Source organism: Clarias gariepinus, chromosome 1 (genome assembly GCF_024256425.1).
Source record: "Clarias gariepinus isolate MV-2021 ecotype Netherlands chromosome 1, CGAR_prim_01v2, whole genome shotgun sequence".
NCBI classification, from domain to species: Eukaryota; Metazoa; Chordata; class Actinopteri; order Siluriformes; family Clariidae; genus Clarias; species Clarias gariepinus.
Window position 1 is genome coordinate 47461023 of NC_071100.1, and position 144179 is coordinate 47605201.

At 37.5% G+C, this 144179-nt stretch overlaps 1 protein-coding gene and 2 long non-coding RNA genes across 3 annotated transcripts; all 3 read right to left on the reverse strand.

Annotated features, from left to right (window-relative positions):
* Positions 1–5832: 5832 nt before the first annotated feature.
* LOC128511586 (uncharacterized) lies at positions 5833–6911 on the reverse strand. Its single transcript, XR_008356186.1, has 3 exons — positions 6828–6911; positions 6579–6664; positions 5833–6048 (listed from the first exon to the last, which is right to left on the reverse strand). It is a non-coding gene; the product is annotated as an uncharacterized LOC128511586 (long non-coding RNA).
* Positions 6912–32989: 26078 nt separating this feature from the next.
* On the reverse strand, positions 32990–51601 carry LOC128518925 (uncharacterized). Its single transcript, XR_008357793.1, has 3 exons — positions 51532–51601; positions 35757–35816; positions 32990–33052 (listed from the first exon to the last, which is right to left on the reverse strand). It is a non-coding gene; the product is annotated as an uncharacterized LOC128518925 (long non-coding RNA).
* Positions 51602–55280: 3679 nt separating this feature from the next.
* LOC128521668 (uncharacterized) lies at positions 55281–108902 on the reverse strand. The gene is made up of 10 exons (XM_053495554.1): positions 108833–108902; positions 87228–87287; positions 77175–77225; positions 76278–76337; positions 75060–75110; positions 68584–68643; positions 60379–60438; positions 57303–57368; positions 55596–55699; positions 55281–55454 (listed from the first exon to the last, which is right to left on the reverse strand). The coding sequence occupies exons 1-10, from the start codon at positions 108882–108884 to the stop codon at positions 55281–55283; spliced, it is 738 nt and encodes a 245-aa protein (XP_053351529.1). The 5' UTR covers positions 108885–108902.
* Between the last annotated feature and the right edge of the window lie 35277 nt (positions 108903–144179).

A 144179-nucleotide genomic window follows, 5' to 3' on the forward strand; every position in this document is an offset into this window, starting at 1 on the left:
GCTATCCAGTTCTCCACTTAAACTAGAAGTGGATGCTAGTAGTACTGGGGCTGGAGCATTGTTACTTCAGGAGGATCATCATAGAAATGTTAACCCTATTTGTTATTTTTGCAAGAAAATATTTGGACAGATTTAGTCAACTGGATTGGTATGCTTTATTTTGTATGTTTGTGTCAAAGGTGTATAAGACTCACTTTGTCCCTGACTTATGGACAAATCCGATTAAGGAACAAATCTAACTTATGAACATGCTCCTGGAATGAAACTTGTTCATAAGTAGTGAAGTAAATTAATTGTTTCCAGGGCAATGCGCCGCTCCATACTCTGCTCCCGGTTTTCCAACTGCCGGCATCTACCCCACCGCCATTTGTTCCGAGAGTGACTTCATTAATCAGCAACCATTCATAAACCAGTAAAAGAACCGCAGGAAGGAGGAGGCATGTAAGTGGGGCATTGGTTGTGTTGGAGAGAGAATTTGTGATTGTGATCTTGGACTGTTTTCTCGAGTTTTGACTTTTGCTTCCCATTGACTTTAATTATTGCTTTGTCCTTTGGGATTGTTTGCTGGAATTAACTGGATTGTGAAGAAAACTTGGATGTATTATGACACTTGTATCCAAAGCCTTTACCAATCTCTAAAGGGTAAAGTTGTCTATTGATTGCTTATCCAGATATAAAAAAAAAAAAAAAAATGGCTGGTCTACTGCCCGAGCCTGATCTTCGGGATGAACAGTAGTCACTGTCAAGCCATTCAAAATGTATTCTGATTTAAACAAGAATATATGTACAATTGTGATTATTTAAACATTTTCAGTTTATGTAATCTGTGTGAAACCAGGGAGAGGCACAGAATTTCTGTCGCACCTCATTATCTCATAATGACCTTCACAGGGAAAACAGTCTGGGTAATTTACATACAAGACCATACCCCCAGACACAGGCTTAAAAAAAATATGTTTCTACAACATAGTTGCCCATTCCACTTATATTCTGCGAATTTGGGCTTCTTTTTCATTGAAGTCGCTTGAAAAACTGCCGGGTCCCGGGTTGCATTTTTTGGGCTTGTTTTTAAAAATATGGTTGCAAGTTCTGCAAGGTTGCAAGTCAAAATCTGAAAAGCGACTTTTTAAAATTTACGGTCTCCTTTCTCCCCAAAATTAATTGACTCAGTAATTTTTAAGCAAATTATAAGCGGTATTGGCAATTATGAATGACTGACACTATCTACACAGCATGGCTAGCATTGATTAGCATTTTAAGGCCCTCTCACAAACTCTGATTTGCACCTACAGTATCATGTATTGCGATCCTGGAGATTCTGCTTCCCATACCTGTCGTGGGTCATCAGTTCAATATACCACTTGAGGGAATTAGTAAGTCTTTGATAAGGACTTGAGTATTCATTGTATGAAATGTACAGCCCTTATCTGCAATGTCATTTCTTCCTGCAAGTTGAAAGACTTGTTGAAGGATATTGGAGAGTCTCGGGATTCTCTGATAATAAATGATAGCACAGACATCGCCAGTGTAAAGCTGCTGTGTGTACTCGTGCGTTACTTTAGCACCTCACTGAACAAAATAGTTTCAACATTTTGCAGGGAGAAACGGCTGAACCAATAGCGACAACGCTGACTCAATTTCTTGATTCTATTGGTCTTTATTTTATGAAGGCATTTTAGGCATTTGTACAGATGGTTGCTGTATAATAGTTGGACAGAAAAACTCTGTTTATGCCCACCTGCTTAAAAGAATGATAAACTCAAACTGCTCAAGTGTGTATGTTATTCCATTCAGCTGTATGCTGGCAAAGCTGTTAAAACACTTTTAATTTCACACTCACATAATTGTGTACAGAGGCACAGAGAATATGCTAAAATCTACCAGTCAGTCAATCCATGTGAAACGCCCTGACGCTGGTGCAGCTTTCAGGCACAAGGTGGCTTTTTATTTCTAACTGCTGTATTCATGTATTAGGACAGTGGGATGAGCTAAAGTTGCATCTCCAGCTGTCCAAAGATGCAAAATTATGTTATGATGCAGAAGTGATCTACCAGATGTACTGTGATAAAGTGAACAAACTGTAAATTTTGTTCTTTCAATTTCTTAACCCATCTTGCACAAATTTTCCAGATTTGACAAGTTATTTCAACTCAAATCTGACAATGCATTCAAAATGCTAAAATGTCTAAAGTCATTTTTTCATAGGTTGGTCTAAAGAATAACCACACCCAGTGTGCATCATTTGCTTAATTTGACCGAAACATTTAAGTTTCTGCATAAATTGTCATGAATGAGCCTTAACGTTGAGGAAAATAAAACATTTGAGCAGAAAACTATTGTAGAAAAGCTTTATTGCTTAAATTTAAACACCTACATATACATCTTTTTGTATACTTAAATATCTTTTGGTTATCCTATGCAGCACTATTCAGTGCACAGAGTAGTTCATGCATAAATGCTTACACACGAGATGACATGCGTTTTTGATTAAATTTATGATTGTTGTTGGTCTTTCGGCTGCTCCCGGCAAGGGGTCGCCACAGCAGAATATCCAGTCCGCACAACAACTTGGCACAGTTTTTACGTCGGAGTGTCATTGTAATAAATTACAATGAACACCAGTTAGCTAGCCTTAGTTAGCTCTGGAGCTCGGCTGTGACAGGATTCAGAACAGTAACTCACACCCTATAAAGTTGTGTGTGCAGGCAGACAGAGTCATTATTACAGTAACTTGTGTTAGCTCTTTACTCACCAGGATTTGTAAGGAGTGTTCCAGAATGTTCCAGGTGCTTCATGTCCATTCTCACAGCCTTCTTGTCTCTAATGTTACACCAGACTTCCCATGAGCACTTGCACAGGGCAATTTACTCAATTATTTAAGTTTTTGTTTTTAAACATAAAGGATATTGAGTTGGAATGAGTGATAATAGTAGTTTTTGAAATTAATCAGTATAATTACTCCATTACCAAATATTTTGTTTGAAATGTATAAAAAATATTATGTGCATATTAAAAATATAATTCAGTATTTAAGTGCTAATTTCTATTTGTGAAATAAACTTGAATTATAGTGTAAATTTAAAACAAAATTAATAGTTGTTTTTTTTTAGCCATTTATTTTGATTTGTCGAACTCAAACAATCATGTATGTGACTTTTAGAGATTTTATTAAGGTAACATAACCTTTTTACTACTGTGAAATTTACAAGGCCACAGAATGGTGACATGGTGGATGGTGCACGGGAGGATACAGATGACTTCCTTGTATAAGGTAAACATATGTTAGTGTACTGAATGTTTTTCTAATGTAAAATTGTATTGTAAACCAAAACAAGCATAACATACTCATATACAAATATTAGTTTAAACGCTTCTTATGTATTGTATTATTCCCATTCCAACCTGAAGGCCTACTTCTGCCCAGTCCTTTTCATCTCCCATTCTGCTCCCTTGTGATGGAAGAGTGTGCCTGTCCTAGTCTTATTGGGCTTGTTTTGGGCTTGTTAATGAAGGTGTGATTGCATATTTGTCTTGCAAGAGTTGGCAATCATGTTCCACACAGATTCAGTGAGTTTTCTAGAAGCTCTTCAGAATATTCTGGACAGTGAGGAAGTATATTTTATTTTCCTCAGAAGAAGATTATGTCGAACAGGAGCATTTTTGAAGAATGAATAGATCCAGCAGAGGATATTAAGTCTTATATAACTCTTATTCTGATAATATTAAACTAATATTAGTATATATTTTTCTCACTTCAGCTAGCTTTTGCCAGCTTATGTGAAGCATTGCTTTTCAATGCCACTTACATACTTTAGGGTAGCATGTAGGTAACACTGCTTAGCACGAACATGGTATTTCCCGGTGGCTAAGCTAATGCCTTATGGACCTTACAGATTTGTAAATGTTCTAACGTATTTCACCTCGTTTTGAATATCTTTTGATAATGGTAGCTAATATAAATTTGGGTCAGTTTTGGTTGGCTTATGACACTACTTTCGATAATGTTATTTAGCACAAACAGCTCCAGTTAGCTAAAATACTGACTCATGTAGCTAAGAGATGTTTATGAATATTGATTGTAGTGTAAATGTTCACAAACTTTTGTTTAGCTTGTATTTATAAATATCTCCTTAGGTGTAAATGTCTGAAATATATATAAAAAACATTTCTGGTGTTTGGTGTTTGCTAATGTTTAGGGTGTAAATGTTCAGGCTGTTTGACATGGTCACGATCCTCTGCTCAGCCCCCGCCACAGCGGCAACCAGCTAGTGAAAAACACACATTTAATCACACTATATAGCCAAACGAAATGCATGCTTTAAATTTCCGCATCTTTACTTATTTTATTATTATTTTTTTTTTTATTATTATGAGAAAATAATAACAAGGAAGTTGTTAGCGATCACAATACGTCAGAAGAAAGTGACTGACAGGTGGTAATTTGTGTGTAACTTATCTTAATTTATTTATGGTTTGGTTATGTGTAAAACAAAGATCATGCAGGTCAGGTAGTGGAAACTGTAGGCTACAATTAATTAATTCGTTATGAATTAATTATTTAACAACACTACTATATATATATATTCAGTTATTCTAAATAAACTACAAACAAAAAAATGTTTTAGTCCCTTTTAGTTTTTTTTTTTAGTTTTTTTTTTTTATCATAGCACCTCCCCATGTCCCAGTCTCTGATTGAAAGGGGTAATTATGCAGCTGGTTATTTGAGTCTTTATCTTCTCTGTTGTGTAAAAAGTAAAAGTAGAAAATGTAAATAAAGATATTGTTTTATGTGAATGAGTGAGCAGGATGATTGTCACATCATTTTCTGTAATTTTCTTTTTTCACTAGGGTGACCTGGAGCCCACTGCAGTCATTCCTGTGAACATTTAGTGAGTGGAACCACCTGATCTTTGAAAAATCGATGGATACCTTGCGAAAGAGACGCACCTGTCTCTGTGAACTGTACACACAATCATTCACCAACACCACTTGAACATTACAGGAACTTGGTTGGGAGTTATTGCCGCATCCCCCTTACAGTCCTGACCTCGCTCCAAGCCATTTCCATATATATGGGTCATTAAATGAGTTCCTGGGAGACCGGCATTTCTGACATGGAGCAGGAAGTCTGATCATGGCTCTAGTGTACTGAGAAAACGTTCTACCTTTATATGATCAAAGCACTTAAAACACTAGGATAAGTGTATTAGTGTAGTAGGGGATTATATAAAATAAATTAATGGAGTTTGTACTCTCATAACTGTGTTCTGTTATTTTGCACAATCAACAAGTCCTGCTTTGACTTCAATGCCCCTTATAGAAAGCATACAGCACTGGGGAACAAAACAGGATGACCCAGACAAGCCACCAACAGGCCATGGAGAAATCTTAAAATGATCCTTCCACCCTAATGTTTCACTGTGTGAATGGTGCTCTATGGGTGATAAATCAGAAAGCCTCCTGTGAACAACTTTTACCACAATATAGATTTTGAAAGAAAGCTCTTTCACTGTCTTTTTTGGATGATTATTTGCGTGTCTTACTTATACCTTACAGTATTTATCTATTGGTTATTGATGGCTTCCTCTAGACAGTTCTTAGTTTTCCACTGCTCAAATCCTATTGCCAACCAGGAGAGGGTAGTAGAAGGTCTACCAGTTTGTACAGTATATGCTTTCCCACAAAGTCTCTTCCTCATGCCATCTCAGATGTGATACACCACATCTTTGACTGTAATCATAGAAAGAATCAACATATAACACACAATTCAGGCTTGTTAAGTTAGGAAAAGTTATTTATTATAGATTCCAGTTACATTTAATTCCCACAAATCATCATGATGGCTTTAAATGATAATCTTAAACAACGATTTGAAAAAGTTAGAATAGATCACAACATCCCAAATAATCTCAGAGAAATACTAATATTAAAAAAAGATGATCAATGGCCTTAAAACTATTGTGAACGTCCTCCTGGCACAGCCCTTCATAACTTCTTAATGCTCGTCACTCTCGAAGTTACATTGTATTGTTGGAGGGATGATATATACTACATTAAAAAAAGAAAAAGAAATGAAATTAACACATTTAGGAGAAACATCCTAGCAAATAATCTAAAGGCACTTTTTGAAAATTTCAGACCAGGGCCAAGATGAGAGATGCACTTTAGTTGTTAACATGAACTGGTCTAATCCACAACCCTGTTTTTACCTTTCTAATAGGCCTACTTTAAATACAAGGTATTTTTTAATTAGTGCACATAATTAATGAATTAACTTTAAAAACTTCAGGACAGATACAGTTTGTCACTGTTTTATTTATTAGCTTGCATTATAAACTGATTATAGAAAAAGAAATCTATAACCCTAAGTGTGTTTTTAGTTCTTTCTCAATTTTTTTCTTTAACAAACCCAGCTCAACATCTTCATCCATGACTAAGTAATATTTATTAAAAAAGTAAAGAAATTATGATTTCATATTGACACTGTCTAAAGAAATTAAAAGCTTTGAAGTCCAGATTTCAATTAAAATTTTAGTCACTGAGCATTTCAAAATGACATAAATGTAAAAGTCACCTACCTGCTGCAAAATGCTGTTTGCTAGATTTGTATCCAGCGCCACTGTAGTTGTGATCCTAGCTCGCAGCCCGATGACTATCGGGTACCCTGCAACAAACATACTTTACTTCGCATTCAACTTTATATTCAGCTTATTTTCAGCTTATTTTCAAAATATTTTTTTTTTTGTTTTGAAATGTATTGTGACTATGACGTATTAGCTAAAAATAAGGCTCATAATAATTGCAAGAGGAAAATGGTTTGTACATACTCGGAGGCTGTGTTGTGGCACTGGTTGGGGTAGGAGTGCTGGTGGTTGTGTTCATAGTTGAAGATGGTATGGGATATGTTGTATTATCTGCATGTGGTAGAGTTAAGATTATTAGTTGTTAATTTACATCCCAACATATTTTAATTGGAATTAACTAAAAAAAAAATAATAATAATAATTTATATGATTAAAATTATAATAGATACAAATGTAGTACGTGCAAAGTAAACCTGACCAAAAGTATGCTAAAGCCTAGATGTATTAAATAATTTTCTACCTAAAACAGATCTGTGTCAATGCAAATGCATTCATAAAACTGAACTTCACATTTGATAATGGTCATACATGTGCAGATTGATAAAAGCAGTATGGGGCTACTTGTATTGTCTGCATTTTTTTCTTTTCTTTTTGGTCTAATTTTTGTTCAAAAAAAAAATATGCATTGTGCAAAAAAGTTATATGTTGAGGTTGCAGTTACCCAATACTGAGACCTGCTATGATCAGATGATGTTTCTTATATTTTTTGTACAAATAAACATAGCATTAAAACAAATTATTAGCAGAAAAAAAAAAGAAAAAAATGAATGCATCATCAAAATGTGCCTCAGTTATGCGTACATTAGTTTTGTAAAAATATGGTTTATGTTACGTTAAACATCTCTGACACTCGAGTGAGCGACACACTAACGGAATCACTGCTGTAAAGTAAAAATAAAACAAATTAATCTGCACTTCACCCTTGAAAAGAATCGCGTTTCCGTTAGAGCCTGTGTGGGTGTGTGTGGGTGTGTGTGAAAAGGAGAGAGGACGAGGGGAGTGTGTCAGTGAACGAGCGAGGAGTAGGGGTGTGTGTGAAGGGGCACGGTGTCCAATGACGTGCGCACACACATAACGGACATAACAAACACAGAATAAAATATGTTTTACATGCACCCACGTGGTCACAGTGTTATAGTAAACAATACATGTGTGCACGGATGTTGATTATATAAGTGAGAGACCAAGCAGGGAGACGATTACCCAGAATTCTGCAGTCCAAGAGAGATAAAAAAGACATTGGCTCAGTTTTGATCACATGATGCCCGGCATCAAAACACGTAGAGCATGCGCAATACATGATACTTGGTACTTGTAAACCAAGACTTGTTCCTTTTTTTAAGTCAAAATTTTGTAAAAATCTTTGCTTGTCTTGCGGAACACTCGCAAACCGCGTTAGTCGCAATCCGAGGTTCCGCTATATTTGGCTGATGACTAAAGAAGTACAACTTAGCGTAAACAAGTGAATGAATAAGATTTTTTTTGTATAAATAAGTTAGACAGAAATTTCTGCCATACAGAAAGACAGACAGACATTTATGTGGGCTTAAACTCGAAATAATAATATCACCATTTGCATTAACGCTGACCAGATTATTTTTACCTTTAACCTTTTACCTAGTTCTAAAAACTTTTTATTCATCAAGATGGGTACTAACACTAGTCAAACATATTCTCAATCTAATTTTTTTTTTAGACCTAAAATTAAATCTTCCATTCTTACAAGTTTGTTCTTATAAAAACGCCTAAAAGCCGCCAACAATCAAATAAAAAAAAAAAAGGCCATGTAGACTATGAAAACTAAACCTTCAAAGATGAATGGACAGATCAATGTATGTTTATTTTTTTCTGCAGGAAGTTTAATACCAGTTTGTCTTATACAGTATGTTTCAAAATCGGGGTGCATATAGTACAAGCTGCCTCATCCTTTTTCTTTAAGTACACAACTTTACATTTACTCAGAACCTGGGCTCAGTGTTATTGCACGTTAAGCCTTGTTTACAACCGGTGTTTTATGCAACATATACAGTACTGTTTATATCTAATTTTTATAATTCAGATAACTTTGGTCCCTTAAACATTCCAATTATTAGTAGTTCTGAAAAGGAGAAGATACAATGGTTACCAGATGGTCTTGCTGTAGCATTAATAGAGGTGGGATTAAGTTTGAGGGGGAATGCAGGGGGATTTACAAAATCATCCCCTCTGTAAAACCACCATCCCCCATAGATTAATAATGCTGTGTATTATGTAAAATTTATTTAACGTAAAAAAATTAATCTCTCTATGTAAGATCAACGACAAACTGTGAAGTTTGCGTGATTTTTTTTTTGCGCTGTTCCCATTTTCGCAATGGCCAAGAGAACAATTCAAGCACAGTTTTTGACATATTTCAAAAAGTAGAGAACTGAAGATATGATACACACACGGAAATTCTCTTAGCAGACACGCGATGAAAATTATTCATTTAGTTTAATACAGAAGTTTTCAAAATGACTGACAGCTTTAATGATTATAAAAGACAAGTTCTTTACTTAATTTGTGTAATTTCATTCTCAATTTAAAGAAGAGGTCTTGTTTTTTCATTAGACTTGGTTACTAAAGGGCCAAAAATATATTTTTAAATGGCATAATAATTTCGATGGAAATAGTTTCATATGATTTTTGCATAATAAATTTGATGATATTGTGTGTGTGTGTGTGTGTGTGTGTGTGTGTGTAAGAGAGAAAGAGACTCGTGCGTAGTCATACAAAACTACAATAGTATTAAATTTAATCATTTTATCTCTAATGTTTATTGTGCTCTTATAATCCTCCCCAGATGAAAGTCATGGAAAGAACCAAATTATAGTTTTTGACATTTGCATGTTTAAGTGCATGTGTTTAGTTTTGATGGCCCCAAGTTGATTTTATTAAGCTAAAGTTATGTTTGTTTGTTGAACTTTGCATGCAGGCTTTTGAAAAATGTACAAAAATGTTACTAACAAAATGTTTTAAATTTATGAAACACAATACAATACAATTTCAACAAACTAGTTGCATATGTATGCTCACCCAATAACTGATACTCTTGCTTGTGTCTTCGATATTTTATGCATGTGTACATTTGTGTACTCTTATTTTATTTCTAATGCAAGTAAATCTCCAGATTTCCAAATTATTAGTAAGAAATAAACCATTAGCTTGTACCTGGTGTTGTTGTAGCATTAACAGCAGGCGAAGATGAGTTTGTGTTTGTTGTTTCAATAAATATCTGTGTTTCTGTAAAAACTTTTGGAAACAGATAAAAAAGCAAATAAAAACATCCATTTAATTAAGAGAAGACAATACATTTACATATGTACAATTAAATCTATATATTTAGTTATATTTAATTTCATTTTTCCCTACTGGCATTTTTTTCTTTACAAGTACATGTAATTATTTGTTGACTTTTAACTTAATTAGCAATTTACCCTCTTAGACAAAATATTATGCATTGTTTTAAATGTTAGTAAATTGTTTTTGTTGTAACATGCTCATACTTTAAGTGAACTTCATTATTTATTATTTACAATGTATATTTTTTTTCCTATGTTTAATGTTATATGACAATCAATATTATTCACGTAAATATTAATATAAATATTTTAGGTACTGTAGAACCTATGCACAACCATTAAGTAATGATTTTGTTTGTAATACATCATTTTAAATTGAGAGCATATAATTTTCTTGATTTATAATCAACATCATTCCAATTATCAGTAGATTTCCCATGAATGGCCCTTTTTAATTAATTTAAAATATCGATCTTCTTTTAAAGGCATTCCTTTGTTGAGTTGAATTTGTGATTTAGTTTGTTATCATGCTTGATTTTTTCATCTTAAACTGATTAACAAAGACCTTGTTCCGAAACAGATTGGTATTTGAATCGAACCATGATTCCTTTTATTTTGACTACAGTTTCAGTCCCATCTGAAAGGAAGCAGTCCCATATTATGATACTTCCACCACCATGCTTCATTGTGAGTATAGTGTTCTTAGGGTGATTCACCTGGCTTGTTTTGCAAAGAAAGTTTTACAGACCTATTCTCAAATGGTACAAAGTATAGTATACAGTATTGTATAATACACATAGCCTGGGAAGGGACATCTGACAAGCCCGACATGTGAAGACTATGACATTGTTGAGTTATCTGGGAATTTGCTCATCAGCCTCTGCTTCAAACTCGAAAAAAGCCATAGCCCATTCCGGGGGACATGGGGATCATCTCTGGAATCACTTTCAATATTTGTGTCTGCCAGCTTTGCAGGTTACACAATAATCAAAGTGGATTAAACTAAGTACTGTAATAAAGAGGGAGAGGTCGATAACCATTAGTGTCCCTAAGATTACCAGCAGCCGATGCGCTCCCCTGTTTCACATATGCTTGCACATGGTGTTTGTATGTTAAGTCTGTACCTTTGCTTCATTAGTGTCTACGAGCTGATGCATACTGTGATGATCGTGTCACAGTTGTTCCTTGTCGAGTGACTTCAGCTCCACCATTTCACTTATTTAACTTTACAGACATTGTTAGCAAAAGTAAGGAGTGACCAGTACAGATATCCTGGAAACCTGGTTAATTATGCTGAAGAATTGTTTTTTTGTTGTTGTCCTCTTATCAATTTTGGGGACATCCTCTTCTTGATGATGTCACAGCTGAGCCTCATTTTGATGCCTTTAACAGTGTTTATCAAATGGTTTCGATATTTGAGGTCCTGTTTATGCTCTTTAAAACTATGGTTTTAGTGGTTGTATAAAACCAAGCAGATCCAGAGAAGATTCTACATAAACAGCTGATCTTTATAAGGGGTTAGTCAGAAAGGATATCTTCAGTGATGACAGTTGTATTAAAATATCTCATACATACTGTATATACTGATCTATTATTAAAGACTGTGTACATTTATACAAACAGGTTTATTCAGGTTTTTTCTTATTTTTTATTTACTTAAAAAGTTTCAGTTTGGTTTTAACTTGAATGGTGTTAGTTGTGTATCACTTTAAGGGTGGAAAATAATCTGCAATCTTTTATAAATTTAAGCCTAAATATGTTTGGGTGGCTTATTTTGCAAATAAATTTTTTCAGGTTCATTCTTAAATGGTTCTGCCTTTGTTTTATCAGAGTTTAATGTATTGTCTTGTATAATAGACATGGTTTGGAAAAGGAAGTCTGTTAAGCCAGTCTACTTCACAGCCCAGATATGTAAAAATATAAGAGATTGTTGCCATATGTAGGGGGTGGCCGGTACTTGCCAGATATTACTGAAACCTCTTTAATGTTGCTGTAGTAGTTTCATCTAGTCCTTTCATCTACTTTGTGCTGCAGTGTTCTTTGGTATATTAAATGGTTTGGATATGTGAGATCCTGTTCATGCTTTTTGCGCTCTTTATAAACTATAGTTTTAGTGGTTTTTATTTTCTTGAAACGTTTGTTTCACTTTAACTCGAATGTTTTTAGTTGCTATTTTACATTAAAAATGGAAAATTATTTGGTTTAAAATGATTACATCACAAAAACACTAGACATTTAACTGGGGTGTGTAGAGAGTGATTTAGATCATTACATTTTTATCTAGACTTTCAGAATCAGTAAAGTAGAGGACTGGCTAGATTTTTACTCAAAGGTTGCTTTCAGAAGTTTTTTTTTAAACATTTACACATCAGGTAAGTTAATAAATATATCATCTAAGTAAAATAAATTCAGCTATTTTTCTCTTAAAAACACAATTAGCATGCACTATGTTGAATCATAATATCCATTTTGATGTAACACATTATAGGTTAAGTAAGTGAAATTCACTACTTATTTCTTCTGTAATTAATTATCGTTTATGTTTAATGTCATATAGCAACTAATACTATTTACAGTATTGTGACAGTAACAGTTGATAAAAGCACTATATAAACAAAATTTTATTAAATTAAATAGGGCTTTTCCTAAATTGTTGCCACAAAGTTAGAAGCATACAGTAGCATACAGTAAGATGTCTTAGTATCCTGAAGCATAAAGATTGCCCTTCCACCTCTTTATCTAAAGTGTCTTCTGCAACGCTCACCTTAGCTTACTGTACCTGCTCACCTCCCTGCCCACAACCACGAGGAATTGAAACATAAAGAACTACTTTAGCTGGACCTGGGTGTCTGCCATTGGCAGCCTAGTAAACCTGCTAAGACTTCAGAGTGTGTATCTGATAAGTAGCTACATTAAGAAAATCCTGCTGTTTGCACTCTGTAAATACGTTCTGTTTTGTGAAACTTGGTATCTTTGTTTCAGTCTGCCTTTCTACATTGCTATATCACATTAAAGATGCACAATAACCTGCAAAGGTTAAAAACAAAGGAAGAAGAAGAAGACAATAATCAATTAAAATGCAAAAGACAATACTTACAAATGTAGATTTAGTATAGTAAAGTTTAACTAAATCCATCCCTGTCATTTTGCATTAAACATAAGATACTACTGGCTAAGGCTTACTTTGTTTTCTTTTTTCACTTTTTGCCTTCATTTTTGTTAAATAATTAATGTCACAAGCAAAATAAGTTATTTGTTGTTGTTCAATTGTGTTTGGCTACTCAGATTTAGTATGATTACTGAATTACTCACTATTAATGTCAATACTGAAAGGAATTAGATGGTATTAATATGCAGGGGCAGAACACATCTAGACACTGTTAAGTTTCTGCTAAGAAATTTTAAAACTTGTGGATGAGCGTGGATAATTTTTTTTTTTAGCTGGCTAGGATTTTTCCCAACATGTGATGCACCATACTTGAACTCTTACAAACTTCCTGATGCTCACCCTATACAGAGATTCAGAAATTTAGAAAAGTTTCTTTAAAATTGCTAACACATTAAATAGGTAACAATCCATTGTAAAATTATTAACCGTAATACTGGAATTAATCTCAATCATAACTTTTGGAATGATCTGACATAAAATAAAATAAAAAAAATGTGTAACATTTTATACACTTTATTTCTACATCTTTTCCTGAATGGTTTTGTATCACCATACAACAGTGTGTATCTCCATGAGGGAAAGTAATGCCTCACAAAATGAATGTGTGAATGATGTGGCTTAAAATGTGCCTTGTTTTTTTGGTCTTGGAATTTATATTATGATGTCTGGGCATTTCAGTTAAAAGACTCTACATATTCTGTAAATGAAACTAAACTCATCCCAAGAAGATTAATCCAATACTATAATTGTTGAACTTGATACAGTATGAGCAAAATAAACTAATAAAACTAGTAAAAAAAACTAAATAATTAAATCTTTATTTAACTTACAAGTTGATCCTGTAGAAATAATCGCTCCAACAAAAAGAATTAAAGGAAACATGTTTTCTCTTGATGCTCTTACTCCTTCTCAAGGACCTTGTCAGGAAGCATTCCAATATGTAGGTTTTGAACGTCACATGTGGTGACATAAGAGGGCTATAGTTCCCGGAAATGAGCTTCACTTACTCCACCCAGAGTCAAAGTGTTGTGCAACTTTTAGTACTTAAACAAAAGTTCCTATAAGTATATGAACAGATTATATAATTTAATGACATGAGTAAGAGCATCTAAAATACTTAATGTAAATATAAAAATTCCCAAATATAAACACTTGATGCCAGAGCCCTGTTAAATTCTCTGATTGGTTTTAAGGTTTTCTTTAACAGCATCTTTAAAAGTAGTTTCCAGTAATCATTCTAATCTTTTATTTCAATAGTAACCGCTCATTCAAGGGGACTTTGATGAGTTTGTATGGTGAAGTTTTCTTTAAAGAGACATTTATTTATTTTTTGGAAGTCATTGTCATTGCATATTAAAGCTGTAACATTTAAGTTTATCATATTTGGGCACATAGAGAAATCTTTAAAAAGAGCTGTATTTTTTCTTTTTTATAAATGTCAAAGAGTGCCTGATGACAAAATTTACTACCTGCTATAATAGACAATATACTGTACTAAATGGATAAAAGTAATGACATCATTTTGTAATAAAATATGTTTTATGAAAGCATTCATCTTTGACGTAGTGAAGTGTTTTAAAAGGGAAAGCATTTTGTGAAACAAAAAGAGCTTAATTGCAGGCGGGACACTATTGTTGACAAACCTGCATTCGTATCATTGTAGAAGGGTGTGTAGCACAATAATTACAGAAATTGAATAGTTTCAATTTATCAGCATGTTAGGAATGTTTTTTAATTGCAGAACAGTGATTAATAATAAATCCAGGATGTACGATAAGCCTATATTGTTGCAGGAGTCCACGTCCATGTAAACACTCAGGATTGGCGTCTGACCTTGTTTAAGTGAATGACTGGGTTTATACGTATATATGTGTGTGTGGGTGTATACATACACAGTGTACAGTACTGTATATACGTGTATATAGGATTTCCGAGTTACAGATTTCCACAGATAGGAACGGACCGCAATTCGCATCTAACATTTGTAGATAAGAACAAATTGCGGAAGTAGCTCACGTGTACTGTACATAAATAAACACTGCAGTGCAGCGGATACTAATATTTACAATTATATACAATATTTATAAATTTTGAGTGTGTAAGTGAATGTATAAAATTTCCAAAGTGCAGTATATTGAATGTGTATGTGTGTGGGAGAAATTAGTCAGTCTCATTGGTGTTAATAGGTCACTCAGGGAGCATAATAATAGAAAATGGTGAATAATCCTAATTTTAGAAAATCTTTAACAAAATAGAGTTTACAGTCAAAATCACCTCAATTGTATTTCAATTTTTATTTGTACAGCGCTTTTAAAAATTGTCATTGTTGCAAAACAGCTTTACACAATCAATAGAAAATAACGAAAATTTGTATGAAATGTGACAAATTTATCCAAATGATTAGATAGTCCCTGATGAGCAAGCCGTGGGCAACAGTGGAAAGGAAAAAACTCACTGAAATGCGAGTAAAAAAAATCTTGGGAGGAACCAGACTCAACAGGGATCCTATCCTAATTTGGGTGATAACGGATGGCAGGTTACTCGCAATCTGAGGTTCCACTGTGATTTAAATTTAATTTCTTTCCATTTGATGCCTCTGTGGTGTTTTAGTAGAGCGTTGTCAGCTTTGAGGATTGTGGCGGAAGAAGTAAAGCCACATTTAACATGAGAGTGATTAGAAAAATTTAGCTTATATATTCTTATTTCAGAATTTGTCTAAGCAAACAGTGAATTTGTGAATAGCAGATTTTTTTTTTCAGAATAGTATTACTTCATGACAATCACAGTAAAAAGTTTGGACACACCTTTTAATTAAATGGTGTTTACTGATTGTTTTTTTTTTTTCATTTGCAAGAACTATTTTGGAATAGCCTTCTCTAATATATAACCTTTGTGTCTTAAGATAACAACTGACTGTTGTTGTTACTTAATTACTTAACTACTAAAATTATTGTCATTGCATAGTTTCCAAAAGATTCAGTATTGTTTTAGAGCAGAGATGTAAAACTGGATCCGAAAAAGAAACATGTGGGTGCAGGCCTTCATTTCAACCAAGCAGTAGCCATGCTTGTTTAATTAGTCATTCTTGGCTTTAAATAGATTATCAGGTGTAATATTCTGATTTTGGATCCAGTTTGACATCCCTGTCCTAGAATGTAGAAAATAAATCCAGTTTACTGTTTACTGGTACTTTATGTATAATTTAATGGCAGCATTGTATATATATAGTGCAGCAACAGTATATATATACTCAGCAAAAAAAGAAACGTCCCTTTTTCAGGACTGTGTATTTCGACAATAATGTTGTTAAAATCCAAATAACTTTACAGATCTTCATTGTAAAGGGTTTAAACAATGTTTTCCATGCATGTTCAATTAACCATAATCAATTAATTAACATGCACCTGTGGAATGGTCGTTAAGACCTTAACAGCTTACAGAAAGTAGGCATTTAAGGTCACAGTTCTAAAAACGCAGGACACTAAAGAGACTTGTCTACCGACTGTGAAAAACACCCAAAGAAAGATGCCCAGGGTCCCTGCTCATCTGCGTGAACGTGCATTAGGCATGCTGCAGGGAGGCATGTGGACTGCTGATGTGGCTAGGGCGATAAATCGCCGTGTCCGCACTGTGAGACGCCTAAGACGGTGCTACAGGGAGACAGGAAGGACAGCTGATCATCCTCGCGGTGGAAGACCACGTGTAACAACACCTGCACAGGATCGGTACATCCGAATATCACACCTGCGTGACAGGTACAGGTTGGCCACAACAACTGGCCGAGTCACACCAGGAACACACAATCCCTCCATCAGTGCTCAGACTGTCCGCAATAGGCAGTCCATGAGGAGGAGATGCACTGCAGTACTTCAAGCAGCTGGTGGCCACACCAGATACTGACTGGTACTTTTGATTTTGAGCCTCCCTTCATTCAGGGACACATTGTGAAACATTTTTAGTTTATGTCTTATGGTGTTGACTCTTTTAGTGTTCATACAAATATTTACACATTAAGTGTTAAAAAAAAAAAAAAAAAAAAAAAAAAAAATATATATATATATATATATATATATATATGTGTGTGTGTGTGTGTGTGTGTGTGTGTAAAATATTAAATTCACATGATAACCAAGCTCAATTCAATCTTTGAATTGCATGAACATGAGATGTTTGACCTGTTTGGTGGCCCTGTCCTGTTTCTCCTGATGAGCAATAAGGTCTATTTTTCAAGAGTGTATACATGCTTAAAGTTTTACATTTATGTTAGATTGAGCAGCTTCCTCAGCTCTGAGGCTGTTTAATGAGACATTTATGACCTGTCAAAATAGCAAAAGACATTAAAATGAGTATTTTAAAATGTTTTGGCATAAAAAAATGAAGAAACCTAATATGATTTCCAAGTTTAGACTATGTTTGAAATATTGAATCTTCTTGCACCCTCTATAATATCTGAACAATAAAGTAGGTTTTCACTTCTTAGGCTACATAAATATTTATCTACTTAAACTCTTCCACATTGTGTATGATGGACAATCTATATAAACAAACAAAAAAAAAAGGATTGGCTGTACATTGGTCAGAACCTGCTCTTTCACTTATCTTTACATTACATACACTGGAGGACCCGAAACCAGCCTCAGAAAATTTTCTGTCTGTTTGGTTGTCTGTATGTCTGTCCAGTCAGATTTTGCCACAGCATCATGCAAAACATGCCTGGACAGAATTTAATGGAACTTTTGCAATACTTAGATATCTGCCTGAAGTTTAACCTGCGCCATGACTGAAATCAGAATACTGAATAAAAGCAATGTTATAAATTACTTATAATAGTCTACTAGTAAACTACTTGCTCAATGTAAACAACCACCTGCACCAATAGAAACTGAATACTTATACTGCGATTAGCATAGTATAAATATTTTCATGGCTGAAATGAGAGTACCGAGGCGGTACAGTATAAGTGAGTTTAAACGTGCTATAGTGGATTTAAGACAAACCGAATCTTTATCCGATCTGCGTTTTTGATTTCTCATCTGTAAATTACTTACTGATTACTGAACAGAAATGGTTTGGCTGACAACAAAGAAAGTACAGCTTAGCATAAACAAGACTTAAAAATTAACTTTTCAAAGTCCTATCTTTCCCATCGATTGTAATAAGATGGAATGACAATAGGTTTAAAATTTAGCCGTGAACTTTGTATAATTTCCTAATATTTAGCCACCAATCCAGTGGAAACCAATACCATATAATGTTACAGCAAAGTTTTTTGTGAAAATACAATTTAAAAACATTAAGGGGTTGGCATTTTTGTTGCCGGCAGACATGCACGTCGGCTTCAAGCTGAAATTATAATAATATCACTGATTACATTAAGGCTGATCAGATTATTTTAGCTAGTACGTCATGAAATATTTTTTAATACCAATAAGGGGGAACAGAAATAAACACATGCTTACTTTCTAAATTATTTAAATTTTATGTATGTGACATCACAGAGGTAATGCTCTCAAGGTGTCAGGAACAGTCTGGGAAGGTGTGCCAATCTAAACTTTGGTTTCATCTGAGAGCGAGAGAAAGAGGGAGAGAGACTGAACACATGGAAATGCAACTAATGACATGTAGCATGCCCCCACACTCCCCCAAAAGAGCAAGCTTGTTTGGCAAAAGAATAAAAATTACACAGTATCTATCTAGAGGCGAAGTGGTTGGTGTAGTGGTTAGCAATGTCGCCTTGCACCTCCAGGGTCCGGGTTTGATTCCTCGGGCAGGCTCGATTCCCGTCTCTGTGTGCATGGAGTTTGCATGTTCTCGCTGTGCTTGGTGGGTTTCGTCTGGGTACTTCAGTTTCCTTCCACAGTCCAAAGATATGCAGGTTAGACTAATTGGCATTCCCAAATTGCCCGTAGTGTGTGAATGAGTGTGTGTCCTGTGATGGATTGGCGCCCTGTCCAGGGTGTACCCCGCCTCGTGCCCTAAGCCTCCTGGGATAGGCTTCAGGTCCCCGCGACCCTAAATACAGGATAAAGCGGTATAGAAGATGAGTGAGTAAGTATCTATCTCTCTCTCACTATCCATATGTAATGTAACAGCTTCTATCTTTTTGCATGGGTGGCACCACAGACATGAGACATCTCGGACATGAGACAAGGACTTATGAAAAAAGGATCATTTTATTTAGGAAAAATGGGGTAGGAGAGGGTTAAAGGTGGGAGAAAGGGAAAAAGAGTGGAGGTGTGCAGGTCCAGTGTCAATGCCCAGCTGACATGTAGGCACGAGGCTCACACATCGCCCTGCATGCATGCCACTCTTTTATTGCTTTTACAGCACAACTCTTTGTATTATTTCCGGACCCCAAACTAAACTCTGCACCTGCTTTTATAGAGCAGAGAAAGCTCGAGATCCATTAAGGTTAATTATTAGCCTATAGGAAGCCTATTGACAAAAAGTGACAACAGGTTGAGGCGCATGCCTATTACTGGTGCATTACAGGTGCATGCCGTGACACTGTCCCTCCCTCAGCTCCAAGTTCACCATCGCTGCTGGCACTGTCTATGTGTGAGTAAGACCTCAGCCTCATTAGAGACTCAAGCCAATGTCCGTGGCAGGTTCCCCCCATGCCTGCATTCTCCATCAGTATCATGGGTTCGATCTTTTTGCACAGACACACAGACACGAAGCGGGGTCTTGCAGGTAAACGAGTAATGTTATTTAGAAAAACTAGGAAGGAAATGGCTTAAAGAAATTCTTAAGTTATCTCAGATCACAGTCTTTTCTTATAATAAAAAGATTATTACATCATAGTAATAATGTATGCACAGCATACTAAGTTTTATCAATATTTTTGAGTTATCAACTTTGATTGCGTCGCCATCTGACTCAACAGAACTCTATCAGGCGACTGAATATTTAGAGTCAATATTTAGTTATACCTTAGATATTGTACCTCCAGTTAAAAGAAAAATTATTAGAGATAAGAAACTCGCTCCCTGGTATAATGACCACACACAAACTTTAAAACAAACCGCTCGAAAATTAGAACGCAAATGGGGTCAAACTAAATTGTTAGAATTTCAAATAGCATGAAAGGAGAGCATCCTGAACTAATGGCTAAACAGGTTAGTTCCTAAACAGACTATAATCTAGACAGATTCGAAGACTAGACAGACTATGATCTAAGCAGGTTAGTAGTGCACTGATTAGTATTTATACAGACTAAGAATTACACATGCAAAGGGGGTTACTCACACATGAGGGTAAACACAAAAGGCTAATTCTCCTAGAGGCTAATCCTGCTAGGAGACACAGAGACAAACTAAATAATGACAAATATAAACTTAACGTAAAGCTTCATACTCCAAATGCCAACTAAACAAACTAAAACAGAACATAACAAGAGAAAACAAAACCCACTTAACAGAACAGAAATGAATGCTCGACCCAGTTTTACAAACTAAAAACAGTGCCCTCTAGTGGGCAACCCTCACAGATCTCTCCACTCCAGTGGTGTCAAAAGTATTCACATTCATTACTTGGGTAGAAGTATAGATACTAGGGTTTAAAAAGACTTCTTTAGAAGTTGAAGTATCAACTCAAGCTTTTTACTCAAGTAAAAGTGTAAAAGTACTGGTTTCAAAACTACTTAAAGTATAAAAGTAAAAGTAACGTGAGGGGGGAAAAGCATTAAGGATAAAAGCTTAGGCTGTGCCACGGGCCTATATACTGCACTAACACCTCATAAATAAGAAGGAAGATGTGTTGTTGTTTTTTTGTTGTATTTTTTAACGGCCATAGTGATTTGAGATTCTGTATATGGCAATTAAAAAGAATGCATTTTAGTACAATGGAAATACATTAAAGAACCAAATATGTGTGAAGAAGATAGGAGGAGAAGGAGAAGAAGATATGATAACTAGTTGCCTATAAGTATTTTAATGGTGCAAAAAGTCAAACTTCAGAGGTGTGTCATCAGTAACCTTTATTGGAATGTAAATGTACATCCAAGCTTAGCTACAGGAATCTGTGAGGGCAACATACACGAAAATTAGTGCACCCAGGGCAGGCTTAGTAACAATTACCCTTGTATGGTTGTCTATAATAAACATTAGTGCTGTCAGAATGAATGATTAATCATATATCTCATTCCTGTTCCCTTCCTGCTGCTGTAACCTTCCTCGCTGGTGCTTGGTTATGACATTTAGCTCGAATCTTGAGTCTCCATCACCGACAACCTCGTCTACTTTTCACAACGTTATCAACCAAAAATGCTATTTTATTCAAACGTCCTTGCTGGAGTGTGTGACGTGACGTCATGTGCAGGTGTGATGGATCGCGTACCAACCAATAGGGTGTCGGAATGGTATGTTTATACTTCTCATCCAACCACAATCAAATTCGCTCCATCCGGGTGGCGAGATTTATTCAAATGTTTTTTTTTTGTTTTGTTTTTAGAATGACAAGCTGAAATAAAACAGGAGTAACCAGGCTATTTTTAAAATGTAAGGAATAGAAAGTACAGATAATTGCGTGAAAATGTAAGGAGTAGAAGTAAAAAGTCGGCTGAAAAAATAATTACTAAAGGTAAAGTATAGATACCCCAAATTTCTACTTTTATTTCTCTACTAGAAATAAGATCACTGCAGAAATCTCCACAACATACAGTAGTGAGGACTTTTTTTAATAATAAAATCATAAATATTAGGCAAAAAATTCAGGCTTTAAAAGCAGACAATTTAAGATACAGATAATAAACTAACCACACCACATCAGAACCTAGAATTACGGTGGCCCAGAAGGGCAAATCATCTTTCCCGTATATGTGTATGTTTTTCCCTTGTAAGTGTGTTTTTTTCCCTTAAAAATACAGTATATGCTTTTTCCCGTGTAAATGTATGATTTTTTCCCGTTTGTGCGCAACTGCTTTTTCCCGTGTGAGAACTATCTTTCTTCTGTATTTTGCAAGCTAAAAGCTAAAGCTAATGCGCAAAGGACCACGGAAGTGAGGTCCGAACGCAACTGAACACGGAACCTTTCCGGATATCAGCTCCAGGACTCAACACGATGGAGTATACAGTGAATTATAGCGTGATAAAGTTATAATTTTCGCTACATTTTCAACTGCACACACTTACCAGGTTATGTTTAATATATAAAATTAATCAAAGGTTAGTGTTTTAGGCACTAATGATAACTTTGTAACAGTGTTAATACTATTGGAGTGTTTGGGGAAATGCCGAGCCAGTAATTAAAAGCAATATCATCTCATTCTAGACCATTAAACACTGATGTAAACCATCAGCTCCATGGCATCTCTGTAATATACTGTACATCCACATATGGATTTATAAGCAAGTTATTATTACTATGCTAACCGCTAGTGCTTAGCATGGGGAAACTAGCTTGTTGATTAATATATATCAATTTGGACACAAATTAATAAAGTGTATTTGGACACACACGTTGTGTGAACAGTTAGCTCCATTGTTTCTGTAAAATTCCTGTCCAAATATGAATCTCTAAGCAAGTTAATATTATGCCAAGCTCTAGCTTACTAAAAGAAATGAGCCTATCAACTATTGCTAATTATCCCTGAGCTAATTCTTAGCTGCTCCTGTTATGTGCTAAATGTTACAGATGGTTAATGAATTGTTGTATGCAGTTTATTGGAGCTCCTTAGTGCCATATAATGTATACTGCTTTATAATGTCATGGTTTTCTCATAGCTAGAGATCTTCTGAGTAGTTACTGTAGCTCTGTGCTTACACAGTGTATGTAACAGTCAAGAAAAGGGGCTTTTGTTCAGGTTCTATCTATTCTATTATAAAGTCATTAAATATGTGTTTATACTCCATATAATATGATTGTGTGTTTTTCTTCTCACAGTGAACTGTATGTAAATCATCAACTGCCTGTGTATCAGCTGATTTCTACACCAGCTTTACATCCTGAGCAGAAGGTGAGTGCTCTGAAGTATTTGGAACACCAATGAGCACATCTTAATCAGGGTACAGGGACACACGTGTCTGTCTCTTCATGAACATGGTGTGTGTGTGTGTGTGTGTGTTAACAATGGGGTAGATAGGGCCAAATTCTGCAGCATTCCTTAATAGCAAAAGCAAATAATTGTACACATCATTACTAAAAGCTTGCATTCTATGCAATCTTGTGTGCATGCCTGCCTGCGTGCGTGTGTGTGTGTGTCAAACTGCATACTGTAGTACCATCATGAAGTCTTTTTACTAGACACTTATATTAACATGTCTTTATTTCTCCCCTGTTGTAGATTATCTTGAAGAGGATGGACTCTTGATGCTCTGCCTTCCTGCACCATCAATACATACAGGTATTTTATTAATTTGTAAATAAAGTGTTTAATGTAATTTATAGTTGAGTATTTATTTCCAGTTCGCTTATTCTTTAGCAAAACAATTAAAGTGCATGTAAAGCATTGCTACAAATGACATTAAATAGAATCAGATGTCACTCCACTCTGTGTGAGGGTACAGGCTTACAGTATATACAGTATACATTACTGCACCTTGTGTGAGGGTACAGGCTTATATACAGTACACATTACTGCACCTTGTGTAAAGATACAGGCTTTTATACAGCTAACTGAAGCATGCTGCCTTGGAGATGATGATAGTGACATCTCTGTTTCAGATCGAACAACATATTTGATAATATTTATGAATACATTAATACCATATGTTCAGCAGTTAAAACAGAGGTTCTTAAACATTTTACAGCAAAGGACTCCTTCAACTGCAAAACAAACACCTTTGCATACATTTACTTATAGTGCATTACCAAAAATGTATTAAGTTATTTAAAAAATGTAAAACTCATACTGTACTTTAGATTCAATACCCATGAAGCTCATGGCCTTTTTGTTTTCATTTAAATGATTACTGCTTACACCTCCATAAAAATCCAGTATGTCAAAATATTAAAATATTTCACTCCGATCATGGGGAGGACTGCTGCCCCCACAAATTGTCCAGAAGATGATCATCTACACCTTCCAGGAGTTTAAGGCCCCTAAGGCCAAACACTACCACCAACTATTTGGCTGACAATGATGTTGCTTGATTGGCCAGCCATCTCACCTTACCTGACGTTTCATGAAAAAGATGAGCTGAAATCTGGGATAAATTCACAAGCTGAATGCTTCAAGTGTAATCTGCTAACATAACCAGGGTGCAATGCCTGATGCAATGGGTTACATAAAAACACCAACTATTTAAAACATGCAGACTTATGTGAATAGTAGCAACTTATATCTATGTACTGTGAATGTATGTTCAAGAATAGGAGTGTCATAAATGTTCCAATAATTAAAATACACATGTAAACAATGAGTGTGTCATTTGAAATGCCATTTATATGGGAAATGCCATTTTTATATGGGAAAAAGCACACACATTTTCAAGGGAAAAACAATATACTTACACAGGAAAAAGCACATATTTTCAAGGGAAAAATTATATACTTACAAGGGAACAATAATATATTTATATGGGAAAAATAGTATACTTACACAGGAAAAATAATATACTTACAAGGGAAAAATAATATATTTATATGGGGAAAAAAAACATGCTCAGAAGGGCAAAGCATCTCTTCCTTGTGTGAGAACTAACTTTCTCGTTTAAGTTGCAAGCTAAACGCTAAAGCTAATGCGCAAGGCACAATGAGATTTTGAGGCAAACACGGACAAAATGAACATTCAGAATCAAGCCAGGGTTATGCGCTAAAATGTCCCCAACCCCCTGCCACGGATTTTTTTACGTTGCTTATTTTATAATTAAATTCGTTGGGTGTAATTTGTGATTTGTAAATCATAAACCTACGAATTTATGTTGTAAAATAATATTTGATATAGATTATGTAGGGGGACAATCCGGGGGTGGGGGGCATTTTAGCGCACAACACCAGTAAGGTTCCATCTTCAGTTACGTTTTGACCTTACTCTCATAGTCTTTTGCGCATTAGCAATTAGCTTGCAAAATACGGGATTTCTCACATGGGAAAAAGCAGTTGCGCACAAATGGGAAAAAGCACACATTTTCAAGGAGAAAAAAAAACACATTTATAAGGAAAAAAGCACATTTATAAGGGAAAAGCACACATTTACAAGGGAAAAAGGTCACATTTACAAGGGAAAATAGCATATATTTTCTGGGGGGGAAAAACACACTTACAAGGGAAAAAACATACACAAATACAAGAAAGATGATTTGCGCTTCTAGGCCACCGTATAGAATACTTTCCTCCACTCTTTACTAATTTTACTCATCTCTTTTTCAAAATCGTCAAACAGTGTATTAGGTCCCATACCAACATATTTTCTCAAGCAGATAGTACCAGCAATAACAAAAGCCCTGTTAAAAATAATTAACTGTTCACTCAGTAGTGGGTATGTTCCCAAATTTATTAAATTACCAGTTATTAAACCGCTAATTAAGAAACCTGATCTTGGTCCTTGCCAGCTGTCCAATTAGAAGGCAGATATCAAACCTCCCCTTTCTCTCTAAGATTCTATTTACATACAGGTAGGAATAGCATAAACATACTGTATCAGTCAGGATTTAGGCCTCATTACAGCACAGAGACAGAACTTGTTAACATAGTAAATGACCTCCTATTGGCCTCTGATCAGGGTTGCGTCACCATACTTGTGTTACTCGACCTCAGTGCAGCTTTTGACACTATTGATCATAGTATTCTTCTTCACAGATTAGAAAATGAAGTAGGAATTAAGGGAACGGCCCTCTCGTGACTCAAATCCTATTTAACTGATCATGATCAGTTTGTAGATTTAGATGGTGACTATTCTGCATGTTCTCAAGTGGACTTTGGTGTTCCACAGGGTTCAGTTTTAGGCCCACTGCTTTTTTTTTCTTAACATGCTTCCTCTGGGCAACATAAATTATAAGCTTGGTATTAGTTTTCATTGTTATGCTGTGACACACAGTTATACGACTTAGCAAAACCAGATGAGTAAAACTTACTAAAGTTGAGCAATATGTGCAGGACATGAGACAGAATGTTAATTAACTTCCTTCTGCCTAATCCTAATAAGAACTTCTAGTCATAGGACCACAAGCAGATACAGTAGAAGCAAGCTTTCTGATCACACTGTAACTTAAAATGGCCTTTCTGTTCCATCAAGTGCAACAGTGAAAGACCTCAGTGTGATAATAGATCCCAGCCTTTCATTTGAAGCACATTTAGATAATATTACCAGAATAGCATTCTTGGATAGAAATACCTCAAAAATATTGCCAAGATGAGAAATATATTGTCACTAAACAATGCAAAAAAACTAATTTATGCTTAGTCCTACTAGTTAGTCTGCCAGAGTCCCTGCTTGCACTCTGCACTAAATATATACATTCACATTATACATTGTTTGACTGTGATCATACCTAACTGCCATTTTCTCCTTTTTTTTGCTTTCCTCTTTTCTCTCTCTCTTCCTTTCTCTCATTTCCTCTACCTGTCTCTCTGTTGATCTATACATGTTGCTTCTGAGCTTCCAGTGATCCAGACCCAATTTGACCTCTGGAGCTTACTTCATATTTCATCCTGGTGGCCTGATTTTGATTGGAGATCTCGTCACATGGATGCCCCGTATTGTCTGCCTGAGATAAGTGTGGTGATTGGGGACGGTTCCACTGTTTCACGAAAACGGTCGTGTCCTTGGCTGATGCAGAAAGCTCTTCTCTAATGACTTGTGACCTAAGTTGCATTATCTGTTATACCGGGGAGCCTCGGATTGCAAGTAATGTGGTTTGCGAGTGTTTCGCAAGACGAGCAAAGATCTTTAATAACTTTTGACTTGAAAAACGCAAAAGTCTTGGTTTATGAGTGCATCGTGTATCACGCATGGACTTCTTGTTTTGATGCTGAGTGTCACATGATCACAACTGGGCCAATGTTTTTTCTCTCTCTTGCGCTGCGGAATTGTGGGTAATCGTCTTCCTGCTGGGTCTTAGTGGTCGTCTTTTACTGGTATAATCAACATCCGTGCGAGCGTGTACTTGTTGTGTTGTGACCATATTTACTATACCACTGTGACCACGTGGTGCGTGTAAAACACATTTTACTTTGTGTTTGTAAGAGTGTGTGTACAGCGCGCATATACTGTTTCTCATAACGCATGTGTGTGCGCGCGTATAAAGCAAAAGCAAAAGCAAGTCTTATTAAATGATAAAGATCCATTTTTTACCTCTCTTAACCAGCCTGTCTTTAGTTGTTATTTGTGTGCGCGCACGTAACTTGACACCATGCTCCTTCACACACACACACACACCAACACACACACACACACTCTCTTGCCTTTACATCTCCCCCTTCCCACCCACTTCTCCTCTTGGCCTCCTACACACATACAGACGCACACTCTTTACGCTACACAGAAATTGTGCTCTGTTGTTATTCTTTTCAAAGGTAAAGTGCAGGTTAATTTGTTTATTTTTTTTACTTTACAGCAGTGATTTCATTAGTATGCGCTCACGCGAGTGTCATTAGCAATGTTCCTTGCTAATTTTTCACACACACACACACACACACACACACACACACACACACACACACACACACACACACACAGGGCCTGCATAAACAGAAACACTTATCTGTCAGGATTTATTTTTACTTTTTTTAAAGGTAAAGTGCAGGTTAATATGTTTTATTTTTTTACTTTATTTTTTTAATTAATTATTTTTATGTATTTATTTTTTGGGGCTGTGCAAGGTCCATAAAGACAATGATATGTGAGGTTGGTGTGGAAGAACTAAACTGGCCTGCACAGAGTTCTGACCTCAACTTGCTAGAACACCTTTGGGATGAATTAGAGCGGGGACTGTGAGCCAGGACGTCTCATCCAACATCGGTATCTGACCTCACAAATGCACTTCTACAAGAATTATCAAACATTTCCATAAACACACTCTTAAACCTTGTAAAAAGCCTTACCAGATAAGTTGAACTTGTTATAGCTGCAAAGGGAGAGCCAACATCATATTTAGCATATGGATTTAGAATTCGATGTTACTTAAGATCATATGCAAATATATATACTAGTATTTGGATTTAACCATTTGTATTACCCTGAATCATTTATGCTAGATTCATCCTCTCTTTTTCAACTTGATTTTATTATTATAATTTTTTTTGTTTTCCCAATCCTTATGGCTTCACACATCTTCTTCATTTAATTCTATAGTAATTGATATTCCAATCAGCATCTTTCTTTAAGATCCTGACAGCACTTTCAAGGAAACATGCAACATGTATCATTTTGGACCTAAACAGACCATCGTTCAGTACACCCACAATATGCTCCCCAATAACAATCTCGACTGTACTTTTCTATGCCTAATGTCTGTAATTAATCTCAGAGATCTCTTTAATCTCATGTTTCCTTGTGCTCTTAAAGAAGCAATATCTTTGCTAGTTGTATACATTTTCTTTAATGGAAAATGTCACACAATGGCTCAAAACTCTATCACACACCAGCTTCTAACCACAACTGAGGTCTATAAAGACTAGTCAGAGTTGAGCACTGCTTTTACTTCTCACTGCTGTCTCAGTAAATCCATAGACACATCCAGTTTAAGATGCGCTGTCTCCTTTCTACTGTATAATCTGCTGAAAAAACAAATTTGTCTTGATGAACGTTAAGATCTTGGCTTGAAGGATCATCCTAGACACAGATATGGGGTGAGTCTTCCATGAAAATGTTTTTTTTTTATTGAATAATAAAAGTGCAGATTTAGAGGACAGACAGGAAATAGGGCAAGGAGAAAAAAGAAGGTAGTACAGTTTATCTGCCACTTACACATCTCAAAATATAAGTTCCTTAGTCATGCTTTTGTGTTCTTTTTAGACAGAAGAAGCTTTCTTCTGGCAACCCTTTCAAGCAAACAGTATTTGGTCAGTCTTCCTCTAATTGTGCTGTCAAGTTGTAGCTTGTAAGTTTTTTGTAGTTCTCTGGGCATTGCATGGTCTGACCTTGGGGTGAATGTTCTGTGACGTCCACTGTAAAGATTGGTAAAATTGAATGCTTTCACTTGTAAATAATCTTTCTGAATGTACTGTAGAATGCCGAACTGGCATTGTGATAACACATACTTGTATACTCCATACCAAAAAGCTGCCCAAACGTCTGCTTTTTTTTTTTAGAGGTCTGCACCCCTGCTGATCACTTAATCAAGTGCTGATGATTAGCAGCACCTAGCTATAAATTGCTCTTTTAAATCCTGTGGTTTGCTGTAAGGGGTATTAAATAAATAATGGCATGGTAAAAATCCCTCCATGGCATGAATTTTTATTTTAGAAGAAAAAAAAAATATTTTTTTACAATAGTTTTTGTGAGCCTTAAAGTCCCTGATAATATATAAAGTGTGTCCTTCCCCAACGCCCCCACCAGATTTTGGTTTGTTGCCTCAGGGCAATAAGTTACTATGAGGGTACTAAAAATGACAAGGTTATATTATATAATATTATAAAATAGGTGTTTCCTTAATTGTGTTTCCTTATGTGTGTTTCTGTGGAGTACTGGTTGAATCAGCGTTTCTCTTTTTTTACAAAGCACAGTCTGTATTATTCTGTATGGAACCTCAGTTGCTGGTGTATGTGACACAAAGATGGATGGCACATATTTTGGCACTTGGTTGTACCTTGCATCTCCTTTTCTTTTCATCCATGAACATCGAGTGGGCTGTGGAGTCCAGATGCACATCAAGGACCGTAATGGGTGTGATGGGTTCTTTCTCCCCTTTTTCTCACACTCCCCAGCAGTTGTCAAACTGGAACAACTTCTCTTGCCAGATTCTTGACACTTTTGTACAGGCTTTCTGCGATATACCACTTGAAAGTATAAAGACTCATCTGTTCCTCTTTTCTCATCCCAATCCTGCTGCAGTCTCTCTTTTGTAGAGCAGCCAAGCAGTCACAATGGTCATGTCGATAAAGTGAAACATCAGCCGGTGGTACCATTTCTTTGACCTGATTTTATTGCGGTACACTGCAGTGGGAAAGTCCAGCAGATGCACTCCACCTATACTCTTACTCTACTCTACTTTAGTTGAGGGGCCACACACATGATGAACTCAGAGAAGTTAATAGGATAAGATAAGATAAGATAAGATAAGAAGAACTTTATTTATCCCGAGGGAAATTCTTTTGTCTCAAGCATGCTCAAATAGAAATATACAGTAAGTGATAATAATAATAAAATGAAAACAGTATACATAAGTACAGTTAAAAATGCTTAGTTAATGATAAATACTGTATTTGGATGTCAACGGAATATACAAGCTATGTTCTGTGATTGACCATTTACTGCAGGCTACTATAAAGATATGAACATGCTTGACAATTTATAATTAATATAAAACATTAGTTACATACTGTTTAATTGACTTATACTGTTCTAGCCAGTATGGATAAATGATTTAAGTAGTCTTACATGTATGAAATAATCCTATTTTATGCATGAATTCATGATAATTTATGTACCAAAAGTATAGATTTATCGACAGTGAATAGGAAAGACATTTTTTTTTTAAACAAAAGAAAACATCATGATCATGTGTAATAAACCATAAATCATGGTGAAGTACCCACCTCAGTTAATGTTGTAATTAAAGGGTTGATCATTCTTGCAGTCATGATAGAAAGACTTTAAATTCATTAGTTTTTGATAATTCATGAGACATTAATGCATGAAGTAACACATAATTCATGCATGAATTTATGCATGAATTCATGGTAATACATGTACCCTTACCGTAAAGTGTTACCGCGAGTCTTTATTGTTTCTGTTGTGTAAAAAGTGTCTTAGAAAATGTAAATAAAGATATTGTTTTTTGTGAATGAGTGAGCAGGATGATTGTCACATCATTTTATGTAAAATGTTTTTTTCACTTGAACATTACAGGAACTTAGTTGGGAGTTATTGCAACATCCCCCGTACAGTCCTGACCTCGCGCCGAATCATTTCCATATATATGGGTCATTAAATGAGTTCCTGGGAGACCGGCATTTTGGACATGGAGCAGGAAGTCTGATCATGGCTCTAGTGTACTGAGAAAACGTTCACGAAAACTACCTTTATATAATCCAAGCACTTAAAACACTAGGATAAGTGTATTAGTGTAGTAGGGGATTGTATAAAATAAATAAATGGAGTTTGTACTCTCATAACTGTGTTCTGTTATTTTGCACAATCAACAAGTCCTGCTTTGACTTCAATGCCCCTTATAGAAAGCATACAGCACAGGGGAACAAAACAGGATTACCTAGACAAGCCACCAACAGGCCATGGAGAAATCTTAAAATGATCCTTCCACCCTAATGTTTCACTGTGTGAATGGTGCTCTATGGGTGATAAAACAGAAAGCCTCCTGTGAACAACTTTTACCACAATATAGATTTTGAAAGAAAGCTCTTTCACTGTGTTTTTTGGATGATTATTTGCGTGTCTTACTTTTACCTTACAGTATTTATCTATTGGTTTTTGATGGCTTCCTCTAGACAGTTGTTAGTTTTCCACTGCTCAAATCCTATTGCCACCCAGTAGAGGGTAGTAGAAGGTTTACCAGTTTGTATGGTATATGTTTTCCCATAAAGTCTCCTCCTCATGCCATCTCAGTTTTTCCTTCATAGTATGTACAAAGTCAGATATACCTGATACACCACATCTTTGACTGTAATCATAGAAAGAATCAACATATAACACACAATTCAGGCTTGTTAAGTTAGGAAAAGTTATTTATTATAGATTCCAGTTACATTTATTTCCCTCCCACAAATCATCATGATGGCTTTAAATTATAATCTTAAACAAGGATTTGAAAAAAAGTTAGAATAGATCACAACATCCCAACAACCCAAATATTCTCAGAAAAATAATAATTAAAAAAAAAGATAATTCATGGCCTTAAAACTATTGTGAACGTCCTCCTGGCACAGCCCTTCATAACTTCTTAATGCTCGTCACTCTCGCAGTTACATTGTATTGTTGGAGGGATGATATATACTACATTAAAAAAGAAAAAGAAATGAAATTAACACAGGCGTTAACATTTAGGAGAAACATCCTAGCAAATAATCTAAAGGCACTTTTTGAAAATTTCCGACCAGGGCCAAGATGAGAGATGCACTTTAGTTGTTAACATGAACTGCTCTCCTCCACAACCCTGTTTTTACCTTTCTAATACTTTAAATACAAGGTATTTTTTAGTAAGTGCACATAATTAATAAATTAACTTTAAAAACTTCAGGACAGATACAGTTTGTCACTGTTTTATTTATTAGCTTGCATTATAAAGTGATTATAGAAAAATAAATCTATAACCCTACAGTAAGTGTGTTTTTAGTTCTTTCTCAATTTTCTTCTTAAACAAACCCAGCTTAACTTCTTCATCCATGTCTAAATAATATTTATTAAAAAAAGTAAAGAAATTATGATTTCATATTGACACTGTCTAAAGAAATTAAAAGCTTTTAAGTCCAGATTTCAATAAAAAAAATTGTCACTGAGCATTTCCAAATGACATAAATGTAAAAGTCACCTACCTGCTGCAAAATGCTGTTCGCTAGATTTGAATCCAGCGCCACTGTAGTTGTGATCCTAGCTCGCAGCCCGATGACTATCGGGTACCCTGCAACAAACATACTTTACTTCGCATTCAACTTTATATTCAGCTTATTTTCAGATAAAATATTTTTAATAAAAACAAGTATTGTGACTATGACGTATTAGCTAAAAATATGCTCATAATAATTGCAAGAGGAAAATGGTTTGTACATACTCGGAGGCTGTGTTGTGGCACTGGTTGGGGTAGGAGTGCTGGTGGTTGTGTTCATAGGAGTAGTTGAAGATGGTATGGGATATGTTGTATTAGCTGCATGTGGTAGAGTTAAGATTATTAGTTGTTAATTTACATCCCAACATATTTCAATTGGAATTAACTAAAAAAAAACCTCATACATATAATAAACATATAATAATTTATATGATTAAAATTATAATAGATACAAATGTAGTACATGCAAAGTAAACCTGACCAAAAGTATGCTAAAGCCTAGATGTATTAAATAATTTTCTACCTAAAACAGATCTGTGTCAATGCAAATGCATTCATAAAACTGAACTTCACATTTGATAATCATCATACATGTGCAGATTGATAAAAGCAGTATTGGTCTACTTGTACTGTCGGCATTTTTTCTTTTCTTTTTGGCCTTATTTTTGTTAAAAAATATGCACTGTAAAAAAAAAGTTATATGTTGAGGTTGCAGTTACCCAATACTGAGACCTGCTATGATCAGATGATGTTTCTTATATTTTTGCACAAATAAACATAGCATTAAAACAAATTATTAGCAGCCATGCAAAATAAAAAAAATAACTGGTTACATTAAAACATTGGTTTCATTAATTCAAGTTCTTTTTATTGAATCAATGATTTAAAGAGCTACCTGATTTTTAATTCCTAACGCACTTACAAAACAGCACTTTGGTAAAACTGCTGATGATGTGCAAATAGCTTTGAATTTTGTAAAAAACCTTTGTTCGTCTTGCGGAACACCCGCAAATCGTGTTAGTCGCAATCCGAGGTTCCGCTATATTTGGCTGATGACTAAAGAAGTACAACTTAGCGTAAACAAGTGACTGAATAAGATTTTTGTATGAATAAGTTAGACAAAGATTTCTGCCATACAGAAAGACAGACAGACATGTATATGGGCTTCAACTCGAAATAATAATATCACCATTTGCATTAACGCTGATCAGATTATTTTTACCTTTAACCTTTTACCTAGTTCTAAAAACTTTTTATTCATCAAGATGACCTAAAATTAGATCTTCCATTCCTACAGGTTTGTTCTTATAAAAATGCGTAAAAGCCGCCAACAATCAAATGAAAGTGCAGCACAGCATGGCTTATTTAAAAAAAAAAAAAAAGGCAAGTAGACTATGAAAACTAAACCTTCAAAGATGAATGGACAGATCAATTTTCTATTGTTTTGCAGAGGAATATTTCATCTTTTATATGGAATAATAAGTCAACATGAATTAGTAAAAAAAATCATCTTATAAATTAAAAATGGCTGGGTGGCCTGGCTCTGCCAAATTTTAAACATATTACTAAGCCCCAGACATAAAGAATATGCTTTCAGAAATTCCATAGAGTACTGATGGAAGCTGCCTCATCCTTTTTCTTTAAGTACACAACTTTACATTCCACTCAGAACCTGGGCTCAGTATTATTGCACGTTAAGCCTTAAGGACCCTTGTTTTACAACCCCTGTTTTATGCAACATACTGTATACAGTACTGTTTATATCTAATTTTTATAATTTTTCTTTTATTTGATAATATTTTTTTGCAACATTTAGCAGTATACACTCTAAGAATTCAATTAACTCTGGTCCCTTAAACATTCCAATTATTAGTAGCTTTGGAAAGGAGAAGATACAATGGTTACCAGATGGTCTTGCTGTAGCATTAATAGAGGCTAAAGGCAGGGCTCAGTTTGAGGGGGGATGCAGGGGGATTTACAAAATCATCCCCTCTGTAAAACCACCATCCCCCATAGATTAATAATGCTGTGCATTATGTAAAATTCATTTAACATAAAAAATGTATCTCTCTATGTAAGATCAACGACAAACTGTGAAGTTTGCGTGATTTTTTTTTGCGCTGTTCCCATTTTCGCAATTGCCAAGAGAACAATTCAAGCACAGTTTTTGACATATTTCAAAAAGTAGAGAACTGAAGATATGATACACACACAGAAATTCTCTTAGCAGACACGCAATGAAAATTATTCATTTAGTTTAATACAGAAGTTTTCAAAATGACTGACAGCTTTAATGATTATAAAAGACAAGTTCTTTACTTAATTTGTGTAATTTCATTCTCAATTTAAAGAAGAGGTCTTGCTTTTTTCATTAGACTTTGTGCTTGGTTACTTAAGGGCCAAAAATAGTTTTTTTAAATGGCATAATAGTTTTGATTATACAGTAATAGTTTTTATATGATTTGTGCACAATACTGTAGTTGCAATGATTTGTGCATAATAAATTCGATGATATGTGTGTTTGTCCAAGTTTTTTTTTGTGTGTGTGTGTTTGTATGTAAGAGAGAGAGAGAGAGAGAGAAAGACTCGTGCATAGTCATAGAAAACTACAATAGTATTAAATTTATTCATTTCATTACTAATGTTTTTGTACTGTAGATTTTTATGGTGCTCTTATAATCCTCCCCAGATGAAAGCCATGGAAAGGATCAGATTATCGTTTTTGACAATTGCGTGTTTAAGTGCATGTATTTTGTTTTGATGGCCCCAAGTTGATTTCATTAAGCTAAAGTTATGTTTGTTTGTTGAACTTTGCATGCAGGCTTTTGAAAAATGTATGAAACACATTATTAATACAATTTCAACAAACGAGTTGCATATGTATGCTCACCCAATAACTAATACTCTTGCTTGTGTCTTCGATATTTTATGCATGTGTACATTTGTGTACACTTATTTTACAGTATTTCTAATGCAAGTACACTCCAGATTTCCAAATTATTGATAAGAAATAAACTTGTACCTGGTGTTGTTGTAGCATTAACAGCAGGCAAAGATGAGTTTGTGTTTGTTGTTCCCTCCTCTTTGGATGAAAGCATTTTTGGAAACAGATAAAAAAAAGCAAACAAAAACATCTATTTAATTCAGAAAAGACAATACATTTACATATGTACAATTACTTCTATAGGTTTAGTTATATTTAATTTAATTTTTCCCTACTGTCATTTTTTTTGTTAACTTTTAACTTAATTAGCAATTTACTCTCTTAGACAAAATATTATGCATTATTTTGAGTGTTAGTAAATTGTTTTTGTTGTAACATGCTTATACTTTAAGTGAACTTCATTATTTATTTTTTACAATTTATTATTTTTTCCTATGTTTAATGTTATATGACAAGTATTATTCATATAAATATTAATAGAAATATTTTAGGTAGAAGCTATGCACAACCGTTAAGTAATGATTTTGTTTGTAATACAGCCTTTTAAATCAAGAGCATATAATTTTCTTGATTTATAAATCTAATCAACATCATTCCAATTATCAGTGGATTTCCTATGCATGGCCCTTTTCAATTAATTTAAAATATCGATCTTCTTCTAAAGGCATTCCTTTGTTGAGTTAAATTTGTGATTTGGTTTGTTATCATGCTTGATTTTTTTTTATCTTAAACTGATTAACAAAGACCTTGTTCCGAAACGGATAGGTATTTGAATCTAACCATGATTCCTTCTATCTTGACTACAGTTTCAGTCCCATCTGAAAGGAAGCAGTCCCATAGTATAATACTTCCACCACCATGCTTCATTGGGAGTATGGTGTTCTAGGGTGATTCACCTGGCTTGTTTTGCAAAGAACTTTTTACAGACCTATTCTCAAATGGTACAAAGTATAGTATACAGTATTGTATAATACACATAGCCTGGGAAGGGACAGCTGACAAGCCAGCCCAGACATGGGAAGACTATGACATTGTTAAGTTATCTGGGAATTTGCACATCAGCCTCCGCTTCAAACTCGAAAAAAGCCATAGCCTACTCCAGGGGACATGGGGATCAACTCTGGAATTTTTGTGTTTGACAGCTTTGCAGGTTACACAATAATCACTTAAAGTGGATTCAACTAAGTAATGAAATGAGAGATTACCTTTGCTTTGAGTCTGTACCTTTGCTTCATTAGTGTCTATGAGCTAATGCACACTGTGATGATCGTGTCACAGTTGTTCCTTGTCGAGTGACTTCAGCTCCACCATTTCACTTATTTAACTTTACAGACATTGTAAGCACAGGTAAGGAGTGGCCAGAACAGATATTCTAAAAACCTGGTTAATTATGCTGTAGAATTTTTGTTGTTGTTGTTGTTGTTCTCTCATCAATTTTGGGGACTTCTTGATGATGTCACAATTGAGCCTCATTTTGATGGCTTTAACAGTGTTCATCAAATGGTTTCGATATTTAAGATCCTGTTCATGCTTTGTAATCTCTTTAAAACTATGGTTTTAGTGGTTGTATGAAACCAAGCAGTGTTTGGTTTTAACTTGAATGGTGTTAGTTGTGTATCACTTTAAGAGGGGAAAATAATCTGCAATCTTTTATAAATTTAAACCTAAATATGTTTGGGTGATGAGCTGGCTTATTTTGCAAATACATTTTTTCAGGTTCATTCTTAAATGGTTCTGCCTTTGTTTTATCAGAGTTTAATGTATTGTCTTGTATAATAGACATGGTTTGGAAAAGGAAGTCTGTTAAGCCAGTCTACTTCACAGCCCAGATATATAAAAATATAAGAGATTGTTGCCATACAGTATGTAGGGGGTGGCCGGTACTTGCCAGATATTACTAACACCTCTTTAATGTTGCTGTAGTAGTTTCATCTAGTCCTTTCATCTACTTTGTGCTGCAGTGTTTTTTGATATATTAAATGGTTTGGATATGTGAGATCCTGTTCATGCTTTTTGCGCTCTTTATAAACTATAGTTTTAGTGGTTTTTATTTTCTTGAAATGTTTGTTTCACTTTAACTTGAATGTTGTTAGTTGCTATTTTACATTAAAAATGGAAAATAATTTGGTTTAAAATGATTACATCACAAAAACACTAGACATTTAACTGGGGTGTGTAGAGAGTGATTTAGATCATTACATTTTTATCTAGACTTTCAGAATCAGTAAAGCAGAGGACTGGCTAGATTTTTACTCAAAGGTTGCTTTCAGAAGTTTACTTAAACATTTACACATCAGGTAAGCTAATAAGTATAGCATCTAACTAAAATAAATTCAGCTATTTTTCTCTTAAAAACACAATTAGCATGCACTATGTTGAATGATAATATCCATTTTGATGTAACACATTATAGGTTAAGTAAGTGAAATTCACTACTTATTTTTTCTGTAATTAATTATTGTTTTCTATGTTTAATGTCATATAGCAACTGATACTATTCACATTAAATGCCAATAAAAATATTTGGGATACAGGTTAAAAAAAAAAACAATAACCTTTGTGCATAAGTAATACTTTTGCTTACAATAAAGTGCTTATTCTTTTTTTTATTACAGTCAGAGTATATACCAACTTTTTGATTCATCAATCAAATCAAGGGGGATTATGAGGGGATTTCCTAACCATCTGTAAGGGTTAGCCCCTAGAGGGCGCCATAGTGCCCAATGACTTGTTTTTGTTTTAGTTATGTTTTTTTGTAATATGTTGAGTTGGGAACTTCATGTCCCAGACTGCACCTCGGTTTTTCCAGATGCTCTAATAAAAGAGCTTTTTGTTTTGTTCTTTACTGTAATAAAAGGAAGACTTTTGGAACCAACATCTTGGCTCCTGCAGTTATGCCACATTCACGCAGACACACACACAGGATTCATGACAGAGCTAGACTGTCAAAGTGGCATAGCGGAGGTCTCTGACCTATATGTTTTTTTAGGGGGGAGCTATTACCATCTCGCCCAAGCTGGCGGAATGGCTGGACGGCAGCGAGGGGGAAGGAGAGGGAGAGCTGTGGCAGAGCTGGGAAGGCTGCAGGTTTGCCGAACCGGCGGACTTGCTGGAAGACAGCGAGGAACAGAGAGAGATAAAGGCGCGGCAGAGCTGGGAAGGCTGCAGGCTCGCCATTCGGCGGACGCCGTTTCAAGGTGAGGCAGCGGGGAGATACAAGGTCCCAAGCACCGACGAAGAGGCACGGGCCGAGGAGGTCTGGCATGACGTTGGCATGGAAGTAACGGGAGATGTCTACACGTTTTTGCCGCAGCAAAACGAGAAGCGCATTTGTGACCTGCAGGAGCAGGTGGTGCAGGTCCAAAAGCTGCTCGTCCAGGTTTGGGAGAGCCACGCTGTAGTCCCGGATGTTCTCCCTCTCTCTGATCTAAACAATGCGCTCCCTCTCCCGCCGCCGCCTGTGGTCAATGCTGAGGAGTACGCGCTGCTGCATTTAAGCGACAAGAATGGCGCTTCCGCTCTGCAGCAGCCTCCCGGCTTTGAGGACTTCACTTTAGCCCCGCTGCTTTTAAGCTCCGCAAGCATCGCGTCAACCCTGCCGCCGCTGCCTTTAAGCTCCGCAAGCGGCGCGCCAACCCTGCCGCCGTTGCCTTTAAGCTCCGAGGGCGTCGCGCCAACGCCGCCGCCTCTGCCCGACGGGGAGGACTATGCACCTCTACTGCACGGCGACGAGGACGCGTTTCCTCCACCTCCATCGCCTCTGCCTCACGTGAAGGACTACGGGCCGCTGCTGCACGGCAACGAGGACGCGTTTTATCCACCACCGCCGCCCCTCTTCCTTATTGAGGACGCCGCGCCGCCCCTCTTCCTTATTGAGGACGCCGCGCCGCCGCTGAACGGTAAGGACGACACGCTCCCTCCGCCTCTGCTCGAAAGCAAAGGTGGCGAGTCGTGGAGTGACTGGGAGAGCATCGTCTTTCCTCCACCTCCAGGCTTTGCGGACGCCGCTTCAGCTTCGCCGTCGCCCAGCGCAGCCGACGTTGCTTCAGCTCCGCCGCCGCCTGGCGTAGCGGACGTCGCTCCAGCTCCTCAGCCGCCGCCCCGCTCAGCAGACGTCGCTTCAGCTCCGCCGCCGCCCCGCTCAGCGGACGTCGCTTCAGTTCCTCAGCCGCTGCCCAGCTCAGTGGACATTGTTTTAGCTCCTCACCCGCCGAGTGTGGGAGTCCGGGACCTCCAGTATCGCACCGGAGGAGCGTTTTTAAGGGGGTGGGGTACTGTAAGGGTTATCCCCTAGAGGGCGCCAAAGCAACTGGAAGCAGTGCTGGTCCCAAGCCTGGATAAAATGGGAGGGTTGCGTCAGGAAGGGCATCTGGCATAAAACTTGTGCCAAGTTGTAGTGTGGAGTGAATATTCGGCTATAGCAACCCTTGCCGGGAGCAGCCGAAAGACCAACAACAACAATTATAGCAGGGCTTTACCACACAGCAATCTGGATCAGCCCCCCTCAAATTAGTAATACAATAATATAATGTAAAGAGTGAAATGTTTCTAATTTTAAAATAAAATCATGTTTTACGTATTGTTAGTTTTGTAGTCTATCTGGGGATATGATAAGGTTGGCTAACAGGTGCCCATTAAAGCATGGAAAAGAAAGGCTGCATATTGGCTGTGTTTGGGGCAATTATTTTAAAATAAAGACACACGACAAGAAGACTAACAATGCAAAGCAACACCCTCGCTATGCTCATGTGTTTTTAAAAGTGCATCCTCCACACAGCGAGAGAAAACATCCCAACTTTTCTGGTGCACTATAGGTCATGTGACAAGAACTTACCAATTTACTATTTCGGTCTTTCTGAAATTGCTGGTGAAATCCTGTTTTTTTTTCTTCTTCATACTTGAAGAATCAAAAGCAACTGTCATGCACACTCGGAACGCGACTGGCACTAGGACCCGGATCGCGCGGCTAGCAGGCCTCCCGTCGCTGCGGTCGCGGCGCCGCACCAAATCCGATGTATTTTTGCCGCTTCCGGATAAATGGGATGGCACGGACGGGAAGTGTAATGTGTTTTTAACAGCGCTTGATCTGGTGTTTGAGTTTAATGCCACCAGGTACTCCACCGATCAGCTACGCATCGCGCTTCTGGTCTCGTTGCTATCCGGGCAGGCAGCTGAGTGGGCCACGGCAGTTCTCCAGGCGGATACAGACACCGTGCACTCATATAATGAGTTCACCCGCCAACTCCGACTCACCTTCGAACACCCAGCGGGCGAGGTGGAGACCGACACCAAGCTCTACCATCTGCGGCAGGGAGGATTGTCCATGAGCCGGTACGCAGCTGAATTCCGGACCCTCGCTGCAGACCGACTGGGGAGATGCCGCGCTCCGGACATCTTTCTACGAGGGACTGGCTCCGCGCGTAAAAGACGAGCCGGGCGAGAGCTTCCTGCCACCCTGGAGGGGATGATCCAGCTCACCCTCCGTATCGACCAGCGCATCCTCTCTCGCCCGAAGCCAGCCCCAAGGACCCTGCCGCCTGCACCCACCTTCTCTTACACCGCGCCACGACCACGACTCACCGCTCCAACTACTGGATCTGTCGATCTCCACCTCCTGCTTTGGTTGACACCGGAGCTGGGGAACCCATGGAACTAGGGCGCGGCTCCCTGACCGTGGCGGAACGCGAACGACGGTACAGAGAGGGGTTATGTGCCTATTGTGGGTCAGCGGCACATCACCGGGCAATCTGTCCAATTCGTCCGGGAAACGCCCAGCCCCGTCGAATGCGAGGAGAGACTCACCGGGCCCTCTTCACCTCTCCACCACGACCAACGCCACCATCTCACGTCTCACGGTCCAGGTAACTCTCCAATTTGGCCACAAACGAGTTCGAAGTACTGCGTTCATCTATTCCGGTGCCGCTGGTAACTTCATTGACTCAACTTATGCCAAAGAATTGGGGATGAAGATCGAGGCGTTATCCCAGCCGGTTCACATCACTTCAGTCGACGGTCGGCCCCTCTCATCCAGCCCTATCACTCACCAGACCCAACTCATCACCTTCATAATCGATCAACACCAGGAACAGCTCCAACTTCACCTCACCTCCATCTCATCTCCTTCCATCATCCTCGGCTACCCGTGGCTGCTGCAGCACGACCCCCTCATTTCCTAGAACCAGAATCGTATCCTCCAGTGGGGACCGACCTGCACTGAACTTTGCCTACGGGCCCAGGCTGGGACGTGTTCCACAGAGTCCGAGGCCCCCGACGTCGACATCAACGCCATACCTCCCCCCTATCATGACCTGCCTGGAGCTTTTTGCAAGAGAAGAGCCACCCATTTGCCACCCCATCGCCCTTATGACCTGGTGATAGAGCTTCAGCCGGGTTCCGTCCCTCCGCGCGGCCATCTCTACTCGCTGTCGGCCACTGAGACGCAGGCTATGGAGGAGTATGTCGCCAGCGCCCTTCGCAATGGGACTATCCGGCCATCTTCGTCGCTGGCAGCCGCGGGGTTCTTCTTCGTGAAGAAGAAAGGGGGCGAGCTTCGCCCATGCGTCGACTATCGGGGGCTAATCAAGATCACCATTAAAAACCGTCACCCATTGCCGCTTACCAACTCAGCCCTGGATACCCTCTCTGGTGCCACCGTGTTCACGAAGTTGGACCTCCGGAGCGCCTACAACTTGGTGCGCATCAGAGAGGGTGATGAGTGGAAGACGGCCTTCATCACTCCCACCGGACATTATGAGAGCCTGGTCATCCCATTTGGACTCTGTAACGCACCCTCTGCCTTTCAACAATTTATCAATGACGTCCTGAGAGACATGCTAGGCCGATGGGTGTTCGTCTACTTGGACGACATCCTCATATACTCGCACACCACTGAATAACACATCCAGCACGTCCGGGCTGTTCTCAAGAGATTGCTTGCTCACCAACTGTACTGCAAGTTGGAAAAATGTGCTTTTCACCAGCACTCCACCACGTTCCTGGGTTTTGTTATCTCGCCCCAGGGTGTGGCCATGGACCCGCAGAAACTCGAAACTGTTCATCATTGGCCCCTACCCAAGACTCTCAAACAGCTTCAACGGTTTCTCGGCTTTGCGAACTTCTACCGTCGCTTTATCCGGGGCTACAGTACATTTGCAGCACCACTAACCAGTCTGACCAGGCCCTCACCTCATCCTTTCCACCTCACTCCCGCCGCCATTTCTGCATTTAAAGAACTTTGCCACCGTTTCACCACCGCCCCTATTCTGCTCCACCCAGATGCCAACCAACCGTTCGTTGAGACCGAACCGGCAGGTGTGCCGCCTGGACGACTCTACGTTCCCCAAACATTAAGATCGGAGGTCCTACAATGGGGGCACTCCTCCCCGTCGCTGGACACCCCGGGAACCGAAGGACCTGGTTTTTCATAAAACGGGCGTTCTGGTGGCCCTCCATGAAAAGGGACATAGAGGAGTTCGTTCAGGCGTGCCCGGTGTGTGCCAGGGCCAAGGACCCAAACCGACCCACCCCCGGAGAGCTGCAACCACTTCCCATTCCTCGCCGGCCCTGGACGCACATCGCCCTGGACTTCATCACGGGCCTGCCGGTTTCCAAAGGGAAAAATACCATCCTCACGATAGTTGACCGGTTCTCCAAAGCAGTACACCTGGTGGCCCTCTCCGGACTCCCATCAGCTAAGGACACGGCCGAGCTGATACTGGAACACGTAGTCCGCCTGCATGGGTTCCCCAAAGACATCGTCTCGGACAGGGGGCCCCAGTTCACCGCCCGGTTCTGGAAGGCCTTCTGCCGTCTGATCAATTCCACCAGTAGTCTGTCATCTGGCTACCATCCCCAGACTAACGGTCAGACGGAACGGACCAACCAACAGCTGGAGCGCTACCTGAGGTGTTTTGTGTCTGATCGCCAGTGCTCCTGGGCCTGCTACCTCACATGGGCAGAGCTATCTCACAATCTCCACGTCTCCTCTGCCACGAACCTAAGCCCATTTGAGGTATGCTATGGTTTCCAACCTCCGATGTTCGACCACCAAGAACCGGAGGTTGACGTACCATCGGCCAACAGTTTGTCCGTAGGTGTCGGCGGATATGGAACCAAGCCAACCTCGCCATCCAACGCACCAACACCAGCTACGTCGCCCAGCATCTCCGCCGACACCCTCCAGGACGGTTGTACAGAGTAGGTGACAAGGTAAGAACCTCCATCTGCACACAGAATCACAAAAACTATCACCCAGATTCATCGGTCCTTACCGCATCACTCTGAGAATTAACCCTGTCACCTACCGGCTCCAGCTGCCTGCGGCGCTCCGGATCCACCCAGTATTCCACGTCTCTCAACTGAAACCCTTCATCACTTCACCGATGGTTCCACCCACCCCCCCTGCTCCTCCTCCCCGCATCATTGACGGCAGTCCCGCGTACACCGTGCGACGGATCCTTGATTCGCGCCCTCGGGGCAGAGGCACCCAATACCTGGTCGATTGGGAAGGCTACGGCCCCGAGGAGCGATCTTGGGTTCCAGCACGGTTCATCCTCGACCCCGAGCTCATCCGGGACTACCGTCACAGGGTATCCTCCACCTCAGGACCGTCTGGAGCCGGTCCTGGACAGGGGGGTACTGTCATGCACACTCGGAACGCGACCGGCACTAGGACCCGGAAGTGAAGCGGTCGCGAACCAGGAAGTATAAAAAGGTTAACAAACCATAGCATCTTGCTCAGTCATTGAGTTTGGCCCATGTCTCGTCGGAATCGTTCGTCGAATCGTGAGTACTCACTTTATTGGTCTTGCTTTCTGATTGAGTGTGCATTTATAGGACACGGGTTAGATTGTGTCTTTCCCTTGCTCCCCATTTGTGAGAGTCCTTAGATTAAATAGCATGATTATCCTGCCTACTCGTGTTCTTCCGCGTTTGGGTTTACCATTCACGCTACAAAGGGCTAACCGCTAAAGCTAAGTCTTCTGGTCACCTCAGGTTAGTTCTTGACAGCAACCAAGCACATTGTTTTTCCACAAATAAATTTGGTACTAAAGCTAAATCTTATGGATTTCTGTTTTTTCTAGTTTATGGAGCAGACTTTTTGTAGTTAGCTTATTAATAGCAGAATCCATGCTACGTCACTTGGGAAAGAAGAAGAAAGCAGATCACATGTAACACATTTTTAGATGCGATGTGAATGGTCCCTTACAGTACAGTGTAAAATCGTTTTGATATTACAGTGTCTTGTTGTGTTAAGGTCAGTTCAATCAGTTTAGGGCTGATCACCGCTGTTTGGAAGCGCACGTGTTGGGTTTAAGTGAAAGAAAGGCCCACAGATCTACACTACCCCACGAGCTGCTTGACACAAGAATGCCATCACTCTGGCTTGCCCCGCTGTAGTCCAGCCCCATGCACCACCATGTGTGCCTCTTCACTGTCCCTATGATTTTAAGTTTGACTGGCCCGGGCTGTTTCTGGCAAAGAAAAGTAAGCCTTAGAAAAATTGTTTTTTTAATAATCGAGGCAACAAAGGCCAACTCTTAACAACCCTGCACAGACCAAGCGCACGTCGACCAAGACCAATGAAGTAAAAGGTGAGGCTAATGATTCCACCTGTTTTTCTTACTGTTTCAGCAGGTGAGGTGAGACGGAAGCTTCGCTCGGCTCCAGAGGGATTATTCTAGCTTAAACCCTTCTGAGAGCAGGTGCACGGAATTGAGGGAGAAACTAAGGAGGCTGCGTAGCCCTGACCTGCCTCATACCTCCTTATGTGAAATGGCCTGCTGTATTATTGCACATAAAGAAGTGAGCAGTGCGATCTGCTGGTGGTGTCACAGGACAAAGTAGTCACCATAACGCACTCAACTTCTCTCTAGCGGACATTTAGGAGTAAAGAACAACATCGAAAAGATTTGCGACTGGGATCACATCGGGATGGATATTGTTGGGACCCTCCCGAAATTGGAAAAAGATATCCGGAGACAATGACATCTGTGAAAGCAACATTACATATACAATGTTCCTTGTGATTAAGTACGTGCTCGAACTTGGGGGAAGCTGCACTCAAACAAAAAAAATTGTATCCAGAGGAACTTGGACAGCTCTGCAGGTGCCCTAACTTACCAGGCCTGGATGATTACCATCTATCCTCTCGCTGTCATCCACGCCCTTTAAAGTGGCTGTGGAAGCACAGTCTGTTGAGTAGGTTCTTTTGGTACAAAAAGTTACTCTGCCTTTCTACATTTTTATATCACATTAAAGGTGCACAATAACCTGCAATTATTTATTTTAGTTTAAAATGCTTACAGAAATTTACAGAGGGAAAAAATTGGAGAGTGAAACTTCAATTATTATTATATTTTTAACCTTATTTTTTTTTTTACTTCTCTGTGTTTGATTCGCCTTCTGGGTTTGGGAACTTGTGTTTGTTCTTCCCGGGTTGAGGAATTTATGTCTACTCTGTTGTCCATAATTGAGGAAACAATGTAATGATTTGGTCTTCACGTTAAGCCCCCTGCTCAGTCCAAGTGACACATACCACAGCCTCGCATGTTGCACTTGTCAATGATTTTTACTCGCACCTAGTTCAATGCCCTAATTGGTATAAGCATGTAAGCTCTCATGTTTCATCAGTTAGTGTCTCACATCTGTTCTAATATTTTGTTGTATTATTCTTGGTCTGTTGATTCAGTTAAGTTTACTGGTTTGTTTTTCCCCCCCCACTGTTTTATCCAGTTTTGTTTGTGTTTTTCCTTCATTAAATGTTTTAACATCTGCAATTATGCCTTGCTTGCATTTTTCAAAAGTTTAGAATTAAGCATCTACATTTACATTTGTAAAATATATTATTATATTTTTTTTGGCATGTATGCATGTATATATAAACAGATAATCATTAATTTGGGGTAATAAAACAGTGAAAGCTCGGATGGCGAGTAACGCTGTTTACGAGCGGTTCACAAGACAAGCAAAGATTAATAAACTTTGACTTGAACAAACACGTCTTGGTTAATGAGTACCAAGCATCATGTATCACGCATGCGCTTCTTGTTTTGATGGCAAGCGTCACGTGATCACAACTGAGCCAGCGGTTTTTCACTCTCTTGCACTGCGGAATTGTGGGTAATCATCACCCCTGCTGGGTCTTAGTGCGCGCCTTTTACTGGTTTAATCAACATCCGTGTAAAACATCTTTTATTTTGTGTCTGTATGCGTGTGTGTACAGTGCGCATGTAAAGTGAAAGCAAGTCTTATTAGAGAGATTAAAGATCCATTTTCTCTCTCTGTATCAGCCTGCTCTTTGTGTCTGTGTGCACGTGCATCATTGGACACTGTGCCACACACACAGACCCCTCCTACTTTTGCCTTCACAGACACACACAGACACACACACACTCTTTCTCTCACCTCTACACAGAAACACTTTTCTTTTCAATAATAAAGTGCAGGTTATTTTTTTTTTTTTTTTTACTTTACAGCAGTCATTCTGAGAGATTTATTTCTAATTTTCCTTAATATTTTATATAAATATGGCACTAATCATTAATAATAGATTTATGTCAGCGTGATCTTTATAAGTTTCCATGTTTACTTAGTTCTCACGTGATGTTTTTAACCTTGATTGTATTTTTTTAACCTTTCTTGGCCTTGGGTCGATGTTTACATCGTAGTGTAAAATTAGTGTTTTGCCATTTATGTTCGGATTTCATTGCCCAGGCTGCATGCATGCAAATTAAAACTATCTTCTCCAGCTGAACCCTGGCTCTGAGTCTCCTGATTCCTTGGTCATTTAATGCTCTGGTCAGATCCAAAAGATTTTATTTTTATTTACAACAATCCCATTAGTGTGTCGTCCAATCGAGTGTCATTAGAGAGATTTCTTGTTTATCTTTCTGATAAAACAGTGTTTCTGTTGGTTGCATGCGTGTGTGTGTGTGTGAAAAGAATGGAGGAAGGGTAACTGTGTAAGACGAGAAGGATAAGAGGGGAAGGGGCTCCTTACTTTAGCTTCACACACACACACATATACAGCGCATGTGCGCACAAACGGGACGGAAATTATCTGTCTGGATTTATTTTTTACTTTTTAAAGTGCCGGTGAATTTGTTACATTTTTACTTTATATTTTGTGTTAATTATTTTTATGTGTTTATTTTTTGGGGTTGTGAAATTAATAATTTGAGTTTCCATTATGTCTTATAGGAAAATTCGATTTGGTTTACAAGTGTTTTAAAATACTTTCGGAATGAATTATGCTCATATTCCAAGGTTCCACTGTATATGTGTATATTTTATTAATGAAAAGTGTATAATAATATTTTTTACACATGTAAATGTAGATGCTTAATTCTGAACTCAGTCACATTACCTATTATCGGGTCGCATTACTGTGCACATTTATACAAACAGTTTATATTTTTCTTACTAAAGATATATAAGGGTTTATTTCCCTGAAAGGTTTCTGTTTGGCTTTACTATCTTATTAAAGGAGGAAAATAATCTGCAATTATCTATTCTGGTTTAAAATGATTAAATCACACAAGCAATAGAAATTTACCAGGGGTGTATAAAGTGTAAATAAATAAAGTAAATTTAGATTATAACATGTTTAGCTAGACTTCCATAATAAGTGAAGCAGAGGACATTTGTTCCCTTTCAAAAGCTACACTTGATGCTGCGTGAAAACGCTATGGGAACGCTCCTCGCATGACCAGTTGTGTGTGTGCAAGCACTTTTTTAAAAAGAGTGCGAAAAAAGAAAGTGTCTTATTACTCACCAGAAAGATGTCAGAGTTAGACACGACTTCGTCCCTCTGTGTAGAAGAATATCTCGCTGAGAGCGATCGCCACGCTTTCTGTTTTCAGTGTTTGGAGGAGGAGCACGCTATCTTGGGCTTGAGGGAGCAGGTACTGTAAGTATTGCAATTTCTCCCTATTAAAGTCCTTCTCGCTTGGCTCGCTGTTTTTAAAAACGAAACCATGAGCTGCAACGCATTTTTCGCGTGACGGAATTTTCCTTTTTTCTTGCCGGATCATGAGGTTTTACTGTCCACTTCTCAAGCGTACTTCGCCGCTTCCTGTGAGTGGGTGGAAGAAACTTACTCTCTCGCCTTTGCGGAGATGGAAACTATCACTTCAGATCGCTCCTCTAATGATGAGCGAGTGTATCAGTTGTTGTTAGAGGTGGTAACACGCGCAGTCGAACGCGTACACCTTGATCTGCCGTAAAAAAAATATCCCCCTAACGCTCAAAGTTAGATGATGGCCCCTTCTTTTCTTGGCTCTTCATAAGTTAACTCTTTCATGGAATAAGCCATATTTATCTCGTGTTTTTGTGCTATTGACATTGATTTGTTCCAATGTCATTGATGAAAGCACGGTCCTTTATAATGATGCCCCAGATTAAAGAAACGCCTGCGGGCTATCTTTCTCCTGGGAGCTCATCCTCCCGGGGAAAATACACACTGCCCACCAAGCGTGTAGACTAACATCTTCGTTGGTGGGAAATGCTTTTTCAGGCAGAGGGTCAGGCTGGTGCTGTCCTGCACACAATGGCTTTGCAGGCATACCAGGCTGACCTACTGAGAGCTGAGCACTGGCAGGAGGCCGTGGTTCAATCTTCGCCACCACTGGTTTTCAGGGAGCAGCGGTCTTCAGCGAAATTTTAGGTGTTTGGTTCCTTCCTGCCACGTTCCAGGATGCCAAACATCTAAACATCTAATGTCTAATGTTACATAACATGGGTGCCACATTCTCAATACCCTAAGGGAGATCAAGCTAGGCCAGAAAGTAACTTTAACTACTTTCAGAGAGTGTTAGGTCTCATGGCAGCTTTCGTTTCCACAGTGATACCCTTGGACCTTCGCACATGAAATTGCTCCAGTTGTGGCTAAAAGCCAGGGGATTTCATCCAAGGGCCAATCCCCTGAGGCAATAAGGGTTACAGTACTCTTTCTATGTGGTTTAGACCCTGGTCTTTGACTCTGGGTTCCACTCTAGGTCCGTGTTGTCATCGCAGACTGCAATGCGGGCAAACACTCTAAAGGAGCTCAAACTAGGCCAGGAAGTAACTTTCACCGCTTTCAGTGGTGGCTAAGTGCTGGGAGATTTCATTCAAGGGCCAAACCCCGGAGGCGATAAGGGTTACACGCCAAAAACTTCGTATCTCTATGTGGTTCAGACCCTTGTCCTTGACTCTGGGTCCCACTCTAGCAGTTGCAAGCTGCTAACGACAAATGTTTTCTCTCATGGGCTGGGGTGCGGCCTTAGGTGGCCGTCCAGCCCAAGGGATCTGGAGAGGTCATCTTCTTGCGTGGCATATCAATTGACTCGAAATTATAACTCTATTTCTGGCCCTGAAATACTTCCTCCAGTAGTCAAGAGGCTAACATAATGGACAACACAACGATAGTCTTGTAAATAATCGCCTGGGCAGACTAGGCTTGCACCGCTAGGAAAACTAGCGCACTAGATTCTGCTTTAGGGACAGGACAAATTCTTGTCCCTCAAGATCATTTACATTCCAGGACATAGTAAAACATGTAGACTCAGTCCACTGCCGAACTGTTTCAGTGCTAGAGTTTCTGCAAGAAAATTGACCTCGGGTTTATGCCCTAGTACAGTCAGAATGTACGTAGCCACTTTTCGGCCTACGTCCTGACTGTTGGGGTTTGTGGAAAGCACCCCTTAGTTGATGGCTTATTCGCAGGCCTCATCAGCCTTTCTAGCATGCTTAGGCTTTGCCAATTGGCTGCCTAAAGCTATTCTGCATCTGTTACCCAACTATCTTCTGCAGTTGTTCTCGAAGCCTCTGTCCTGTTACAGCTTCGGACAGTAAGACTTGATTGACTGTGTCCAGTTCATGCTCTTTAAATTTACAGCACACCACCGCACTAGCCAGTGGCGTAAATCAGAGCAGGTTTTTATATGTCATGGAGCCGCGGCCGAAGGGCAGCCGCCACTAGACAAGTCGGGTGAGAGATGCTAGTAGCTAGCTTGCTTCATCAATTGCTCTGGCAAGAGTTATTTCCAAGTGTGTCATGCGGCAGGTTGCCCTTTCCGCAAAACATTTGTCAGATTTCATAGTTGGATGCCAGGCTCGGGGGTCCTCGAGTCAGCATCCCAGAATTATGTCTAAACTCCTTGGGGGGACTGTGCGCACACTACACAACCCTGGGGTCCAGACACTTGCAGTGCGGCGGAGTTGGTATTCTCATTCCCATAGCGTTTTCACGCAGCATTGAGTGTAACTTTTGAAAGGGAACGTCTCGGGTTACTTTGCTGTTCTCTGAAAAAGCGGGAACGAGATGCTGCGCTCCTATGCCGCACTGCATGCATGACTGGACGTCCTTTAGACAAAATTGACCTGAGGATGTTTCCGGTTCATGCCTATTTATAACCTCCAGGTGTACCTAATCGAATGACGTCACCTGGCCGAGGTTATATATGCCAAAATTGATGGCATGTTTGACACACATGCTTCAATAACCGATCACGAAAGGAGCGTTTCCATAGCGTTTTCACGCAGCATCTCGTTCCCGCTTTTTCAGGGAACAGGGTTACAGCAAAGTAACCCGAGACGTTCAAAAGTTTTCAGGTAAGCTAAAGAGCATATTACCTAATTGAATTAAATTCAACAATTTTTTTGAAGCTATTATTAAAATTACTTTTTTCAGCAGGTGTAGTTCTAGTACAATTATAATGTAGGAGTCTATGTGAACTAGCAAGCACTGCCAATATATACTTCTATATAATAATAATAATAATAATATATATAATATATAATTTTGATGCCCCTAGACCTCTAAACTTTCAAAATCTTACCAGCTATAAAAAAGTAAAGATAAAATGCTTACCAGGTGTTGTAGAACTTATTTTTAGTATAACACTTAAAAAATTGGAAGGTGGAAATGGAAATTGAGGTCCTTGAAGAAAACAAAAATCAATTAAAAATGTAAAAGACAATACTTACAAATGTAGATTTAGTATAGTAAAGTTTAACTAAATCCATTCCTGTCATTTTGCATTTAACATAAGATACTATTGGCTAAGAGTTAGCATATGTGTAGATACAGTATGCGTTAACTATCAACTTAAGTAGCAATTTACACTCTTAGACACACAATAAGCATGCACTATTTTAAATATTAGTATACGTTTTGATGTAACACATTTGTACTTCAAGTACGTAAATGGACTTCACTTACTTGTTTTCTGTAAATAATTATCTTTTCCTATGTTTAATGTCATATAGCAACTTATACTGTTCATGTTAAGTGCCAATAGAAAAAATTGGGATATGGGTGAAAAAAAAAAACTGTCAAGAACCCTTGTGCATACGTATGCACACCTTTTAAGTAATACTTAAATTATACTTACTTATAATACAGTGCTAAGAGTCTCTACTAACTTTTTAATTAATCAATCAAATCAAGATATCGTAAATATATACAGTGTATATATATATATATATATATATATATATATATCATGGCAAGCCGTGATGGGAAAATATTCATGAGAGAATCGAATTTTTCTATTCAATATATTCAGAATCTATCCAATATATATAGACTTTCATTCAATATATTCAGACTTTTCATTCAATGTATATAGATTTTTCATTCGATTCTCTCCTGAATATTTTCCTAAACGACTTGCCATATATGTTGTATTTTGAAGTTGTAAAAATTCATGCAAATTGGATGCAAGCATTTTTGAGAGACAAGGGTGACAAAAAAATCTATTAAATATACAAAAGACAGTACGTACAAAATTCAGATTTACTTAAGTTTAATTTTATTTATCCCAAAGGCTATGTTACTAGCGACTAAGGATTATCTTGCCTTTCAACTTCCACGGGCCGTAGCAAACTACAGTATGGCTTTGGTTTAGCTGATCTTTATTTTGGCTTAATCAGTAAGGGTATCTTTATTGATGAGCGCTGTATAATAATATTAACTACACAACTGTAAATTCAAATGGTTAATTGTTTGATTTTAATTTACAGATTTTTTCAATTGCTTTGGCACATTTTTCAAAACAGTCTTAACATTCTCTAAACTGTGAGTGCAAATGTCACAACTGTTTGCAGGAACTTCAAAACTTTATAGCATGTCTGCAAAATGTAGTTATTCACCCAAAACATTTAATTCATGCTTCAAAACCTAGTTATTGTGTCAATAATTTGGCCAAGGCCACCAAAATCTAAAGTATTTTTGTCATTGTGTGTGCCACACTGGTCAAAATGTTTAGTTGTTTTTTCACCACAACAGTCAACCATGAAAATAAAGAGTTTAAACAAAAATCTTTGAGAAAAATCTATAGTATGTACCAGAGGTGGGACAAAGTCATTGTTTGGCAAGTCACAAGTAAGTCTCAATTCATTACCCTCAAGTCCCGAGTCAAGTCCCGAGTCAAGACAGGCAAGTCCCGAGTCAAGTCCCAAGTCAAAGGCAACAAGTCTCAAGTCAAGTCCAAAGTCCTATGGTTTGACTTTCGAGTCTTTGCAAGTCTTTTTAGCAGAAAAATAAAATGTATACAGATTATGTATGGTTGTAAGATCTGTATTTATTGAACAAACCTTTTTTTATGAAAGAACATTGCTCAGATAGATAAAAATTACAAACGTTAGTAAATGCTAGTACCAATGTAAAATGGTAGCACATATTCTCAATGAAGTAGGCTACTTCATACAAACAATAACGTTGTTTTCTTCACATAACATTAAAGAACTTTGCTCCCTACCTTGTGTGATTTACTCACGTAGGCTACCTCATGCTGTGTCGAAGTTTGTTCATCCATCAGGATGCGTTTTTTTAGCCCCACCCCCGTGAAAAGGGCACAGGGAACGCGCACTTAGGAGAAGGCTCTCCTTTGTCTGATATTTCATATCAAATATGCCTTTTTAGCAAAACCATAATGCCAAAATAGAGACCTGTCAGATACAGTCTCAAGACATTAATAATAATAGTAATAATAATTATTATATATAAATTAATAATAATAAATATTATTATTATTTAATAATTATAATTAAATATTATAACATTAATAATAATAAGTATTATTATAATTAAATATTATATAATAATAATAATAATAATAATTATTATTATTATGCGAGATAATTAGCATTTTATCCGCGTGATGTCAATTCACTAGGTCACATTATTTGAATAATGTAAAAAATAAAAACCCAAACTGCATATGAAAGAAATCAGCACTCGTAGTGGTCCATTTCTTTGTATTAAATATATACTGTATTTAAAAGAAATCCTTTGATAAAATAGCATAAACAAATCATGGGTAGTGTATACCAGTGATTAAATATAAACAATACAACGCATGTACTGACATGTTTACAGCCTACAAGTGACTCAGCCGAGGTTCATCATTCTAAATATGTCCAAGATAACAAGGGAAACACATCCTGATGGCTAGAGTTCGTCAGGGGATTAAAAAACGCTAACAATTTCCTTTTTTGCCTTTACTCAGTGGTCCGTGCATATAGCCAATTTTTTATAGCCAAACGAAACTACCTTCGGTATCATTTCGCGAACTGGCGCGTGCACGTTGTTGTCACGTTGGACGCTGTCGAATCAAAAGAATCTACGGTACTTTGATTGGATGACGTGCCGAATGCGCGCATGCGCTCTGTCACACACACGTGCACAGACACATAAAAAGAGATAGAGCGGACCGTGTTAACATACTTTTATCTTTGGGCTTTTTATGGGAAGTAGCAAGTCTTTACAAGTCAATAGGCGCAAGTCCAAGTGAAAGTCCGAGTTATTTATGTTAAAGTCCAAGTCGAGTTGCAAGTCTTTTTATATTTTGTCAAGTCGAGTCCAAAGTCATCAAATTCATGACTCGAGTCTGACTCGAGTCCAAGTCACATGACTCGAGTCCACACCTCTGGTATGTAGAAAAAAAAGTCTATGAACATTTGTATTTGTACAGTGTTTATTTTTGTACTTCATGTGTATATACACAATACAAGTGTGTTACTGTACATGTAAAGTAACCGACAAGAGTAAGATTTCACTTTACATTTCATATTTGTGTATTACCACAAATACACAAAAACAACAAATAACATTCATGGGGAAAAAAAAAATATTCTTGGTGGACATCTTGTCGCTCACGTTGGTCAGGCCAAAGATTTTCATCAACATCACATCTGATGTTTTCCATTGCCACACACCGTGGAAAAAATCTCCTTAAATACCGCACCCACCCCCTGCAATGGTCAGCTGTGATGTCCTCACATGCAGCATTCATGGCATCCAACAAAGACATCTGATTTTGTGGTCTATGAGCATACACTTTCCACCTCCATGCAGAAAAAAAACCTCTTCTATTGGATTTAGGAATGGAGAGTATGGTGGAAGGAATTCCACTGTTATCCTTTCATGTGCAGCAAACCAGTCCCTGACACTGTTGGTTCGGTGAAAGCTGACATTATCCCAGACAACAACATAATTAGGCAGATGTGGTCTAACCAAACCTTCTTCTTGTTCTGGAATCAGGTCTCTGTAAAGTGCATTTAGGAAGGCAGGGAGAAGTTGGGTATTATAGGGCCCAATGTGTGGAATATGTGTGCTCACACCATTCTCTGAAATGGCAGCACACATTGTAATATTGCCCCACGTTGGCCTGGTGTGTCAATTGTGGCTCGGTGTCCAATGAGATTGCGACCACTTCTTGGGCCTTTGGACAGATTAAACACAGCCTCGTCCACAAAAACAAGAATGTGGGTCGTTTCATGTACTTCTAACTCCATGATATTTTATGAAGAAACACAGAAAAAAAATTGACAGTAAATGTATTTTCTTATGGGTTTCTGAAACTTACAGTAAAGTAATACAGGCATCTTAGAAATACAGGAAAACTCACTAAGTGCACATCAATGGTTTACCTGGACATACTGGTACCGCAACGCCTTGACTCTTTCACTGTTCCTCTCAAATGGCACCTTATAGAGCTGTTTCATAGTCATCTGATGTCTTTTTAAAACTCTGTCTATGGTGGAAATGCTGACAGAATTTATATTTGCAAAGACATTATTGTAATTTATGATTGCACTTTGGATCTCTCTTAGCCTGATGGAATTGTTGGCTATGACCATGTTGCAAATTTCTTGTTCTTGCAGTTGGTTAAATACTGCTGCTCTGCCACCAGCGCGAGGTTGTCGTGCAATTTTATAGAATAAACAAATAGACTTGCATTTACCTTTACAATATTGTTGTTTATACTGTAAAAATACTTTACATCCTGTAAAACAAAAAAAATACATATTTACCTGTTTTCCCTACGAAAGGTTTGCACAATTGATAACACTGTGGACCTGTTTACATTAGGTTGTACTGTTCGACCAGCCTCTTCCATTGTAAAACCATGATTTATGACATGATTCACAAGTGTGGCTCTGATTTCATCAGAGACTCTGACTCTTCTATTTTTACCTCTTTCTCGATTATTTCTTCCTCTACCACCACCAGGTTTTTTACACGCCTTCCAATTGCTCTTCCCTGAGCATGTTGGTGCAGTTCAGGGTTGTGAACGTCCTCCATTCTCAAAAAATTCTACAGCAGTGATTGTGGTGTGGGCAATATATATATATATATACAGTATATATATATATATATATATATATATATATATATATATATATATATACTCTCAAAGTTGATTGGTTAAATGATTAAATGGTTGATTCATTTTAGAGGTAATTTGCAATTAGATTGCGATTGCAATTAGAGGTGATATGCCAATTTAGCAGACATTACAAACAATGTCAATGTCAGATATATTTTAGAATATACATTCATGTATACTAATTATGAAAATTGAATAGATCGTTTTGAATGTGATGGCTTACACAATAAAAAAATGTCTAAGAAGTTCTAAAGTGTTTGACAGTGTAAGTGAGAATCGAGTCATCAGTTTTGATCAACAAGCCATATGCAATTATTTGTTGTCCAGATTGCAGACAGTTGTATGTACTCTTTGCACACATGTGCCAAAGCATTTGCAATTTGTTCAAATCAATAAGAAATTCCAATCTGATGTGAAAAAGAAGCGAATTGTTTAGAGATCTAAACTTAATGTTTTGGGAAATAAAAAAAAAAATCATTTGAGAACTGAGCCAAAGCAATTGAGAAAAACTGTAATTGTCTTAGTGGCTATATCATATTGAAGTTGGAAAATAATTTGCAATTATCTGTTCTGGTTAAAAGGATTGCGTCATGAAAAACACTAGAAATTTTACAGGGGTATGTAAAGTATAATTTAGATTATACAATTTTTATCTACATTTGCAGAATCTGTAAAGCTGAGAACTGGCTAGAAGTTTACTGAGATTTTACTTTTAGAGGTTTTTTCACAAATTTCTTGGTAAAGTAATGAGTATAGTACCTAAGTAATAAATTCAAAAGTATTTTTCTGGAGCTATACTAAAACAAGACAATTTGATTTTTTTTTTGTAGGGTTAGCTCTAGCACAGTGATGGAGTAGCGTATGTAATCTAGCAAAACTTTACACTATATACTTTGATAATACTGATTACTGTGGTCCCCTAAACTTTTCAATTACTATCTCTAAAAAGAAAAGATAAAATGCTTACCATATATTAAGTTTAGTATATACATCACATATTCATCGAGTATTTCAGATTCGATGGCAAGTATATCTGAAAAAAAAAGTATTAATTATAAAAACAACACTTACAGATATAAATTTAGTTAAGTGCAACTTGTTCCTCATGTCATTTTTAATGAAGCCTAATATACTAATTACTAACAGTTAGTATATGTGTAAATAAGTATTAATTTTAACACAAGTACTGTAGCAATTTACATTATTAGATAAACACATCATTAAATGTTATTAAATATTTTTGATGTAACACTCTCATAATTTAAGCAAGTTACCTTCATAATTTACTTTTGCTATAATTCATACGTAAAATTTTGTATTTTTAATATAATATAAAAACCAGTATTATTTAAGGTAAATACAAATAGAAATATTTGCAGTAGAGGTTTAAAAAATAACGAGACCCTAACTGTATAAGTATGCACACCTTTAAATAATACTTTTGTTTAGGTTTTCAAGTAAGAACCTTAACATTTTTTATATACATAGCAAATCAAAATTATTCCAATTATGAGGGAATTACCTGTGCAAGGCAGTTCATTTCATGGGCCATGGCAAAATATTGATCTAAAGCCATTCCTTTGTTGACTTGACTTTGATTTGGTTTATCATGTTTTTTTTTTTTTTCATCTTTTTTTCACCTTTAAGTGATCAACAAAAACTTTTTTCCAAAAAGATTAGCACTTGGAAAATACAGTCCCACCTGAAGAGAAGCAGGCCCATAAGATGCCTCCACCATCGTGCTTCATTGTGAATATGGTGTTTGGGTGAGCAGCTGGCTTATTTTGCAAATACATTTTTTCAGGTTTATTCTTAACCCTGTGAAGCCCACTGTTGCAAAATTTCAACATCATTTTTAACAATTCTAAATGTTATTATTTCTTAAAAACACATTTACATATTTAATAGGTCCTATTGTTTGCCCTCGCAATGCTATTGAATAGAAAAAGTGTTTATAGGTCTAGTCTTCTGGCGATGAACTTACAGTACTCTACCTGTAAACTTCGCATTGAGCTGATCTTTGTTTTTTGCATGACAGGATTTGTCAAGATTTAAGTAAGTAAAATTCCTTAAATATTTTTTGTGTGTTTATTACAATGTCTAGAACACATACATATACAGTTATTTTAGAAAACATTAATCAAATTTGATTTAGAGCTTATAATGTCTATGTTGTAATTCTACAACGTTGGGTCAGGGTGGTAGCCTGTTGCATTGTTCAGGGAAAGGTGTGTGTGGAACTTGGTATTTTTGTTTCAGTCTGCCTTTCTACACTGCTATATTAAATTAAAGATGCACAATAACCTGCAATTATTTATTTTAGTTTAAAATGCTTACAGAAATTTAACTAGGGTGTGGAGAGTGAAACTTAAAATTATTTTTTTTTACCCGCTAGAATTTTACTCAAAGTATACTTTTAGAAGTTTATTCACAAGTTTTAAGGTAAAGTAATGAGTATAATATCTAAGTAAAAATACATTAAGACACATTTTCGAAAAGCAATACTAAAAAAAACTTTTACAGTATATATAAAGTATAAATTCTCTGTGTTTGATTGGCCTTCTGGGTTTGGGAACTTTGTGTTTGTTCTTCCTGGGTTGGGGAATTCACGTCTACTCTGTTGTCCATAATTGAGGAAACAATGTAATGATTTGGTCTTCATGTTAAGCCTCCTGCTCAGTCCAAGGGACACATACCCTAGCCTCCCATGTTGCACTTGTCAATGATTTTCACCTGCACCTAGTTTAATGCCCTAATTGGTATAGGCATATAAGCTCTTATGTTTCATCAGTTAGTGTCTCACATCTGTTCTAATATTTTTTTTGTATTATTCTTGGTCTGTTGATTCAGTTTATTTGGTTTCGTTTGTGTTTTTCTTTCATTAAATGTCTTAACATTTGCAATTAAGCCTTCCTCGCAATTTTCAAAACATGGTATATATAAACAGATAATCATTAATTTAGGCTAATAATACAGTGAAACTTTGGATTGCGAGTAACGAGGTTTGCGTACCACAAGACAAGCAAAGATTTTTAATAAATTTTGACTCGAAAAAACGAACAAGTCTTGGTTAACGAGTAACGAGGATCATGTATCACGCATGCACTTCTTGTTTTGACGCTAAGCGTCAAGTGATCACAACTGAGCCAGTTATTTTGGGCTCTTCCCATATTCGCAGTGGACAAAAGAACAGTTCAATCACAGTTTTTGACATATTTTAAAAAGAAGAGAACTGAAGGTATGATACATAGGCGGAAATTCTCTCAGCCAACACACAATGAAAATGAATCATTCAGGTTAATTTTTCAAAATGACTGACAGCTTTAATGATTATAAAAGATGAGTTCTTTACTCAATTTGTGTAATTTCATTCTCAATTCACAGAAATTGTTTTTTTTTTTTTTTAGACTTTGTGCTTGGGTACCAAAGGGTCAAACATAGATTTTTAAATGGCAAAATAGTTTCGATGATAATAATTCTGTATGATTTGTGCATAATAGTTTCAATGATTAGTGTATAATAAATTTGATGATTTGTGTGTGTGTGTGTGTGTGTGTGTGTGTGTGTGTGTAAGAGAGAGCGAGATTGGTGCCTAGTCATGCAAAACTACAATAGTATTAAAATTATTTATTTCATTACTAATGTTTATGTAGATTTTTATTGTGCTCTTATAATTCTCCCCAGATTAAAGCCATGAAAAGGATCAAATTATAGTTTTTTGGCAATTGCGTGTTTGAGTGCATGTGTTTGCTTTTGATGGCCCCAAGTTGATTTCATTAAGCTAAAGGTATGTTTGTTTGTTGAACTTTGCATGCAGGCTTTTGAAAAATGTAAAAAATGTTACTAAAAAATTTTTAAATTTATAAAACACATTATTAATACAATTTCAACAAACTAGATGCATAAGTATGCACACCTAATATCTAATACTCTTGCTTGTGTCCTCGATATTGTATGCATGTGTACATTTGTGTACACTTATTTTATTTCTAATGCAAGTACACTCCAGATTTCCAAATTATTAGTAAGAAATAAACTTGTACCTGGTGTTGTTGTAGCATTAACAACAGACGAAGATGAGTTTGTGTTTGTTGTTCCCTCCTCTTTGGATGAAAGCATTTTTAGAAACAGATAAAAAAAAGCAAACAAAAACATCTATTTAATTCAGAAAAGACAATACACTTACATATACACAATTACATATATAGATTTAGTTATATTTAATTTCATTTTTCCCTACTGACATTTTTTCTTTACAAGTACATGTAATTATTAGTTGACTTTTAACATAATTAGCAATTTACCCTCTTAGACAAAATATTATGCACTGTTTTAAATGTTAGTAAATTGTTTTTGTTGTAACACGCTCATAATTTAAGTGAACTTCATTAATTATTTTTTACAATTTATTATTTTCTTCTATGTTTAATGTTATATGGCAATCAATATTATTCACGTAAATTTTAATATAAATATTTTAGCTATGCACAACCATTTGATTTTGTTTGTAATACAGCCTTTTAAATCAAGAGCATATAATTTTCTTGATTTATAAATCTAATCAACATCATTCCAATTATCAGTGGATTTCCTATGCATGGCCCTTTTTAATTAATTTAAAATATTGATCTTCTTCTAAAGGCATTCCTTTGTTGAGTTGAATTTGTGATTTGGTTTGTTATCATGCTTGATTTTTTTTCATCTAAAACTGATTAACAGGGACCTTGTTCCGAAACAGATACACAGTAAAAAGTGGGACTAGACCTAATTAACAATTGTTAAATTAATATTAGTGACAAGTACATAATAAAATTTACTAACTGCATTCTAAGCTGATTTAAACAAATGCTGATTATTTATTAATTTCATTTCAAGTAAATCTTTTGTCAGTTTAAATCAGCGAGGAAAAAATGGGGAAATTTTTATTTAATTTTTCTGGCCATGTCACAACTAAAGAAATTTTGTAAATTTTACTCATTTAAAGAGACTAGGTTCTACTGCCATACAATTTCCGCCCAAGTTTTTATGTCCAGACAAGGTGCCACATGCTGCAGGATATGCATTTTACTTCATTTCCCAGAGTGCACCTCGGTCAGGTGATGGGGTGACTCACCTGAATTGAGGTGACTGAATAATTAGTTTGGCTTTAAGAACGCTGCATTTTCAGTTAACTTTGTCTTGCATCTCTTTTGGTAGCCTGATTTGTTTTGTTTAATTGCCATTGTGAAATGCTTTTTGGTTTGGTTTTGGTTAATAGTTTTGGTTTTTCATAGAGTCATGTTTGGTGTTTTCTTTATATTATTAAAACCACTTAAAAATCTTTACCTCTGCGCTTATGCCTCTCCTGCAACCACACCACATCCCTGACATCCTCGCAGTCTACTCTGTTTTTATTTGGCTAAAAGTCGAGCTTAGCATGGTTATTAGTTAAGCATTCATTTATGATAATCGTAAATTGTCCTGTGACGTCATTCCATAATTGCGTAGTTGCATGACTATTACGCATGGTAAAAGTTGTTAGGATACGGAAGTTGTGGAGAACACAAGCTTTTAACCGTAATCAAAAAAACGTAATAAGATACAGCAAATAAGTTGTTGTAACCATAGTGGATTGGATCCAAGATGGCGGCGCGGCAGTAGCACGCAGCGGCCGCTCCGGAGCCAAAATGGTGCTACTTTGTTTGCGTTTTGTGTGTAGCGCGTTTATTTTACTATGTGTATGGATATCGTCGCAACTGGTGTCCGTACATACAACAGCCAGACACTTTTCAACCTAAATAACCCGGTTAATGTTATCCGCGATGAGCTGCGGGAAAAGCTACGCGACCTCGGCTTGCTGCGTGAACCAGGCCTCGAGGCCTCAGCGTTGCCTGATGCAGGAGACCGGAGGAAGGGTCATCGGAAGCGGTGCGCGAGGAAGCGGAAGCGCGGCAAGCGGGCGGGAGTCTGTGCTAGGCTAAAAACAAACCCTAGCCGGCCGGCTCTCCCGTCCATCATCTTATCCAACGTCTGCTCTCTGGACAATAAACTGGACTACATCCGACTCCAGCAGGCTACACAGCGTGAGGTTAGAGACTGCTGTGTCTTTGTTTTCACGGAGACATGGCTCAGCGACAGAGTACCGGACGCCGCTATTCAGCTAGACGGGCTAGCCTCGTTTCGCGCCGACAGGAATACAGCTCTGTGCGGTAAGACTCGCGGTGGCGGCTTATGTGTTTACATCAACACGAAATGGTGCAAGAACTCTGTGCTAGTTTCTAGTTATTGCTCATTGCTAGTGGAGTTTGTGATTGTTAGATGCAGACCTTTTTATTTACCACGAGAATTCACCACTGTTTTCATTATCGGAGTGTACATTCCACCTAGCGCTAATGCTAAGGAAGCGCTATGGGAATTGTATACTAAGATCAGTGAACTGCAAAATACACACCCGGATGGACTGTTTATTGTTGCTGGAGATTTCAACCATGCAAATCTCAAGTCAGTGCTTCCTAGATTCCATCAGTATGTGGATTTTGCAACGAGAGGGAAAAACACGCTGGATCTTGTTTACACAAACATCCCCGGCGCATATCGGGCAGAGCCCCGCCCCCACCTCGGCTACTCAGACCACATCTCTGTTATGCTAATTCCAGCATACAGACCACTCGTCAGGCGCTCAAAACCGGTTCTGAAGCAGGTGAGAACCTGGCCTGCAGGAGCCATCTCTGCTCTTCAGGACTGTTTCGAGTGCACTGACTGGAACATGTTTAGGGAGGCTGCAACTTACGGCGACTTCACTGACTTGGAGGAGTACACGTCATCAGTGACCAGCTACATCAACAAGTGCACCGATGACGTCACTGTCTCCAAGTGCATCATCTCACGACCCAACCAGAAACCGTGGATTACTGCGGAAGTGCGTGCACTTCTGAGGACCAGAGACTCTGCCTTCAAAGCGGGAGACAAGGTGGCCCTCAGAACAGCAAGGGCCAAACTTTCTCGGGCCATCAGAGAGGCAAAGCGCGCACACGCCCAGAAAATCCACAATCACTTCAGGGACAGCGGTGACACACGGCGCATGTGGCAGGGCTTACAAGCCATCACAAACTACAGGGCGACATCACCTGCCTGTGACAGTGACGGCTCCCTCCCAGATGCGCTGAACAACTTTTATGCTCGGTTTGACAGGCAGAACAACGTAGCGGCGAGGAAGACCACCCCTCCTCCGAACGACCAGGTGCTGTGTCTCACTACAGCTGAGGTGAGGAAAACTCTACGCAGAGTCAACCCACGTAAAGCTGCTGGACCAGACAACATCCCAGGCAGAGTGCTCAGAGAATGTGCTGAACAGCTGGCAGATGTTCTCACCGACATCTTTAACATCTCTCTGAGCAGCGCCGTCGTTCCCACGTGCTTCAAGGCCACCACCATCGTCCCCGTGCCCAAGAAGTCTACTGTGTCATGTCTCAATGACTACCGTCCCGTTGCACTCACACCCACCATCATGAAGTGCTTCGAGCGGCTCGTCATGAGACACATAAAGACCCTGCTGCCCTCCTCACTGGACCCACTGCAATTTGCGTACCGTCCTAACCGCTCAACGGACGACGCCATCTCCACTACACTCCATCTTGCCCTCACACACCTTGACAAGAAGGACACATATGTTCGAATGCTGTACATAGATTTCAGCTCAGCATTCAACACTATCATCCCCCAACAACTGATTGGGAAGCTGAACCTGTTGGGCCTGAACACCTCCCTCTGCAACTGGATCCTGGACTTTCTGACCGGTAGGCCTCAGTCAGTACGGATCGGGAACTGCACCTCCAGCACCACCACACTCAGCACTGGGGCCCCACAAGGCTGTGTGCTCAGTCCCCTGCTGTTCACACTGCTGACTCACGACTGTGTAGCAACACACAGTTCGAACCACATCATTAAGTTCGCTGATGACACGACCGTGGTGGGTCTCATTAGCAAGAACGATGAGTCAGCGTACAGAGAGGAAGTGCAGAGGCTAACAGACTGGTGTAAAGACAACAACCTGTCTCTAAATGTTGACAAGACAAAGGAGATGGTTGTTGACTTTAGGAGGACACGAGGCGACCATTCTCCGCTGAGCATCAACGGCTCCTCTGTGGGAATCGTCGAAAGCACCAAATTTCTGGGTGTCCACCTAGAGAAGGACCTCAGCTGGTCCCTCAACACCAGCTCCCTACAGAAGAAAGCCCAACAGCGTCTCTTCTTTCTGAGAAGACTGAGGAAGGCCCAGCTTCCACCACCGATCCTGACCACCTTCTATAGAGGAACTATCGAGAGCATCCTGAGCGGCTGCATCACTGTCTGGTTTGGGAATTGTGCCATATCGGATCGCAAAACCCTACAACGGATAGTGAGGACAGCGGAGAAGATCATCGGGGTCTCTCTCCCCTCTATTGAAGACATCTACACCACACGCTGCATCCGCAAAGCCACCAGCATTGTGGCTGATCGGACACACCCCTCTCACACACACTTTACACTCCTGCCATCTGGAAAAAGGTACCGAAGCATTCGGGCACACACATCCAGACTGTGCAACAGCTTTTTTCCACAAGCCATCCGTCTCCTTAACAAAAAGGGACTGGACTGATAAACACAAACACACTCACACACACACAAACACAAACATTATCACACAGCTTAACTCAACTACCTCAAAATATTGAGACTGGACTGACTAATCAACACAAGTGCAGACACACTGACCTACACCACCAAATTATCGTACACACCAACCTGTAAATGCTTCACTGTTTTTAACAATCTTTTTGCACAATGATCATTACTGGACTACATTTTTGCACTAATTCCTCAAATCTTGCTGCTGTTCTAAGGAATGTTTATGTTTACCCACTACCTCAACACCATATCTTATGTTCTGTTATGTCGTGGTTGCGCACTGTCACTTTGTTGTTGCTCTTGTTTGCACATTTGCACGTGCACTTTATGTTGTCTATAAAAATGTTACTTAGCTAGTTAGTTATTGTTAATTTATGTTGTAATTTATGTTAGGTCTCTCTGTCCTGTCTCTGCTAGCCAGTTAACTAGGCCTCTTGGTTAGCTAGTTTAGTGTCTCTGTTAATTTATGTTGTAAATTTATGTTGCATGTAGCACCTTGGTCCTGGAGGAACGTTGTTTCGTTTCACTGTGTACTAACTGTATATGGTTGTAATGACAATAAAGCCTACTTGAACTTGAACTTGAACTTTATGCAAGAAAACTGTAAGAAGTGTTAATCGTTTGACGTTAAAAATTAATGAAGAGACCAAGAATTCATGGACGTCCGAGTCGTAAGTAAACCAGTTCAATAAGAAAAATACACGTCAGAACTTGTGGAATAAGATGCCCATACATGTAAAGTCAAAAGCTTACTCCATCGTTCAAGCGAAGACAAGTGACTTAAGAGTGCATCTTACCTGCATGTGAGTGCGAGTGTTAATAAGTAATTGAAACCGTAAGAGGATTTGCTTGCCTTGAAGTTTACTATGGCGGACGACGATGACAACGCTGCCATTACCTAGTCTGAGCGTGTAAGGGCGCTCATCGACAAAGGTTTGGAAGAGAAGCTTCACAAAATGTTGAACGCCAGAAGAGGCAAGTTGAGTCAATTGACTGCAAAATCCAACAAAATAGAGTTGCTTATGGACAATGCTTGCAATTTGAATGATGTTGAAACTAAGTGTCATAAGTACAAAGGGCTGCTAGAAGACTTTATTGAAAGCAATGCAGATGTGAGATTGTGCTTAAATGGAGAAGAACACGAATGTGATCAATACAACTGGTATCAGCCCAAATTGCTGTGCTGCACAGAATTCATGGCAAAAGTGGAGTTGTGGATTGCGGACACTAAGAGCTGAGATGTCTCAAACATTCAATGATGAAGTTTCACCAATAGACAGCGTGTCAATGGTGGCGTCTAAGACACTCGCTTCTAATAAGCCTTGAAGTGTAGCTACGGCAGTATCCAAAAGGTCCTCAACATCTGTAGCATCCTCAGCTCGTCTTAAAGAAGAAGCTAACAGAGCAGCCTTGTTGTTTAAAGCAGCGATCCTAGAAGAACGGCAGGCGTTAGAAATGGAGAAAGCACAATTAAAGACACAATTAGAAATGGAGAGAGCACAATTAAAGACACAATTAAAAACTAAGGAAGCACAATTAAAGGCTTAAATGTAAAAACTGGAAATCGAAACGGCGCTTGCAATGTCCAATGCTAAATTAAAGGTGTATCTGGATTGTGAAGAACGACAACATCCTGCAAGACAGAGTGTGGTCATCGAATCGAGTGGTGCATATGTTCCCAAATCGGAACATAATGAACATGACAAGTACAGTGTGTCATCAAAATATGGCATAATGACATCACGTTGTGAGGCAGCACATTCAAGTGTGCCCGTAAGTGTCAGACCTAAGAAGACAAGTACTTTGAAGGAACGGTCTACCCAAGACAATGAATATTTACTCCATAATATTGATACAGTAGAACTTCAGAGAGTGATGCAGTGTCAGGCAGATATCACAGAAATGCTTGCGAAGAGTCAAAGGCAATTTTCTTTACCTCAGCGCGACGTTCCTTTGTTTCATGGAGACCCACTTGAGTTCAGGTCTTTTATGAAGGCGTTTAAACATGCTGTTAAATCCAGAGACGATAGTGATGCTGATAAGTTATACTTCCTTAAGCAGTATACTAGAGAAGAGCCTAGAGACCTTGTTAAGAGCTGCCTGCATATGCCAGAGCATTGTGGTTATGCAGAAGCAATGTAACTGTTACAAAAAGGCATTCAAATGCCCTGAAATAAAGTCAGAGGATGGAAAGTCAGTAAGCGCTTTTTCCCTGTTTCTGGTAACTTGCCGCAATGTTATGGAAGACAGTGAATACATGGATGAGTTAGATAATCCTACCAACATGAGGATTATCATCTCAAAACTGCCCTACAAATTGCGTAAAAGATAGGGGGTCCATGCATACGAATACGAGGAGCGCCGTCAGAAAAGAGCCTGGGGCCTCATGTATCAATGCTGTCTACGCACAAAAACTTTGTTTACGCCAGTTTTCCTGCTCACGGTCGGATTTACTAACCCTTTACTTTACAGCAGTGATTCCATTAGTGTGTCACCCAATCAAGTGGCATTAGAGAGATTTCTTATTTGTCTTTCCGATAAAACAGTTTTTCCTTTGTTTAGTTGCGCGTGTATAATAAGAATGGAGGAAGGATGACTGTGTAAGCCGAAAAGGGGGAGAGGGGGAGGGGCTCCTTAATTTAGCTTCACACACACACACACACACACACACACAATCACACACACACACATACACAGCGCCTGTGCGCACAAACGGAACGGAAACACATCTGTCTGGATTTATTTTTTACTTTTTAAAGTGCAGGTCAATTTGTTTTATTTTTACTTTATATTTGGTGCTTATTGTTTTTATGTATTTTTTTTTTTTTTTTGGCTGTGGAACGGATAATTTGAGTTTCCATTATGTCTTATAAGAATATCTGATTTGGTTTACAAGTGTTTTGAAATTATATATAAATACGGTCAAAGATTTGATTGGTTGGGGCAAATAATGCTCTTCAAGTGATTTACAAGTGTTTTGAAATTCTTCCAAAATAAATTATGCTCGTAATACAGTTCCACTGTAGCTTCATTAATAAAAAGTGTATAATTTTTTTACACATGTAAATGTAGATTCTTAATTCTGAACTCACATTACCTATTATTGGGTCGCATTACTGTGCACATTTATACAAACAGTTTATTTTTCTTAGGTTTATTTTTATAAAAGGTTTCTGTTTGGCTTTACTTTATATTATTAAAGGAGGAAAATAATTTGCAATTATCTACTGTGTTTTGGTTTGAAATGCTTACATCACACAAGCAATAGAAATTTACTGGGTGTGTATAAAGTGTAATTTAGATTATGAAATGTTTAGCTAGACTTTCAAAATAAGTGAAGCAAAAAACATTTGTTCACAAGTTTTTAGGTAACCTAATGAGTATAGTACTTAATTAAAATAAATTCAACTATTTTTTTGAAGCTATCCTAAAAACAACCAAAACCTACCTTTAGGGTGGTCTTAGTACAATGATAATGTAGGAGTAGTAAACTAGCGAACATTTACAATATATACACTGATAATTCTGATGCGATGCCTCTGGACCTCTAAACTTTCTAATTTTAAATCTTTTCTAATTAAATGAAAAGATAAAATGCTTACCAGGTGTTGTAGAATTCGTTATATTTTGAATACGAAAGGAAACAAGGAAATTTTCATATGCTTGCATCAAAAAAGAAGAATAAAACAAAAATCAATAAAAAATGCAAAAGACAATACTTACAAATGTAAACATAAGATACTACTGGCTAAGAGTTACAGTATATGTTAACTTTCAACTTAAGTACCAATTTACACTCCTAGACACACAATTAGCATGCACTATTTTCAATGTTATTATCCGTTTTGATGTAACACATTTTTATTTTAAGTAAGTGGACTTCACTTACTTATTTTTCCTGTAATTAATTATATTTTTCTTATGTTTAATGTCATATTTGGAATATGGGTGAAAAAAAAAATGTCAAGAACCTTTGTGCATAAGTATGCACACCTTTTAAGTAATACTTACAGATGTGGTCTTTAAAAACGCGCGTTTTCGGAAAAGGGATCCCACGACTTACCGCGAGTGCGCGCGGCAAGCTGTGAAAATGCCCTTCAATACCTGTAGGGGGCAGTCGTGTTTCAGTCTAAAGTATTGTGTGTCTACTGAAGCCGAAAAGTGTTATGTCTCTTAGGCGCCCATTGACGGCAAGCGACAGAGCTCATAAACGTGTCATGCTCAAACTGTTATGTATTTATTCATCATTTTCATTCAGAATTATTATTATTATTAGAAGTAGTTCTCCAAATTTATTATTATTATTATTATTATTATTGTAACGCACCCGCGCGTGTGCAAAAGGACTACAAAGATGTATGACGTTAGCCTATATTTACGCGCTTTCAAAGCAGACGGGTACTGGTGGCTCAGTGGTAGGTGATTCGCCCGCCATGCGGGAGACCCGGGTTCGATTCCCAGCCAGTGCTATTCGCTAAAATACCACGATATAGCCATTACATTATCAAGTTATGCTTCAGTACTAAATGCATGTTGGCAATCGAGAATTTTTTTTCTTAAGCTATGAAACACATTAGCACTCACCACACAGTTGCTGTAATTTAATGATTATCATAAGCAAAAAGTGTAAAACAAAGAATTCACATTTATTACATTTTCACCCAGAGCGGGATTCGAACCAGGGTCTGGACGTTTTTTTAGGATATACGGATATTATACAGATATTATTTAAGCAACGCCACACCACGTGGAAAGCAACAAAAATGCTTCAATTTCATTGGCTGTTACTGAGTGTCAGCTATTCACGACTGGCCCCCGCGGAACACAGAATCCCCGGGCTTTGACTGCGCTTTCTCCATTCGTTATTACAGGGGCGGACTGGGACCAAAAAGTGTCCCTGGACTTCCTGGCCCACAGCAGCCCACACCATAATACATTGGCTCATTAATGTGGAGATACATTTTTAACACCAGTTACTAGTATAAAAATATAACACAATACAGAAATCAATGCTATTTAAACATGTTATTTGAAGTATCACTGAACATATATTGGGTCAAAGAAACGAAAAAAAAGAACATCAAGACAAACAACATATAAATCTATAAAGACAATATTTTAAAAGGAATGGCAATAAAACTGAACACGTAAGCTGAAATAAAATCAGTAGCAGCAGTAGCTCACGCTAGTAAACTAGTTAATTATTTTAATTATTATGGTAGTCAATATTAACACGAAATAATACTGAGAAACATTATTTCAATTAATATTGACCACCATCATAATAACTAGCACAAGTTAGTGCTGCTACTAATTTTATTCTGTTTGATTGCCATTCTTTTTACTTGGCTCTGGTAGATCAGGGGAGACGTGTTGGTCATCATCAGCATGTATTATGATGTGGGATGTGGTGCGCTGCTGGATCCAGCCTCACTGTCCCTGACCTGTTATAGGCAGAATCTGTTCATTTGAAGCATTTCACAGCATTTACCTCTAAAGCTTTTTCTTATTTTCGCGTAACCTTTTCTTCTTCCTGCTTTTCATTCATGGAAATTATTATTAATTTGCTCAGAAAATTCGCTGCATCGAGAAAGGATCAATATCTAAAAATTTAAAGATGCCCACGTGTGTGGACAAAGAATACAAAAGTGTATAATCTTTAATAAAGTTAATCTAATACAATACTGTTTCCAATGCTGAAGCAAACATGATTTTGTTTTAGTCTATTCATTGAATACAACGCGCAGCGCGCTCCGAGGTGAAGCGCACCCACAGTTACTGTAATCCCCCATCTCACCTTTACTACAGGTGTGAAGTCATCAAACCGGTTTCGCTGCTGGGGGAATTCACAGAATTGGGGGTTTTAAAACAAATTAACAAGACCGGGGGGGGGGGGGAGTCTCGCCCGCGGAGCAATTCAGTGTAGAACCGCCACTGCCTATTTTCCACCACATCACGTACTTCCCTGATCTCGGACTAAACTCCGCGCTTTGCTTTTATAATGTGGAGCAAGCCCGAGATCATATTAACGTAGCATTCATCATTCAAAGTTATTCATATCAGTGTATAGTAAGCGTGATTTGAAAAGTGCTATAACTCCACCTGCCACAGTTTCAGCCACTGGAACAATCTGACTACATGTGAAGTGCCATGAAAAAGTATTTGCCCCTTCCTATTTTTTTTTTTTTTTGCATTTCTTTGCATATTTGTCACACTTATATAGGTGGAATTTTACCTTTAGGTGAGAACGTATAGGTTAATATGTATAGGTGAGAACAGCTGATTCACACTTGGGGAGAGTGAATAATTTGCATTTGAATGTTGTCTGGCATTGTATGCACACGCAGTGACACTAAAAGAACAATAGGATTAATAGGAATAGGAGGCACTAAAGAGGAGGATTTTCATTTAGACTATAAAAAAAAATAACCTGCGTCTATTTTTAGGCGTGCCAGCTGCCACTTTTTAGTCTTATAATGCCCACATGACATGCTGGTACAGAGCTGGACGTAGCTCATCCATGCCAATAATCCCGTGTTTGCACCCTGCGCTATAAAATACGAGTACGACGGCCATCCGCGGACAGCAGCTCCTGCCTCCGTCCGCTCGCGCTTGCTCTTCTGGGGCGCGTTCCAATTGCCCCGTTTGCATGCCGCACTTCCGCGTTGTGTGCGCGCGTCTCACTCACACCGCGTAGTAAAATCCACTGTAAACCAACAAACCCCGAGTATTTTATAGCGCGGATGAACCCGGGATCATTAGCAAGGAGAGCTCTTCTTCACTATTCATGCCTAATTCTGCAGCCCTGCTTCTTCGCATATCTGAAGGAGAGGCCGCCTAACTAGTGAGCGAGGAGCGATATTGATTTGGGCGCACGCCGTGACAGGCAAAAAAAAAAAGCTATTGTCCTAGAAAATGTAACAGATGAGGACTCTGATTAATGTGCAAAAACTATATAATAAAACTATATAAGACTACATGCCTTTATAAGACTCAACTTTTATTTAAGCGCACTCACAATAACGAAAAAAAAACGTGATTTTATAAATGTTTGAAAGCAAATAAGCTGCGCTGCTCTGTATTGTTTTTGGTGAACTTGAGCGCGTCAGAAAATGAACGCAAACGTTTTTTTTTTAAATGGTCAGAGTCAGTCTGCTTGCTGTTTTCCCGAAGCGTTTATAATCATAGTCTACTTCTGCCGGTGCGCTCTGGAAAACTTTATGCATGAGGCTGAGCGCTGATTAAAACTATGGAGTAAATTAAAGAGGAGAATCACGATGCCGAATCGAAGTCCTGAGCCCAAACCTCATTTAAATTAAATTAACAAATACTATAAGTAAAAAAAAACAATAGCCCACGTTTAGAAACCGTTTATAAATTCTTTTCGACATGAGTTGGCCCGGTGTTATGCGCCGGGAGATTTTCTGAAGCTCCGAAATCACGGGGCATTTTTTCTAAATAGATGCTATTGTTAATAACTGATGGAGGTTTTGAGCTGTATACACACACATTTTTGAGGGGTTTAAAACGAATTAGTCCGAGCAGACCTACATGAAAGGTGAGAAGTGAGTAACTGCGCGCGCTGTCGCGGTGTATATACTGTACAACACACGTTTATCAACCTACATAAAAACGCTGCCTTTAAAAAACGCTTTATAAAAACGCTGCCTTTTGTAAAGTGAAAGTACTTTACAAGAGACAAACTGCTTTATTTTAGTCATGAATTCACAATCACATCACACTCCAGCTATTATTTCCAGCCGTGGTTAAATAATGTATGAAATAATTATTAAATGCTGGACACAAACAGCAAATATAATGATTATTATAAAATGCCAGAAGAAGCTCGTGGTCATAAAATAATATTTACTTAATAATATAATATATATAGTTCATTCATGTCTTCTGATGATGTCGACACATTTTTTACGTTTTAAGTGAGATATGTTGGCATATTCACGAATCAGGACATTCGCATAGTTAAGACTATCAGATAGCCTACTATCAGGAAATTAAATTAATTTCAACACCATGTAAACCGAGACATTGCCATGTCTTTTACTGTTTTGTCCCTGTTAAAACATTACAAAAAATATATAAGAAACTTATTAAAAAATTTAAAGCACGAATTTGGGCATCTCATTTCATCATTATGAAAAAAATATGAAGCACATATACACACATTTATCATGAAAGATCTGTTGTAAAGCAAAATAAAATTCATGTTTGCTTCAGCATTGGGAACAATATTGTTTTAGACTAAGTAATTATACACAATTTCTTCGTTGTACAGTACTTGGTCCGGCGTGCGTTTAAATAAAGTCCTTCCATGCGCCATCTGGCGGATATTCAGTGAAGCACAACACATTTATTTAAATTCCCGAATGTTGCTTACGGCAAGTCGCGGCGCCGCGCGCGCTAAATTGAGGCATCCCGCGGGAAAACACACGCAGTCTTAATGACCACATCTGTAAATTATACTGACTTATGTAAGTAAGTATGTGTGCTACAGTGTTGAGTCTTATGCTAATAGTCTCTAGGAACTTTTTGATTCATTAATAAAATCAAGATATTTTCAATTGGGGGGGATTTCCTGAGCATGACCCTCTTAATTTCATTCTATGGGATGTAATATTGATGTATTTGTTGACTTGGATTTGGGCTTCCCCAAACTGTTGCCACCAAGTTGAAGGCGTGGCATTGTCCAAGATATTTTGGTATGCTAAAGCATTAAGATTGCCTTTACTGGGTATGATTATTTGGTGTTTGAAACAGCAAATACTTTTATCCATATAGTACAGCCGGGCTTCTCAAAGTCCAGACTATGGTCCGGCTCCAGACCGCATAACAAGTCACTCTGGACCCAGCCCACCACGAATAAGGAATACAATAATAAAATGTAGTGAGTGACATGTTTCCTATTTTTAATCAAAAACATTTTCTAACATTTGTTAGTTTTATAGTCTATCTGAGGATAAGATAAGGTTGGCTCACAGGGAAAAGCGAGATTTCTGCCAGGGTACAGTACATTATATCCCCTATGCAATGAGAATGTCACATTCCAAATGTGCAACAGAAAGGTCAATGTTTCCATCTAGCGACCACACCTTTTTTTTTTTTTTACCAAGGTTTAGACAGCCAATTGAATGGAGACACATGACAAGTGTGGTCACAATACAGAGCAGCACCCTTACTTTTCTCATGCTTTTTAAATGCCCATCCTCTCTGCAGCGAGATAAAACATCCCAACTTTTCAGAATACTGTAGGAGCACCATAGGTCATGTGACAAGAACCAACCAATAACTTCACTCTTTCGGTCTTCCTGAAAGAGCTGGTTAAATTCTGTTTTTTTCTTCATCCTGGAGGTATCAAAAGCACAATTTACATCCTCACTGTTACCATAGAGCGGACTATTCATAGTTTGCTTAGCAATGGCAGACGCCATGCACACCACATGGGAAAGAAGGATAAAGCGGCTTCAAACACATTTTTAGACATTACGTGAATGGCCCCTTATAGTACAGTGTAACTTTTGTTTTTAAATAATTTTATGATCTTACAGTTTCTTGTTGTTTTGTTTTTTAAGGTTTAGCCTAATCTGCATGTCTTTGGTCTGTGGGAGGAAACTGAAGAACCTGGAGGAAACCCACCAGGCACAGGGAGAGCACACTGGCTAGACGGAATTGAACCGGGTTAGAGAACAGTTAGGGAACAGGGTTATGTAGGGGTTTTTTTTCTTTCTTTTTTTATGTTGTTAGTTGCTATATCACATTAAATGTGGAAAATAATCTGCAATTATCTTTTCTGGTTTAAAACCATTACCTCAGAAAAATACTAGAAAACAAGGGTGTGTATAGTATTTACTTATTAGTAATAATTTTGATTATTCCATTTTTATCTAGACTTTTTAAATCGGTAAGCCAGGGGCCTGGCTAGAAGTTTTACTCAAAGGTTGATTTCAGACACTTTTTATAAGTTTAGCTCAAGTAAAATGATACTCTTATAATTATGACAACTCTGGTCCCCTAAACTTTCCAATTATTACTAGCTCTGAAAAAGAAAAAAAGAAATGCTTACAGATTGTTGTAATAATTGTTCCATTGATAATGAGCACTTTATTTAATGAACCTGCATGCCAGTATAAAAAAAAGACAAATAAATTAATTAAAAACACAAATGACAATAATAACAAATATAGATTTGTAGTTATATAATACACATGGTTTGGGAAAGGAGATATAACAAACAAATCTTCTCCACATCACTGGATAACAAGTGTCGTGCTACTTAGGGCACACAGTGTGCTAAGTGAAACCATGAGACATCCATGTTAACAATCCTTACTTATACCAAGTGAAGCACCGGAGAAATAAGTCACATGGTTCAGGCTGCCTCTTCTGCTCGACACAAGCTTCGGAGCTTTGGTGTCATACGTAACATCATAATTTTGTGGCTTTCAGTGTCTGCCTAGAAGCAGTCCTACTCCTCGCTAAAAGTAAGAGTGGGACGTTCCATAAATATTGTTTATGTTGTATGCTAGGCTGGATTATTTTTAATCCTAAATTACCTTTCAGTGCGATTCCAATGAGTGATTCTGAGACGCATATAAATACGGTCAAAGATCTGATTGGTTAGGGCAAATAACGCTCTTCAAGTGGTTAACAAGTGTTTTGAAATTGTTCCAGAATAAATTATGCTCTTAATCCAGGGTTCCACTGTATCTTCATTAATAAAAAGTGTATAATAATATTTTTTACACATGTAAATGTAGATGCTTAATTCTGAACTTAGTCACATTACCTATTATTGGGTCGCATTACTGTGCACGTTTATACAAACAGTTTATTATTTTTCTTAGATTTAATTTTTCTAAAAGGTTTTTGTTTGGCTTTACTATATATTATTAAAGGAGGAAAATAATCTGCAATTATCTATTCTGGTTTAAAATGATTCACACAAGCAATAGAAATTTACCAGGGGTGTATAAAGTGTAATTTAGGTTATTAAATGTTTAGCTAGACTTCCATAATAAGTGAAGCAGAGAACATTTGTTCACAAGTTTTTAGGTAACCTATTTATTATAGTACCTAATAAAAATAAATTCAACTATTTTTCTGAAGCTATCCTAAAAACAAACAAACAAAAAAAAACTTTAGGGTTACTTCTAGTATAATGATAAAGTAGAAGTAGAAAACTAGCAAACATTTACCATAGGCCCATATACTCTGATAATTCTGATGCGATGCCTAAAATGCCTTCTTATGAGCTCTTAAAATGAAAAAATAAAATGCTTACCAGGGTTTGTAGAACTTGTTTTATTTTGAATAAGAAAGGAAACAAGAAAGGTTCCATGTGCTTGCATCAAAAAATAAGAATAAAACAATAATTAATTAAAAATGCAAAAGACAATACTTACAAATGTAGATTTAGTATAGTAAAGTTTAACTAAATCTATCCCTGACATTTTGCATTAAACATAAGATACTACTGGCTAAGAGGTAGCATATGTGTAGATACAGTATGTGTTGACTTTAAACTTAAGTACCAATTTTCACTCTTAGACACACAAGTAGCAAGCACTATTTTAAATGTTAGTATCTGTTTTGATGTAAAACATTTGTATTTTAAGTAAGTGGACTTCACTTTCTTATTTTTTTCTGTAATTAGATATCTTTTTCTATGTTTAAGGTCATATAGCAAATAATACAATTCATGTTAAGTGCCAATAAAAAAAATTGGGATATGGGTGAAAAAAAAAATGGCAAGAACCTTTGTGCATAAGTATGCACACCTTTTAAGTAATACTCAAATTATACTGACTTATATTACAGAGGGAATCAAATCCGGGTCCTTTAGGTGCAAGGTGACAGTGCTAACTAGGCCAACATGCTGCCACAAACAGAGTTATGTAGGTTTTTTTTCTTATTTTTATTTCTCTAAAATGTTTCTGTTTGGTTTTAACTTAAATGTTGTTAGTTGCTATATGACATTAAATGTGTAAAATAATATGCAATTGCCTTTTCTGGTTTAAAATTATTACCTCAGACACTTTTTGAAAGTTTAGCTCAAGTCCAATGATAATGTAGCTTATGCAAACTAGAAAACAGTCCCCTAAGTCTGGTCCCCTAAGCTTTCTATTATTACTAGCTTACTAGCTAATTAGCTCTGAAAAAGAAAAGATAAAATGCTTACAGTTTGTTGTAATAATTGTTTCATTGCTAATGAACACTTCATTTAATGAACCTGCATGCCAGTATAAAAAAGACAAATAAATTAATTAAAAACACAAATGACAATAATAACAAATATAGATTTGTAATTGTATAATACACATGGTTTAGGAAAGGAGATATGACAAACAAATCTTCTCCACAGCCAAGATATAAGAGATTGTTGAGAACATTGCAAGTCCCATGATTAATATGAACATGCAGCTGCACGTACTATTACATTCATCATTTGTGAGTGTGTGTTGTTTAAAAATACAAGGAAATGTTTGTGCACATATTTAGCATCTATGGGGAAAGTACAAAATGCCCCCCCTCCAAAAAATTAAAAATTACTTAAAAATATTCCCAAATAGTCCTTCTCTTTCTTGATGGCTTCATTCAAATATAATCACTGGATAACAAGTGTCGTGCTACTCAAGGCACACAGTGTGCTAAGTGAAACCATGAGACATCCATGTTAACAATCCTTACTTATACCAAGTGAAGCGCCTAAGGAATGAGTAACATGGTTCAGGCTGCCCCTTCTGCTCGACACAAGCTTTGGAGATTTGGTGTCATACGTAACATCATAATTTTCTGGCTTTCAGTGTCTGCCTAGAAGCAGTCCTATTCCTTGCTAAAAGTAAGAGTAGGACGTTTCATGAATATTTTTTATGTTGTATGCTAGGTTGGATTATTTTTTAGTCCTAAATTAACTTACACTGCAATTCCAATGAGTGATTCTGAGATGTTTTTAAATATGGTCAAGTATCTGATTGGTTAGGGCAAATAACGCTCTTCAAAAGGTTCCACAGAATAATGCAACCATTATTCTGTGGGGGGAGGGCGCAATCCAGTGTCTTCTTGTGCCAGTCCCAAGTCTGAATAAATACAGAGGGTTGTGTCAGGAAGGGCATCCGACATAAAACATTTGCCAAATCAATGATGCGAATCACAAATATTATTCCCATTCCAGATCGGTCGTGGTTAACAACGACCGCCACTGGTGCTGTTGACCTACAGGGTGCCGGTGGAAATTGGGCTACTGTTGGTCGAAGAAGGAGAGGAGGAAGGTGTGTTCGAAAGCAGAGAGAGAAGAGGAAAGGCAAGAGTTTAGGAGTGATAGTAGGGACTTTGCATGTTGGGACCATGACAAGGAAGGGAGTTGGTTGATATGATGCAGAGAAGGAAGGTGGATATACTGTGTGTACAGGAGACCAGGTGGAAAGGTAGCAAGGCCAGAAGCTTAGGAGCAGGGTTCAAATTGTTTTACCATGGTGTGGATAGGAAAAGAAATGAAGTAGGAGTTATTCTGAAAGAGGAGTTTGTAAGGAATGTTTTAGAGGTGAAGAGAGTATCAGATAGGGTAATGAGTCTGAAGCTGGAAATTGAAGAGATAATGTTCAATGTTGTTAGTGGTTATGCCCCACAGGTAGGATGTGAGTTAGAAGAGAAGGAGACATTCTGGAGTGAGTTAGATGAAGTGATGCAGAGCATCCCAAGAGGTGATTGGTGCAGACTTCAATGGACATGTTGGGAAGGGAACAGAGGTGATGAAAATGTAATGGGCAGGTTTGGTCTTTGGGACAGGAATGTAAAAGGACAGATGTGGTGGACTTTGCAAAGAGGATGGAAATGGCAGTAGTAAATACTTTCTTCCAGAAGAGTCAGGAACATAGGGTGACATATAAGAGTGGAGGCAGAAGCATTTAGGTGGACTACATCTTGTGTCGACGCTGTAATCTGAAAGAGATCAGTGACTGCAAAGTGTTGGTAGGGGAGAGTGTAGCCAGACAACACAGAATAGTAGTGTGTAAAAAATAAAGTTAGTTGGTGTAAGAGAAGAGGATGCAGAGGATGAGGTCAGATAGAGGCAGATGATTCGCTGTGTGTGAGAGAGAGAGAGAGGTGTCAGTGAAACAGAGGCTCAGCTGAAAAATGTTAGGCACATCAGTCACTTAACCTCAAATAAAAGATATTTCTGAGTGTTATGATATAGTTGTAAAATAACAGATGTACAATCGGTGCGCACTGAATACCAAACCTAAACCAGGCACGAGGATTAATAAACCAAGGTAGCCCCATACCTGTTTTTTTTAAATAAAAATACCAAAGAATATTATTGTGTATAGACTGATTAAAAACAATGCAATTTATGTGATTATAAGGAAAATCTTGATTTCTTCCATTCCAAGGATTAAAAAAGGTAACAATGTCAACTTTAGAATCTAGAATCCAGAAGATTAAATTTACACAAATTTAAATCACTGAACGTCTCCAGAAGAGCCTCAGATTCAAGAGGTTTTTAAAGTGTGGAGAGGTGTATTTCAGTTTCTTTAAATGTATAGGTGAGAACAGTTGATTCACACCTGGGGAGGGTGAATAATTTGCATTTGAATGTTGTCTGGCATCAGGGGCGGACTGGCCATCGGGAGCACCGGGACATTTCCCGGTGGCCTGACGGTCGTTCTGGCCTGCCGGCTGCCACTGTGCAGACGACCAGCCTGGCATGTAATAGGCTGGTGTATAACTACGAATTAATTGACGGATCTCTCAATCTACGAATCAGGCAATGGAAAGGGAGGGGAAGATTAGAAGATCAGGAGGGAAAATTACACTCCCACATCACATGACCCAACGTCAGCGACGCACTGCCTAATATCTGGCTATATCCAGAGACAGGGTATATCTGACTAAATCGTTCAAAAAATGGAGCGTAAACGCAAAGGAGGAGCAGAGAGTCAGCGTAAAAAAAAAAAAAAAAAGCCCTGGCCGCAGACGCAGCAAGCTGCTGCAAAATCCCAGCCATGTTCGCTAGTAAGGGAACAGGTCGGTCAGGATTACATTTACATTATATTTATAATAATTTGGCAGACGAACACTTTCATCCAAATCACTTAGATCATCACAATCGATAAAACTAAACCAACAAACGAGCAACAATTTGATGCATTTGATATACTAGAGTTGAGCGCTGAAAATACATAAAATGTAAATATTTCAACATGTGTCTCTTATTATCTCTTTTAAAAAGGCAATTTTCTATTTGTCATTGGTTTGGTAGTATAAATGGTGGGTTATTAAGGGTATATATTAAGGGTTATTTTTTTATTCATTTATAATGCATCTGGTAGTCTACCTGTTACAATAATAGGGTTAGCCTACAAGTTTATCAGTCCAGTAGATTACACGAATAGCGTGGTGGTGACTGCAGCAGCAGAGGTGGCCTGGGAGTGGAGTCAAATTCCAGGCCTGAATTATTGTCCCAGTCCGCCACTGTCTGGCATTGTAAAGCGCACACAGTAACACTAAAAGAACAACAACCTAGGATTAATTGGAATACAAATCTTACAATGCCCACATCAGTGGCGGACTGGCCATCTGGAGCACCAGAGTTTTCCCGGTGGGCCGCTGGGCAATGTGGCCCGGCCCACTCAGTACACAAATATATAAAAAATGACAGAAACCATCTTTTCTACGCATATGGATGAGTGCGGATGATCGCACGGGTGCCGCCGACAAAGAGCGTGTGTTTTATGTCACCGCGCATGTGGATGTATTGCCCTTCCTTAATATTAATTACTTTGGTATATTTTATCTGTGTTCTGAAAAGGTATCACTGAACATATATAACATATATATATTTGTAAAACAAAGAAACAAAGAAAAGAACAATAAGACAAACAACAAAAAAATACAATATTTTCAGTGACCAGTAGCACCAGTCTCACAGAGACCCATGAGGCTTATAAACAGTTTGACAGCAAAATGAGACATTCTGGCAGTATTGTGATTTTTTTTGTTATTAAATTTAAAAGATGCAAGACAATACTACCAAAATGTATAATTTACAGGCTTTGTCTGGACAAACCCCTCCTATCTCTCGCTTCTTTGATCCCTGCGGTGCGTTCCATTTGCCCTGCTTGCATGCCGCACTTCCGCGTTGTTGCGCGCACGTCGCAATCACACCGCGTAGTAAAATCCCCTGTAACCCAACAAACCCAGAGTATTTTATAGCGCGGGGTGCAAGCCCGGGATCATTAGCAAGGATAGCTCACCAGCCGTGCCTAATTCCGCAACCCTGCTCTTTCGCATATCTTAAGGGGAGGACGCCTAACTAGTGAGTGAGAAGCGATTTTGATTTGGGCGTACGCCGTGACAGGCTGAAAAAACTGTGGTCTTTAAAAAATGTAACAGATGAGGACTCAGATTAATGTGCAAAAACTATATAATAAAACTATATAAGCCTATATGGCCTTTATAAGACTCTACCTTTATTTAAGCCTACTCACGATACAATTTTTTTTTAACGATTTTGTATATGTTTGGAAGCAAATAAGGTGCGGTGTTCTGTATTGTTTTTGGTGAACTTGAGCGCGTCAAAAAATGAACGCAAACGTTTTTTTAAATGGTTAGAGTCAGTCTGCTTGCTGTTTTTCCCGACTCATTCATAATTATCAGTCAATCAGTCAATCAGTCTACTTCTGCCGGTGCGCTCTGGAAAACTTCATGCATGCCGCTTTAGCGCTGATTTAGATTATGTAGGAAATTAAAGAGGGGGATCACGATGCAGAAGAAAAAAAAGTCCTGAGCCCAAACCTCATTTAAATTAATTTAACAAATATTATAAGTAAAAAACAATAGCCCTCGTTTAGAAAATATTAATAAATTCTTTCCGACATGAGTTGGCCCAGTGTTATGCGCAGAGCGCTGGGAGATTCCCTGAAGCTCCGAAATCTCTGGGGCATTTTTTCTAAATAGACGCTTCTTTAATAACTGATGGAGGTTTTGAGCTGTATATACACGAATTCCTGCCTAAACTACTCTTAAAACTACCCCTGTGACACATTAACGGTAATATTAGAACATTTTGAAGGCTGCCATTTGGAGAAACGAGCAAGTAATTAATAAACCAGTTGTTGGGTCAGATACAGAGATGCGCTATATAACAGTTTATACTTTGTACAAATCAAATTGTCAGCTAGTGAACTTGATCTAAACAACATTTAACCAATGTTTTTTTTTTTTTTTTTACTCATTATTGTACAGTACATATTAATAGGTCTGGTTCAGATTTTTCATATTTGTTGTGTGAAGTACTCATGTGATAATTACCATCACTATTGTATTTACAGCGATGAATGAAAATGTCACTTTGCGCCACCTGGCGGCCATTTTATGAATGACTTTGAAATGCAACTGATTTATTTTGGCCACTGTCGTCTTTACACGGCGATGAGCGCGACGGTAATAACCATTCAAATTGGGTTACCACTGTAGTGTCTCGCATCTGTTCTAGTAGGACTTTTATTAATGTCTTCACGTAACAACCACAATTATTTTTTTTTATTTTACTAAGGTTTAGACAGTAATTGTGAGGGTTGCCCATCAGAGGCCACTGTGTTTATTTAGTAGCTTTTGTTGGTAGACTCAGTTTCCCAGAAGGCACTTCGCTCAGGTGATGCAGGTGCTCACCTGAACGAGGTAGCTCATTAGTCACGTAATAAATAGCTGGTTGTTCTGGGAAACTGAGTCGAGCATTAATGTGAGTTCTGTTAAGTGGGTTCTTTGATTATGTTCTGTTTTAGTTTGTTTAGTTATAGTTGGCATTTGGTTTCTGGAGCCTTTTAAGTTTGCATTAGTATGTCTTTGTCTCTGTGTCTCCTAGCAGGATTAGCCCCTAGGAGAATTAGCCTTGTGTGTGTAAACTTGTGTAACCTCCTTTGCATGTGTAGTTCTTAGTCTGTATAAATACTAATCAGTGCACTACTAACCTGTTTAGCTCTTAGCCTGTTTAGGAACTAACCTGTTTAGCCACTAACCTTTAGAGTTCTTAGTCTGTTTTATATCTAGTCTGCTGTGTACGTAGTCTGTTCATCCCTTGGGTCTTTGGCTACTAGCCTGTTTAGCAATTAGTCTGTTTAGCAGTAATACCATTTCTAAGACTAGGCTGCTATGCATATTGGTTAAGAAGACGTTCACATGTCACATCTTTTGCCTATTTAACTGTATTATTTTTAATGGAGACAAATAACAAGCGTGGTCACAATACAGAGCGACACCTTCGCTCTGTTCATGTGTTTTAAATGCAGCAAGACAAAACATCTCAATTTTTCAGAATACTGCAGGAGCACCGCAGGAAATGTAACAAGTACCAACCAATTAGTTTTACATCATGTAACTTCCTCGTCATCATGGAGTGCACCATTCGTGGTTTGCTTAGCAATGGCAGACGTAGCAATGGCAGACATTATGACACCACTTGAGAGGAGAAATCAGTTTTAAAGGCGTTTAAGACGTGACGTGAATGGTTCCTTATAGTACACTGTATCTTTTGCTTTAAAATCATTTAGATATTACAGTTTTTTGTTGTGTTCTTCCTTTAGGTTAATTTAATTAGTTTATTCAGACATAAAAGCAAATACACTTTGTATATTTACTTTGTTTCTGCATAAAAATTATCTCGAGTTACTTTGCTGTAACCCTGTTCCCTAAAAAAGCAGGAACGAGATGCTGCGTGAAAACGCTATGGGAACGTCTCTTCGTTCGCGGGTTGTGAAGCACGTGTGTGTCAAACATGCCAAAAATTTTGGCTTATATAACCTTGGTCAGGTGACGTCAACCGATGAGGTGCACCTGCAGGTTATAAAAAGAAGTAAACCGGAAACATCCTTAGGTCAATTTTGAAAGGATGTCCAGTCGCGTCCGCAGTGCGGCATTGGAGCGCAGCATCTCATTCCCGCTTTTTTAGGGAACAGGGTTACAGCAAAGTTACCCGAGACGTTCCCTTTCAAAAGCTACACTCGATGCTGCGTGAAAATGCTATGGAAAAGAGAAAACCAACTCCGCCATAACATGAAAACCAACTCCACCAACTCCAAGTGTCTGGACCCCCAGGGTTGTGTAGTGTGCGCACAGTCCCCCCAAGGAGTCTTAGACATAATTCTGGGATGCTGACTCGAGGACCCGAGAGCCTGGCATCCAACTATGTAATCTGACAAATGTTTTGCGGAAAGGGCAACCCCTTGACACATTTGTGTGACACAAATGCCGCATGACACACTTGGGTACACCTCTTGCCAGAGCATGTGATGAGGCAAGCTTCCTGGTCACATGGGCCCTAATCACTATAGGCGAAGTGTGCAACGCGCCTCATAGGCTAGGGAACTAGCATCTCTCACCCAACTTGTCTAGTGGCGGCAGCCCTACGCCTTCAAAGGTGCTCACTGTGGTTTTACAGAAGTGGAAACCATGCTGTTGAAACATAGAGGATGATCAGTGATTGAATCATGTAGCCAGGGAGACATGCCTGGCAGTAGCTTCCACGCTGCTGGTTTCTCTGAAAGAGGTAGCAGCTTTGTTGCTTTAGCTAGGCGGATGGGCAGTGGTGGTGGCTGTTAGGTGTTCGGTGTCCTGAAATATGGCAGGAGGGAACACCTTTGTCAGAGACTGCTGTCTCCTGAAACACCAATGGTGGCGGGAAATTAACACCGGTCTCCTAGGGGTACCAGGAAGGAGATTAATTCCATCACGGAATTCTATGCACTCCTCCCTGAGAGATACCCTCACGGTCCTGAGGACCTTCTCCTCTCAGAGATAATGGTCCTCAGGTCAGATTTCCTCATGGCAGATTGTGAAGCGCGGCACTCTTCTTCTGAATTGTACGCCTCGGGGAAGCTAGGCCTGGTCAGGACTGGGTGGCCGACAGTCCCGACTGTTGAGCTTGGCGGGAAGAAACCTGACAAAGGTTTCTTCATGAAGTTTGCCTCCCAAAACCTATTGATGACGGTGCTAACGGCGTCACCGAACAGGCCGGAAGGCGAGATGGGGAAAGCACAACCCTTGTCCTTGATGCCTGTGAGATTAAGCCACAGATGTCTCTTTGTAGACACTATGGCAGCCATAGAGCGGCCAATATCACAGGCCGCCTGCTTGGTTGCCCTGAGAGACAGGTCTGTGGCTTGGCGTAACTTAAAAAATACCGCTTTGTTAATGACCCCACTAGTGCTCAGGTCATTTTTTACAAGTCAGCCTGGTATGACAACTATGGTGTGCACAGCAGAACCAGCTTGACCTGCTGCCTGAAAAGCCTTCCCCACTAGCGAAGTGTCATGTCAGGCTTGGAGGGGAGCGTGGGCTTTTCCAGGGGAGAATATGTCCCAGGAGAGAGAAAGCCTGCAAGCGTCTCCTCTATCTGGGGCATCATCATGTAACTTCGTGCCTTTGCATCCACGACATTAGAATAAATCGATGTTGATGGCACAAAAATACTAGACAAATATGGCCATTTTTCATAAATGGGTTAATTCGTCATGGAGATTACCAAAAAAGGAGAGAGAGCGCCAAAGAGGCTCCTCCCTCCGGACAAAAACCTGTCATCTAATTTCTAACGCTTAGGGGAGTCTTGCTCCCCTAAGAGAGCCATTCGAGGTGTAAGTGCTCAACCGCGTGTGTTACCACGTCTAATAACTCCTGATTTGCCCGCTTACTGCTAGAGGGGATCTCTGAAGCGTTAGTTGCCATGTCCGCCTGAGTGCACTTGAGAAGTGGATGGTAATAGCTCATGATCCAATGAGAGAGCGAGAGAAGGGGAGAATTCTGTCTGCTGTGCTTCCGCCAGATCAGCACACAAACCCCAGGAATTTCTATGACTTAAATGCAAATTGCTTTAAAGTTTTAAACAAAAAAGTTGCTTTGGTTTAAGCATCTAATTGCAGTCAAACTGTGGCATTTTTTCCACTAGGCTTTAATGTCATTTACTTATCACCATCTGATCTGGACCTTTGAATATTAAGTTTGAGAAGCCCTGAAATCTACTTATTTATATTATGTCTGATTTAGGAAAAGTGCGTCTGTCTAGCCAGTCTAGTTCAAAACACAGGCATGTGAAGAATATAAGAGATCGTTAGCACATTTAGGGAGTGGCTTATACTTGTCAGATATTCGTCTTTAATAATATCCTCCTATAATCCTCTTTAATGTTACTGTTGAAGTTTCTTCCTGCTCTCTTGTCCTTTTTGAAGTGCTACCAGAAACAGGGTCATGTATTTTTTTTAATTGTTATTTTCCTGAAATGTTTCTGTTTGGTTTTAATTTGAATGTTGTTAGTTGATATATCACATTAAAGGTAGAAAATAATTTGCAATTATCTTTACTGGTTTAAAATGATTACATCAGAAAAATACTAGACAACAAAGTGTAGAGTAGAATTTAGATTATTAATTTTTTATCTACTGTAGACTTCCAGAATCATTGAAGCAGACGACTCGTAAAAATTTTACTCAAAGGTTACTTTCAGAAATAAAAAAAAACTTTTAGGTAAAGTAATGAGTATATCCATGTAAAATAAATACATAAGTACATATTGCTGGGATATCCTCTTCTTGATGATGTCACTATGGTGAGCCATTATGATGACCTTCACAGTGTTCTGTGGTATGTCACACATGTTTGGTGTATTTGCTATTCTATCCTATTCGTGCTTTGTGAGCTCTTTACAAACTATGGCTTCATGGTTGTATGAAACTAAGAAGATGCTGAGAAGATCCTTTATACATGGGTTAATCAGAAAGGGTATCTATCTATCAGCAAGTATAGACCTAGAACAATAATAATGTAGTAGCCTATGTAAACTTGAAAACATTTACAGTATTTACTCTGATAATTTTGATAATACCAGTTCCCTAAACGTTGTAATTTTTAGTAGCTCTGGAAATAAAAAGATAAAATTCTTTCTTGGTGTTGTCTGAGAAGAGGCTAAAGGTTTGTTGAGATTTGCATGCAAGCATTTAAGGAAAACGGACAAAAACAAACAAACATTTCACTCACAAAATCCAGTACAAATACAACAAACATTATTAATACAATTGCAATAACCTAGTTGCATAAGTATGCACACCCATTAACTAATACTTTAGCTTGTGATCCAACTTTTAAGTGTACCTTTGTTTACTCTTGTTATAATTATAGTGTAGATACACTCCAGATTCCCTTATATTTTTAAAATTTTAATAAGAAATAAAAGGTTTATTTGTACTTGGTGGTGTTGTAGAATTAAGAGCAGGCAAAGATGAGTCTGTGTTCGATGTTCCCTGCACTGTGGATTAATTTTTTAAAACAAATAAAAAAGCAGACAAAAAATACACAAAAGACAATTATTACAAATATAGACTTTATGTTATATTTTATAGTTATGTATAATTCAATTTATCCCTAATTTCATTTTTTAATTACTCCATTAAGAGTCTATGCAAATGTCTTAATTATTAATCAAGTAAAGTTTTAATTGATTGTCAGAGATTGGTAGATTGGTATTTGTATTCTCTCCAGCTTGATTAGAGCTCCAGTCCCATAACATGATGCTTTTAGTATAGTGCTTCATTGTAAACAGTTACAGTATATACTCCAATACCTCTGATAACTCTGGTTCCCTGCACTCAGAAAGTACAGTATAACAGTGCCAAAAGTCCTTGAAGCAAAAGAGCATGTTAAATTACATGAACTGAACAAAAACTCGTTTCAGTAAAAATGTTTAAATTCTTCTGCACTGCAATTTGAACTAAATTGAAAATGTAATTTAGTCATTAAAAATTCAATGCAAAAAAATTAAAATTACTAAACACCACGCTCATTCTACATCTGAGCAGTTGAGTGTTAAGGGCCTTGCTCAAGGACGCAACAAGGACAACATTGTGGTGAGGGGGTTTAAACATGGGACCCTTCGGGACAATAGTCTAATTCTTTAACCTCTGAGCTATTCCCGTTATAAAACAGTATGCTCACTTGGAAGTTTTTTCCCCTTAATATGTTAGATTTGCCATATAAAGTCATGTGTAAATGTTAGTTCCCCCTCTATTAATTATGTCCTTTTTTGTATGAAATATAACCAAAATAATCTAATCATAGCAGGTTTTAGAAATAGGCAAATTCACCCTCAGACAGTTTTTTTTTCATGTGATCACAACTGAACCAATGTTTTTTCTTTCTCTTGTGCTGTGGAATTGTGGGTAATCGTCTCCCCTGCTTGTGTATTTGTTAAGCTAAGAACACCTAGGTTACGCTAAAAGCGTCTATGTACGCTAAAAGCACCTATGTCACATTCAGAGCGCTTATGTTATGCTATGAGAGCCTATGGTTAGCTATGGCTAAGTTTATAGTTTCAGGTGTTTGTTTTTTTCTTTGCTTGGTTTCATGATTATGTTTGTATGGTAAATAAAGACTCATTACCAGAAACCCCTTTGCGCATATGCCTGCCTACCTGCCCACGGCAACAACATCAGCCACAATACCACCCAGTTCTTGACAGCTCGGTCTTACTGCGCATCTCTTAATGCAACAGCAAGTCTCATTAGAGACTTTTAAGGTCCATTTTTCTCTCTCTGTGTATCAGTCTGCTGTTGTGTGTGTGCATGCACAGCATTGGACACCTTGCTCATTTACACACACCCCTCCTCCTCTCACCTTTACACAAACACAAACACACACACACCTCCTCTTGCCTACACACACACCTCCTCTTGCCTTCACAGTTTCTTTCTGCCCTCTTGTCCTTTTTGAAGTGCTACCACAAACAGGGTTATTTATTTTTTTTATTGTAATTTTCCTGAAATGTTTCTGTTTAGTTTTAATTTGAATGTTGTTAGTTGATATATCACATTAAAGGTAGAAAATAATTTGCAATTATCTTTACTGGTTTAAAATTATTACATAAGAAAAATACTAGACAACAATGGTGTGTAGAGTAGAATTTAGATTATTAATTTTTTATCTACTTTAGACTTCCAGAATCATTCCAGAATCTATCTATCAGCAAGTATAGACCTAGAACAATAATAATGTAGTAGCCTATGTAAACTTGAAAACATTTACAGTATTTACTCTGATAATTTTGATAATACCAGTTCCCTAAACGTTGTAATTTTTAGTAGCTCTGGAAATAAAAAGATACAATTCTTACTTGGTGTTGTCTGAGAAGAGGCTGAAGGTTTGTTGAGATTTGCATGCAAGCATTTAAGGAAAACAGACAAAAACAAACAAACATTTTACTCACAAAATTCAGTACAAATACAACAAACATTATTAATACAATTGGAATAACCTAGTTGCATAAGTATGCACACCCATTAACTAATACTTTAGCTTGTGATCCAGCGCTTAATATTTCAAGTGTACCTTTGTTTACTCTTGTTATAATTATAGTGTAGATACACTTCAGATTTCCTTATATTTTTAAAATTTTAACAAGAAATAAAATGTTTATTTATATTTGGTGGTGTTGTAGAATTAACAGCAAGCAAAGATGAGTCTGTGTTCAATGTTCCCTGCACTGTGGATTCATTTTTTTAAACAGATAAAAAAGCAGACAAAAAATACACAAAAGACAATTATTACAAATATAGACTTTATGTTATATTTTATAGTTATGTATAATTTAATTTATCCCCAATTTCATTTTTTAATTACTCAATTAAGAGTCTATGCAAATGTCTTAATTATTAATCAAGTAAAGTTTTAATTGATTGTCAGAGATTGGTAGATTGGTATTTGGATTCTCTCCAGCTTGATTAGAGCTCCAGTCCCATAACATGATGCTTTCAGTACCATGCTTCATTGTGAACAGTTACAGTATATACTCCAATACCTCTGATAACTTTGGTTCCCTGCACTCAGAAAGTATAACAGTGCCAAAAGTCCTTGAATCAAAAGAGCATGTTAAATTACATGAACTGAACAAAAACTTGTTTTAATAAAAATGTTTAAATTCATCTGCACTGCAATTTGAACTAAATTGAAAATGTAATTTAGTCATTAAAAATTCAATGCAAAAATATAAAAATTACTAAACACCACGCTCATTCTACATCTGAGCAGTTGAGGGTTAAGGGCCTTGCTCAAGGATGCAACAAGGGCAACATTGTGGTGAGGGGGTTTAAACATGGGACCCTTCCGGACAATAGTCTAATTCTTTAACCTCTGAGCTATTCCCGTTATAAAACAGTATGCTCACTTGGAAGTTTTTCCCCTTAATATGTTAGATTTGCCATATAAAGTCATGTGTAAATGTTAGTTCCCCCTCTATTAATTATGTCATTTTTTGTATGAAATATAACCAAAATAATCTGATCATAGCAGGTTTTAGAAATAGGCAAATTCACCCTCAGACATGCGAATAACATAACTTTTTTTTCGCAAAGCAATTATTTATTTACCTAATGAACCCCAAATGAAATGCAGGTAGTATTAAGCACCCCAAATCCAATATCTTTTAGACAGCTTGTAGAAGCAATACCTTCACATAATCTTTTTCTGTACAGTGGAACTTGGATTGCATGTAACAGTTTGCGAGTGTTCCACAAGACGAGCAAATATTTTTTTTCATACATTTTGACTTGAATATCGATAACCTTGGTTTATATCAATAAGTAATCAGTAATTAAAATAAGTAATACGAATATCAATAAGTCTTGGTCTACGCATGCGTTTCTTGTTTTGATGGTAATCGTCATGTGATCACAACTGAGCCAATGTTTTTTCTTTCTCTTGTGCTGTGGAATTGTGGGTAATCGTCTCCCCTGCTCGTGTATTTGTTACGCTAAGAGCACCTACATTAAGCTAAGAACACCTACGTTAAGCTAAAAGCATCTATGCACGCTAAAAGCACCTATGTCACATTAAGAGCGCTTATGGTATGCTTTTAGAGCCTATGTTATGCTATGAGAGTCTTTGGTTAGCTATGGCTGAGTTTATAGTTTTAGGTGTTTGTTAGTTTTTTTTGTTTGCTTTGTTTCATGATTATGTTTGTATGGTAAATAAAGACTCATTACCAGAAACCCCTTTGCGCCTATGCCTGCCCACCTGCCCATGGCAACAACATCAGCCACAATACCACCCATTTCTTGACAGCTCGGTCTTATTGCGCATCTCTTAATGCAACAGCAAGTCTCATTGGAGACTTTTAAGGTCCGTTTTTCTCTCTTTGTGTATCAGTCTGCTGTTGTGTGTGGGCATGCACAGCATTGGACACCTTGCTCATTCACACACACCCCTCCTTCTCTCGCCTTTACACACACATAAACACACACATAAACACACACACCTCCTCTTGCCTACACACACACACCTCCTCTTGCCCACACACACACACACACACACACACACTCTGCTCTACACAGAAACACTGCTCTGTCACAATCCTTTTCGAAGGTAAAGTACAAGTTAATTTGTTTGTTTTCTTTATTTTTTCATTAGCGTGCGCTCACACAAGAGTTATATATATTTTTTGCTATTTTTTCCGATAAAATAGTCTTTCCATTAATGTGTGTTTGTGTGAAACTCAAATAAGAGAGGAGGAAGGTTTATAATGAAAGATAAGAAGAGGAAGTTCTATCTGGATTTGTTTTTGCTTTTTTTTAAAGGTAAAGTGCATGTTAATTTGTTTTTTAATTATTATTGTTTTTTTATTGAATATTGTATTAATTATTTTTAGGTTTTTATTTTTTTGGGCTGTGAAACAAAAAAAAGTTTCTTTTATTTCTTATAGGAAAATTTGCTTTGATTTACAAGTGTTTTGAGATGTGAACCCGCTTCTGAAACGAATTATATTCATAATCCAAGGTTCCACTTTATTACTTTATTAGTCTCTCACATTGTTTTAGTCCATTCTTATTTGTAACATTGCTTTACAATTCATTAAGGTTTTGGGGTATTTGCTTATGCACAGCTATGTAAATGTCCTGTCACATCATTTCAATTGGGTTGAGGTCCGGATTTTGACTAGACCATTGCAAAAACATAATTTTTTTTTATTTGTCAGCAATTCTGATGTAAATTTACTGGTCTGCTTTGGATGACTGTTCTGTTGCATGACACAATTTGGACCAAGTTTTAGCTGTCAGACAGATGGCCTCATATTTGCCTCTAGAATACTCTGGTAAACAGAGGATATCATGATCAACTCAATGTCTGCAAGATTCCCAGGTCCTGCTGCTGCAAAAACAAGCACTCCACTGCCCTGCTTGACAAATACAGGCATTTCTGCTGCAATGCTGATTGGTTTTCGCCAAACATGGTTTTGGGTATTAAGGCCAAACAACTTCACTTTGGTCTCATCTGGCCATAGGACTTTGTTGTTGTCCTTCTTGGTTTATGCCAGTTGGCATCCACCATGTCATTGGACATTGTAAAGTTAAATAAGTGAAATGGTGGAGCTGAAGTCACTCGACAAGGACGAACTGTGACATGATCAGAGTATGATGATCTCTCAATGCAGGAATACTTTCGAGTTCCTCGACAATTTCCATTGCGATCGTGGTCCTGTTTCCATAGCGGTTCTCCAACACTCTGAAGATGTCATCAGCTATGTTGTAAGAGGAAAGCCTGAGGTCTGTGGCAATCTTGATGCAATCTTTTTGATGCTGTCCACCAGTTAAATCTTTTTAAACTCAGCTGACCCTGTGGGTTCTTCTGGTCTCTGAAGGTTTTCCCAGTCCCTCTTCCACCAGAGAAACACTTTGATGCACTACTAGAGTTCCTAAAGAAAGAAGAAGAAATTCTTGAAAGGCTCGAGCAGCTCAAAATCTCAGAAAAGGCAGAAAGGCCAGAAAAGAAGTCTGAAAAGTCTACCTTCACCAGAACGACAAATAAAGTTTCAACAGAAAGTGGATGCGTCGTGTGAGGAGAAGAGAAGCATAGAGACAAAATCTTCTTCTGCAAAAAGTTCAAAGAACTAAAACGAGCAGAGAAGAAGTTGATTGTAACGGAACTGGGTGCGTGCATAAAGTGCTTGGGATGTCACAAGAATGGTGATAGGTGCAACTTTGTCTTTGCAGAAACAAAGACTGTAAAAGGAGAGCCCCGTCAGACCACCATTACATTCTTTGTCCCAAAGGGGAACTCAAGAATGTGGGTGGGGAAAGAGCCATCACCAGAGACCCCAGGAAAGGAAGTAGATTTACAAATGAGCAAGAGGAGCTTTTGGCAGAACTCTCACCAGAACTATCAGAAAAGTTCAAGAGGGCATTCACCAACAAAGCTAAGATGGTAGACTGCTCTGAGAGAGACAAAAAGGGACTTTTAGTCGGTAGTGGATTAAAAGAACTCCCTGTCATTATAATGTTAATGGAAGTAACTGCTAATGCAGGACAAAAAATTGGCACTCTGATAGATCTGGCCTCAGACACAAATTATATTACGCACAAAGCTGCTGATAGACTCAAGTTAAAAGGAAAAAAAGTTACCTTGGTGGTTCATGGGGATGGCAAGATGGCCATTAGAGTGAGCACGAAAAGGTACCTCCTCAGGATTAGAGTCAAAACTCACGAGGGGACGGTGAAGGCTCATCATCTGTTTTGGACTGTCAATGGACTGAGCATGAATGATCTGCCAAAAGGCTCAGATTTACTTAACCCAATCAGAGCTGTCCTGCCTCGATTTAGAAAGGGAGTATTTGCTGCTCCTGGAGACATTAAGATGTACAACTCTGTCTGGCTTGAAGAGCGTAAAGTGCATCTTCACAGGTTGCTTTGGAAAGATACTGAGGAAGAAGAAATAGGAGAGTATGCCATAACAAGTTTCAACATCTGAGATCGCCCTGCTGGATGCATTGCGCAATTAGCTATGTGTGAAACGGCACGTTTGGCAAAGTTTGCTTATTTGAAAGAGGAATGCAAAGTACTTAAAGAGGATAGCTATGTGGATGACATTTCCACAATGACCAGGAGAAATTGACCATAATAATTAATGGACTTGAAGAGATTCTGACAGTTGGCGGATTTGCACTCAAGCCATGGGTTAGGTCAGGGCAAAGTGGGAGGCAAGTGACTGGTGCACAAACACAAAGTCAAGCAATCATACTTCTGAACCAGATGATGGAGGAAGAAAATATAGCTTTAGGAACAGGGTACTTGGTAAAAGATGACAAATTCTACGTTATGACTTCTGTTAACTTCTTAAAAAGTAAAAAGAAAATGAGAACAGGCCAGGAACTTCTTGAAGGCGAAGTGAAGCTGAAAACGCCTAACCCGTTGACCAGGAGACAGCTACTAAGCCAGGTTGCTGGGCTCTATGACCCAATTGGTCTTGTTACGCCTGCCAAGCAGAAAGGTGCAATTCTTGTCAGAAAAGACATTCCAAGAGACAGGGAAAAGGGAGCTTAGCTCGACAAACATGGGACAAGGCGCTTTCTGGAAATCTCAGAAAAGGCCATCAAACTATTCGAGGAGTATGTGCAGCTCAGTTAAGTTAGGTTTCACAAAAGCCTCATGCCAGTTGGCTGGAAAGGAAAACCATGGGGGATTACCTTCTCAGATGGTAGCGTCAAGACCTACAGAGCCGTTTTGTACCTAAGGTGGGAAACAAACTAAGGGATAGTTCTCAGATTGGTCGAGTCCAAGGCCAAGTTAGCACCACTAGACCAGAAGGAAGATGCTGTCAAGGCTGAGATCAGTGGCGCAGTTTTTGCTGCATGTCTCCATGGAGGTTAAACGTTGGTTCCACTTAGTAAACAGTCAGACTGTGTGGTTGCAATTCAACATGATAGTTATGGATTCCAGACGTTCTTTGCAAACAAAGTCGTGGAAATCCAAAAAGCTGAGCCAGCAAGTGACTGGTGGTGGATCCCAGGAAATGGCCCTGGAAAATGGATCCTACAAGTTCTTGTCACAGAAATGGGGCAACAGAGACCACTGTTTGCATTGTACAGCAAGCATCACAGACAAAACAGAGGTCATCAAGGAAATTGACAAACAAGATTGTCTAAACAAAGTTGTCTTGGTATCTACAGAAGAACGGGCACAAGAAAAGCAAGTGTAAACTACTTGGATTCAAGAACCAGTAGTTCAAGTGGGAGGTGTAAAGTTAAATAAGTGAAATGGTGGAGCTGAAGTCACTCAACAAGGAAGAACTGTGACATGATCAGAGTATGACATCACATTATGCATCACCTCACAGTCGCTAATGGAGCAAAGGTACAGACTCAACATACAGCACCATGTCCAAGCATATGTGAAACAGGGAAGCGCATCGGCAGGTCATGGTCAGGCATGGTCATCTCAGGGACACTGATCGTTATCGACCTAGCTCTCTCTCACTTACTTAAATCCATTGCGAACGATTATTGTGTAAACAGCAAAGCTGTCAGACACAAGAATTAAAGTGATTCCAGAGTTGATCCCCATGTCCCCTGTAGTCGGCTATGGCTTTTTTAGAGTTTGAAGCGAAGGCTGATGTGCAAATTCCCAGATAATTGAATGCACAGTAAGTTGCATTACCACCACCTCTAGGTCTCACTTTCCCTTATCTTCCTGCCCTTTTAATTAAAAAGTTAATTTTCCAGTCCTGTCCTTCTTTAAAAAAACATTAAACGCTTTGTTCCCTTATCGATGACGGCCCATTCTAAAATATTTTGTAATATTGATTTCTACTCTTCCTAGCCCCTAGAATATGTGACATGTCAAGCCTCTCCTGCATATATTTCCTGCCACAGAGCTGTACATGTTCGATGGTTTCACTTCTATAGCATAACTCAGAGTCCCATTGGGTGTTTATCTACTATAAGTGCTAAAGTGCTCCTAAAGTAATTTCATTGACATTTATTACATTTTTACATTTATTAATCACATATCCTAAATACTCTTTCCTTGTCAATCTCACATCAAAATGCTGTATGCTCCCAGAAAACAAAAAGTCCTACTTTTATTTCTTGTGAAATGTTCCCTGGTATACTTTCAACTTTTACTGGTTTTCTTATTGGTATAATTATTGCCTAGTCTGTTACCCTGTGTTTCTTTACTGAATATCTTTATCATACAATAACAGATTTCATCATTCCCAGGTGAAGTTTTCCCTGTATTTTCTCTGCCCCCTTTATTAAATTTAAATTCAAATTTTATTTGTCACATACACAGTCATTCACAGTGCGATATGCAGTGAAATGCTTATACGACTGCTAGTGACCTTAAAGGAAAAGAATAGTAAAAGCTTATACATAAGAAATAATAGGAATGAAAGAAATACTTTATAAAATAAAATTAACTAGTAAAATATGCTGTACAAAGTAAAATAAGAAATAAAAGAAATACTTTAAAAATAAAATTAACTAGTAAAATATTCTGTACAAAGTAAAATATACTGTAATAAGAGAAGTACGTTAGAAAATAAGATTAACTAGTGCAAATGTACTGGACAAAGTAATAGTACAGTAAAATAAACTTTACAAATAAGAACAAGATATCTATAAAAAAGCAAAATATCAATATATCAATTATAAAAGTATAGAAAGAAAATAGAAATTTGTCAACAGATTTAGAATATTTAAATGGCTGTGGTGTGCAAGTATGCATAAAAAGTGACTTTGTAAAGTGTCTTATTTAAAGTGATTTGTGCATTATTTGTGCATTATTTAAAGTGATTTGTGCCGTGGAGTTTCAAAGAGATGGTATTAGTCTTGTGTGGTGGTGTGATGATTGAGAGACCTTATCGCCTGCGGAAAGAAGCTCCTCCTCAGTCTCTCTGTGTTGACCCTCAGGGAGCGGAATCGCTTCCCAGACCGCAACAGAGTGAACAGTCCATTGTTGGGATGGCTGAGGTCCTTCACGATCTTCCTGGCCTTGGTCCAGCACCGCTTGGTGTAGATTGAGTGCAGGTCAGGGAGCTCGGTGCGGATGATGCGCTCAGCTGATAGAACCACCCTCTGTAGAGCTCGTCTGTCCTGCATGGTGCTGTTCCCGAACCAGGTCGTAATGTTTCCCGTCAGGATGCTGTCTATGGTGCAGGAGTAGAAATACTTGAGCACCTTGGAGGGCAGTCTAAAGTCTCTCAAGCGTCTGAGGTGGTACAGACGCTGCCGGGCCTTTTTTACCACGGTGTTGATGTGACAGGACCATGCCAGGTCCTGCGTGATGTGAACACCGAGGTATCTGAGGCTGTCCACTCTCTTCACTGGGCTTCTGTTGATGATGGAGGTCTGGTAGTTCCTCACCTGCTTTGTACTGAAGTCCACTATCAGCTCCTTTGTCTTGCTGACATTCAGGAGGAGATTGTTTCTCTGGCACCAGTTCTCCAGATTTCCAACCTCCTCCAGGTAGGCCGTCTCATCGTTGTTCGTGATCAGGCCCACCACGACAGTGTCGTCAGCAAACTTAATGACAGTGGTGGAGTTGGTAGTGGCCACGCAGTCATAGGTGTACAGAGAGTACAGCAGGGGGCTCAGAACACAACCCTGGGGGGCTCCTGTGCTGAGAGTGATGGAGGTTGAGACATGTCCGCCCATCCTTACTGCCTGTGGTCTGCCAGTCAGAGCATGAGCTGAGTCCCAGGTGCTCCAGCTTGGTGGTAAGTGTGGAGGAAGGGAAATTATGGTATTAAATGCAGAGCTGTAGTCGATGATGAGCATTTTCACATAATTCCCTCTCCGAGTGTCCAGGTGAGTGAGAGATGTGTGGAGGAAATGTGAGATTGCATCGTCTGTGGAATGGTTTGGACGGTATGCAAACTGTAGTGGGTCCAGTGTGTCTGGTAGTGAAGAAATGATGAAGTCTCTGACCAGGCGTTCAAAGCACTTCATCACTACTAAGGTGAGGGCTACAGGGCGATAATCATTAAGGGAAGCACGATGAGGTTTCTTTGGGACAGGAACAATGATGGACTCTTTGAAGCATGTCGGGATCACCGACTGAGATAAAGAGATGTTGAATATCTCTGTGAACACAGGTGCTAGCTGGTCTGTGCAGGCTCTGAGGATACGGCCTGAGATGCCGTCTGGTCCTGCTGCTTTCCTGGTATTCACTCTCTTGAAGGCTCTCCTCACGTCGTGCTCGGTGATGATGAACCGTGATGAAGCGTTTCCGGTGCTGGCAGTGTCTTCCTGTCTGTAGCCATTAGCGCCGCTAGCATTAGCGCCGCTAGCATTAGCATCGCTAGCGTCTTTAGCTGCAGCCTCGAAGCGAGCATAGAAAGTGTTCAGCTCGTCTGCCAGAGTCATGTCCGCGTTCGTCATACCGGTTTTTGGTGTTTTATAGTCCGTAATTGTCCTTAATCCCTGCCACAGGCTCCTAGAGTCACTCTGTTGGAGCTGTGACTCTAGTTTTCTCCCATAGCGCTGCTTCGCCTCTTTCACCGCCTTCCCGATGCTGTATGACGCAGCCTTGTACGGTTCCATGTCCCCCGACGCAAGCCCCGTGTTGTAGGCAGCGGTGCGAGATCTCAGAGCGTCGCAGATGGTTTTATCCACCCACGGCTTCTGGTTGGGAAACGTTTTAATAGTCTTTTTTTTCCACGGTATAATCCGCTAGTTTCCCAATGAATCCCACAACCGCTTCCGTAAACACGCTGACATCATCGGAGCTGTTCTTGAACATGTCCCAGTCTGCGTCATCAAGTGCGTCCTGTAACGCGGCCACCGATTGGTCCGTCCAGCGCGCGACCTCCCTCTGATCCGGAACTTCCTGTTTCAGCCTTTGTTTGTATTATGGCATGAGGAAGATGGCAGTGTGGTCGGATTTACAAAACAGTGGACGAGATTGTGCCTTGTAGCCGTCCTTGACCGTTGTATAACAATGATCCAGTGTCCTTTCGCCCCTGGTGGGGCAGATGATGTGCTGATGAAAGTTCAGCGCTGTGCGTTTGAGGTTGGCACTATTAAAGTCCCCCGCCACAATGAGCGCAGCGTCCTGGTGTTGTGTCTGGTGCTGTGTGACTGCCTCATGCAGCTCGCATAAAGCAGTGTCCATGTCTGCTTGTGATGGAATATAAACGGCGCTGATTATGACCGATGTAAACTCCCGAGGTAGATAAAAAGGACGACACATGATGAACAATAGTTCCAGATTTGGTGTGCAGGAGCGTGTGAGAGGAACAACGCTCGCGCTGTTGCACCAGCTGCTGTTCACCATTAAGCACGCGCCGCCTCCCCTTGACTTCCCTGAGTCCCGTGTTCTGTCCATGCGGTGAAGCGAGAAGAACTCTGCCGGCTGGATGGCGTGGTCCGGCACCGCTGGGTTCAGCCATGTCTCGGTGAAGCAGAGGAGATTGCAGTCCCGAATGTCTCTCTGGAACTTTACCCTGGCCCTGAGGTCATCGAGCTTGTTCTCCAGTGACTGGATGTTGGCGAGCAGGATGCTAGGCAGAGGTGTGCGGTGTGCACGGGCTCTCAGCCTGTTCCTGACGCCGGCTCGTTTCCCTTGTGGCCGCCGCTTCGCGTCGCGTCCTTTCTTCTTCCTCAGGATCTCACTCGGCCAGCTCGGATCCGGAGTTAAAAACGTCGAATTGTGAGTACATTGTATACCAATAGAAACAAGAGTGTCTCTATCATAACTAATGTACTCCATGGTGGTAATTTGACTGGTTTTAAAACGCTAAAAACTAACTTAAAGAACAAAAACAAAGAAAAAGTGGTCGGAGCAGTCGACCTCACCGGCGCCATCTTCGATCTAATTCTAATTCTCCCGTTGTGAACAGGAAATATTGCTCACCATCCATGCTTTCCTTTTTACTCAGGGCCTCCATATTTGTCGATTTTGTTCCATCGATGCCACTTTTCTCCTCTTTATTTAAATTACTGGAACTATTCACCTGAAAATTGCTTTTGGCCAGCATTTTCACCTTTCCCTTGGTTGTTACTGCAATTGTATTTCCCATCCACCAGAACGAGGTGGCTCCACTTTTTTTTTGCCACCTCCCATCACTCAGAAGCTAACTTCCTCATTCACATACCTCCACTATCTGGTAGAATTTTTTTTTTTTTTTTACAAAACTCCCCCCAAAGTGTTTACTTTGCCTGCCTTATCGTCCTTTTAGTATCCGCCTAAGCTTTCTTGCACTTTATCATATACTGAAAATTATGAGCTCTTATAAGCAGTCTAAATGCTTTATTTCTGTCTAACTCCTTTCTTATACTGACCATTCCACTGTGGTACCACTTTCTTACTGTTGTTGCCTTTACTAGGAATGCTTTTTTATGTCTTGTTTTATTATGCTGTTTATTCTTTCTATGCTCATTTCTCTTTGACCTGTTGTAACCACTGATGGCTTTCATCCATAAACTTTACCCAGTTTGCTTTTTCTATGATAAATTTTTCCCCTGATCTTTGTGTGGTTAAGAGGGTACCAATGCTTATCTTGGACCAGATGGGAAAATGATCAGTCCATTCTTGATACTGACCAAATGCACACAGGAGCAATGTTGTTTGCATATTTTTTTTCCCGAGCTAACTCCTATCCTAGTGCTACTGCCATAATTCAGGCATACTAAACTTTTCTAACAATTCCTCTATTACCTCACCATTTGCATCTGTGCTTTTAATTACCAATTGAAAGCCCTTATCATCCTTATACATTTTCCAACTTTCTTATGCATGATTTGTAATAAATTAAAATAGCTATTTCTCTTTTCTTATCTCATGCTTTCACTACCACATACTTTTGTTTATTTCCAGACCTCGTGTTTGATAAGAGACACCTTGTTTAATAAAAGTAGAATAACCATACCTTCATTTTCCTTTTTACTGACTGCCACATAGACATATAAAATAAAATCCAAATTAGCCTTCAGCCAAATTTTTGTTCCCCTTTAAAAGCTACACTCGATGCTGCGTGAAAACGCTATGGGAACATCTCTTTGTTCAACTGGTTGTGAAGCATGTGTGTGTCAAACACGCCAAATTTTAACTCACCAATATGGCAGAGTTTGATGCCTCCATGTGATAGATCTCTTTTGGATGGCGATCTCCACACTTTTTTTTTTGCTTCTTGTGAAAAAAACCTCCACAGAAATGGAAATAGTCACCTCAAAGCGCTCCTTAATGATGACCACTGGCCGCAAAAAAAATTAATAAACAAGCGCTCATAGTTAGACGACAGGTTTCTCTCGGGTGGCCAGGGGTGGGGCCTTAACGACGGTCCCTCCCCTTCTTTGGTGACCTCCATGACGAGTTAACTCATTTATGGAATAAGCCCTATTCAACTCGTGTTTTGTGCTATTGACATCGATTTTTGCAAATGTCGTTGATGCGAAAGCGCTGGAAGAGCTTTCGCATCAATATATGATGATGCCCCAGATTGAAGAGACGCTTGCGGGCTATCTCTCTCTTGGGAGCTCATCCTCCCTGAAAAAGCCCACACTCCCCAGACTAACATCTTCATTGGTGGGAAATATTTTTTTAGACAGTGGATCAGCCTGGTGCTGCCCTACACACCATCACGGTTCGGCAGGCATACCAGGCTGACCTGCTGAGAGATCTGAGCACAGGCGGGTTTATCAACGCCGCAGCGTTTGCGGAGCGATGCCGAGCCAAATAATTATTTCTTCAGAGAGACATCTGTGGCTTAACCTCACGGTCATCAAGGAGAGGGATCACGCTTTCCGCCTTGATGCCCCCATCTTGCCTTCTGGTCTCTTTGGCAGCGCTGCAAAGACCGCCGCCACTAGGTTTCAGGAGGTAAAGCTCTATGAGCAAGCCTTTGTGAGGTTTCTTCCCTGGTGTGCTCAGGAGTCGGGACCGTCAGCCACCCAGTTCCGACCAGGTCTGGTTCCCACGAGGCGTGAGGCGCAGAAGGAGAGTGTGGTCGAGCCAGGTACCCCCTCGTAGAGACTGGGAAGGTACTCGCCGCGCTTCGTAATGCGCCTCAAAAGGACCGGACCTGAGGAGCATCATCTCCACCAAAAAAAAAAAAAAAAAAACATGGGCTAACATGCCCAGGACCACAGGGGCGTCTCCCCCCAGGGAGGAGTGTGTAAAAAATTCCAATAAGGAATAGGCACTCTGGCACCCTCTGGAGGTCGTTGTCCAATCTCCGCCACCACTGGTGTTATGTTAGGTGCTCGGTTCCTTCCTGCCATGTTTTAGGATGCCGAACACCTAACACCACCCTAAACACGGATGCACAGATGTAGCTCTGGCTCTATGACTCCAGGCCATCTGTATTCTGAATTATATAGACGACTGGCTGATGCTGGCTCAGTCTTAGCAGCTAGCGCTTTGACATTGAGATGTCGTCCTAGCTCACCTCCATTCTTTATCCAAGGGCCAATCCCCAGAGGCAAATAAGGGTTACACGTGATTGTAGGCACATCAATTGCCTCAAAATCATGGCTCTATTTTTGGCCCTGAAATACTTCCTTCAGCAGTTGAGAGGCTACCATGTCCTAGTGCAGGGGGACAACACTACGGTAGTCTCATACATAAATCGCCAGGACGGACTATGTTCGCGCCACTTGAACAAGCTAGCGCGCCGGTTTCTGTTTTTTTTTTTCTCAGGGTGATTTACATTCCGGGGCATATGAATGTGGGAGCAGACACATGTCCAGACAAGCTGTGACGCATGGGGAATGGAAACTCCACCCTGAAGTAGTCAGTCAAATCTGGGAGAGATTTTATGTAGCAGAGATGGATCTCTGTGCCTTGCAAGAAACAGACCAATGTCCCCTTTACTACCCTCTGACTCCTTCAGCTCCCCTGGGTCTGGACGCGATGACCCATACGTGGCCCAAATTATATCCTTAAGCATTTCCTCCAATAGCTCTACTTCCGGGAGTCCTGGCGAAGGTCCGTCAACAGAGTTTGCGCCTCTTATTGATAGCGCCGCGTTGGCCGACCAGGGTGTGGTTCTCGGTTCTAATATCTCTCCTCGACAGCTCACCGCAAGTGAGGAGGGATCTTCTGTCTCAGGCACTGGGGACAATATTTCATTTCCAGCACAAGCTCTGGAACCTTCATGTCTGGCCCCTGAGGAGGACCAACTAGGAGATGCTGGTCTTCCAGCCAGCGTAATTAAAACTATATCAAGTGCTAGGGCTCCCTCCACTAGAAGAACTTATGCTTTCAAATGGAGTGTATTTGAAAGTTGGTGCATGGCAAAACATGTAGACTCAGTCCACTGCCGAATTGTTTCAGTGCTGGAGAGCGGCCCCCACTAGACAAACACTGTCACAATGGGTGAAAGATGCTATTGCCCTAGCCTACTAGGCGCGCGGTCACACTTCACCTCTAGGAATCAGGGCCCATTCGACCAGGGAGATTGCCTCATCAATTGCACTGTCAAGAGCTGTCCCCTTTCAGTAAGTGTGTGATGTGGCAGGTTGGTCCTCTCCGCACACATTTGTCAGATTCTATAGTTTGGATGTCCATGCTACTCCGTGCTTGCGGGTCCTTGAGTCAGCGGACATTCTTTTCAAATTAAGTATAAGATTCTTGAGCTCTTATTCATTAGCTATAAGTCTTGAAAATTAGCTATGAGCATTCCATTGGAAGAGCAATAGCCCACACTTGTTATCTCTTGACTCTTGACACATCATCTCTTATCATCTCTTGATGTCATTGATTGACTATTTCAGTGAACATTGTCAAGCTTACAGAGTCTTAGATGGAGATGAAAGGAATGTTATTAAAGCTGATAGCTTGGAGTTTTATAAAGCTTTATAATTTACAAACTGCATATGGCATAGATGAGGGCCTGCATATTATGCTTTTTTTCTCACTGGTTTAAATGTGTCTTTAAAGTTTATGATATCCTTGGGAAATCATTTTTCCCTATGACTGCAAGCTGCAAGATTGTTTCACCCACCATATTTTATTTGAGATGATGTTTTCATGAAGATATGTAGAAACCTTTTTTGGGTCTTTGAAATCACTTTGTAACCCTTTAAAGCTTCATGTCAATTAACAATTCTTGATAAATCCTCTGAATGCTGTTTTGCATGAGCAAATTAAAAAAGTTTGAGTGTTTCTTTTTTATTAATCAAAGTAGCCCAGATTTGTCTTAATGAACATTAACATCTTGGAGAGAATAAAAAGAGAAATAAGAAGGTAATGTAGTTCATTCTATCTATTACTTGCACATCTCAAAATATAAGTTCCTATAATTTTTCCTTCAAAAGATCAGTTTTCACTTACAGTATGAGTATATGTACTGTATACCTATGTGTGAGCGAAAGATCACTATAAGACATTGTTTTTTAAGTCTTGTGGTTTGTTCAGTTGCAGTTTTTTAAACCTCAGTCATACTTTACAACATCATAACCTCTAAATCTTAGAAATAGTTTATATTTGTTTTGTATGCGATGCACATATACAGTGAAACCTCGGAGATAATGTTTGTGTTAATTTTATTACCTGCTTAATTTAAAATTAAGTGCATAGTCATTGTTGACAAGGAGTCAGAATGTAAGGTAAAACCAGAGTCTGTGGTCAAAAAATATGTAGTATATTTTAGCTAAAATTTACACAGCTTACATTTGTTTTTAAATGCAAAAGGAATTCAAATGCTACCTGTGGTTTAAAATGTGGATTCGCATGTTTAGGAAACTGGTGGGGATGTAAGTTTTTTTTTTTTTGTTTGTTTGTTAGTTTTTTTAAATGGTAAAAATCAGTCAGCTGGTTACAGTATTATTATTAGGCACACCCTAAGTTAACCAGTGTGTTTTTACATATTAAGTTACTTTTTACCTTTTACTTACCCTTTCAATAGTAAGTTTATGTTACTGCATGATCAGTTTTGGAAACGAGTATTTTTATTATAGTGTTCAGTGTTTAACAGTTATTACCAGAGGTGTCAAGTAACGAAGTACAAATACTTCGTTACCTTACTTAAGTAGAAATTTGGGGTATCTATACTTTACTGGAGTAATTATTTTTTCAGCTGACTTTTCACTTCTACTCCTTAAATTTTCACGCAATTATCTGTACTTTCTACTTCTTACATTTTAAAAATAGCCTTGTTACTCGTATTTTATTTCAGCTTGTCATTCAAAAAACAAACAAAAAAAAAACCTCTTGATAAATCGCGCCATCCGGATGGAGCGAATTTGATTGTGGTTGGATGAGAAGTATAAACATACCATTCCGACACCCTATTGGTTGGTACGCGATCCATCGCACCTGCACATGACGTCACGTCACACACTCCAGCAAGGACGTTTGAATAAAATAGCATTTTCGGTTGATAATAAGTGATAAGTAGACAAAGATGTCCGTGATAGAGACTCAAGATTCGAGTGAAATGTCACAACCAAGCACCAGCGAGGAAGGTATATATATATATATATATATATATATACTCAGCAAAAAAAGAAACGTCCCTTTTTCAGACCTGTGTATTTCAACAATAATGTAAAAATCCAAGTAACTTTACAGATCTTTATTGTAAAGGGTTTAAACAATGTTTTCCATGCATGTTCAATTAACCATAATCAATTAATTAACATGCACCTGTGGAATGGTCATCAAGACCTTAACAGCTCACAGTTCTAAAAACGCAGGACACTAAAAAGACTTGTCTACCGACTGTGAAAAACACCCAAAGAAAGATGCCCAGGGTCCCTGCTCATCTGCGTGATCGTGCATTAGGCATGCTGCAGGGAGGCATGAGGACTGCTGATGTGGCTAGGGCAATAAACTGCCATGTCCGCACTGTGAGACGCCTAAGACAGCGCTACAGGGAGACAGGAAGGACAGCTGATCATCCTTGCAGTGGAAAACCACATGTAACGACACCTGCACAGGATCGGTACATTCGAATATCACACCTGCGTGACAGGTACAGGATGGCCACACCAACTGCCCGAGTCACACCAGGAACACACAATCCCTCCATCAGTGCTCAGACTGTCCGCAATAGGCAGTCCATGAGGAGGAGATGCACTGCAGTACTTCAAGCAGCTGGTGGCCACACCAGATACTGACTGGTACTTTTGATTTTGAGCCTCCCTTCATTCAGGGACACATTGGGAAACATTTTTAGTTTATGTCTTATGGTGTTGACTCTTTAAGTGTTCATACAAATATTTACACATTAAGTTTACTGAAAGTTAAAACAGTTGAAAGTCAGAGGACGTTTCTTTTTTTGCTGAGTATATATATATATATTTATTTATTTATTTGACTAATCACTTGGATTAATCATTCATTCTGACAGCACTAGTGTTTATTGTAGACAACCATACAAGGGTAATTGTTACTAAGCCTGCCCTGGGTACACTAATTTTCTTTTATGTTGCCCTCACAGCTAAGCTTGGATGTACATTTACATTCCAAAAAAGGTTACTGATGACACGCCTCTGACGTTTGCACCATTAAAATACGTATAGGCAACTAGTTATTATATCTTCTTCTCCATGAAACATGTTTTTGTTCAGTGTTTGCATTGTACTAAAATGCATTCTTTTTCAACTGCCATATACAGTATCCCAATTCACTATGGCCGTTAAAAAATACAGCAAAAAAAAAAAAAACAACAACACATTTTCTTTTTTTTAATGAAGTGTTAGTGCAGTGTATAGGCCCGTGGCACAGCCTAAGCATTTATCCTTAATGCCCCCCCCCCCCCCACACACACACACGTTACTTTTACTTTTATACTTTTAGTAGTTTTGAAACCAGTACTTTTACACTTTTACATTAGTAAAAAAGCTTGAGTTGATACTTCAACTTCTATAGAAGTCTTTTTAAACCCTAGTACAGTATCTATACTTCTACTCAAGTAATGAATGTGAATACTTTTGACACGACTGGTAGTTACCAGAACATGTAAATTTAGAGACATCAGTTAATTATATTGGAGTGGAGTAGCTGAATGGTGTTTAGGTAAATCTTAAATATATATATATATTTTTTTGTTGTTGTTTCTTTAGATACTAAGCAACTTCAAGAGCTGAAGATTTTGGACAAAGTTGGACATCCACCACAAGAGAAGACGGTAAGAAGGAACTTTTCCAGGCATTGACATTCCTATAGCCCTTACATACAGCAGGCAACCAATTGTCCCTTTAAAAAATTTTATCTCCTTTTGACTGATTCTTTTCACAGTAAGATTGTCACAATGCTGTGGACCTTTTGTGTGGCTCCTGTTTAAATCATACTTTGACTTGAACAGTGAGACACTTAATGTCTTTGTCAGGTTGTGTGATATTTTGTATAGTGTCTTGATTTGACAAATTTAGTTGGTGTCTGTTATATTGTGTGAATTGTAAAGTTATTACACAATTATAATTGTATCTTGTATTTTTACATTTAAGTTTATTTAATTTATGTATTTATTTTTACTCATGTACTCAATTTACAAATTTGTGGTAATAGTACTGTAATTAATGTAAAGTATTACTGTAAACTGTAATAATGTGACATGTACTGTAGTGGTGGACAGAGGTTAGTATGGACACTGAGTGATTTTAGGTAGTGCTAGTTGTAGCTCATCACATCGCTTAAATCTCAATATGGTCTTATATGGGCTTATTTGCTTCTCCTTCAAATGCAGTTCACAGGATTATGTAGTTCTCATGTACATCTCAGATTTCTTAAATATTTTTGGTTGTATCTCAGTTGTGTCTCTTTGTTTCCCTTAAATCAGCTTTAGGATAAATAGAAAAGACAAAGTCAAGCTTGTAATGAGACAGCTCAATTTAGTCTTATGAGACTAGAAAAACATCATTCTGAGCAACAACATTTTGCTATGGGCCTTTCTAGATTGATGTGCCTCAACAATTGCTTCTTTAAGACCATTGTCTTTCCCCTTTTGTCGTTGTGTTAACACATACTTGTATAATCCATGTCAGTGAACTGCCCAAACTTCTTCTAAAGAGGACTGCACCCTTTGCTGAAAATTAGTCATACTGTACCTGGCTGCAAATTACAATCATAAATTCCTGTGGTAGCAGTAAGGTGGGTACTTTGTACTGTATTGACCACATGTTTTCTTTTTTCAGTTTTTGGCTTTATTTTCGTTAAATAAATAATGCCACAAGGAAAATAAGTTACTGTATATGTTGTTGTTTGTTTAAGGTTGTATTTGGATACTCAGACCTACGATCAGTTGACTTTAGAATACTGTATGTTTTCACAAAAAAAGGGGCACAACTTTTACACATGACTGTATTTAGTAATTTAGTGCACAATTGGATTTAGCCATGGACCTAGACTTAGATCCATAGATTTAGTTGAGAATTTAGTATGATTACTAAATTAATCTCTATTAATGTTAATACTAAACAAGAAATTGGATGGCATAAGTTAATATGAAGAGGAATAAAACATATAAAAACTGTAGTAACTTAATAAATGTTTTTTTTAAAGTATGTTACTAAATTTTAAAACTTGTGGATGAGCGTGGATGAATTTTTTTCTAGCTGGCTAGGATTTCTTCCAAAACGTGATGCACCAGACTGAACTCTTATGAACTTTGTGATGCTCACCCTATACAGAAATTCTAAAATTTAGGTAAGTTTCTTTAAAAATGCTAACATGCTGAATAGGTAACAGTCTGATGTGAAATAAAATTAGTTTTTGTTGTATACATTTTATACACTTTATTTCTTCATCTGCATTTGTACAGGATTTGTATCACGATACAGTATGTATCACCAAGAGGGAAAGTAATGCCTCACGATATGCAAGAAATGAATGCGTGAATAACCCTTTCTAAGTGATGTGGCTCAAAATTTGCCTTTTTTTGGACTTGGTGTAAACTCTTGGTATTTAAGCTAAATTTATATTATGAGGGGCATTTCAGTAAAAAGATTCTACATATTCTGTAGCCTAAATGAAATTGAACTTATCCCAAGAAGGTTAAACTAATACTATAATTGTTGCACATGAGCAAAATAAACTAATAAAACTAGTAAAAAAGACTAAATAATTTAATCTTTATTTAACTCACCAGTTGATCCTGTAGAAATAATCACGCCAACAAAAAGAATTAAAGGAAACATGTTTTCTTTTGATGCTCTTACTCCTTCTCAAGGACCTTGTCAGGAAGCATTCCAATATGTAGGTTTTCAAATGTCACATGTCGTGACATAAGAGGGCTATAGTTCCCGGAAATCAGCTTCACTTACTCCACCCAGAGTCAATGTGTTGTGCAACTTTTAGTACTTAAACAAAAAAAGTTCCTATAAGTATATGAACAGATTATATAATTTAATGACATAAGTAAGAGCATCTAAAATACTTAATGTAAATATAAAAATTCCCAAATATAAACACTTGATGCCAGAGCCCTGTTAAATTCTCTGATTGGTTTTAAGTTTTTCTTTAACAGCATCTTTGAAGGTAGTTTTCAGTAATCATTCTAATCTTTTATTTCAATAGTAACCGCTCATTCAAGGGGACTTTGATGAGTTTGTTTGGTGAAGTTCTCCTTAAAGAGACATTTATTTATTTATTCTTTTACTTATTTATTTGGAAGTCATTGTCATTGCATATTAAAGCTGTAACATTTAAATTTATCATATTTGGGCACATAGAGAAATCTTTAAAATTAGCTGATTTTTTTCTTTCTCATAAATGTCAAAAAGTGCCTGATGACAAAATTTACTACCTGCTATAAAAGACAACATACTGTATTAAATAGATAAAAGTAATGACAAATTTTTAATAAAATATGTTTTATGAAAGCATTCATCTTTGACGTAGTGCAGTGTCTTAAAAGGGAAAGCATTTTGTGAAACAAAAAGAGCTTAATTGCAGGCGGGACACTATTGTTGACAAACCTGCATTCATAGCATTGTAGAAGGGGCATGCAGCACAATAATAATACAGAAAGTAAATAGTTTAAAATTTTCAGCATGTTAAGGATTTTTAAAAATTGCAAAACAGTGATTAATAATAAATTCAGGGTGTACCATAAGCCTATACTGTTGGAGGTGTCCACTTTCATGTAGACACTCAGGATTGGCCTGAGTCTAACCTTGTTTAAGTGAATGTCTGAATTTATATATTTGAGTGTGTGTGTGTGTGTGTGTTTATATATATATGTATACAGTATATATATATAGGTGTGAAAAACTATTTGCCCCCTTCCTGATTTCTTATTCTTTTGCATTTTTGTCACACAAAATGTTTCTGATCATCAAACACATTTAACTATTAGTCAAAGATAACATAATTTAACACAAAATGCAGTTTTTAAATGATGTTTTTTGTTATTTAGGAAGAAAAAAAAAATCCAAACCTACATGGCCCTGTGTGAAAAAGTGATTGCCCCCCTTGTTAAAAAAAATAACTTAACTGTGGTTTATCAGACCTGAGTTCAATTTCTGTAGTCACCCCAAGGCCTGATTACTGCCACACCTGTTTTTATCAAGAAATCACTTAAATAGGAGCTAACTGACACAGAGAAGTAGACCAAAAGCACCTCAAAAGCTAGACATCATGCCAAGATCCAAAGAAATTCAGGGACAAATGAGAACAAAAGTAATTGAGATCTATCAGTCTGGTAAAGGTTATAAAGCCATTTCTAAAGCTTTGGGACTCCAGCGAACCACAGTGAGAGCCATTATCCACAAATGGCAAAAACAACATGGAACAGTGGTGAACCTTCCCAGGAGTAGCTGGCCAACCAAAATTACCCCAAGAGCGCAGAGACAACTTATCTGAGAGGCCACAAAAGACCCCAGGACAACATCTAAATAACTGCAGGCCTCACTTGCCTCAATTAAGGTCAGTGTTCACGACTCCACCATAAGAAAAAGACTGGGCAAAAACAGCTGCATGGCAGATTTCCAAGGCACAAACCACTTTTAAGCAAAAAGAACATTAAGGCTCGTCTCAATTTTGCTAAAAAACATCTCAATGATTGCCAAGACTTTTGAGAAAATACCTTGTGGACCAACGAGACAAAAGTTGAACTTTTTGGAAGGTGCATGTCCCGTTACATCTGGCGTAAAAGTAACACAGCATTTCAGAAAAAGAACATCATACCAACAGTAAAATATGGTGGTGGTAGTGTGATGGTCTGGGGTTGTTTTGCTGCATCAGGACCTGGAAGGCTTGCTGTGATAGATGGAACCATGAATTCTGCTGTCTACCAAAAAATCCGGAGAATGTCCGGCCATCTGTTCGTCAACTCAAGCTAAAGCGATCTTGGGTGCTGCAGCAGGACAATGACCCAAAACACACCAGCAAATCCACCTCTGAATGGCTAAAGAAAAACAAAATGAAGACTTTGGAGTGGCCTAGTCAAAGTCCTGACCTGAATCCTATTGAGATGTTGTGGCATGACCTTAAAACCCTCAAATAAAGCTGAATTACAACAATTCTGCAAAGATGAGTGGGCCAAAATTCCTCCAGAGCACTGTAAAAGACTCGTTGCAAGTTATCGCAAACGCTTGATTGCAGTTATTGCTGCTATGGTTGGCCCAACCAGTTATTAGGTTGAGGGGGCAATTACTTTTTCACACAGGGCCATGTAGGTTTGAATTTTTTTTCTCCCTAAATAATAAAAACCATCATTTAAAAACTGCATTTTGTGTTTACTTGTGTTATCTTTGACTAATAGTAAAATGTGTTTGATGATCAGAAACAGTTTGTGTGACAAACATGCAAAAGAATAAGAAATCAGGAAGGGGGCAAATAGTTTTTCACACCACTGTATATATATATACACACACACACACACAGTGTAAAGTATATACGTATATATACGTACGTACTTTTATATATATGCATATACTTATACACAATATGTTCTCATCTACAAATGTTAGATGTGAACTGCGAATATTTACAATTATATACAATATTTATATATATTTTGAGTGTGTAAGTAAATGTATAAAATGTCCAAAGTTCAATATATTGTATGTGTGTGGGTGTGGGAGAATGAGTCAGCCTCATTGGTTTCAATAGGTCAGTCTGGGAGCATGATAATAGAAAATGTCTATCCTGTAAAGCTGTCCTGATGGTGATGGTGAAAAATTCAAATTTTGAAAAGTCCTTAACAAAATGGAGTTCACAGTCCAGGGCGGTACGGTGGTGTAGTGGTTAGCATCATCGCCTTGCACCTCCAAAGTCTGGGTTCGATTCCTGGCCAGGCTCGATTCCCGTCTCTGTGTGCATGGAGTTTGCATGTTCTCCCCGTGCTTGGTGGGTTTCCTCCGGGTACTCCGGTTTCCTCCCACAGTCCAAAGATATGCAGCTTATGCTAATTGGCATTCCCAAATTCCCAAATCAACAGTATAGAAAGCCTACTGACTGAGAAGTGACAACAGGTTAAGGTGCATGCCGTGACACTGTCCCTCCCTTAGCTCCAAGCACCATCGCTGCTGGCACTGTCTATGCGTGAGTAAGACCTCAGCCTCATTAGGAACTCAAGCCAAGGTCCATGGCAGGTGCACCCATGGATGCATTCTCCACCAGTATCAGGGGTTTATTTTTTTTGCGCAGACACACAGATGACGAGGTCTTGCAGGTAAAAGAGTCATTTTATTAAAAAAAAGTGGGGAAGGAAAAGGCTTAAAGTAATTCTGAAGCTATCTCAGGTCACGTTCTTGTCTCAGTTAAAGTGTGTCATAGTAATAATGTATGTCCAGCACTGCGCTACTCACATTAAACTTATATTCACATCAAATACCACACTGAGCTTCATCAATAATTTTTCAGGGTTATCAACTTTGATTGGACAGCCATCTGACTCAACAGAACTCGATCTAAATATTTAGAGTCAATATTTCGTTATACCTTTATACCTTTATACCTTTCATTATACCTTTCGTTATACCTTATATTTCGTTATCTATATTAGATAATGTAGCACCAGTTAAAAGGGAAATTATAAGATATAAGAAACTCGCTCCCTGGTATAATGACCACACACACTTTAAAACAAACATGGAATAGCATGGAAGAAGAGCATCCTGAACTATAAAAGAGCTCTCAGTGCTGCATAGATCATTGTCTCTTTTCACTCTTTTAGAAGCTAACAAAAATAATCCTAGATTTTTATTTAATACCATAGCTAAATTAACTAGAAATTAGATCACTGTGAAATCTCCACAACAACAACATACAGTAGTAAGGACTTTTTCAGTAACAAAATCATAAATATTAGGCAAAGTTCAGGCTTTGAAATCAGACAATTGTAGTACAGATGATAAACTAACCACATTACATCACATGTGTATAAGATCCCTATACCAACAAATTTTCTCAAGCAGATAGTACCAGCAATAACAGAAGCCCTGTTAAAAAATAACTGTTCACTCAGCAGTGGGTATGTTCCCAAATCCTTTAAATTAGCAGTTTTTTTTCTAGTTAACATTAAAAGCGCCGTGCCAGTGTCACCTACTTTTAACGTGATTCACCGGTCATATGACCGCCTGTTGATTTGAATGGAAAGCTGTCACTGACACACAATGATCGCTAGATGGCACTTTTACCCAAAGCAAATAGTTTAGCTACAAGTTTAACTTGTACATTACAAATTGTAAACATAAAATTTAGTTGAGCTTAATCCATAAATCCCTTAATCTCCTTATAAAATATCGCTGATTATGAACGCGGAAATGAATGGCGAATTGTCGATATATCACGGAAGCATACATATCTAGCCATTGAGGAATGCACGTTTCGAGAAAAGGGATCCCGCGACTTGCCGCGGCTGTGCACGGCAAGCTGTAGAAATGCCCTTTATTACCTGTAGGGGGCAGTCATGTTTCAATCTGAAGTATTGTGTGTCTCTCTCTTAGGCGCCCAAATTGACAGCAAGCGACAGAACTCATAAACGTGTTGAGATCAAATGGTAAATACTGATATATATTTATTCTCCATTTTCTTTTCTTCTTCAATGATGATACTTTTTTTAACTGAACTCTCTCCATCTAGTATTATTATTATTATTAGTAGTAGTAGTAGTAGTAGTGCTGCGAATTTATTATTATTATTATTATTATTATAATTATTATTATTGTAACGCACCCGCACGTGTGTGCAAAAAGATGAAGTACAACAAAGAATACAAAAATCTATGATATGTTAACCTAAAACAATATTGTTTAATTGTGTTTATGCTCTTTAATATAAACTAAACAATAAACACTGTTTTTTGCAAAAGTGCGTTGCGCGTTTAATCAAAAGGCTGATAAACGCGCGCGCAGATATGATCAGATTTATCGATAAAACTACAGACATGAAATGCAACAAACACAAAAAAATATGCTACTCGCTGAATACAACGCGACAGCACGCAGAATCCCTGGGCTTTGACTGCACTTCCTCCATTCATTAGTATTGTAGTAGTACATAAAAAAAAAAATGCTGGGTTTTTGTAAGCACATCGTTGGGTTTTTCATGCTGGGTAAAAATTCTGTGTTATTTCAGGTACTTTAATCACATTAGCTTTTGCTATGAATACTAAAAGTGCTACATGATTAAACTCAATGAAAAAATGTAAAAAGATATCTATATTTAAAAAGATATTTTATTTTATTTCCCCTATTTTTATTTTATTTTACTTTATTCTGTTGTTTCTTAATTTTTAAATTTGTACTGTCCACTTGCTGCCGTGGCAAAACAAATTTCCCACTTGTGGGACTAATAAAGGTTTATCTTATCTTATCTTACCCTATAAAGCTATTATCCATCTATCTTTTATTTACTTATTTACTAACTAACAAATCCTTTAGTAAAGGGCTCTAAAACAACGTCAATATGAATAACAATGGAATATTACAGATTGTGCAAATTGTATATACAAATATATACAGTCATGGCCCAAAGTTTTGAAAATGACACAAATATTAGTTTTCACAAAGTTTGCTGCTAAACTGCTTTTAGATCTTTGTTTCAGTTGTTTCTGTGATGTACTCACTCTCTGTTTCAAAGGCTTTTATCGACAAATACATGACATTTATGCAAAGAGTCCGTATTTGCAGTGTTGGCCCTTTTTTTCAGGACCTCTGCAATTCGACTGGGCATGCTCTCAATTAACTTCTGGGCCAAATCCTGACTGATAGCAACCTATTCTTTCATAATCACTTCTTGGAGTTTGTCTGAATTAGTGGGTTTTTGTTTGTCCACCCGCCTCTTGAGGATTTGACCACAAGTTCTCAATGGGATTAAGATCTGAGGAGTTTCCAGGCCATGGACTCAAAATTTCAATGTTTTGGTCCCCAAGGCACTTAGTTATCACTTTTGCCTTATGGCACAGTGCTCCATCGTGCTGGAAAATGCATTGTTCTTCACCAAACTGTTGTTGGATTGTTGGAGGAAGTTGCTATTGGAGGGTGTTTTGGTGTTTTTGGAGGGTGTTACCATTCTTTATTCATGGCTGTGTTTTTGGGCAAAATTGTGAGTGAGCCCACTCCCTTAGGTGAGAAGCAACCCCACACATGAATGGTCTCAGGATGCTTTACTGTTGGCATGACACAGGACTGATGGTAGTGCTCACCTTTTCTTCTCTGGACAAGCCTTTTTCCAGATGCCAGAGAGAAATGGAGAGTATATTCTGTCAACAGTAGGATAATTTTGATTGATTGCTCAAGGGTCAAAAGGTCAAAAAGGTCAAGGGTAATCATAATTAATAAATATGTTGACATGTCTAGGTTAAAGTTAATTGTAATTTGTAAAAAATGCTTAGGAGTAATTAAGGAAGTAATTAAGAAACATGTTGACAAGTAATGGATAAATATGCTGACAAATCTAGGTCAGCATATTGATAATTATGCTGAGAAGTAATTGATAAATATGCTAACAAATCATATGTAAATATGCTGACAATCTAGGTCAGCGTATTTAAAAAAGAATTAATGATATAATTATTTAATTGTAATTATGTTGCCATTTTCCAAACAGGGTGTATGATTAAAGATTGTAATGATGTTAAATGATCCCGTGTCTCCCTGACACACACATCCACATCCCTTAAACCATACTAATTAAGACCTGGAGGGCGATATCCCCCCCCCCACCCTTTCTCTTACACACTCGCCCCAACATACATATGTTAACAATTAGCTCACCAGAGGTATAGTCAGTCCACCACCCTTGGAAAAAAAAAAAAAAAAAACAACAACCCCAAACCCATTTTCCCCGATGTTGTCAAAATACCCACAAACGCCAGTCATCAAAAATAACCCCCCCCCCTTCTCCCCAGACCCACGAAATCTGACCTATTTGTCTTTGAGCGATGAAACTGACAGGTGCATATCCAACACGGTTTTAGCCATCATCTGCGGTGTGACGGGGGAGCTGTTGGACAGAGTTATTGATCATGATCTGAAAGACAACTGCCACAGATGTGCGATTGATCACCTGAGTCAACTCCAGCACGCATGTTTGTTTGATCCTGACAATTACTATCTGCACATGAATGCCTACAGATTGTTAAAAAAACTGTTTAAACCATGGTTGAAATACACTTTAGCAAGAGCTCTGAAACTTTGCGGAATCAACCGTAGGCCATCCCTGGAAAAAATTCTGGGCATTGCTGAAGCTGCTGTGTGCAATTGGCAAGATGAGGCCAACATCAAAACTGTGCTGAGTGAGCTCAAAGAGAAAATGAAAGAAATGGACAGCAAGTCTATAAAGACATTGTGGACTCCTGGACCTTTCACTCATCTCTGGAGGCCCCTTCAAGATTCAAGATTCAAGATTCAAATAACTTTATTAATCCCAGAGGGAAATTGCTTATGCTCGGTTACAGGTGCTCACAGTTGTTAACTAAGAAAGGTAATAAAGAATAAAGGTAATAAATAATAATAATAATAATAATAATAATCTTAAAAAAAAAAAAAAAAAAAACTCTTAAAACAGTAAGTACCATAAGAATATGACTCAGGGCCACTTGTAAGTATTGCACAGTAATCTAGTATTGTTTATGTAATATTGTATTATTGTGTGAGATCTTGTATTACATATTTTCTCGGGAAGTAGTATTGCAGTAGTTGTATTTTTAATATGGTATGTGATAATGTCCTGTTGTGAAACGGTTAGTGAAAAATCCACATACATGTGTGTAGAGGAGTTGTAAATTTTTATGGCTGTTGGGAGAAAGGATCTTCTGTGGCGCTCTGTGGAACACTTGATAGTAATCAGTCTTATACATGGGCTCATTGATCAGCCACATACATGGGAAACTTTAAAACGCGCTACATCAATTTTGACTCTGAGAAAGATCTGAAGACAAAATTCACCACTGAAAATATTTTTTTCTAATCAACTTCCTGTTGATGAAGACTAGACCCTAATATTTTTTCTAATCAACTTCCTGTTGATGTTTATTGACTAGAAAGGTTCATAAGCTACGTACGAGATTTTACGGAAAATTGGGACACTTTGTGTAATCAAAATATCGAATATCCTTTCCACACTTATGTTTACCGAGTTTTAACCGACATGTGTGTTTCTAAATTACTTAGAAAGTAAAACATTGATGTCTTTAATATTTTTCATTACCTGTTTGAATATTTAATTAACAAAAATGTAAACCTTACTTACATTATGAGCTGCCTGAGAATAAATGCAATGATTTTTGGTCATTCTTGTCTCGATACCCCAAAATGACTTGAGCGCTTGTTGAAGAATATATATTATACACCGTCAGACCCAGGGTTGTACGGTGGTGTTGAAAGTCTCCAAAGAGCATCATAGAGATAATAGGAAAAAGAGTTAATGATTTTAAGATAAAAAAAAAAAAACTGGTTAGCAGAGCAGGATGCATACACTCTACATAAACCGATGTCTACCAAGTTTAAAAAAACTACGTTTTTGTAAAAAAACATTAATGAACAATGGCAAGCTGATTTAGTTGATATGAGCAACTTGTCAGACAGTAATAGATAACGTCTATAGATATTTTATCCGAATATGCTTGGGTACGAGTGTTACGAAACAAGTCTGGATCCGAGGTCACTTAAGCTTTTAAATCTATTCTGAAGCAAGGAAGAATCCCCAAAACATTACAAACCAATCAAGGGATGGAGTTTTTCAACAAACAGTTTCAAACTTTAATGAAAAAACACAACATTACTCACATTGCCACTGGTACAGGCCAAAAGGCTTCAGTGTGTGAAAGATTCAACAGAACCCTAAAGACTAGGATGTGGAGATATTTTACAGCTTTTAACACAAGAAAATACATCGACATTGTGCAGGATTTGATTCACGCTTACAATAACAGTCACCATTCCATCATTAAAATGAAACCTATCGATGTAAACGGAGCCAATTCTTTTAGCGTATTTAAAACCCTTTATTGACTATGGTCACCGAAAGTAAAGAAACTAAAATTTAAGTTTGAAGTCGGTGATACTTTTAGTATTTTAAAATAAAAATAAAAACTTTTTTAAAAAGGCAGTTTGAAAAAGGCTATGAGCAAAACTTTACTGAGGAATATTTTACAATTTCTAAACGGATTCCGAGAGATCCTCCGGTATATAAACTGCGTGATTTTGATAATCAAAAAATTTAAGGTGAACCTGAGTTACAAAAGATTATCATTGGAAAAGACAGAGCGTTCAAAATCTTGTCCGTCAAGATCCAAAACCAGAAAAAAGTCTGTCTGGTGAAGTGGGTGGGGTGGCCCGAAAAATTCAATTCCTGGGTTGCTGCCAAAGATGTAGTTAATCACTAAGCCATGGATGAGTGTGGACTCTTTGTGACCCTTCCAAGCAACGCATTGAAGGATATTTATCAGAATAACAAGATTTCATGCAGCTGGTTATTTGAGTCTTTATCTTCTCTGTTGTGTAAAAAGTGTCTTAGAAAATGTAAATAAAGATATTGTTTTCTATGAATGAGTGAGCAGGATGATTGTCACATCATTTTATGTCATTTTTTTTTTTTTTCACTAGAGTGACCTGGAGTCCAATGTAGTCGTTCCTGTAAACATTCAGTGAGTGGAACACCTGATCTTTGAAAAATCGATGGATAACTTGCGGAAGTGACGCACCTGTCTCTGTAAACTGTACACACAATCATTCACCAACACCACTTGAACATTACAGGAACTTGGTTGGGAGTTATTGCCGCATCCCCCTTACAGTCCTCGCTCCAATCCATTTCCATATGTATGGGTCATTAAATGAGTTCCTGGGAAACCGGCATTTCAGACATGAAGCAGGAAGTCTGATCATGGCTCTAGTGTACTGAGAAAACGTTCTACCTTTATATGATCAAAGCACTTAAAACACTAGGATAAGTGTATTAGTGTAGTAGGGGATTATATAAAATAAATTAATGGAGTTTGTACTCTCATAACTGTGTTCTGTTATTTTGCACAATCAACAAGTCCTGCTTTGACTTGAACGCCCCTTATAGAAAGCATACAGCACAGGGTAACAGAACAGGATTACCTAGACAAGCCACCAACAGGCCATGGAGAAATCTTAAAATGATCCTTCCACCCTAATGTTTCACTGTGTGAATGGTGCTCTATGGGTGATAAAACAGAAAGCCTCCTGTGAACAACTTCTTTCACCACAATATAGATTTTGAAAGAAAGCTTTTTCACAGTCTTTTTTAAATAGTCTGCGTATCTTACTTATACCTTACAGTATTTATCTATTGGTTATTGATGGCTTCCTCTAGACAGTTGTTAGTTTTCCACTGCTCAAATCCTATTGCCACCCAGTAGAGGGTAGTACAGGGTTTACCAGTTTGTATGGTATATGTTTTCCCACAAAGTCTCCTCCTCATGCCATCTCAGTTTTTCCTTCATAGTATGTACAAAGTCAGATATACCTGATACACCACATCTTTGTCTGTTCTCATAGAAAGAATCAACATATAACACACAATTCAGGCTTGTTAAGTTAGAAAAAGTTATTTATTATAGATTCCAGTTACATTTATTTCCCTCCCACAAATTATCATGATGGCTTTAAATGATAATCTTAAACAAGGATTTGAAAAAAGTTAGAATAGATCACAACATCCCAACAACCCAAATAATCTCAGAGAAATAATAATAATAAAAAAAGATAATTCATGGCCTTAAAACTATTGTGAACGTCCTCCTGGCACAGCCCTTCATAACTTCTTAATGCTCGTCACTCTCGCAGTTACATTGTATTGTTGGAGGGATGATATATACTACATTAAAAAAAGACACACAGTCAGTAACATTTAGGAGAAACATCCTAGCAAATAATTTAAATTCACTTTTTGAAAATTTCAGACCAGGGCCAAGATGAGAGATGCACTTTAGTTGTTAACATGAACTGCTCTACTCCACAACCCTGTTTTTACCTTTCTAATACTTTATACTGCAAGGTATTTTTTTAGTTAGTGCACATAATTAATGACATCTAAAACTCAAAATCCTGCATGTAAGTTAAATCAGGACAGATACAGTTTGTCACTGTTTTATTTATTAGCTTGCATTATAAAGTGATTATAGAAATAGAAATCTATACCCCAAAGTGTGTTTTTAGTTCTTTCTTATTTTTTTCTTAACCAAACCCAGCTCAGCACTTATCCATGTCTACTGTAAGTAATATGTATTAAATAAGAAATCATGATTTCATATTGACACTGTCTAAAGAAATTAAAAGCTTTGAAGTCCAGATTTCAATAAAAAATTTAGTCACTGAGCCTTTCAAAATGACATTAATGTAAAAGTCACCTACCTGCTGCAAAATGCTGTTCGCTAGATTTGTATCCAGCGCCACTGTAGTTGTGATCCTAGCTCGCAGCCCAATGACTATCGGGTACCCTGCAACAAACACACTTTACTTTGCATTCAACTTTATATTCAGCTTATTTTCAGATAAAAAAATTTTTTTTTTAGTTTTAAAATGTATTGTGAATGTGACGTATTAGCTAAAAATAAGGCTCATAATAATTACAAGAGGAAAATGGTTTGTACAGTACATACTCGGAGGCTGTGTTGTGGCACTGGTTGGGGTAGGAGTGCTGGTGGTTGTGTTCATAGGAGTAGTTGAAGATGGTATGGGATATGTTGTATTATCTGCATGTTTTAGAGTTAAGATTATTAGTTGTTGATTTAAATTCCAGCATATTTTAATTGGAATTAACAAAAAAAAAAAACATAATAATTTATATGATTAAAATTATAATAGATAAATTTAGTACATGCAAAGTAATGTAAACTTGAACAGAAGAATGCTAAAGCCCAGATGTATTAAATGAATTGAGTTTGATTTAATAAATATGCAGTTTAAAAGGTGCTTTTAACTAAATGTTTAACTCTACCTAAAACAGATCTGTGTCAATGCAAAGGCATTCATAAAACTGAACTTCACATTTGATAATGGTCATACATGTGCAGTTTAATGGAAGCAGTATGGGGCTACTTGTATTGTCTGCATTTTTTTCTTTTCTTTTTGACTTTATTTTTGTTTTACAAATATGCACTGTGAAAAAAAAGGTATATGTTGAGGTTGCAGTTACCCAATACTGAGACCTGCCATAATCAGATGATTTTTCTTATATTTTTGCACAAATAAGCATTGCATTTAAACTAATTATTATCAGCCATTCAAGATAAAAAAATAACTGGTTACATTAAAACATTGGTTTTATTAATTCAACTTAATTCAAGTTCTTTCTTTGAATCAATAATTCAAAGAGCTACCTGATTTTTGATTTCTAATGCACTTACAAAACAGCACTTTAGTAAGACTGCTGTTGATGTGCAACAATTTTATTTTTAAGTGTTTTAAAAAGTAGAGTTTTTTTTAATTCAGTAAAGCACATTATTTACAAACATCAATTATGTTTCATTCAGTTTAGACATCTCCTTTACTTAATTGTTATATATGCACTTAAATGTATTAACATATCTTATATGCCAATTTACGTACTTGATCAGTCTCATTACTGTTTCTGATATTATTGTAGATAATAAAGATATATTATTGTATCAGGAACACTTCCCCAACTCTTACAAGGATTTATGCTCAGAATTTTTGACGAGGGGGGAATCTTCCAAAAAGATTAATGCATCATTTAAATGCGCCTCAGTTATGCATACATTGTTTTTGTAAAAATTTGGTATATATTATGTTTCGACATTTGAAACTTTCTGAAAGGAAATACTTTTTTTTTTTTAAAGGTTTTGTATGTACATTGGTAAGGATTAAGTCTTTCAATAATATCTTTATGTTTCATACAGTATGTTGAAAAAACTTCTGTCTGTCTGTAAATTAAAAAGTTTTGTCTGTACTTTGGTTAGAACTCACTCTTTCAATTATATCTTTATGTTTTATACATTGGAGGACTCAAAACCAGTCTCAGAATAAATTCTGTCTGTATGACAGAAATTTTCGCAACGGCCAAGAGGACAATTCAAGCACAGTTTTTGACATATTTCAAAAAGAAGAGAACTGAATGTATTATACGCAGAACATTCTCTCAACGGACACGCGATGACTAAAAGTTTTCATTGGACTGACAGCTTATTAAGCAGTTAAAGAAGAGTTTTGTTTTTTTTTCATTAGACTTTGTTCTTGGGTAAGGGTCAAACATAGATTTTTATATGGCATAATAGTTTTGATGATATTAGTTTCGTATGATTTGTGCATAATACATTTAATGATTTGTGTGTGTGTGTGTGTTTGTGTGTGTAAGAGAGAGACAGAGAGTGAGAAAGAGAGAGAGAGAGAGAGAGAGAGAGACTGGTGCGTAGTTATACAAAACTACAATACTATTAAATTTAACTATTTCATTACTAATGTTTATGTAGATTTTTATTGTGCTCTTATAATCCTTCCCAGATTAAAGCCATTAAAAGGATCAAATAATGTTGAGTGCATGTGCTTTGTTTTGATGGCCCCAAGTTGATTTCATTAAGCTAAAGGTATGTTTGTTTGTTTAACTTTGCATGCAGGCATTTGAAAAATGTATAAAAATATTACTGACAAAATCTATTAAACGTATGAAACACAATATTAATACAATTTCAACAAACTAGGTGCATAAGTATGCACACCCAATAACTAATACTCTTGCTTGTGATACAGGAATTTGTTCTATATTTTATGCATGTGTACATTTTTGTACTCTTATTTTATTTCTAATGCAAGTACACTCCAGCTTTCCAAATTATTAGTAAAAAAAAAATAAAAAAAATTACTTGTACCTGATGTTGCTGTAGCATTAACAGCAGGCAAAGATGAGTTTGAGTTTGTTGTTCCCTCCACTTTGGATGCAAGTATTTTTAACAACAGATAAAAAAACAAACATTTATTTAATTTAGAGAAGACAATACATTTACATATGTACAATTACATCTACAAATTTAGTTATATTTAATTAAATTTTTCACTACTGTCATTTTTCCTTAAATCTAAGATACTAGTGACTAAGAGTACATATAATTATGTGTTGACTTTTAACTTAAGTAGCAATTTACCCTCTTAGACAAAATAGCATGCACTGTTCTGAATGTTAGTAAATTATTTTTGTTGTAACACACTTATACTTTAAGTAAACTTTATTAATTTTTTTTCTTATTTTTTTCCTATGTTTAATTTTATATGGAAAGCAATATTATTTACATAAATATTAATAGCAATATTAACCATGATTCCTTCCATCTTGACTACAGTTTTAGTCGCATCTGAAAGGAAGCAGTCCCATAGTATGATGCTTCATTGTAAGTATGGTGCTTAAGCTGTCTGTTTTGTAAATAATCTTTTACAGAACTATTCTCAAATGGTACAAAGTATAATATACAGTATTGTTTAATACACATAGTTTGGGATGGGACATCTGACAAGCCAGACACAGCCACACAGCCCAAACATGTGAAGAATATGACATTGCTAGCACAAGTAAGGAGTGGTCAGTACAGATATTCCGGAAACCTTATTTGTGCTGTAGAATGTTTTGTTGTTGTTGTTGTCCTTTCATCAATTTTGGGGACATCTTCTTCTTCATGATGTCACAATGGTGCCTCATTTTGATGGCTTTAAAAGTGTTCATTGATGCATCAAATGGTTTAGATATTTGAGATCTTGTTCAAACTTTGTAAGCTCTTTAAAAGTATGGTTTTAGTGGTTGTATGAAACCAAGCAGATACCGAGAATATTCTACATAAACAGCTAATCTTATATAATCCATTATTAAAGACTTTGTACATTTATTCAAACAGGTTTATGCAGTTTTTTCTTATTTTTTAATTCCTTGAAAAGGTTCAGTTTGATTTGAATTTGAATGGTGTTAGTTGTCTATCACTTTAAGGGTGGAATATAATCTGCAATCCTTTATAAATTTAACTTTTATAACCAAACCTAAAGGTGTGTAGAGTGTATTTTAAATCATTACATTTTTATCTATACTTGCAAAATCTGTGAAATGGAGGACTGTCTAGAATGTTACTCAAATTGTATTTTTCGGGAGTGTTTGGTGTTTAGCATGTTTTTGGTCAATGAATGAGTAAGAAAGAAACTATTTTCCTATATAATTAGATTTTTTAAATCAGGTTTAGTTTGAGTACAATGATACTGTAGTAGCCTATTAAATTAGCACGTAACTTATTAAGGCAATTGGCAAAACTTAAACCTGTTTTGTCCTTTAGGCTTTTCGAAAAATAGCCATCCACGCCTTCATCGCCACTTGCTTTGATTACTGTAATGCTCTGTATTTGGGGGTTTTTCAGACAGCAATACATCAGCTACAGCTAATCCAAAACTCTGCTGCTTGACTATTAACGTCTATGCATAAAAGAAAACATATCTCTTCAGTTCTGGCTTCTATTCATTCGCTCCCGGTACAGTACCGAATTAATTTTAAAATTCTCTTGGTCACGTTTAAATGTTTACATGGCCTTGCCCCGCCCTACCTCTCGGATCTGCTTAAGCCCTATGCTCCATCCCGGTCTCTCAGATCATCAGATAAACTTTTGCTGATGGTACCCAAGGCCAAATGCAAGCTCAGGGGTTATCGGGCGTTCTTTGTGGCAGCACCCAAATCGTGGAATGACCTACCATTGACCATTCGTGAGGCCACATCACTGAGGGTGTTTAGGTCCAATCTTAAAACTCACATGTTTTCTCTGGCGTTTAAACCAACATGAGATGTTGATTTTAAATATTGTTTTGATTAAATAGGCTATGTGTGTGATGTGATTTTAATTATGTTTCTTTTTTATATTATTTTATAAAATTGTATTTATTTATTATTATTATTATTATTTTTTGTTTGTTTTGTTTTATTAGATTACTATATTATTTTATTATTTATGTAAAGCACTTTGGAGCATTCTTGTTGTTAAAGTCCTATACTGTACAAATAAACATGAGTTGAGTTGAGTGTAAACTTCTGTCCTATTAGGAAAAGAAATAAAATGAGTACCAGATGTTGTAAGATTATTGAAGATCTGAAGGAGTTGAGCTTTGCATGCAAGCATTTTGGGAAAAAAACAACACAAGAAATCCATTAAAATGACAAAAAACAATAATAATAATATATATACATTTTATACTCAACAAAAATATAAACGCAACTCCTTTGTTTCTGCTCCGATTTTTCATGAGATGGACTTAAAGATCTAAAATTCATTTCAGATACACAATATTACCATTTCTCTCAAACATTGTTCACAAATCAGTGTAAATGTGTGATAGTGAGCACTTCTGCTTTGCTGAGATAATCCATCCCACCTCACAGGTGTGCCACATCAAGATGCTGATCTGACATCATGAGTAGTGTACAGGTGTACCTTATACTGCCCACAATAAACAAATAAACAGAAGCTGGTTGCGCTCATCACCGCTGCCAGATTTCACCAAGACATTCGCAAAAGAACTAACTTTGATCTGTGTTGCTCTATTTGCCATCACAGATGTGTTAATGTTAAATTCTTCTTTTGGATATCACTGCACAGAGGTATCAAAAGTATCAATTCAGACATTAACTCTTCTCCCTCTGATAACAGATCGTCACTCTAAAGAGATCATTTACTGATCATTAATTATTTAATTACATTCATTTACATTAATGATAATGTAATAGCAAACATTTACCGTATATACTCAGATAATTCTGATAACTGGTCCTTTAAACTTTCTAATTATTAGTACTGTAGCTCTCAAAAGAAAATATAAAATGCTTACCAAATGTTGCATTAGTTGCATTATGAAGTTGTAAAAATTCAAGCAGTTGAACTTTGGATGCAAGGATTTTTGAAAAACAAAGATGACAAAAAAATCCATTAAATATACAAAAGATAAAACGTACACAATTCAGACTAACTTAAGTTTATTTTAATTTATCCCATATAACATTATTAGCGACTAAGAGTTATGTTGACTTTTAACTTCCCCGGGCCGTAGCAAACTATGACTTCGGTGGTTGTATGAAGATGCCTACTGTACATAAACAGCTGATCTTCATTTTGGCTTAATTAGAAAAGATATCTTTATTGATAAGCACTGTATAATAAAATTTTCTACACAATTGTAAATGAAAATGGTTAATTGTTAGGTGTCAGGTTTTAATTTGATTGTTTTAGTGGCTATATCATATTGAATAATTTGCAATTATCTATTCTGGTTTCAAATGATTAAGTCATTAAAAACACTAGAAATTTTACAGGGGTATGTAAAGTATAATTTAGATTATAAAAGTTTTGTCTGCACTTGCAGAATCGGTGAAGCCGAACTGGCTAGAATTTTACTGAGGTTTTACTTTAAGAAGTTTTTTCACAAATTGTTTGGTAAAGTAATTGCTATAGTACCTAAGTAATAAATTCAAAACAATAATATATTTTTGTAGGGTTAGCTCTAGTACAGTGATGTGATCGCGTATGTAATCTAGCAAAACTTTACAGTATATACTTTGATAATTCGGAAAACTGGTCCCCTAAACTTTGTAATTATTAGTAGCTCTGGAAAAGAAAAGATAAAATGCTTACTTGGTATTGTCTGAGAAGAGGCTGAAGTTATGGTTGTTTGTTGAGCTTTGCATGCAAGCATAAAAAACAGACAAAACAGACACATTTTACTTACAGAATCCAGTAAATGTACAACACACATTACTAATTACAATAACCTAGTTGCATGAGTATGCAACTAACTGATACTTTAGCTTGTGATACAGCGCTTAATATTTTATGCATGTGTACATTTGTGTACTCTTATGTTATATTTATAATGTAGATACAGTCAAGATTTCCCTAGATTTTCAAATTATTAGTAAGAAATAAAATGTTTGTGTTTTTGGTGGTGTTGTAGGATTAACAGCAGGCAAAGATGAGTTTGTGTTTGATGTTCCCTGCACTGTGGATTCATTTTTGAAAACATATAAAAAAAAGCAGACAAAAAAAACTTAAATAAAAAAAAACAATTATTACAAATATAGACTTAGGTATGTATAACTCAATTTATCCCTAATTTAATATTTTTTTTCTCAATTAAGAGTCTATGCACACAACTGGGGCTGATTTCAACATTGACGAAGCCTCATCTAGGTGTTGAGGCGTCCTAGATAATAGTTTAATCAAAAGGTTCATTTCATGAGCTTCAATGTCATACATAACATCATAATTTTGTGGCTCTCATTGTCTGCCTAGGAACAGTCCTACTCCTCGCTGAAAGTAAGAGTAGGACGTTTCATAAATATCTTTAATGTTGTATGCTGAGGTTGGGGTATTTTTAGTTAAATTAACTTTCAACATGATTCCAATAAGTGATTCTTAGATCTGATAAAGAGATGCTTATAAATACGGGCAAAGATCTGATTGGTTAGTGTGGATGGGACTTGCTAGATATTCCTGAGACCCCTCACAGGGGGATTTTGTAGGATCTTATTCCTGAGATCCTACATACACAGCTGATCTTTATTTTGGGTTAATCAGATCTATCTATCCGCAAGTATAGACCCTATGTAAACAAGGAAACATTTACAGTATTTACTCTGATAATTCTAATAATGCCAGTCCCCTTAACTTTGTAATTATTAGTAGATCTGGAAAAGAAAAGTTAAAAAACTCACTTGGTGTTGTCTGAGAAGAGGCTGAAGTTATGCATGCAAGCATTTAAGGAAAACAGACAAACATTTCACTCACAAACTCCAGGACAAATACAACATACATTATTAATACAATCACAATAACCTAGTTGCATAAGTATGCACACTCATTAACTGATACTTTAGCTTGTGATACAGCGCCTCATATTTCATGGGTACATTTGTGTACTCTTATGTTTTATTTATAGTGTACACTCCAGATTTCCCTAGATTTTCAAATTATTAGTAGGAAACAAGGTGTTTATTTGTATTTGGTGGTGTTGTAGAATTAACAGCAGGCAATGATGAGTTTGTATGTGATGTTCCCTGCACTGTGGTTTCTTTTTTGAAAACAGATAAAAAAGCAGACAAAAAGACAATTATTACAAATATAGACTTTTTGTTATGTTTTATAGTTATGTATAAGTCAATTTATCCCTAATTTCATTTTTTATTACTCAAGCCATTATTTATTTAATAAAATGAAACCAGAATGAAAACAAATCATGCAGGCAGTAATGAGTACCCGCAATTTAATAGCTTGTAGATAGCTAGTAGAAGCAATGCCTTCACATAATCTTTTTCTGTACAGTGGAACCTCGGATTGCGAGTAACGCGGTTTGCGAGTGTTCCGCAAGATAAGCAAAGATTTTTAAATAAATTTTGACTTGAATATCTAACAAGCCTTGGTTTACTCATGCGCTTCACAACTAAGCCAATGTTTTTTCTATCTCTTGTGCTGCAGGATTGTGGGTAATCGTCTCCCCTGCTCAGTCTTAGTGTGCGTCTCTTACTGCAAAAGAGTCATTAGAGACTTAAATTCCATTTTTTCTCTCTCTGTATCAGCCTGCCGTTGTGTGTGTGCACGCACGTCATTGGACACACACACACACGCACCCTTCTCCTCTTGCCTTCACACATACACACACATACTGTACACACACACACACACACACACTGTGCTCAACACAGAAACATTGCTTTTTTACAATTCTTTTTAAAGGTAAAGTACAGGTTATTTTTTTTTCTTTTTCCTTTTCCGTTAGCGTGCGCTCAAGCGAGAGTTATTAGCGTTGTTCCTTGCTAATTTTTCCGATAAAACAGTCTTTCCATTATTCTGTGTGTGTGAGTGTGTGTGTGTGTGTGAAGCTCAAATAAGAGAGGAGGAAGGTTTACAGTGTAAGATGAAAAGAGGGAGTTCTGTTGGAAATTATTTTTTATTTGTTAGGGTACAGTGCAGGTTAACTTATTTTTACTTTATATTTTGTATTAATTATTTTTATGTTTATATTTTTTTGGACTTTAGAACAAAAAAATTAAGTTTCCATTATTTCTTATGAGAAAATTCACTTTGATTTTTGAGTGTTTTGCAATAAGAGCCCGATTCCCGAACGAATTATGTTTGTATTCGAAGGTTCTACTTTATTACTTTATCAGTCTCTCACATTGTTTTAGTCCATTCTTCTTTGTAACATTGCCTCACAATTCATTGAGCTTTTTGGGTATTTGCTTATGCACAGATATGTTAACTTCCTGCCATTTCAATTGGGTTAAGGTCTGGATTTTGACTTGACCATTGCAAAACCATAATGTTTTATTTGTCAGCAATACTGATGTAAATTTACTTGTCTGCTTTAGATCACTGTCCTGCTGCATAACACAATTTGGACCAAGATTGAGCTGTCAGACAGATGGTCTCACATTTGCCTCTAGAAAACTCTGGTATTCAGAGGAGTTTATAATTAACTAATAATCAAGCACAATTATTGACATATTTCAGAAAGAAGAGAACTGAGGGTATGATACATATGCGATGGAAACAAATCATTCATTTCAATACAAAAGTTTTCAAAATGACTGACAGCTTTAATGATTATAAAAGACGAGTTCTTTACTCAATTTGTGTAATTTCATTCTCAATTTAAAGAAGAGGTTTTTTTTTTTTTTTATTAGAGTTTGTGGTTGGGTACCAAAGGGTCAAAAATAGATTTTTAAATGGCATAATAGTTTCAATGATTTGTGTATAATAAATTTGATTTGTGTGTGTGTGTGTGTTTGTTTGTTTGTGTGTGTGTGAGAGAGAGAGAGAGAGGAAGAGACTGGTGCGTAGTCGTACAAAACTACAATACTATTAAATTTAACTATTTTATTACTAATGTTTATGTAGATTTTTATTGTGCTCTTATAATCCTCCCCAAATTAAAACCATGAAAAGGATCAAATGATGGTTTTTGACAACTGCATGTTTAAGTGCGTGTATTTTGTTTTGACGGTTCCAAGTTGATTTCGTTAAGCTGAAGGTATGTTTGTTTGTTGAACTTTGCATGCAGGCATTTGAAAAATGTACAAAATGTTACTAACAAAATCTGTTAAATGTATAAAACACATTATTAATACAATTTTAACATACTAGTTGCATACGTATGCACTCCCAATAACTAATACTCTTGCTTGTGATACAGGAATTTCTTCTATATTTTATGCATGTGTACATTTGTGTACTCTTATTTTATATTTCTAATGCAAGTACACTTCAGATTTCAAAATTATTAGTAAGAAATAAACCATTTGCTTGTACCTGATGTTGTTGTAGCATTAAGCAAAGATGAGTTTGTTGTTCCCTCCACTTTGGATGCAAGCATTTTTGGAAACAGATAAAAAAAAAGCAAACAAAAACATATATTTAATTTAGAAAAGACAATACATTTACATATGTACAATTATATCTATAGATTTAGTTATATTTAATTTCATTTTTTTCCTACTGTCATTTTTTTAAATATAAGATACTAGTGACTAAGAGTACATATAATTATGTGTTGACTTTTAACTTAAGAAGCAATTTACCCCTTTAGACAAAATAACATGCACTGTTTTGAGTGTTAGTAAATTGTTTTTGTTGTAACACACTTATACTTTAAGTGAACTTCATTACTTATTTTTTACAATTTATTTTTTCCTATGTTTAAAGTCATATGGCCATCAATATTATTCATATAAATATTAATAGAAATATTTCAGGTAGAAACTATGCACAACCATTAAATAATGATTTAGTTTGTAATACAGTCTTATAAATTAAGAGGATACAATTTCCTTGATTTATAAATCTAATCAACATTATTCCAATTATCAGTGGATTTCCTATGCATGGCCCTTTTCAATTAATTTGAAATATTGATCTTCTTCTAAAGGCATTCCCTTGTTGAGTTGAATTTCTGATTTAGTTCTATATGCTTGTTTTTTTCATCTTCAACTGATTAACAGGGACCTTGTTTCAAATTAGATTGATTTGAACCATGATTCCTTCTACTGTATATTGACTAGGAAGCAGTCCAATAATATAAATATGTATATAAATAAATATGACATTGTTAGCACAAGTAAGGAGTGGCCAGTACAGATATTCTGGAAACCTTGTTAATTGTGCTGTACAATTTTGTTGTTGTTGTTGTTGTTGTTGTCCTCTCATCAATTTTGGGGACATCCTCTTCTTGATGATGCCTCAGTGCTGCCTCATTTTGATAGCTTTAACAGTGTTAATCAAATATTTGAGATTCTTTTCATGCTTTGTAAGCTCTTTAAAACTATGATTTTAGTGGTTGTATGAAACCAAGCAGATGCCGAGAAGATTCTACATAAACAGCTGATGAAACAGCTGTGTCATTCAGTGATGACAGTTGTATGAGACCATGAATCATAAATCTATTATTAAAGATTGTTTTCATTTATACAAACAGGTTTATGCAGGCTTACTTTGTAATTTCTTGAAAAGTTACACAAATTGGTTTTAACTTGAATGGTGTTAGTTGTGTATCACCTTAAGGGTGGAAAATAATCTGCAATCTTTTATAAGTTTGAACTTAAATATGGTGTTTTTGTGATGAGCTGGCTAATTTTGCAATTTTTTTTTTCAGGTTCATTCTTAAATGGTTCTGCTTTTGTTTTATCAGAGTTTAATGTATTGTTTTGTATAATAGAAAGGAAGTCTGTTCAGCCAGTCTACTTCACAGCCCAGATACTGTATGTAAAAATATAAGAGATTGTTGCCATATGTAGGGGGTGGCCGGTACTTGCCAGATATTACTGAAACCTCTTAAATGTTGCTGTAGTAGTTTCTGCTTGTCCTCTTGTCTACTTTGTGCTGCAGTGTTCTTTGGTACATCAAATGGTTTGGATATGTGAGATCCTGTTCATACTTTTTGTGCTTTTTATAAACTATAGTTTTAGTGGTTGTATGAAACCAAGAAGATGTAGAGAAGATCCTATATAACCAGTATATCTTTATTTTGGGTTATTTAAAATGAATATCGTTGTCACAATCGGGGTGTTGTGGCAGGTGTTGAACGCCGTGGGCGGAAGGAGCAGGCATAGAGGCAGAGGGGTGGTGTAACCAAAAAGAGTCTTTTAATTATGGTTAAACACAAAGTATAAATAAAGATACAAACAAAGGAACAAACAAACTCAAACAATACTTAACTTTGTGCTAACAGGGGCTCTCTGGCGAGACACAGGCAGGGGGAGACACAAAACACGCCCTGTGGCGAGACACAGGCAGGGGGAGACACCAAACACGCCCTGTGGCGAGACACAGGCAAAGGGAGACACCAAACACGCCCTGTGGCGAGACACAGGCAGGGGGACAAACACCTAACAGGACACAAACGAGGCGTGGAGCTGAAACTGGACACTAGAGAGAACGGGAGACACTAGAGAGAACGGGAGACACTAGAGAGAACGGGAGACACTAGAGAGAACGGGAGACACGTAAAGACTAGAGACGAGAGACCAAGAGAGGGACGGGACGAGGGCTAAAGACATGGCAATCAGCTAGGCATGGCTTTTAGCTAAACATGGTTAAGCAGTGCTTAACCATGGCAGTTAGCTACACATACACCTAGCTAAGCATGTCTTTAGCCCCAACATGCACTAAGCTACACTTACCTAATAGCTTAACACACACTAGGGAATGGTGCACAGAAACACAGACAAGGGATACCCAGTGGCTAGGCTAGGGGACCTTCAAAGACTAGTCTGAGGACACATCAAAGGCTAGGCACACTGGGCAACTAGGGAGGTAAGAAACACAGGCCAGCTAGAGATACAGAGGGGCTATGGCTAGAAGCGTGCTAGTTACTGTAACTCAACATAGATTTTAGCTAAACACGCTCCTAGCCAAACACACACCTAACTACTTACCTGACTCTAGCTAAACACACAAGAGCACAGGAACAACCCATCTTGCTGGGTTAAACAAATAACCAATTTTGCTGGGTTACATTAACCCAGCAATATTTACCCAGTATTTTCTTCGGGTGGTTCTTACTTCAAGTTTGTGCTGGATGAAGTTGCATTTCAAAGTACCAAATTACACAACTAGTATGTTAACTATAATATATAAGAAATGCCTAACTAGATAATGTGAGTATATATAACTTTAAAATGAGACTAGGACATTTAAAAATAAAACAAAGTAGGCCCCACTCCAAGTAATGTGGAAACTTAAAAAAAATAGTTAAATTTCAATTAAAAATACATATTTGAAACTCTTAAAGTTAAGTAGCATGGACACAAAAGAATGACTAGGGAAATTATTAAATTAAGTAGGGTTTACTTGCGAAATTAAATAGACTAAACTATAAAAAATTAAGTAGACTTTACTAGCAAAAAATATTTGTTACATAAAGAAATGTAAGTAGTAAATACAAAGAATAGTCTTGTTTGAACTACATAATTATCTGATGCAAAAAGTTACCTTAATTTTTTTAAGTAGATCAGGCTGGATATTTTTTTCAGTGTACACCCATAATATGATTCCCAAATAACAATTTCTATTGTACTTTTTTATCCCCAATGTCTGTAATTTCAGTGCTTTCTAATGTTTCCTCTGGGTCTCACACAAGTGATATCTTTGACAGATGTCTAAATTCATTTGGTGGAAAATGTTACACCAAGGCTCAAAGCTCTAACAAACACCAGCGTCTTACCACAGCTATGGTCTATGAGGACCAGTCAGAACTAAGTGCTGCTTTTACATGGTCACTGCCGTCTCAGCTAGTTCATAAACAATGATTCTGTAGCACTTCCAGTTAAAGATGCTGCATGCCCCTGTCTCCTTTCTCCTGTTTAATCTGCTGAAAGGACAGATTTGTTTTGATGATCACAAACATCTTGGAGAGGATGAAAGAAGAATTAAGAAGGTAGTTTATCTGCCTCACATTAACCTACATCTCTACAATTCTTCCTTCAAAAGATCAGTTTTGACTTACGAGTGTCTGTATACCTATGTGTGAGGAAAAGATCACTACATTGTGTAACACTTATTTTCTGCTGCGAACGCTCCAATCTCTTCCGCGTGAATAATGTCTATAAAACACGGGTTACAAGGGTGATAATTCTTGTTTGTCTCTTTAATCAGAAGCATCGGCATTACACGCACAACTCACTACAACTTCTCTCCTCCTTTACCCCAAGCACGCACTGCCTTAAAGGGGCAGGAGCACACAATATCTTTTAAACTAACATACAGAAAACTTTGCATAAGACATATGGAAATACATGGAAAACCCTTTATAAACACATTCATTTACGTTTCCTCTTCTTCTTTTTTTAAACCATAAATTGACAAAAAGTTAAATAAAATAATGAATTCAACGTAAGGTTACAGTATTCCCCTGCTAAACAAAGAAACGTCCTTGTTTCTTAAAATAATACCGAATAACTTCTACATATTCACATAGCAACAACATACTAATGTGACAACAACAGTGCCTACTGTAAGTGCAAAATGGCATCAAAATATGTGCATAATATTGCAACGTACCCAATGAAACAATTATGTATATGCTATAATCACACTCCTATTATCACAGGATTGTATGAGAACGTGTTATGTGCATTACAGAGTATAGTGAAATCATAAGTACAGGCAACCAATATGCACATAACTCATCAACAAACAAAATCTTTTTTTACTTGCATGTGTATTTCTTGGATCTGTAATCTCATATGTTACCCCAGTACTGTCATCTTTGTCCATTCTCCTCAGAATTTTGTATGGCCCCTTCCATTTAGGAGCTAGTTTATTCTGCTTTTGAGCTGGGTCATCCAAAAATACCAAGTCATCTGGCTTATGTGGGTGGAAAAATGTCTTTTTGTCGTACTGCCGTTTCTGATTAGGTTTAGCTGCAATGGACCGCACAGCAGCATCTTTGAAGGCATAGGACAAACGTGTGGTCACATCACGAGCATTGTTTGCTGGGGTGCCTGGTGTACATGAAGTAACAGCAGAACTACAGTTCAGAAGGATTTCCGCAGGTAGTCGTGGTTCTCTGCCATGTGCAAGAAAGAAAGGAGAAAACCCAGTACTAGAATGAACACTAGAGTTATAGGCCAGTCTTTCGACCATACCATCATGGTAGGGGGAGGTACGGGTTTTCTCAATGCCCAGTTGACTGCACAGATGCTTAATCAAATCTGACTCAAACTGTCTACCTTGGTCAGTATGGATTATCTCAGGGACTTTGTGCTGCTTAATATAATCCTTAAAAATGCACTGTGCTACAGTTGTCGCACGCTGATCTTTCAGTGGGTAGAAATTGACAAAACGGATAAAATAATCCATCACAACTAAAACATACCTATTCCCAAGCGAAGTAACAGGTAGCTCAGTGATGTCAGCAGCAATTCTTTGGAATGGTCTTTCTGCATGAATCGACTGTAACGGGGCCCTTTCATGAGGAGTGGCAGAGGCACAGGACTGACAGGATACACATTCAGCACAGAACTTCTGAATATCACGGGACATGTAAGGCCAATAGCATAGTTTTCTTGCTCTCAACAAAGTACGCTCAGCACTCAAATGACCACTAAACTTTTCCCCATGAAAACATTTAAGTTTGCAAGTCTGAGAACTTCTTGTGCTCGTTCCCACTTACAAGCAACGGCTAAAGCTTCCTCTAGGCTAGTAGCACCATGCTCGTGACATTTTGCTTGGAGAACAGGGTCAAGACCAGCTACGAACCGTCTAAATCTTTCCATGGCAATGGCACACTCCCCATAATTTGGAAATGCTTCCAAAACCAGTCTTGTGATCTCAGCTGCAAATACTTCCAAAGGCTCTTTGGGCATACGTGGTCGAGCATTCAATAAAGTTTGAAAATGCAGCAAAAATTTTTCCTCCCAAAAACATAATTTAATGCAGCAACTCACAGTTCATAGTTCTGTTGTATGTCAGGAGACAGGGAGAGCCAGTAAGCTAAACCATCACCACTCAATCTCGTAGGCAAAATGGCATCCAAATCTTGTGTTTGTGCATCAGCACAGGCCTTAACTGCAAGCTCCAAACGGGCTTTCCATAAGGAAAAACTGTCTTTATCCCTACCGTCTCCATGAAAACACGGTGGAAGGTCGACTTTAAAGTGCAGCAATCTTGTAGTGCGATTTACAGAAGTCACGTCCTCTCTGTGTTCTGCCGCCGCTGCAGATTCATCGTCATCACTCTCATTAGGAGACGAAGCTTGTGCAGAAGGCACGTGAAAATCAGTAGACATTTTTTTCTGCGTAGTTGCTGTTTAACTTATAATGAAGCGAGTGGTAAAGTCATCTACTTGAATTAAACTGATAATTGGATATCAGACACTCACCAGTGTAGGTTAACTTGTTTTATTTTTACTTTACAGCAGTGATTCCGTTAGTTTGTCGCTCAATCGAGTGTCATTAGAGAAATTTCTTGTTTATTTTTCCGATAAAAGTGTTTTCATTGTGTGTGTAAAAAGAGTGGAAAAAGGGTAACTGTAAGACGAGAAGGGGGAGATGGAAGCTTACTTTAGATTCGCTTCTGAAACGAATTATGCTTGTAATCCAAGGTTCCACTGTACAGAAATTAGTCGTCTTTGAGATTTGAATAAGATTTTAGATGTTTTCTAAATTTTCTTAAATGTGCATCAAATGTGGCTCGTTTTCTTTGAAATATTTCATATTTGTCTTGAGTGCAACTCATATTTTTTGTTTCCCCAAAGCAATGTTTTGCACACATAAAGTATACAATGCTTGTAAACTGTGCATTTGGGTTTTTTAATATGTTGTGTAGAATTAAACTTATAACTTATCATTTCTTTTAAAAAATGTACATTTTATTGCTACTGGAATGACGATGCGAAAATGTAGAACTCACAAAATGCACATATTATTATTTATTATGTCCTTGATATAAAATGGGCAGCACGGTGGTGTAGTGGTTAGCACTGTTGCCTTGTACCTCCAAGGACCGATTCCCGGCCAGCTTTGATTCCCGTCTCTGTGTGCATGGAATTTGCATGTTCTCCCCCTGCTTGGTGGATTATCTCCGGGTACTCCGGTTTCCTTCCACAGTCCAAAGACCTGCAGATTAGGCTTATTGGCGTTCTCAAATTGCCCGTAGTGTGTGAGTGAGTGTGTGTGTGCTCTGCGATAGATTGGCACCCTGTCCAGGGTGTACCCCGCCTCATGCCCTAAGCCTCCTGGGACAGGCTCAAGGTCCCCTGCGACCCTGAATATAGGACAAAACGGTATGGACGATAAGTGAGTGAGTGAGTGATATAAAATGTATGTTTGTTGACAAAGAGGGTTTTCATTACATGTGACTTTATTTTAGACTGCATAGTTAATGTATGAATCCTTCTTATTATTATTATATTTATTATTATGGTCACATGTGATCTTATATGTCTGTTCTATTTTTTGCATATATGATCATTTTAAAAAGTTTTGCACAGTCATGTTGTGTATAGTTAGTAAAGAAGAAATAAAAATTAAGTTCATTAAATTGTCGGTTGTGCTGAAAAAATGTCACTCTATATAGTACAATCCTGACTTCTATATATTTATTAAAACATAATAATGCAAAGAATGGCTCCAAATGCTTTGAGTTTAGGGGCTAGGTGCTCTGACAAACAGTGTTTAAAACACTAAAAAGTTTATTGTACTTTTTATATACTTTATCTTACTCTTCACGTATGGGTAGATGGAGGGGAGGGTTAGTAGGTTGGATCTCTGAAATGTGAAATTGATGTAAAATAGGTCATTTATATTTTTTGTTATTTTAAAATTTTTTGTAATAGATGTTCTATTTTGAAATCTAGTTTCTTTATTTTAAAAAATCCAACCACACAGTCATATATAGTATACACCTATAGTATACACCCAGGTGTCCCTAGTTGATCAACATGGCTAACCTCATACAAATGTGTACACCAATTTAAAATCAAACTGGCAAATGGCAAACTTACTTTACATTCTGTACAAATGTCATTACCAATAAAGAGCAAAAATGCAATATACAGATAATCAAGAAATGAAGCAATGAAATAATGTTTGTGTTCAGTGATTTCTGCCTACAATTAGCATTTAAGGCCAAACCTGTTTTTGATTATACATTTAGGATTGAATGTTTAACATATTTTTATGGCCAACCCAATTAAGCCTACAGCACATATAGATTCTAATACAGACATAATTTTCCACAATTTCTCCCACACATGCAAATGGTTAAGTGGCCAGTGTGTTGATGAAATGTGCAAGGCATTGCCAGGTGTCAAGTCCAAGTACACCTGTCTGCAGCCTGCAGATCAAGGCGGGGCTGAATCTGGGCCGGGGCTGCACGTGTCGCCACATAGTTTCTCATTGGTCGACGCAACGTTCCTCCCACAACTCATCTCATTGGTGGCAAAGTAATGACATTGAAACTTTCATTTCTAGTGTTCTTTGTTGCATGGTTGAGTGGGTGCACCTGCTTCATTTTTATATGTAAATTGTTAATTTACAGTATGTAATGAGTATGTTTAGTAAATTTTTTTTGTGTGTAATTTGTTTAATCAAAATGCTTGCATTAATTCTGTAGCTGTGCTTAGTTTGTAGCACTAAGCAAGCCTTTAATGTCGATCATAGATCAAATCGATCCCTCATGGCAAACAGTGAATATATTTGTGCTTTTTAATGCTTTTGAGATAATGAGTCTTCCCCAGTGCATGCGGGATATGTCATGGATATAGTTTCCATCTATAAATGTTAGTAATTCATGCATATGTATACAATTTGCCATCTGTCACGGATGATGTTTCACTGTAAACGAGCCTCGATGTAATAAGTGTGTATCTTCATTACAACAGTAATTGTAAAGGGACTCACATTACTGAGTTCGTTTAAATGTATTTTTCTCAGTAAATTAACCTAAATGGTTTCATTTTTAATGTAGTAATTTTAACTTGGACTTTAAAAGAGCAAAATGTTAGGATTTGTTTCTATAAATAAAAAAAAGCACAAGGTGCATGAAAGGAGGGCTTGTTTTCTATAATGCATCCTCTACGGTATATACTGTATGCACAATTTAAATCATTTGATACTAAAATTAATTATCTATTCCTTCTATTTGCAGATTCTTGATGTTGAGTCAACATCCCCATTGATATTGCCTGTGCGAAATATTGCGAAACCGCATAGGTAAACTCCCCAAAACTTGTTTCAGTGAACTGTGGAGACAAAACAGCAAACTCAAGTATGCTAATGGCGGACAGGATGTTTTCAGAAATGTTCACAATGTTTAACTTATTTCATTTATATTGCTGACACTAATGCAACAAAGGAGCTTATTTAAGAAAACAAAATAAAGTATAAAAATTAGTAAGGGGCTTAACTTACTTCTTAACATTTTACACTGTTAGTCTGTTCCTTCAAAATGGCATCTGATCACTGCTGTTGTTGAGACTCAAATGAAGGTGACTTAATAAAACCCGGATAATTGGGCCAATTCTCTTAAAATAAATATGAAGCCTTTTTTCCTAAATTTCTTTTACTAAATGGTTCCTTAAATTAAGCCTAAAATTGCACTCATTTCCTTAACAAAATCTTAATTTTATTAGTGAAATGTTCTCAATATATTATAAAAAACACAGAAAACCACTTTTTAAAATGAAATATGCACATTATTTTTAATGATTACATATTTTTTTAATGAAAATTACAAGCCTCATGATTAATTTTTTACAGTGTAGATTGACTGTGTTCATGGCTACATCAACGGGGCCGTCCATGACAACAATTCAGGAACAACTGTGGCATCTTTGTCCTGATGGTAAGTTTATAGAACTAATATTTTCTTACTAGATTTTGATCCAGTGTAGAACAAATGTATTTGTGATGTTTACAATTCCAATTTACAATTTCTTTGGAACCGCAGAGGACTTTAATTTTACAGACGTAAGTAAAAACTCTAATGTATATTTGCCATATATTTAGAAAGTAATTAGAAAGGATTTTTTTTCCCTGAAACAGACATGCCTGGTATTAGGAGATGGTGGTGTTTGCTTCTTTTGAAGAATTTTATCTTGAGGTTTATTGTCATTCCTTTATTTCTTTACATTTTATGTAGCACTAACATTTTTGCTGAGGTGTTGCTTTTACATTATACATACTAGGCCTTGCCATTTAATATAATAAAAATGATTGAAGTGTTGTACTGTAAATGTACATATTGAGATATGCATAATCGCTTCATTTTTTAATCTATTTAGGGTCATGAACAAAAGTACAAAGAGAGTAAGTTTTGTACGTTAAATAAGAATCAGTCAATTTTTTATTTTAAAGGCGTAGCACTTTATTTACTTATTTATTTTTATTTACATAATATAAACATACTTCTCCATTACAAGTCTGAAGAAGAAAGACGTGCAACAAAGAGACCCAAACTGAAAATAATGTAATTTAATTACACTTAATATGATCTTAACATATATAGACCTACATGTTTTCTCTGCTATCCTTTTTAGGCACAAAAGGCAATCAAAATGGTAAAACGTTATTCAAGACCTGCTTCGGTTATTACGGAAATGGGAAACATGGTTGTCTCAGAGGATTTTATGATGGCACAGAGGACCCAGACTGCTGTTTCGCATGCCATTATTAGATTGGAAGGAAGAATTAATGCTTGACAACAGGGAGATGTATAAATACCTGCTTTCGCCTTACCAGAAATAACTGTAAACAATAAATAACAGTGAAATTCATTCATGTGTCATCATAATTCATTCATGGGTCATAAATGTTTGTATTTATAAACTATTTTGATGCTTAACAACCCTTTTCTATTTATTAATTTGATAACAAAGATAGTGGATACTCTTGCTGAGAATATTCCACAGTTATGTATTTTATTAATAATATTCAAAAAAGCTGTAAATAAACTCCAATGGGTGACATTTTGATTTATAGTCACTGATTGCCAGAAATGGGATAACTAAACAGTGGAAAGATAAGTCTTGCTTGTAAATGTATGTAACCTTGGACCACAAACCAGTCATAAGCGTACATAAAAAAAAAACTTAATTGAGATTTGCACACATCAATCTATTTTACTAACCAATGGGATGAGTTGTAGGAGGAACCTTGCAACGACGTCATTAATTTACTTACAACCAATGAGAAACTATGTGGGCGTGAAGACACGTGCAGCCCTGCCCCAGATTCAGCCCCACCTCAATCTGCAGGCTGCAGACAGGGGCTTCTCGTCAAGTCAACAAAAGCCACTTTACCAACCATCATTCATCCAGACCTTTAGGTGGCAGTAGCGTACCACCTACTTTGCCGGCCACAGTATTTTTAATCGCCTGCTTAATTTAAAATTAAGTGCATAGCTATTATTTACGGAGGCGCATTGCATTCACAAAAGAAAATAAAAATCTCAGGAATTTTGTCATAATTATGACTTAATATCAGATAATTATGAGATCCTGATCTCATAATTATAAGATAAGGGAAAGCAGTTTGTGGCAGAGGGCATTTTAGCGCATGCCATCTTAAATATTTCTTAAATAAGTCTCTGGTTACAAAGTCAAGCTTGTAATTAGGCAGCTCAATTCAGTCTCATGAGGCTAGAAAAAATTAATCCGGACAACAAAATTTTGCTATGGGCCTTTCTTCTTGGCATTGCGTTAACACATGCTTGTATACTCCATATCAGTGAACTGCCCAAACTTCTTCTAAAGAGGACTGCACCCTTTGCTGATGATCAGTTCATCAAGTGCTGATGATTAGTCGTACCTGGCTGCAAATTACCCTCATAAAGTCCTGTGGTAGCAGTAAGGTGGGTACTTTGTATTGCCCACATGTATTTAGTAGTTTAGTGCACATGATTAAATTAAGTCATGGATTTGGACTTAGATCCATAGATTTAGTTGAGGATTTAGTATGATTACTAAATTTCTCTCTATTAATGTTAATACTAAACAAGGAATTAGATGCAATAAGTTAATATAAAGGGGAAGAAAACACGTAGAAACTGTTAAAACTTTCTAAGTAACTTAATAAATGTTTTTTTTTTTTAAGTCTGTTACTAAATTTTAAAACTTGTAGATGAGCGTGGATGATTTTTTTTTCTAGCTGGCTAGTATTTTTCCCAAAACGTGATGCACCATACTGAACTCTTACGAACTTCCTGATGCTCAAACTATTTTAAATTCAGAAATTTAGAAAAGTTTCTTTAAAATTGCTAACATGATGAATAGGTAACAATCCATTTGAAAATTATTAACCGCTATACGAGTATTCATTTCAGTTGTAACTTTTGGGATAATCTGATGTGAAAAAAACCAACATTTTATACACCTTATTTCTACATCTTTATTTCTACAGGATTTGTATCACCGTACAGTGTGTATCATCATGAGAGAAAGTAATGCCTCATGATATGCAAAAAATGAAGGGGTTACTAACCCTTTCTGAGTGATGTGGCTTAAAATGTGCCTTTTTTGTGGTCTTGGTGTAAACTCTTGGTATTCAAGCTGAATTTATATTATGATGTCTGGGCATTTCAGTAAAAAGACTCTCTATATATTTTGTAAATAAAATTGAACTCATGCCAAGAAGGTTAAACCAATACTATAATTGTTGGACTTAAAAAAATTAAAAACTAGCAAAAAAATAAATAAATAAATAATTTAATCTTTATTTAACTCACCCGTTAATCCTGTAGAAATAATTAGTCCAACAAAAAGAATTAAAGGAAACATGTTTTCTCTTAATGCTCTTACTCCTCCTCAAGGACCTTGTCAGGAAGCATTCCAATATGTAGGTTTTAAACGTCACATGTTGCGACATAAGAGGGCTATAGTTCCCGGAAATGAGCTTCACTTACTCCACCCAGGGTCAATGTGTTAAGCCCCTTTTAGTACTTAAACAAAAGTTCCTATAGGTATATAAACAGTTTATATAATTTAGTGACATGTAAATGACATCTAAAATACTTAATGTAAATATACAAATTACCAAATTTAAACACTTGATGCCAGAGCCCTGTTAAATTCTCTGATTGGTTTTAAGGTTTCCTTCAACAGCATCTCTGATGGTAGTTTTCAGTAATCATTCTAATTTTTTATTTCAGTAGTAAAAGCTCATTTAAGGGGACTTTGATGAGTTTGTATGGTAAAGTTTCCTTTGAAGAGACATTTATTTATTTATTTATTTATTTATTTGGAAGTCATTGTCATTGCATATTAAAGCTGTAACATCTTTTAACATGAAATCTTTAAAAAGAGCTGTATTTTTTCTTTCTCATAAATTTCAGTGCCTGATGACAAAATTTACTACCTGCTATAATAGACAACATACTGTATTAAATGTAACCATAAATGGATAAAAGTAATGACAAATTTTTAATAAAATATGAAAAAATTTTATTAAAGCGTTCATCTTTTATGTAGTGCAGTTTCTTGAAAGGAAAAGCATTTTGTTAAACAAATAGAGCTTAGTTGCAGGTGGTCCACTATTGTTGACAAACCTGCATTCTTAGCATTGCAAAAGGGCGTACATTTATACTCAGCCAAAAAAAAAAAACGCCCCTTTTTCAGGACTGTGTGTTTCAACAATAATGTTGTAAAAATCCAAATAACTTTACAGATCTTCTTTGTAAAGGGTTTAAACAATGTTTTCCATGCATGTTTAATTAACCATAATCAATTAATTAACATGCACCTGTAGAATGGTCGTTAAGACCTTAACAGCTTACAGAAAGTGGGCATTTAAGGTCACAGTTCTAAAAACCCAGGAAACTAAAGAGACTTGTCTACCGACTGTGAAAAACACCTAAAGAAAGATGCCCAGGGTCCCTGCTCATCTGCGTGAATGTGCATTAGGCATGCTGCAGGGAGGCATGAGGACTGCTGATGTGGCTAGGGCGATAAATTGCCATGTTCGCACTGTGAGACGCCTAAGACAGCGCTACAGGGAGACAGGAAGGACAGCTGATCATCCTCGCGGTGAAAGACCACGTGTAACAACACCTGCAC

Excerpts from the sequence above, each read along its gene's own strand:
- LOC128521668 (XM_053495554.1), bottom strand. The coding sequence starts at position 108,884 with ATGTTTCCTTTAATTCTTTTTGTTGGCGTGATTATTTCTACAGGATCA. Across the intron at positions 68,644-75,059 it reads AACAATTATTACAACAATCT|CATATGAAAATTTCCTTGTT; the intron begins GTAAGCATTTCT and ends TTTTGATGCAAG. Across the intron at positions 57,369-60,378 it reads TAATGCTACAACAACACCAG|ATATACTTGCCATCGAATCT; the intron begins GTACAAGTTTAT and ends TTTTTTTTTCAG.